At 44.7% G+C, this 119395-nt stretch overlaps 3 protein-coding genes across 6 annotated transcripts; 2 read left to right on the top strand and 1 right to left on the bottom strand.

Annotated features, from left to right (window-relative positions):
- Positions 1-5714: 5714 nt before the first annotated feature.
- LOC140077714 (leucine-rich repeat neuronal protein 1-like) lies at positions 5715-113562 on the bottom strand. 3 transcript variants are annotated; one of them, XM_072125110.1, is made up of 2 exons: positions 113430-113562; positions 5715-8249 (listed from the first exon to the last, which is right to left on the bottom strand). In XM_072125110.1, exons 1-2 carry the CDS (start codon positions 113548-113550, stop codon positions 5992-5994), a joined length of 2379 nt encoding a protein of 792 aa, XP_071981211.1. In that variant the 5' UTR covers positions 113551-113562; the 3' UTR covers positions 5715-5991. The 3 variants fall into 3 exon arrangements, with proteins under 3 accessions (XP_071981211.1, XP_071981212.1, XP_071981213.1); XM_072125111.1 differs by lacking the exon at positions 113430-113562 and adding an exon at positions 14141-14427; XM_072125112.1 differs by lacking the exon at positions 113430-113562 and adding an exon at positions 9010-9097.
- On the top strand, positions 38098-47809 carry LOC140077712 (properdin-like). 2 transcript variants are annotated; one of them, XM_072125107.1, is made up of 10 exons: positions 38098-38238; positions 38478-38628; positions 40942-41096; positions 41178-41348; positions 41579-41779; positions 42266-42439; positions 43205-43393; positions 43717-43825; positions 43908-44058; positions 47713-47809. In XM_072125107.1, exons 1-9 carry the CDS (start codon positions 38187-38189, stop codon positions 44044-44046), a joined length of 1341 nt encoding a protein of 446 aa, XP_071981208.1. In that variant the 5' UTR covers positions 38098-38186; the 3' UTR covers positions 44047-44058; positions 47713-47809. The 2 variants fall into 2 exon arrangements, with proteins under 2 accessions (XP_071981208.1, XP_071981209.1); XM_072125108.1 differs by lacking the exon at positions 43205-43393.
- LOC140077713 (properdin-like) lies at positions 91228-105401 on the top strand. The gene is made up of 10 exons (XM_072125109.1): positions 91228-91380; positions 94063-94213; positions 94600-94754; positions 99044-99214; positions 99584-99781; positions 99925-100098; positions 100354-100551; positions 100705-100813; positions 104822-104961; positions 105257-105401. Exons 1-10 carry the CDS (start codon positions 91326-91328, stop codon positions 105265-105267), a joined length of 1362 nt encoding a protein of 453 aa, XP_071981210.1. The 5' UTR covers positions 91228-91325; the 3' UTR covers positions 105268-105401.
- Positions 113563-119395: the final 5833 nt, after the last annotated feature.

Genomic DNA, 119395 nt, shown 5'->3' on the forward strand with positions numbered 1-119395 from the left:
TTACATTATATAGTATATTCTATAGACCAGAGCTATTTATGGGAAGTACAGAAGAGTATTTTATCTTGGTGAATGGGAAGGAGGAAGAGACGAAGGGTTAATCATGGTGAATTCTGCGGGCAGACTTCATAGAGGCGAGACTATTTTTATACCGTCATTAAACACATTATTATAGATGTATTATAGGTCCCCCTTCCCTTTAAGACTGCCCGCACCCTATGATGGCGGTAAGGGGGGGCGGCTTCTATTAAAACTTACCAAAATGTGTGAGTGTGTATGTGTGGTTTGTGATTGGATGAGAGTCTTTTTGTTTCACGTGTCACTTTTTGCATGAATTCTATGACTGGCTATATGTCCACGTATTTCACCGCTTATTGGTGGCGCCATTGACGTGGCAGCAGTATTTTTCTACTTCGTAGCTTGGGGGCGCTGTGTGCCAGTGTCCGCTTTGCCAATGTGGAGGTCTGCGTGCTATGTATGCGTAGGGTTGGGTGGGCATTTGTCCAAGCCAAGATGGCGGGTGGAGTCTTGTTGGCATGGGTGCTGTGGACCTATCTCTCTATGGGTACTATGTTGGCAAACAATGCAGGATTAGACATACAATATCCCCAGAGTCTATGAGGTTATGGGTTTTATGTTTCCGATATCTAAAAATCTGATTACTAAGGCCAGCAGACTCCTCCCCCTGCCATCAGCTGATGTATGACTATGGATACAATGTTTCAGAGTAGTAATCAGATATGAGAAAAACCTTTATAGATTTTTGAAGAGGTTATAATATACAATCTGTGGCCCCCAGCTTTTGCAATTCCAGTAACGTTGAATGGGGCCCCTCCGCAAAGGTACCCTGCATCAGTACTTACCTAGGTCATCCTAGAAAGCTCCATGTTGAAGGGTTGACTGGTAGAAGCCCTTTGAGACACTTTCACATTAGGGGGTTCATACAAACCCCCTAATGTGTCGTTGTGGCTGATCTGTTTGTTTGGTTCTGACATGGTATCTGACCACTAGGGGCACTGTTTTATTGCAGTTTGATGGGGGGGAGCTTTGGGTCTAGAAACCACCAGCAAACCTTCTATGTGGGTCCATTCTTGGACTACAACCAGAATGGGGTCAAAAGGGGTAATTAGGGAGTCTGGAGTTGTGGCCAGTAAGGTTTTGGGCTCAGATATAATGGAGATCAGGATTGGTAAGCTGAGAGAAGGTTTAGAGTGGCCATGGTAAGAATAGAGATGGGGTCCACCTTTCCCACCAAACAGTCCCATTTTTGGACTGCCCCAATCGATTTGTTTGAATGGTTAAGACTTGGATACAACCAGGGCCGGATTAAAGGAGGGGCTCCCGGGCTCGAGCCCCGGGGACCCCACCACTTTCACTTTTAAAGGGGCCCCATCAGTTTCCCTCAGTCAGCGACTCAGCATAGGGGTCTAGGATGTCAGCTATATCAGTGAGACACAGCTGCTATCACTGAAGGAGATCGCCGATGCATTGTTTACAGGGGCTGGCTGGCTATATACTTCCAAAAGCATTATTGGAAGGGCCCCCACCAGTTTGGGCCCAGGGGCCCCCACCACCCTTAATCCAGCCTTGGATACAACAATGGATGACTATTTCCCTTTGTTTGCCAACACTACTGTGCTCGTAGAGAGGAGGTGACTTGTTTAGGTCCTCATCACCCACAGGCAACTAATCTTAAGCTGGAGCCAAACCTCTCCATCTGCCCCTACGGGTTCCCTTATGCTGGAAACATACTTTTTGAGCTGGTTCCAAAAATATTTCAAGAAGTGAATTTAACTTGGCTCCTCGAACGGTGTCATTTGTCTACATCTCTTCTTGAGGGGGTTTGAAAGCCACCTCAGATGGTTGGATTCAGCCGTACACCCTAAAGGGCAGCCTCTGGATTGAGGGCACCACATGGTTAAGATCTACGAGATGTTCTCCATAATTTGTTTCATGACTGATGACCTCTGTGCAAAGATTTATGACAAACATGGAGGTTCCTTGCTAATACCGTCTGGATGTAGACCTCCTGGTATTGCGCTCTGTTACATTATACTTATGATGAAGCTGTATCTCTGGGTCAATTTATTGAACCTCGGCCCGTTGCTGAGATGACCTGCAATGGAATTTTTTTTTCTTTTTATGAATTTAGCTGCTGTGAAATTTTTAGGGTTTGGGAATTTGGGGGGAGGAGGGGGGCTGGGCGATGAATGTGCTTAGTCAGCAGGTCAGCCGTTTCCTCCCAGCTGTCTTGGTGGCCATTTTCGTACTCTTTGTGTGCCAAAAAGTATAGAGTTATAGGTGTTTTTTTCCGTAGCTCTAGGTCGGTTAGAAAATTTCATGCAAGATTTTAGTATTTTTCAGATTTTGTTCAGGTGACAAATTCAAGTCTTATGCAATATTTTTGTGAAGTGATTTTCTGGGGATGTGCTCTGTGGAGTGAGCCGCTATAAAAGGGAATTTATTCTTCTGCCGACTTTATCACCACGTTTGTTATGAAATAGATGTATATGATCTCATGACAATGACTTTTACTGAAAATGTATTCTCATACAGATAGATTTTATTTATTATCAGTTCATAGAACTGACGGGAAAAAGCAACAATATTTATTACACCCGAGAGATGGAAAACTGTGGATAGGGACATGGACACTGGAGACAACCCACTCCAGTCACTACACAAGCACAAGCAACATACTCCACTCACTACACAAGCACAAGCAACATATGTCACTGCTCACAGCCTGATTCCTCCATTCACTACACAAGCACAAAAAAACCTTTCCTAAGTACATATGGCCTGTCTCCCTCCAGTCACTACACGCGCACCGTCCCCTCCGGTCACTACACGCGCACCGCCCCCTCCGGTCACTACACACACCGCCCCCCTCCGGTCACTACACACACACACTGTCCCCTCCGGTCACTACACACGCACACCGTCCCCCTCCGGTCACTACACACGCACACCGTCCCCCTCCGGTCACTACACACGCACACCGTCCCCTCCGGTCACTACACACGCACACCGTCCCCTCCGGTCACTACACACACACACCGTCCCCTCCAGTCACTACACACACACACACCGTCCCCTCCGGTCACTACACACACGCACACCGTCCCCTCCGGTCACTACACACACACACCGTCCCCTCCAGTCACTACACACACACACACCGTCCCCTCCGGTCACTACACACACACACCGTCCCCTCCAATCACTACACACACACACTGTCCCCTCCGGTCACTACACACACCGTCCCCTCCGGTCATTACCACAAACACACCGTCCCCTCCTGTCACTACACACACACCGTCCCCTCCTGTCACTACACACACACCGTCCCCTCCGATCACTACACACATACCGTCCCCTCCGGTCACTACACACACACTGTCCCCTCCGGTCACTACACACACCGTCCCCTCCGGTCACTACACACACACCGTCCCCTCCGGTCACTACACACACACCGTCCCCTCCGGTCACTACACACACACACCGTCCCCTCCGGTCACTACACACACACCGTCCCCTCCGGTCACTACACACACACACCGTCCCCTCCGCTCACTACACACACACACCGTCCCCTCCGGTCACTACACACACCATCCCCTCCGCTCACTACACATACACTGTCCCCTCCGGTCACTACACACACACACCGTCCCCTCCGGTCACTACACACACACACACCGTCCCCTCCGGTCACTACACACACACACCGTCCCCTCCGGTCACTACACACACACCGTCCCCTCCGGTCACTACACACACACTGTCCCCTCCCGTCACTACACACACAGACTGTCCCCTTCGGTCACTACACACACACCGTCCCCTCCGGTCACTACACGCACGGCGTCCCCTCCGGTCACTACACACACACCGTCCCCTCCGGTCACTACACACACACCGTCCCCTCCGGTCACTACACACACCATCCCCTCCGCTCACTACACACACACCGTCCCCTCCGGTCACTACACACACACTGTCCCCTCCCGTCACTACACACACACCGTCCCCTCCCGTCACTACACTCGCAGCCTGGAGTTATCACCCTGCACAGTTCAGTGACACCCGCACACCCATCTTTTCTGGGTTGAGATGTCCATCTCCAGTCAGTCTTCCTCTCTCTTACAGTGACATACCCTGTTGCTGATAATGGGGGGCTCTCGGGGGTCTCCGTGCTGCTTTCGCTCTGTATCACTCTTCTGGTCTCGTTCATTGACTCTTTTATGAAGGCCTTTGAGGACACTGTAAATCATTATATATTGTTATATCTGTAAATATATTTTTTAAAACTATCCTGTGTGTCTGATGTGATATTTCCTCTGTCTCCGGCCTCGCACCTGCATACTCGGTACCTCGGTCTCCTCTTCCCGCTGTGGTACGGGGTCTGTCGGAGCCACATGAAGAACACATGACATCGCACTATCCAAGTGTGAAACCCCCCGGGGGCCGTGACCAGGGCCCTGCCTATCTGCTAGAGCCCACCCACATGGGTGACGCACCCCCTTATCTACGCCATAGCATTGGGCCTTGTCTGGCCACCAGGACTGGTAGGGGTTAACAGTATCTGCAAAATGGCCCAGAACCTTTCCAGAAATTCTTGTTCAGTATCGTGTGTCCTGATACTTTGATAACCTAAAGATAATTCTAGTGAAGACTGACACCGGCCATAGTAAGGAGCGAGAGGATGCGACCAAACAGCACAGATATTGATAGATACAAGAACTTATTGTCACCTATACACATTTCACAAAACATTGCAAGGTAGTCACAGCCCCGCCCCTTTGTGAGAATCTGAAACATATCTCCAAATCTGCTGCATAAAGAGTAAAATGCTATTTATCTACCTGTAGCTGACACTAGGGGGAGCTGAAGAGCTTAGGACTGTACTGTAGATTTAATTCAATAAACAGTATGCAGTGGGCCCATTAGGTCCCCCTAGTGGTGGCTGCAGGTAGATCGAATTTTATCATTTAAGGAAACTTCTGAACATTAACATTTCATCCAAAGCCCGGGTCACAGCTGACCTGGGTCACAGATCTAGAACATCAGGCTCCACCCACAGTGCACTTGTCTGGCTATGTGTCCGTATGAATATGATTATCTCTGCATTGGTTTGTAGCCTCCTATTAAAGGTGTCTATATGTCAGTATTATTTGTTTGGGAGAAATTTTGGATAGGACAAAATCCCTTTAACTATTAGTCCACATACCGTAATTCATGATAATGGAGATCTTGTAACATGCACCCCACATTTTGAGTTTGAGGTAGGACTGTAGGTACTTACCTGCATGGGGCTATGACCAGAGTATACGTAGGGGTAGTACCCAAGGGGTATAACTATAAGGGATGTAAAGTTAACCCTGAACCTATGTCCTTATTCTTAAGAGGGCTCTATAAATCCAGAAGAACAGCACCGTTCTCTCTGCAGTGGTTGAACTGTGTTACTGTTCCAAGCTGCAGTGACCAAAACTAGCCACCACACAGACATTGGAGCTGTTCTTCCAGTTTTGTTATCAGTATTAATCCATAATCCGTTGATCAGAGGGGGCCTTGATCGTCTGATTTGATATTGATGACCTATCTTATGGATAGGCCATCAACATCAAGAAACTGGAAAACCCCTTTAACTCAAAGACCTCAAAATTCTAAGCAAAATGGAAAAATCACCAGACTGCAGACGGGTGTGAACTTCCAAAATTCCTTCTTATTGACAGTTTTTCATGAAAGACACGTGAAGTATAAATGGTTGCCATTTTACTTAAAAGCTGGTAATGGAGGTCAACCCAAAAACAGAAACAAACCCAAAGATTGTCCCAATGTCCGATGGGCAGAATTGTGCTAATGTCACCAACGTCACGTCGTATCTGCTGGTACAAAAATTTCTAAGACAGGAACATTTTCTACGCGTGAAATTTGGGGGGGGGGCCCAATGTCCAGTTCATGATGTCAAGGGGGGGGGGCTTAAGGCTGCCACATGTAAGTCTTTGATGTATCGATCTGAACCACAGTGGGAAACGTCTTATCTTCTTGAGGTGGCACCAAGACAGGTTGTTCCAAGCTGCTCTCCTTCTCCTTTTCCACTTCTGCTTCCCAAAGGCTGATGAGCGGGGGGTAGAACTCATTGAGGGGGATGAACGAGGCCCGCTGCATGTACTTTTTTAGAGAATGTCCGCAGCTTTTATAACGGAGGTGATGTCCAGCATATACAATGACAGCAGCCATGCACAGTCCAGCAATGAGCGAGCCTAGAGCTGCTGAGAGGGCAATACTGACCGGTCGACCAACTGTGGTCACGGAGAATGAAGCGTCTTTAGTGGTGACGTTGAGACAAGACTGTTGGCTTGACCGGGATAGAGATGACACAGTGAAGCAGACCTCATACTTGGTGGCTGGCTGCAGATGTGTAAGGTTATACTCTTGTATATCTAGAGGAACTTTAGCGGTGTAACTGATATGTGGGTTGTGTATCCTCATGGTTGCAGAAGTCCATAGGGCTGGGACGAGGACATTGGGAGCATTGGCCGGTCCACCCAACATCTTCCACTCCACCACAACGAAATTTGAGTGAACCTTCTTGGTGACTATGGAAAGAGATGTGAACTCCTGCTCCTCAGTCCCATTGATGAAGATGACAACGCTTTTACTATCTGTTCCATCTGAGTTCCACATTTGGCACATGTATGACCCCGAATCTTCTTCTGTGGCATCCAAAATCTCCAGGGAGCCCTCGGGCAATATTCGAACTCTACCTGTTCCTCCAGTTATTCTCTCTCCGTGGGGAGTTATCCAATATATTTCTGGCTTTGGATGACCACTGGCTTGGCAATTGAGAGTCACCAGCTGGTGTTTGGATAGGTGAAGCCGAGATGGGAAGGAATGTTCATCTATCAGTGGAGGACATCGGCTTAGCCAAGCTTGTCCTTGAATTTCTTGGAAGAGGTGGCCACTGACCAGAGGTGGGCTGGTACAGAGTGTGGCCTGGGCTTCTATCAGCTGAACTGATGAAAGTCCCTTCCAGTTGTTCTGGCAATCACAGCGCAGAGGATTACTGTATAAGCTGATCTCGGATAATCCCGGTAGTGTCTGGAATACTTTAAGCGGTATTAATGCCAATCGATTATTGCTAAGAAGTAAAGTCTTCAAAGCACTAACATTAGGTCCAAAGGCACCAGGGTCCAGATAGGTCAACCTAGGATTGTTGAAAATTTCTAATTTAATAAGCTCGGGCAGGTCTTGGAAGGCTTCAGCTTCCACACGTTCTAGATCCTCCATCGAATTCAGGCTGAGTTCCTCAAGGTGAGGCATGTCTTTAAAATCTCCAGTCCGAATTCTACTTATGGGGTTCTTGTTTAGGTCCAAGAATTTCAGGAGTTTCAAGTGCTTCAGTGCCTCCTTAGGGACAGAATTAAGACGATTATCAAAAAATGAAAGGCTTTCAAGGTAGTCCAAACCAAAAAAGGCATTTTCTGGAATCTGGTTGAGTTCCATCCCCGCTAGTACAAGACTGTGCAAACGGCCAAGTGGTTGAAAATTCAAGTTTTGAAGAGCACTCACCGGGTTCTCTCCTATCATAAGTATCTCTAGGTTCGGAAGGTCTTCAAACCATGTGGAATCGATGAAGCGTAGACGGTTGGCATTGAGATGGAGTCTCAGAAGTTTTCCCAAGCCAGCAAAGGCCCGGGGTCCGATATAATTAATCTGATTGTGATTGATGTATAACTCTTCTAGGCTCTCTAGATCTTTGAGGCAGTAGTCCGGCAGCTCCGTGAGCTGATTCTCCTCTAGATAAAGAGTAATGAGATGTGACAGGTTGGACACAATTAAATCCTGGATGCTCTGAAAGTGGTTTTGAGACAGATCAAGTTCAGTAAGGTTGACCAGATCTTGAAGTTCCCAACCCATGTGTGATATCTTATTACTCTGGAGAAGAAGCACTTGGGTGTCGATAGAGATATTTTCTGGTATGTGAGTCAGTAGAAGGTCATTGCAGTCCACTGTCTTTGCTTCATGGTACACGGACTGTGGTGTGAACCAGGGCCTAGTCTCACACACACATTGGGGAGGACAGAATGCCAGGCTGGAAATGTACAATGACTGGCAAATGAAGAGAAGGGCCCAAAGCTCAGTCCATTGAAGTGGTCTCTTCATCCTGAAGGAACAGATATGAGGCATGGTGGAGGAGATCCAGAAGACAATGAGCCCGTTGTGGGAAGACAGATCTGTAAGGAGACAAGAAGAAGGATGAGGAATGACCTGAAGGAATAGCGATAGTCAATATGTTGTAGACTACCAAATGTCTAATATGTATAACTAGTGTCGTCTTGTGTGACCTCCGGGCCGCCTCACGTCTCAGGACCCTGGAGTTAGCGCCATCTTTGTGCCCCTTGTGGACAATGCATTCTTACTGGCAAGTCAAATGCCTTTAAAAGTCATAACCAGCTAATATTTCACAGGAAAATCCCCTTAAAGGAGCACTCCAAGGTTTGAAAGGTTGAAGGTTCAAAGCCCCGCCCCAAGAAAAACATATGTCCCGCCCCTTTCAGACCGCTAAGTTCTAGAAATTTTCGGGCGCCTTTAACTCGTGTCAATAAACATTTGGTATCAAAGGAGCCTTTGTCCATAACAACCAATCAGGATTTAGGTTTAATTTTCCAAACAACCTATCAGATTCCAGCTCTCATTTGCCAAAGGCGAGTTGGGAGATTAAAGCTGCTTCCCGATTGGTTGCTATGGGTAAATGCTGTACTGTCCATAGATACCGATGATAAATCAGTCTATATGGGATATATTATTGTTTTATGGGATACATTTTAAATCCGTGTTCTCAGATTTTTCCACAACGCCACAAAATCTTCTGATTTCCAGGCCTGAGCTGTTGATTTAGTGAAGCGGCTGCCCCTCCCCCGTCTGTTCTCCCTCATCCTCCATCTTGGCACTCGCCCCCCTATCAATACAAATCCTTGATCCCTTTCTTCTTGCCTCCACCTCACGCCGGTCCCTCTCCGCCTGTTCTCCCGCCATCCCCTCTCATTTGTATCCCCATCTTAAGCCTCGTCTCCTACGCTCTCTATTTTGCTCGCACTAAGATGTTGCCATAGCAACACGCGGTGCGCTTTCTCCCAATGACAGGAGGATGAAGGCTCGTAATTAACCCTGCGCGTGCCGCTGCTTCGCTCCACTGCACCCCCCGACGCACTGACATAAATGCATATGGATGAAGCAGTGCTGAGTTTGTTGTGTGTCGAGGGAACTGCGCCATTAGGAAATCCACCCCTCCGCCATCTTGTCATTTTCCTAAAGGAGGGATTCGGAAGCACCATGTGACAGCATGTTAGGAGAAGGAATTGTGAAAGAAACCGTTTAGAGGGACGTTACTTCAGAATTCTGTGTGTGTCACACTAAGCTGTGGTCTACTGCTCTCTGTTATCAGCCATGTTGCAATTATACACATCAAACATCCTCCATGTTTTTGGCGGAGATGACGCATGTCATGTGATTTAAAGGGCCATACACGTAGGAGTTACCCCACGTATCCCATTATTTATGTTGGTATTCTCCGGATGTTTCCCCTGTATGTCTCCGGTGCCCCCCATAGCCTGTCTGCAGGGTATTCATGCAGCTTCAGCACCGGGGACAGCTCCCCCACTCAGGCCGGATGATGGGGACCATTGGCTCATGGTCACACCAAAAAAATGGTGCTGGGGTGCGATTTGATAATGGGGTCTTGCACAGTGTGTATTATCCCTGTACTGCGACATCACTGTGTGTATTATCCCTGTACTGTGACATCACTGTGTGTATTATCCCTGTACTGTGACATCACTGTGTGTATATTATCTCTGTACTGAGACATCACTGTGTGTATTATCCCTGTACTGTGACATCACTGTGTGTATTATCCCTGTACTGTGACATCACTGTGTGTATTATCCCTGTACTGTGACATCACTGTGTGTATTATCCCTGTACTGTGACATCACTGTGTGTATATTATCTCTGTACTGGGACATCACTGTGTGTATTATCCCTGTACTGTGACATCACTGTGTGTATTATCCCTGTACTGTGACATCACTGTGTGTATTATTCCTGTACTGTGACATCACTGTATGTATTATCCCTGTACTGTGACATCACTGTGTGTATTATTCCTGTACTGTGACATCACAGTGTGTATTATCCCTGTACTGTGACATCACTGTGTGTCTTATCCCTGTACTGTGACATTACTGTGTGTATTATCCCTGTACTGTGACATCACAGTGTGTATTATCCCTGTACTGTGACATCACTGTGTGTGTTATCCCTGTACTGTGACATTACTGTGTGTATTATCCCTGTACTGTGACATCACTGTGTGTATTATCCCTGTACTGTGACATCACTGTGTGTATTATCCCTTTACTGTGACATCACTGTGTGTAAAATCTCTGTACTGTGACATTACTGTGTGTATTATCCCTGTACTGTGACATCACAGTGTGTATTATCCCTGTACTGTGACATCACTGTGTGTATTATCCCTGTACTGTGACATCACTGTGTGTATTATCTCTGTACTGTGACATCACTGTGTGTATTATCCCTGTACTGTGACATCACTTTGTGTATTATCTCTGTACTGTGACTTCACAGTGTCTATTATCCCTGTACTGTGACATCACTGTGTGTATTACCCATGTACTGTGACATCTTTGTATTATCCCTGTACTGTGACATCACTGTGTGTAATATCTCTGTATTGTGACATCACTGTGTGTATTATCCCTGTACTGTGACATCACTGTGTGTATTATCCCTGTACTGTGACATCACTGTGTGTATTATCTCTGTACTGTGACATCACTGTGTGTATTATCTCTGTACTGTGACATCACTGTGTGTTATCCCTGTACTGTGACATCACTGTGTGTATTATCTCTGTACTGTGACTTCACAGTGTTTAATATCCCTGTACTGTGACTTCACAGTGTTTAATATCCCTGTACTGTGACATCACTGTGTGTATTATCCCTGTACTGTGACATCACTGTGTGTAATATCTCTGTACTGTGACATCACTGTGTGTATTATCCCTGTACTGTGACATCACTGTGTGTATTATCCCTGTACTGTGACATTACTTTGTGTATTATCTCTGTACTGTGACATCACTGTGTGTACTATCCCTGTACTGTGACATCACTGTGTATTTGGAGGAGTAGTTCCTCACATAGAGATTATACAGCCACCGCTAGGGGGAGTTCCCTGTATACAGATTATACACCACAACTAGGAGGAGCTCCCTACATACAGATTATACACTACCAATAGGAGGAGCTCACTACATACAGATTATACACCACCACTAGGGGGAGCTCACTACATACAGATTATACAGCACCACTAAAGGGAGTTCCCTACATACAGATTATACACCACCACTAAAGGGAGATCACTACATACAGATTATACACCACCACTAGGGAGAGATCACTACATACAGATTATACACCACCACTAGGGGAAGATCACTACATACAGATTATACACCACCACTAGGAGGAGATCACTACATACACATTATACACCACCACTAGGGGGAGATCACTACATACAGATTATACACCCCCACTAGGAGGAGATCACTACATACCGATTATATACCACCACTAGGAGGAGCTCACAACATGCAGATTATACACCACCACTAGGGGGAGATCACTACATACAGATTATACATCACCATTAGGGGGAGCTCATTACATGCAGATTATACACCACCACTAGGGGGAGATCACTACATACAGATAATACACCACCACTAGGGGGAGCTCACTACATACAGATTATACACCACCACTTGGGGGATATCACTATAAACAGATTATACACCACCACTAGGAGGACCTCACTACATACAGATTATACACCACCACTAGGGGATATCACTATAAACAGATTATACAGTCACCACTATGGGGAGCTCACTACATACAGATTATACAGCCACCACTAGGAGGAGATCACTACATACAGATTATACACCACCACTAGGGGGAGATCACTACATACAGATTATACACCACCACTAGGGGGAGATCACTACATACAGATTATACACCACCACTAGGGGGAGATCACTACATACACATTATACACCACCACTAGGGGGAGATCACTACATACAGATTATACACCACCACTAAGGGGAGATCACTACATACAGATTATACACCACCACTAGGAGGAGATCACTACATACAGATTATACACCACCACTGGGAGGAGATCACTACATACAGATTATACACCACCACTAGGGAGAGATCACTACATACAGATTATACACCACCACTAGGGGAAGATCACTACATACAGATTATACACCACCACTAGGGGAAGATCACTACATACAGATTATACACCACCACTAGGAGGAGATCACTACATACACATTATACACCACCACTAGGGGGAGATCACTACATACAGATTATACACCACCACTAGGGGGAGATCACTACATACAGAATATACACCCCCACTAGGAGGAGATCACTACATACCGATTATATACCACCACTAGGAGGAGCTCACAACATGCAGATTATACACCACCACTAGGGGGAGATCACTACATACAGATTATACATCACCATTAGGGGGAGCTCATTTCATGCAGATTATACACCACCACTAGGGGGAGATCACTACATACAGATAATACACCACCACTAGGGGGAGCTCACTACATACAGATTATACACCACCACTTGGGGGATATCACTATAAACAGATTATACACCACCACTAGGAGGACCTCACTACATACAGATTATACACCACCACTAGGGGATATCACTATAAACAGATTATACAGTCACCACTAGGGGGAGCTCACTACATACAGATTATACAGCCACCACTAGGAGGAAATCACTACATACAGATTATACAGCTACGACTAGGGGGAGATCACTACATACAGATTATACACCACCACTAGGAGGAGATCACTACATACAGATTATGCATCACCACTAGGGGGAGATCACTACATACAGATTATATACCACCACTAGGGGGAGCTCACTACATACACATTATACACCACCACTAGGAGGAGCTCACTACATACAGATTATACACCGCCACTAGGAAGAGATCACTACATAGAAATTATAAACCACCACTATGGGGAGCTTACTACATACAGATTATACACCACCACTAGGGGGAGCTCACTACATACAGATTATACACCACCACTAGGGGGAGCTCACTACATACAGATTATACACCACCACTAGGTGGAGATCACTACATACAGATTATACAACACCACTAGGTGTAGCTCACTACATAAAGATTATACACCACCACTAGGGGGAGATCACTACATACACATTATACACCACCACTAGGAGGAGATCACTACATGCAGATTATGCATCACCACTAGGGGGAGATCACTACATACAGATTATATACCACCACTAGGGGGAGCTCACTACATACACATTATACACCACCACTAGGAGGAGCTCACTACATACAGATTATACACCGCCACTAGGGGGAGATCACTACATACAGATTATACACCACCACTAGGAGGAGCTCACTATATACAGATTACTTGGGATGGGGGGTGTCACAAACCCTCACCTTAGTTAAACTTACATGGGAACTTTTGGGAGTGCTCCTACTAGAGTTCTTCCAAACTTCATCTTTGTATCCATTTCCATTCCTGTGTGCAGTACTCCCACCTTCCTGCAGGTGTCACTGTCTTTTGTTTTGGAACATAAACAAAGGTTGCCCCATGCCACCCCCCACACACCAGGTACTAAAATTTGGAACTTGGGAATCAATTATTCAAAAAAAATTTATTAAAACGTCTTGAAAATTTGCAGGATCCATTTTATCGATCCAGTGTTTTCCTGTGTTTCCTTTAAACTTGTCTGTAGGGGCGTCTAATACTGCGAATAATCTCACATCACTTTTGGCTATTTTTGGTTAAAAACAACCTCCGTTGAGTGTGTATGTCGTATGACGTCACCCCCCATAACATGACAGCATGCAGTGGTGACCCCCGGAGGGGCAGGACGCAGGGAGGGGACCTTCTTACCGTCACAGAGGAGCCACCAGCGCAGAAGAAGACGTGTCTGATGTTGTCTACGCCATGGGTCTGGGCTCGGCCATCCTGTGTCTCCTCCGTCCTTGTTCAGTCCTTCGCGGGGCGCTCTCCGTATGTCGCTGGGGCCTCCTGCTGTGCTGTCAGCGATTGCCTTTGTCTGTCATCTTCTCGCCGTCTCGCCTCGCTCCCTCGTGTTCTGCTTTGTGACTGTTTCTTTCTCCTCCGGCTGAATAAAAGGAGCTTTTTCATGTGACAGGTGCTCCAGCCGGCCAATAGGATGGCAGATGTGCCAGGACCTGGGCCAATCAGGGGGATGGAGGGGCGGGAGCCCTGGGATGTGTAAAGGGTCTGATATAGAAGCTGACAGCACACGGTGATAGCATGAATATGGATCAGATGTGAGATCACAGCGCTGACCTGCCTGGAGACAGACGACCTCACATCTCCTCCTCCACGGGGACAGAATACCCCCCCCCCCTGCCCGGCTCCTCTCATTACACTATTATATAGGCCGCTCTTATATGTACACCCTATACAAGCCTGGTGTATGGTGTGACAGTATTATAGTGGGATCATTGTGGTATAATATGGCGGTTATTATGCCATTACATTGGTGCTGCTATGTGCTCACTAGGGGGCAGTGTAAGGCGGTATTATTTAGTCAGCTGTTCACCATATGGCGGCATGGTGATATTATTTAGGTACAGTATTGTACAGAATTATGTGGGCATTTCGAGGTGAAACTATTTAGGTGCGGTTGGGCACTATTATGTGTTCGCTGTGTGGCAGGACTATGTGTGTAATATTTCAAATGTTCACTATATGAAAGTATTATGTGGCATTTGTATGGTGGAATAATCTAGCTGCTGTAGGGCAGTGTTATATGTGTATTATATGGCAGTATTACATATGGGTATTGTAGTAGTTCTCATTTATGCACTGTAAGACACTGTAAGTTGCATACTATATGGCAGTATTATGTTGTATTTGTATGGCAGTATCATCTAGCTGCTGTAGGGCAGTGTTATGTGTGCATTATATGGCAGTATTATGTTGTATTTGTATGGCAGTATCATCTAGCTGCTGTAGGGCAGTGTTATGTGTGCATTATATGGCAGTATTATGTTGTATTTGTATGGCAGTATCATCTAGCTGCTGTAGGGCAGTGTTATGTGTGCATTATATGGCAGTATTATGTTGTATTTGTATGGCAGTATCATCTAGGTGCTGTAGGGCAGTATTAGGTGTGCATTATATGGCAGTATTATGTTGTATTTGTATGGCGGTATCATCTATGTAATGTAGGGCAGTGTTATGGGTTCATTATATGGCAGTATTATGTTGTATTTGTATGGCGGTATCATCTAGGTGCTGTAGGGCAGTGTTATGTGTGTATTATATGGCAGTATTATGTTGTATTTGTATGGCAGTATCATCTAGGTGCTGTTGGGCAGTGTTATGTGTGTATTATATGGCAGTATTATGTTGTATTTGTATGGCAGTATCATCTAGGTGCTGTAGGGCAGTGTTATGTGTGTATTATATGGCAGTATTATGTTGTATTTGTATGGCAGTATCATCTAGGTGCTGTAGGGCAGTGTTATGTGTGCATTATATGGCAGTATTATGTTGTATTTGTATGGCGGTATCATCTAGGTGCTGTAGGGCAGTGTTATAGGTTCTCTATATGGCACTACTATGATGGTATTGTTGTCGTTCTCATTTATGCACTGTAAGACACTGTAAGGTGAATAATATATGGCAGTATTATGTTGTATTTGTATGGCGGTATCATCTAGGTGTTGTAGGGCAGTGTTATGTTGTATTTGTATTGCGGTATCATCTAGGTGCTGTTGGGCAGTGTTATGTGTGCATTATATGGCAGTATTATGTTGTATTTGTATGGCGGTATCATCTATGTACTGTAGGGCAGTGTTATGGGTGCATTACATGGCAGTATTATGTTGTATTTGTATGGCAGTATCATCTAGGTGCTGTAGGGCAGTGTTATGTGTGCATTATATGGCAGTATTATGTTGTATTTGTATGGCGGTATCATCTAGGTGTTGTAGGGCAGTGTTATGTTGTATTTGTATTGCGGTATCATCTAGGTGCTGTAGGGCAGTGTTATGTGTGCATTATATGGCAGTATTATGTTGTATTTGTATGGCGGTATCATCTAGGTGCTGTAGGGCAGTGTTATGTGTGCATTATATGGCAGTATTATGTTGTATTTGTATGGCGGTATCATCTAGGTGCTGTAGGGCAGTGTTATGTTGTATTTGTATGGCGGTATCATCTAGGTGCTGTAGGGCAGTGTTATGTTGTATTTGTATGGCAGTATCATCTAGCTGCTGTAGGGCAGTGTTATGTGTGCATTATATGGCAGTATTATGTTGTATTTGTATGGCGGTATCATCTAGCTGCTGTAGGTCAGTGTTATGTTGTATTTGTATGGCGGTATCATCTAGGTGCTGTAGGGCAGTGTTATGTTGTATTTGTATGGCGGTATCATCTAGCTGCTGTAGGGCAGTGTTATGTGTGCATTATATGGCAGTATTATGTTGTATTTGTATGGCGGTATCATCTAGCTGCTGTAGGGCAGTGTTATGTGTGCATTATATGGCAGTATTATGTGGGCATTGTATGGCAATATTATATGAGCACAGATGGACACTGTTATGTGTTGCCTATATAGCAGTATTGTACAGGTACTATCTGGACACTCTGTGGCAGCATTATTATGTTCCGTATATACTCGAGTATAAGCCGACCCAAGTATAAGCCGAGGCCCCTAATTTTACCTGGTAAAACCAAAAACCTGGTAAACCGAGTATAAGCCGAGTTTGGGTTTTCAGCACATTTTTTGTGCTGAAAAACTAGGCTTATACTTGAGTATATATGGTATATAAATTATAAAGTCATGTTATTGAGGTGATAAGACACGGAGCAGTGAGTCTGAATGAGTTTACCACCAATAATTGTACAATATGGCGCCATACAGCTTTAGCTTTACAACTATTACAACACCCAGCTTTTCCGGTATTTATTGACAATTACCCAGCTTTTCCAGGAACAGACATGGATTGGCGGATTCCCTATAGATCTATAATGACTACAGTTACATGCGGCCGTGCTGAGTCAATGCGGTCGGATTCCAGTCCATTGATCCGGGGTCCCGGGACATGATGGGAAGATGGACGAGCGGCTCAGATGACATGGTCTTGCCCTGGTCTCATCATCCATAGCGGGGTCCTCGGGGAGTCATCACATGCACGGACCATGAGCAAACACAATGATGCGCACCATGTCCGAGCATAACCGGCAATCAGATAGCATTGTGTCATATCCACAAGACTTCCCACAATCCCCTGCTCTGCACTCCTGCTCATCCAGGGATTTCTGGTTCACGAACACAATGCCAGAATTACAGTGAGGACTGACACAGACACAAGACAGAGATACAAAGCAAGCGGCATAGTGACATCACTGTCTGGAAGTCACATTGACCTATCAGGGTTCTAAGAAAGCTGGATGGCAGTCATATTGGTTGGCACTCAGCTATTGCATTAACAGATTTATGGCACTGGCCTCTGACATGGCAGAGAGTTAGGACCCTGGGAGAGATGGCAGCCGCAGACCTCTACAGCGCCCCCTAGGAGAAAAAAACTGTACATATTAAAGGGATCACATGCGATTTACCAAGCACTTCTACTGCCACCTACTGTTATTTCTCTGCATTGCAATCAGATTAAGCCAAAAAAAATCAAGGGTTTTATGGACCCTATAAGATTTCTGGTTGTGACCTCCCAATTGCTTATTGCAATGCATGGGGAAAGGGGCTCAACACTACATACAGATTGTACACCACCACTAGGGGGAGATCACGACATACAGATTATACACCACCACTAGGGGGAGCTCACTACATACAGATTATTCACCACCACTAGGAGGAGATCACTACATACACATTATACACCACCACTAGGGGGAGCTCACTACATACACATTATACACCACCACTAGGAGGAGATCACTACATACACATTATACACCACCACTAGGAGGAGATCACTACATACAGATTACACACCACCACTAGGAGGAGATCACTACATACACATTATACACCACCACTAGGAGGAGCTCACTACATACAGATTATATACCACCACTAGGGGGAAATGACTACATACAGATTATACACCACCACTAGGGGGAGCTCACTACATACACATTATACACCACCACTAGGAGGAGCTCACTACATACAGATTATATACCACCACTAGGGGGAGCTCACTACATACAGAATATACACCACCACTAGGGGGAGATCACTACATACACATTATACACCACCACTAGCGGGAGATCACTACATACAGATTATACACCACCACTAGGAGGAGATCACTACATACAGATTATACACCACCACTAGGGGGAGATCACTACATACACATTATACACCACCACTAGGGGGAGCTCACTACATACACATTATACACCACCACTAGGGGGAGATCACTACATACAGATTATACACCACCACTAGGGGGAGCTCACTACATACAGAGTATACACCACCACTAGGGGGAGGTCACTACATACAGATTATACACCACCACTAGGGGGAGCTCACTACATACAGATTATACACCACCATTAGGAGGAGGTCACTACATACAGATTATACACCACCACTAGGGGGAGATCACTACATACAGATTATACACCACCACTAGGGGGAGCTCACTACATACAGATTATACACCACCACTAGTGGGAGCTCACTACATACAGATTATACACCACCACTAGGGGGAGATCACTACATACAGATTATACACCACCACTAGGGGGAGCTCACTACATACAGATTATACACCACCATTAGGGGGAGGTCACTACATACAGATTATACACCACCACTAGGGGGAGCTCCCTACATACAGATTATACACCACCACTAGTGGGAGCTCACTACATACAGATTATACAACACCACTAGTGGGAGCTCACTACATACAGATTATACACCACCACTAGGGGGAGGTCACTACATACAGATTATACACCACCACTAGGGAGAGATCACTACATACAGATTATACACCACCACTAGGGGGAGATCACTACATACACATTATACACCACCACTAGGAGGAGATCACTACATACAGATTATACACCACCACTAGTGGGAGCTCACTACATACAGATTATACACCACCACTAGGAGGAGGTCACTACATACAGATTATACACCAAAACTAGGAGGAGCTCACTACATACAGATTATACACCACCACTAGGAGGAGATCACTACATACAGATTATACACCACAACTAGGGGGAGAACACTACATACAGATTATACATCCACCAGTAGGAGGTGCTCACTACTTAAAGATTATACACCACCACTAGGGGGAGATCACCACATACAGATTATACATCACCACTAGGAGGAGATCACTACATACAGATTATTAAGCCACCACTAGGTGGAGCTCACTATATGCAGATTATACAGCCACTACTAGGAGGAGATCACTACATACAGATTATAAAGCCACCACTAGGGGGAGCTCACTACATACAGATTTTACAGCCAAGACTAGCGGGAGATCACTACATACAGATTATACAATCACCAGAAGGGGGAGCTCACTATTTACAGATTATACACCACCACTAGGAGGAGATCACTACATACAGATTATACACCACCACTAGGGGGAGCTCATTACATACAGATTATATACCACTACTAGGGGGATCTCACTATATACAGATTATACACCACCACTAGGGGGAGGTCACTACATACATATTATACCGGCACCACTCAGGGGAGCTCACTAGATACCGATTATATAGCCAGCACTAGGGTGAGCTCACTACATACAGATTATACTCCACCACTAGGGGGAGCTCAGTACATACAGATAAAACACCACCACTAGGGGGAGAGTACTACATACAGATTATACACCACCACTAGGAGGAGATCACTACATATAGATTATACAGTCACCACTAGGGGGAGATCACTACATACAGATTATACAGCCACCACTAAGAGGAGATCACTACATATAGATTATACAGCCACCACTTGGGGGAGATCACTTCATACAGATTATACAACACCACTAGGGGGAGCTCACTACATACAGAGTATACACCACCACTAGGGGGAGCTCACTACATTCAGATTATACAACACCACTAGGGGGAGCTCATTACATACAGATTATACATCACCACTAGGGGGAGCTCAATACATACATATTATACAGCCACCACTAAGGGGAGCTAACCACATACAGATTATACAGCCACCACCAGGGGGAGCTCACTACATACAGATTATACAACACCACTAGGGGGAGCTCACTACACACAGATTATACACCACCACTAGGGGGAGCTCACTACATACATATTATACAGCCACCACTAGGGGGAGGTCACTACATACATGTTATACAGGCACCACTAGGGGGAGCTCAATACATACAGATTATACAGCCTCCACTAGGAGGAGATCACTACATACAGATTATACGTCACCACTAGGGGGAGATCACTACATACAGATTATACAACACCACTAGCGGGAGATCATTACATACACATTATACACCACCACTAGTGGGAGCTCACTACATACAGATTATACACCACCATTAGGGGGAGGTCACTACATACAGATTATACACCACCACTAAGGGGAGATCACTACATACAGATTATACACCACCACTAGGGGGAGCTCACTACATACAGATTATACACCACCACTAGCGGGAGATCACTACATACACATTATACACCACCACTAGTGGGAGCTCACTACATACAGATTATACACCACCACTAGGGGGAGATCACTACATACAGATTATACACCACCACTAGGGGGAGCTTACTACATACAGATTATACACCACCATTAGGGGGAGGTCACTACATACAGATTATACACCACCACTAGGGGGAGATCACTACATACAGATTATACACCACCACTAGGGGGAGCTCACTACATACAGATTATACACCACCACTAGTGGGAGCTCACTACATACAGATTATACACCACCACTAGGGGGAGGTCACTACATACAGATTATACACCACCACTAGGAGGAGGTCATACAGATTATACACCACCACTAGGGGGAGAGCACTACATACAGATTATACACCACCACTAGGGGGAGCTCACTACATACAGATTATACAACACCACTAGGGGGAGCTCATTACATACAGATTATACATCACCACTAGGGGGAGCTCAATACATACATATTATACAGACACCACTAGGAGGAGATCATTACATATAGATTATACAGTCACCACTAGGGGGAGATCACTACATACAGATTATACAGCCACCACTAGGGGGAGCTCACTACATACAGAGTATACACCACCACTAGGGGGAGCTCACTACATACAGATTATACAACACCACTAGGGGGAGCTCATTACATACAGATTATACATCAACACTAGGGGGAGCTCAATACATACAGATTATACAGCCACCACTAGGAGGAGATCACTACATATAGATTATACAGTCACCACTAGGGGGAGATCACTACATACAGATTATACAGCCACCACTAGGGGGAGCTCACTACATACAGAGTATACACCACCACTAGGGGGAGCTCACTACATACAGATTATACAACACCACTAGGGGGAGCTCATTACATACAGATTATACATCACCACTAGGGGGAGCTCAATACATACATATTATACAGCCACCACTAAGGGGAGCTCACCACATACAGATTATAAAGCCACCACTAGGGGGAGCTCACTACATACAGATTATACAACACCACTAGGGAGAGCTCACTACACACAGATTATACACCACCACTAGGGGGAGGTCACTACAAACAGATTATACAACACCATTAGGGGGAGCTCACTACATACATATTATACAGCCACCACTAGGGGGAGCTCACTACATACAGATTATACAACACCACTAGGGGGAGCTCAATACATACAGATTATACAGCCTCCACTAGGAGGAGATCACTACATACAGATTATACATCACCACTATGGGGAGATCACTACATACAGATTATACAACACCACTAGCGGGAGATCACTACATACACATTATACACCACCACTAGTGGGAGCTCACTACATACAGATTATACACCACCATTAGGGGGAGGTCACTACATACAGATTATACACCACCACTAGGGGGAGATCACTACATACAGATTATACACCACCACTAGGGGGAGATCACTACATACAGATTATACACCACCACTAGGGGGAGCTCACTACTTACCGATTATACACCACCACTAGCGGGAGATCACTACATACACATTATACACCACCACTAGTGGGAGCTCACTTCATACAGATTATACACCACCATTAGGGGGAGGTCACTACATACAGATTATACACCACCACTAGGGGGAGATCACTACATACAGATTATACACCACCACTAGTGGGAGCTCACTACATACAGATTATACACCACCACTAGGAGGAGGTCATACAGATTATACACCACCACTAGGGGGAGAGCACTACATACAGATTATACACCACCACTAGGGGGAGCTCACTACATACAGATTAAATACCAACACTAGGGGGAGATCACTACATACACATTATAGACCACCACTAGGGAGAGATCACTACATACACATTATACAGTCACCACTAGGGGGAGATCACTACATACAGATTATACACCACCACTAGGGGGAGATCCCTACATAAAGATTATACACCACCACTAGGGAGAGATCACTACATACACATTATATACCACCACTAGGGGGAGATCCCTATATAAAGATTATACACCACTACTAGGGGGAGATCACTACATACACATTATACACCACCACTAGGAGGAGATCACTACATACAGATTATACACCACCACTAGTGGGAGCTCACTACATACAGATTATACACCACCACTAGGAGGAGGTCATACAGATTATACACCACCACTAGGAGGAGCTCACTACATACAGATTATGCACCACCACTAGGAGGAGATCACTACATACAGATTATACATCCACCACTAGGGGGTGCTCACTATTTAAAGATTATACACCACCACTAGGGGGAGCTCACTACATACAGATTATACATCTCCCACTAGGGGGAGCTCACTACATAGAAATTATACACCACCACTACTGGGAGCTCACCACATACAGATTATACATCACAGATTATTAAACCACCACTAGGTGGAGCTCACTATGTGCAGATTATACAGCCACCACTAGGGGGAGCTCACTACATACAGACTTTACAGCCAAGACTAGCGGGAGATCGCTACATACAGATTATACAATCACCAGTAGGGGGAGCTCACTACATACAGATTATACACCACCACTAGGGGGAGCTCATTACATACAGATTATATACCACTACTAGGGGGATCTCACTGTATACAGATTATACACCACCACTAGGGGGAGGTCACTACATACATATTATACCGGCACCACTAGGGGGAGCTCACTAGATACAGATTATATAGCCAGCACTAGGGTGAGCTCACTACATAAAGATTATACTCCACCACTAGGGGAAGCTCAGTACATACAGATTAAACACCACCACTAGGGGGAGAGCACTACATACAGATTATACACCACCACTAGAGGGAGATCACTACATACAGATTATACAGCCACCCCTAGGAGGAGATCACTACATATAGATTATACAGTCACCACTAGGGGGAGATCACTACATATAGATTATACATTTACCAATAGGGGAAGCTCACTACATATAGATTATACCGTCACCACTAGGGGGAGATCACTACATATAGATTATACAGCCACCACTAAGAGGAGATCACTACATATAGATTATACAGCCACCACTTGGGGGACACCACTTCATACAGATTGTACATCACCAATAGAGGGAGCTCACTACATACAGATTATACAACACCACTAGGGGGAGCTCATTACATACAGATTATACAGCCACCACTAAGGGGAGCTCACCACATACAGATTATACACCACCATTAGGGGGAGGTCACTACATACAGATTATACACCACCACTAGGGGGAGATCACTACATACAGATTATACACCACCACTAGGGGGAGCTCACTACATACAGATTATACACCACAACTAGGGGGAGGTCACTACATACATGTTATACAGGCACCACTAGGGGGAGCTTAATATATAAAGATTATACAGCCTCCACTAGGAGGAGATCACTACACACAGATTATACAGCCACCACTAGAAGGAGATCACTACATATAGATTATACAGCCACCACTTGGGGGAGATCACTACATACAGATTATACAGCCAACACTAAGAGGAGATCACTACATATAGATTATGCAGCCACCACTTGGGGGAGATCACTTCATACAGATTATACATCACCTATAAGGGGAGCTCAATACATACAGATTATATAGCCAGCACTAGGATGAGCTCACTACATACAGATTATACTCCACCACTAGGAGGAGCTCACTAAATACAGATTATACTCCACAACTAGGGGGAGATCACTACTGACATATTATACACCACCACTAGGAGGAGATCACTACATACAGATTATACATCTCCCACTAGGGGGAGCTCACTATATACGGATTATACACCACCACTAGGGGGAGGTCACTACATACATATTATACCGACACCACTAGGCGGAGCTCACTAGATACAGATTATATAGCCAACACTAGGGTGAGCTCACTACATACAAATTATACAACACCACTAGGGGGAGCTCAGTACATACAGATTATACAGCCACCACTAGGAGGAGATCACTACACACAGATTATACAGCCACCACTTGGAGGAGATCACTACATACAGATTATACACCACCACTAGGGGGAGCTCACTACATATAGATTATACAGTCACCACTAGGGGGAGATCACTACATACAGATTATACAGCCACCACTAAGAGGAGATCACTAAATATAGATTATATAGCCACCACTTGGGGGAGATCACTTCATACAGATTATACATCACCAATAGGGGGAGCTCACTACATACAGATTATACAACAACACTAGGGGGAGCTCATTACATACACCAATAGGGGGAGCTCACTACATACAGATTATACAACACCACTAGGGGGAGCTCATTACATACAGATTATACACCACCACTAGGGGGAGCTCATTACATGCAGATTTTACATCACCACTGGGGGGAGCTCACTACATACATATTATACAGCCACCACTAAGGGGAGCTCACCACATACAGAATATATAGCCACCACTACGGGGAGTTCACTACATACAGATTATACAACACCACTAGGGGGAGCTCACTACATACAGATTATACACCACCACTAGGGGGAGGTCACTACATACATGTTATACAGGCACCACTAGGGGGAGCTCGCTAGATACAGATTATATAGCCAGCACTAGGGTGAGCTTACGACATACAAATTATACTCCACCACTAGGGTGAGCTCACTACATACAGATTATACTCCTCCACTAGGAGAAGCTCACTACATACAGATAATTCACCACAACTAGGAGGAAATCACTACATACAGATTATACAGCCACCACTTGGAGGAGATCACTACATACAGATTATAAACCACCACTATGGGGAGCTCACTACAAACAGATTATATAGTCACCACTAGGGGGAGATTACTACTTACAGATTATACACCATCACTAGGGGGAGATCACTACATACAGATTATACACTACCACTAGGTGGAGCTCACTACATACAGGTTATACTCCACCACTGGGGGGAGATCACTACATACACATTATACACCACCACTAGTGGGAGCTCACTACATACAGTTTATACACCACCATTAGGGGGAGGTCACTACATACAGATTATACACCACCTCTGGGGGGAGAGCACTACATACAGATTATACACCACCACTAGGGGGAGCTCACTACATACAGATTATACACCACCACTAGGGGGAGATCACTACATACAGATTATACACCACCACTAGGGAGAGATCACTACATACACATTATACACCACCACTAGGGGGAGATCCCTATATAAAGATTATACTCCACCACTAGGGGGAGATCACTACATACACATTATACACCACCACTAGGAGGAGATCACTACATACAGATTATGCACCACCACTAGGAGGAGGTCATACAGATTATACACCACCACTAGGAGGAGCTCACTACATACAGATTATGCACCACCACTAGGAGGAGATCACTACATACAGATTATACATCCACCACTAGGGGGTGCTCACTATTTAAAGATTATACACCACCACTAGGGGGAGCTCACTACATACAGATTATACATCTCCCACTAGGGGGAGCTCACTACATAGAAATTATACACCACCACTACTGGGAGCTCACCACATACAGATTATACATCACAGATTATTAAGCCACCACTAGGTGGAGCTCACTATATGCAGATTATACAGCCACCACTAGGAGGAGATCACTACATACAGATTATAAAGCCACCATTAGGGGGAGCTCACTACATACAGATTATACACCACCACTAGGGGGAGCTCATTACATACAGATTATATACCACTACTAGGGGGATCTCACTATATACAGATTATACACCACCACTAGGGGGGATCACTACCTATAGATTATACATTTCCCACTAGGGGGAGGTCACTATATACAGATTATACACCACCACTAGGGGGAGGTCACTACATACATATTATACCGGCACCACTAGGGGGAGCTCACTAGATACAGATTATATAGCCAGCACTAGGGTGAGCTCACTACATAAAGATTATACTCCACCACTAGGGGAAGCTCAGTACATACAGATTAAACACCACCACTAGGGGGAGAGCACTACATACAGATTATACACCACCACTAGAGGGAGATCACTACATACAGATTATACAGCCTTCCCTAGGAGGAGATCACTACATATAGATTATACAGTCACCACTAGGGGGAGATCACTACATATAGATTATACATTTACCAATAGGGGGAGCTCACTACATATAGATTATACAGTCACCACTAGGGGGAGATCACTACATATAGATTATACAGCCACCACTTGGGGGAGACCACTTCATACAGATTGTACATCACCAATAGAGGGAGGTCACTACATACAGATTATACACCACCACTAGGGGGAGATCACTACATACAGATTATACACCACCACTAGGGGGAGCTCACTACATACAGATTATACAACACCACTAGGGGGAGCTCATTACATACAGATTATACAGCCACCACTAAGGGGAGCTCACCACATACAGATTATACACCACCATTAGGGGTAGGTCACTACATACAGATTATACACCACCACTAGGGGGAGATCACTACATACAGATTATACACCACCACTAGGGGGAGCTCACTACATACAGATTATACACCACCACTAGGGGGAGGTCACTACATACATGTTATACAGGCACCACTAGGGGGAGCTCAATATATAAAGATTATACAGCCTCCACTAGGAGGAGATCACTACACACAGATTATACAGCCACCACTAGAAGGAGATCATTACATACAGATTATACACCACCACTAGGGGGAGCTCACTACATACAGATTATAAAGTCACCACTAGGGGGAGATCACTACATACAGATTATACAGCCACCACTAGGAGTAGATCACTACATATAGATTATACAGCCACCACTTGGGGGAGATCACTACATACAGATTATACAGCCAACACTAAGAGGAGATCACTACATATAGATTATGCAGCCACCACTTGGGGGAGATCACTTCATACAGATTATACATCACCTATAAGGGGAGCTCAATACATACAGATTATATAGCCAGCACTAGGATGAGCTCACTACATACAGATTATACTCCACCACTAGGAGGAGCTCACTAAATACAGATTATACTCCACAACTAGGGGGAGATCACTACATACATATTATACACCACTACTAGGAGGAGATCACTACATACAGATTATACATCTCCCACTAGGGGGAGCTCACTATATACGGATTATACACCACCACTAGGGGGAGGTCACTACATAAATATTATACCGACACCACTAGGCGGAGCTCACTAGATACAGATTATATAGCCAACACTAGGGTGAGCTCACTACATACAGATTATACAACACCACTTCGGGGAGCTCAGTACATACAGATTATACAGCCACCACTAGGAGGAGATCACTACACAAAGATTATACAGCCACCACTTGGAGGAGATCACTACATACAGATTATACACCACCACTAGGGGGAGCTCACTACATATAGATTATACAGTCACCACTAGGGGGAGATCACTACATACAGATTATACAGCCACCACTAAGAGGAGATCACTAAATATAGATTATATAGCCACCACTTGGGGGAGATCACTTCATACAGATTATACATCACCAATAGGGGGAGCTCACTACATACAGATTATACAACAACACTAGGGGGAGCTCATTACATACACCAATAGGGGGAGCTCACTACATACAGATTATACAACACCACTAGGGGGAGCTCACTACATACAGATTATACACCACCACTAGGGGGAGCTCATTACATGCAGATTTTACATCACCACTGGGGGGAGCTCACTACATACATATTATACAGCCACCACTAAGGGGATCTCACCACATACAGAATATACAGCCACCACTAGGGGGAGTTCACTACATACAGATTATACAACACCACTAGGGGGAGCTCACTACATACAGATTATACAACACCACTAGGGGGAGGTCACTACATACATGTTATACAGGCACCACTAGGGGGAGCTCACTAGATACAGATTATATAGCCAGCACTAGGGTGAGCTTACGACATACAAATTATACTCCACCGCTAGGGTGAGCTCACTACATACAGATTATACTCCACCACTAGGAGAAGCTCACTACATACAGATTATTCACCACCAGTAGGAGGAAATCACTACGTACAGATTATACAGCCACCACTTGGAGGAGATCACTACATACAGATTATAAACCACCACTATGGGGAGCTCACTATAAACAGATTATATAGTCACCACTAGGGGGAGATTACTACTTACAGATTATACACCACCACTAGGGGGAGATCACTACATACAGATTATACACTACCACTAGGTGGAGCTCACTAATACAGATTATACAGCCACAACTAGGAGGAGATCACTACATATAGATTATACAGCCACCACTTGGGGGAGATCACTACATACAGATTATACATCACCAATAGGGGGAGCTCACTACATACAGATTATACAACACCACTAGTGGGAGCTCATTACATACAGATTATACATCACCTCTAGGGGGAGCTCACTACATACATATTATACAGCCACCACTAAGGGGAGCTCACTACATACAGATAATACACCACCACTAAGGGAAGCTCACTACATACAGATTATACAGTCACCACTAGGGGGAGATCACTACATACAGATTATACAGCCACCACTAGGAGGAGATCACTACACATAGATTATACAGCAACCACTTGGGGGAGATCACTACATACAGATTATACATTACCAATAGGGGAAGCTCACTACATACAGATTATACAACACCACTAGGGGGAGCTCATTACATACAGATTATACATCACCACTAGGGGGAGCTCACTACATACATATTATACAGCCACCATTAAGGGGAGCTCACCACATACAGATTATACAGCCATCACTAGGGGGAGCTCACTACATACAGATTATACACCACCACTAGGGGGAGCTCACCACATACAGATTATACAGCCATTACTAGGGGGAGCTCACTAAATACAGATTATGCAACACCACTAGGGGGAGCTCACTACATACATATTAAACAGCCACCACTAGGGGGAGGTCGCTACATACATGTTATACAGGCACCACTAGGCGGAACTCGCTAGATACAGATTATATAGCCAGCACTAGGGTGAGCTCACTACATACAGATTATACTCCACCACTAGGGGGAGCTCACTACATACAGATTATACACCACCACTAGGGAGAGCTCACCACATACAGATTATACAGCCACCACTAGGGGGAGCTCACTACATACAGATTATACAACACAACTAGGGGGAGCTCACTACATACATATTATACAGCCACCACTAGGGGGAAGTCACTACATACATGTTATACAGGCACCACTAGGGGGAGCTCACTAGATACAGATTATATAGCCAGCACTAGGGTGAGCTCACTACATATAGATTATACTCCACCACTACGGTGAGCTCACTACATACAGATTATACTCCACCACTAGGGGAAGCTCACCACATACAGATTATACACCACCACTAGGAGGAGATCACTACATACAGATTATACATCTCCCACTAGGGGGAGCTCACTGTATACGGATTATACACCACCACTAGGGGGAGGTCACTACATACATATTATACCGGCACCACTAGGGGGAGCTCACTAGATACAGATTATATAGCCAGCACTAGAGTGACCTCACTACATACGGATTATACACCACCACTAGGGGGAGCTCACTACATATAGATTATACAGTCACCACTAGGGGGAGATCACTATATACAGATTATACAGCCACCACTAAGAGGAGATCACTAAATATAGATTATACAGCCACCACTTGGGGGAGATCACTTCATACAGATTATACATCACCAATAGGGGAAGCTCACTACATACAGATTATACAACACCACTAGGGGGAGCTCATTACATACAGATTATACATCACCACTAGGGGGAGCTCACTACATACATATTATACAGCCACCACTAAGGGGAGCTCACCACATACAGAATATACAGCCACCACTAGGGGGAGCTCACTACATACAGATTAAACAACACCACAAGGGCGAGCTAACTACGTACATATTATACAGCCACCACTAGGGGGAGGTCACTACATACATGTTATACAGGCACCACTAGCGGGAGCTCACTAGATACAGATTATTTAGCCAGCACGAGGGTGAGTTTACTACATACAGATTATACTCCACCACTAGGGTGAGCTCACTACATACAGATTATACTCCACCACTAGGAGGAGCTCACTACATACAGATTATACACCACCACTAGGAGGAAATCACTACATACAGATTATACAGCCACCACTTGGAGGAGATCACTACATACAGATTATAAACCACCACTATGGGGAGCTCACTACAAACAGATTATACAGTCACCACTAGGGGGAGATTACTACTTACAGATTATGCTCCACCACTAGGAGGAGCTCACTACATACAGATTATACACCACCACTAGGGGGAGATCACTACATACAGATTATACACCACCACTAGGAGGAAATCACTACATACAGATTATACAGCCACCACTTGGAGGAGATCACTACATACAGATTATAAACCACCACTATGGGGAGCTCACTACAAACAGATTATACAGTCACCACTAGGGGGAGATTACTACTTACAGATTATGCTCCACCACTAGGAGGAGCTCACTACATACAGATTATACACCACCACTAGGGGGAGATCACTACATACAGATTATACACTACCACTAGGTGGAGCTCACTACATACAGGTTATACTCCACCACTAGGGGGAGATCACTACATGCAGATTATACACCACCACAAGGGGGAGCTCCCTGCATACAGATTATACACCACCACTAGGGGGAGCTCACTACATACAGATTATGCACCACCACTAGGAGGAGATCAATACATACAGATTATAAACCACCACTATAGGGAGCCCACTACATAAGGATTATACACCACCACTAGGAGTAGATCACTACATAAAGATTATACACCAGTCCTAGGAGGAGCAGACTACATACACATTATACACCACCACTAGGGGAAGCTCACTACATACACATTATACAGTCACCACTAGGGGGAGATCACTACATACAGATTATACAGCCACCACTAGGGGGAGCTCACTACATACAGATAATACACTACCAATAGGAGGAGCTCACTACATACAGATTATACACCACCACTACGGGGAGCTCACTACATACAGATTATACACCACCACTAGGGGAAGCTCAATACATACACATTATACAGTCACCACTAGGGGGAGATCACTAGATACAGATTATACAGCCACCACTAGGAGGAGATCACTACATATAGATTATACAGCCACCACTTGGGGGAGATCACTACATACAGATTATACATCACCAATAGGGGGAGCTCACTACATACAGATTATACAACACCACTAGGGGGAGCTCACGACATACAGATTATACAACCACCACTAGGAGGAGATCACTTCATATAGATTATATACTACCACTAGGGAGAGCTCACTACATACAGATTATATACCACAACAAGGGGGAGGTCACTACATTCATATTATACAGTCACCACTAGGGGGAGGTCACTACACACATATTATACAGGCATCACTAGGGGGTGCTCTCTAGATACAGATTATATAGCCAGCACTAGGGGGAGCTCACTACATACAGATTATACAGCCACCACTTGGAGGAGATCACTACATACAGAATATGCAGTCACCACTAGGGGGAGATTACTACATACAGATTATACACCGCCACTAGGAGGAGATCACTACATACAGATTATACACCACCACTAGGAGGAGCTCACTACATACAGATTACAGACTACCACTAGGTGGAGCTCACTACATACAGGTTATACTCCACCACTAGGGGGAGGTCACTACATACAGATTATACACCGCCACTAGGGGGAGCTCTCTGCATACAGGTTATACACCACCACTAGGGGGACCTAACTACATATAGATTATTCACCGCCACTAGGAGGAGCTCACTACATACAGATTATACAGCCACCACTAGGGGGAGGTCACTACATACATGTTATACAGGCACCACTAGGGTGAGCTCACTACATACAGATTATACACCACCACTAGGGGGAGCTCACTACATATAGATTATACACCACCACTAGGGGGAGATACCTACATACAGATTATACAGCCACCACTAGGAGGAGCTCACTACATATTATACACCACCACTATGGGGAGCTCACTACATACAGATTATACAGTCACCACTAGGGTGAGCTCACTATATACAGATTATACAGTCACCACTAGGGGGGAGCTCACTACATACAGATTATACACCACCACTAGGAGGAGATCACTACATACAGATTATACTCCACCACTAGGGGGGAGCTCACTACATACAGATTATACACCACCACTTGGGGGAGATCACTACATACAGGTTATACTCCACCACTAGGGGGAGATCACTACTTACAGATTACACACTACCACTAGGTGGAGCTCACTACATACAGGTTATACTCCACCACTAGGGGGAGATCACTACATACAGATTATACACCACCACAAGGGGGAGCTCCCTGCATACAGATTATACACCACCACTAGGGGGAGCTCACGACATACAGATTATACACCCACCACTAGGGGGAACTCACTACATACAGATTATAAACCACCACTATAGGAAGCTCACTACATAAGGATTATACACCACCACTAGGAGTAGATCTCTATATAAAGATTATACACCAGCCCTCGGAGGAGCTGACTACATACACATTATACACCACCACTAGGGGGAGCTCACTACATGCAGATTATACACCACCACTAGGGGGAGCTCACTACATACTGATTATACACCACCACTAGGGGGAGATCACTACATACAGAATATACACCACCATTAGGGGGAGCTCACTACATACAGATTATACACCACCTCTAGGGGGAGATCAATACATACATATTATACACCACCACTAGGAGAAGATCACTACATGCAGATTATACACCACCACTAGGGGGAGCTCACTACATACAGATTATACACCACCACTAGGGGGAGATCACTACATACAGAATATACACCACCTCTAGGGGGAGCTCACTACATACAGATAATACACTACCACTAGGAGGACCTCACTACATACAGATTATACACCACCACTAGGGGAAGCTCACTACATACAGATTATACACCACCACTAGGGGAAGCTCACTACATACAGATTATACACCACCACTAGGGGGAGCTCACTACATACAGATTATACAACACCACTAGGGGGAGCTCACGACATACAGATTATACAACCACCACTAGGAGGAGATCACTTCATATGGATTATATACTACCACTAGGGAGAGGTCACTACATTCATATTATACAGTCACCACTAGGGGGAGGTCACTACACACATATTATACAGGCATCACTAGGGGGTGCTCTCTAGATACAGATTATATGGCCAGCACTAGGGGGAGCTCACTACATACAGATTATACAGCCACCACTTGGAGGAGACCACTACATACAGAATATGAAGTCACCACTAGGGGGAGATTACTACATACAGATTATACACCGCCACTAGGAGGAGATCACTACATACAGATTATACACCACCACTAGGAGGAGCTCACTACATACAGATTACAGACTACCACTAGGTGGAGCTCACTACATACAGGTTATACTCCACCACTAGGGGGAGGTCACTACATACAGATTATACACCGCCACTAGGGGGAGCTCTCTGCATACAGGTTATACACCACCACTAGGGGGAGCTAACTACATATAGATTATTCACCGCCACTAGGAGGAGCTCACTACATACAGATTATACAGCCACCACTAGGGGGAGGTCACTACATACATGTTATACAGGCACCACTAGGGTGAGCTCACTACATACAGATTATACACCACCACTAGGGGGAGCTCACTACATATAGATTATACACCACCACTAGGGGGAGATCACTACATACAGATTATACAGCCACCACTAGGAGGAGCTCACTACATATTATACACCACCACTATGGGGAGCTCACTACATACAGATTATACAGTCACCACTAGGGTGAGCTCACTATATACAGATTATACAGTCACCACTAGGGGGGAGCTGACTACATACAGATTATACACCACCACTAGGAGGAGATCACTACATACAGATTATACTCCACCACTAGGGGGGAGCTCACTACATACAGATTATACACCACCACTAGGGGGAGATCACTACATACAGGTTATACTCCACCACTAGGGGGAGATCACTACTTACAGATTACACACTACCACTAGGTGGAGCTCACTACATACAGGTTATACTCCACCACTAGGGGGAGATCACTACATACAGATTATACACCACCACAAGGGGGAGCTCCCTGCATACAGATTATACACCACCACTAGGGGGAGCTCACGACATACAGATTATACACCCACCACTAGGGGGAACTCACTACATACAGATTATAAACCACCACTATAGGGAGCTCACTACATAAGGATTATACACCACCACTAGGAGTAGATCTCTATATAAAGATTATACACCAGCCCTCGGAGGAGCTGACTACATACACATTATACACCACTACTAGGGGGAGCTCACTACATGCAGATTATACACCACCACTAGGGGGAGCTCACTACATACTGATTATACACCACCACTAGGGGGAGATCACTACATACAGAATATACACCACCATTAGGGGGAGCTCACTACATACAGATTATACACCACCTCTAGGGGGAGATCAATACATACATATTATACACCACCACTAGGAGAAGATCACTACATGCAGATTATACACCACCACTAGGGGGAGCTCACTACATACAGATTATACACCACCACTAGGGGGAGATCACTACATACAGAATATACACCACCATTAGGGGGAGCTCACTACATACAGATTATACACCACCTCTAGGGGGAGCTCACTACATACAGATAATACACTACCACTAGGAGGACCTCACTACATACAGATTATACACCACCACTAGGGGGAGCTCACTACATACAGATTATACACCACCACCAGGGGAAGCTCACTACATACAGATTATACACCACCACTAGGGGGAGCTCACTACATACAGATTATACACCACCACTAGGGGAAGCTCACTACATACAGATTATACACCACCACTAGGGGGAGATCACTACATACAGGTTATACTCCACCACTAGGGGGAGCTCACTACATACAGATTATACACAACTACTAGGGGGAGCTCACTACATACAGATAATACACTACCAATAGGAGGAGCTCACTACATACAGATTATACACCATTACTAGGGGGAGCTCACTACATACAGATTATACACCACCACTAGGGGGAGATCACTACACACAGATTATACACCACCACTAGGCGGAGATCACTACATACAGATTATACACCACAACTAGGGGAAGCTCACTACATACAGATTATACAGCACTACTAGGGGGAGCTGACGACATACCGATTATACACCACCACTAGGGGGAGATCACTACATACAGATTATACACCACCACTAGGGGGAGATCACTACACACAGATTATACACCACCACTAGGGGGAGCTCACTACATACAGATTATACACCACCACTAGGGGGAGATCACTACATACAGATTATACTCCACCACTAGGGGGAGCTCACTACATACAGATTATACACAACTACTAGGGGGAGCTCACTACATACAGATAATACACTACCAATAGGAGGAGCTCACTACATACAGATTATACACCACCACTAGGGGGAGCTCACTGCATACAGATTATACACCACCACTACGGGGAGATCACTACACACAGATTATACACCACCACTAGGAGGAGATCACTACATACAGATTATACACCAGCACTAGAGGGAGCTCACTACATACATATTATACAGCCACCACTAGGAGGAGATCACTACATACAAATAATACACCACCACTAGGTGGAGCTTACTACATACAGATTATACAGCCACCACTAGGGGGAGCTCACTACATACAGATTATACACCACCACTAGGGGGAGATCACTACATACAGATTATACACCACCACTAGGGGGAGATCACTACATACAGATTATACCCCACCACTAGGTGGAGCTCACTACATACAGATTATACACCACCACCAGGGGGAGATCACTACATACACATTATACACCACAACTAGGGGGAGATCACCACATACAGATTATACACCACCAGGGGGAGATCACTACATACAGATTATACACCACCACTAGGAGGAGATCACTACATACAGATTATACAGCCACCACTAGGGGGAGATCACTACATACAGATTATACACCACAACTAGGGGGAGATCACCACATACAGATTATACACCACCAGGGGGAGATCACTACATACACATTATACACCACAACTAGGGGGAGATCACCACATACAGATTATACACCACCAGGGGGAGATCACTACATACACATTATACACGACCACTAGCTCAGTATTATGGAGGTAACATCCCTGTAGTGTTCCCCTCAGCCCACCTGCATGCACCCACCTTAGCTCTTTTCATGCTTGATTAATTTATATTAGCTTTAACTATGATTCTAGTCACTTCATGTGCTGCATTTAAGATTGTTTCCATTTCCTCTGTGACATAAGACTATGATGGAAGGATTGTGATTGCAGCTTTGGCTGTGAATGGAGTAATACTCTAGTCTGCATTGCTATGCTACTTCCCTGTTGATTGTTTCCATAGATGAGGGATTATTGAGGTTAATGCCAGCGATTTCTCTTACAATGGGTGAGGACGGGCATGGGCAGTAGCAGCTCCTTTATGATGATGGAGGTATAGAATATATTTGCATATTGTCTCCAGGAAATACTCGTGTGTACCCGCAGCTATTGTGCCACCATTGTGTGCCAGCCTAGGTGCCAGGGCACATAAACCTACAGATTATCCAGGTCATATTACAGGAGGGTGGGGAGTGGCTGCTGTATTATATAAGGTAGGTACAGGGCCTGATGAAGGGACAAGGGGTACTCTAGACCACACTGCACCCCTAGAAATGCCACCCCTGCCCCTCATCCTCCTCGTTGTGTTCACCACACAGGTTGTGGGTAAGTAGGACCCCATAAGTCTACCCAGGAGGGGGCACAAATACAAGTGCACGGGACTCCTCAAATCATACAATATATATTCTGATACATTGTAACAAACTATCAGGGCAGAAGAGATTTGATTCTCTGTACAACAGAATGACACATTGTAGCAAAACCTCAGCTGTGAAAAGTTTTAAAGTTTTAGATCTGCATCCAGTGTGTCTATAACTACTATACTGCCATCACCTTCTCTCTAGATTCATATGATGTCCTCTGTTTTATTCAATTTGATGAGAAAACGCTACAATGCGAAGATTTCTTGGGGGAAGGAATATCACAGGAGGACTGCTGCCTGAACAAGAAGTATGGCTTCCGGAAAGACCACGACTCACCATGCCAGTCCTGCCAGTAAGACAAGGCGGTATTATAGAATTTAAATTCTTGTACATAGGGGGCAGTATTATAGTAGTTATATTTCTGTACATAGGGGGCAGTATTATAGTAGTTATATTCCTGTACATAGGGGGCAGTATTATAGTAGTTATATTCTTGTACATAGGGAGCAGTATTATAGTAGTTATATTTCTGTACATAGGGGGCAGTATTATAGTAGTTATATTCTTGTACATAGGGGGCAGTATTATAGTAGTTATACTCCTGTACATAGGGGGCAGTATTATAGTAGTTATATTCCTGTACATAGGAGGCAGTATTATAGTAGTTATATTCCTGTACATAGGAGGCAGTATTATAGTAGTTATATTCTTGTACATAGGGGGCAGTATTATAGTAGTTATATTCCTGTACATAGGGGGCAGTATTATAGTAGTTATATTCCTGTACATAGGGAGCAGTATTATAGTAGTTATATTCCTGTACATAGGGGGCAGTATTATAGTAGTTATATTCCTGTACATAGGGGGGAGTATTATAGTAGTTATATTCTTGTACATAGGGGGCAGTATTATAGTAGTTATATTCTTGTACATAGGGGGCAGTATTATAGTAGTTTTATTCTTGTACATAGGGGGCAGTATTATAGTAGTTTTATTCTTGTACATAGGGGGCAGTATTATAGTAGTTATACTGTATTCTTGTACATAGGGGGCAGTATTATAGTAGTTATATTCCTGTACATAGGAGGCAGTATTATAGTAGTTATATTCTTGTACATAGGGGGCAGTATTATAGTAGTTATATTCTTGTACATAGGGGGCAGTATTATAGTAGTTATATTCTTGTACATAGGGGGCAGTATTATAGTAGTTTTATTCTTGTACATAGGGGGCAGTATTATAGTAGTTACATTCTTGTACATAGGGGGCAGTATTATAGTAGTTACATTCCTGTACATAGGGGGCAGTATTATAGTAGTTATATTCCTGTACATAGGGGGCAGTATTATAGTAGTTATATTCCTGTACATAGGGGGCAGTATTATAGTAGTTATATTCTTGTACATAGGGGGCAGTATTATAGTAGTTATATTCTTGTACATAGGGGGCAGTATTATAGTAGTTTTATTCTTGTACATAGGGGGCAGTATTATAGTAGTTACATTCTTGTACATAGGGGGCAGTATTATAGTAGTTACATTCCTGTACATAGGGGGCAGTATTATAGTAGTTATATTCCTGTACATAGGGGGCAGTATTATAGTAGTTATATTCTTGTACATAGGGGGCAGTATTATAGTAGTTATATTCCTGTACATAGGGGGGAGTATTATAGTAGTTATATTCTTGTACATAGGGGGCAGTATTATAGTAGTTATATTCTTGTACATAGGGGGCAGTATTATAGTAGTTATATTCTTGTACATAGGGGGCAGTATTATAGTAGTTATATTCTTGAACATAGGGGGCGGTATTATAGTAGTTATATTCTTGTACATAGGGGGCAGTATTATAGTAGTTATATTCTTGTACATAGGGGCAGTATTATAGTAGTTATATTCTTGTACATAGGGGGCATTATTATAGTAGTTATATTCTTGTACATAGGGGGCAGTATTATAGTAGTTATATTCTTGTACATAGGGGCAGTATTATAGTAGTTATATTCCTGTACATAGGGGGCAGTATTATAGTAGTTATATTCTTGTACATAGGGGGGCAGTATTATAGTAGTTATATTCCTGTACATAGGGAGCAGTATTATAGTAGTTATATTCTTGTACATAGGGGGCAGTATTATAGTAGTTATATTCTTGTACATAGGAGGCAGTATTATAGTAGTTATATTCTTGTACATAGGAGGCAGTATTATAGTAGTTATATTCCTGTACATAGGGGGCAGTATTATAGTAGTTATATTCTTGTACATAGGGGGGCAGTATTATAGTAGTTATATTCTTGTACATAGGAGGCAGTATTATAGTAGTTATATTCTTGTACATAGGGGGCAGTATTATAGTAGTTATATTCTTGTACATAGGGGGCAGTATTATAGTAGTTATATTCTTGTACGTAGGGGGCAGTATTATAGTAGTTATATTCTTGTACATAGGGGGCAGTATTATAGTAGTTATATTCTTGTACATAGGTGGCAGTATTATAGGAGTCATATATTTTTGTACATAGGGGGCAGTATTATAGTAGTTATATTCTTGTACATAGGTGGCAGTATTATAGGAGTCATATATTTTTGTACATAGGGGGCAGTATTATAGGAGTTATATTCTTGTAGGGAAATAAATCACACATTTTTACCCTCTTTCAGTTCATCTCATTGGTCAGTGTGGGGGAGCTGGAGCCCTTGTTCTGTGACCTGTAGTGAAGGTGTTCAGGACAGGCGTAGGACCTGCATAGGACATGGATTCTGCCCTGGAAAACATTTGGAAGTTAGATCGTGCAGTGAACACGAGTGCTGTACAGGTAAGTACATGACTACTGGATAAAATAGAACGCACTATATACCATTTTCTACCAGTCTAAGGAGATTTTTTTTTCTCTCAGTGATGGGAGGGTGGTCCTCATGGACATTGTGGTCAACATGTTCTGTTACCTGTGGTAAAGGACAAAGACGGAGAAGTAGACTCTGCGACAACCCAACGCCTTCTTGTGGTGGGTCCTGTATCGGAGAAAGTTCTCAAGTGGATTTATGTGACACTCATCAAGTTTGTCCAAGTAAGTGACCTCAACAATTATGAAGCTTCTTTGGAGTTTTGGTGAAATCAAAGTTGGGTGATGTAAAGCAGATGAGAACTTTTGGCAAACATGGATTGTCCTCCTGGAGGTAAGTGAAGCCACACACGTCTCATCCATTGACATCATACATCTCCTTATAGGTCCAGTTATTATGAACCAAGTCCTGTCCAAATATCTCATATATGGTCGACACTTATTCTTCTCCCCAGCTCATGGTGCTTGGGGACATTGGGGACCATGGAATCCATGTTCCTCCCACTGTAGAAAAGAAGATGGCCCTGGGATCGTTCCAGTTCAGTCACGTCTGCGAGAATGCAACAACCCAAAACCATCTGTATTTCCACCAGGAAACCCCTGCCGGGGTAATGCCAAGGAGGAGCGGGCATGTCCAGATCTTCCTCCCTGTCCAGGTAAGATGAACCAAGATGTAGAATAATGCTTCCCATCTCGGATATCCTTCAGACTTCCATTAGGTTCCTAGTAGGAGTGGGAATCTCCTAAGGGTGTTGTCTGGGTAGACCCTTGGTGACACCCTTTAACTACAATATTATAATCTGGACCTCGTTGCATAGAACCACCAGTAGTCTCTGTTTAGGGACACGTGACCCACATGGTTCAAGAGATGTGGAGAGGAGGAACCAAAGGGAACGGCAGAGATGTGAGGTCATGGTGGTCAGGAATGGTGGAGCAGGGTAACACAAAGCTTAAATGAACTAGGAATCATTTAGCTCAGGCACCTTCCCATATATCTCAATTAGGACTTGTGTGCAGGACACCCGGCAAACCCTTAGAAGAACACAATCAAGAGGTCCAACAAAATCTCCCCTTAATGACCAGTCTGACACATCTATCACATTTTCGCATTTTGTTGATCTGTGCCTATGATGTTCCCTCAGTTGACGGGAGTTGGGGATCATGGAAAAGAGACCCGGGGTGTACGGTGACTTGCGGTATTGGACGTATAAGAGAAGAGAGGTCATGTGACAGCCCTGCCCCGCAACATGGAGGAAAAGACTGTCCAGGCTCTCCTTATCAAAGTGCTATTTGCAACACAAAGATTCCTTGCCCGGGTAAGTCAACAGCAGGAGTGTGATGCCCTTGTCAGGGGAAAGTGACCTTATGGCTTTCAGGAATACAGTATAAGGATCAGATAATCCAGCAGCACAGAGTGTTTCAGGTGAGGAGTGTGCAGTTCTTGTCAATCGGAAGAGGACAGAAAAGATAAGAAGCGAGTCCACAGGCTACAGAAGAAGAGTGTGATGCCCTTGTCAGGGTAAAGTGACCTTATAACCTTCAGGAAAGGGCTGCATGAGAGTGAAGCAGAGTCGTGATGGGGATACAGTATAAGAATCAGATAATCCAGCAGCACAGAGTGTTTCAGGTGAGGAGTGTACTGTTCTTGTCAATCAGAAGAGGACAGGAAAGATAAGAAGCGAGTCCACAGGCTACAGAAGAAGAGTGTGATGCCCTTGTCAGGGGAAAGTGACCTTATATTATTGATGAAAGGGCTGAATGAGAGTGAAGCAGAGTCATGCCCCAGCAGTGCAGAGTATTTCAGGAGAGGGGCATACTGATCATGTCAGGGGTAAGTGACCTGAAGTTATTGAGGAAAGAGCTGCATGAGGGTAGTGTTATAAGGAAAGTATATAGGGGAATCACATGCCACAGCAGCACAGAGTATTTTAGGATAAAAGTGATTTTCTGAGAAGAGTGAGGGCCATTTCTATGGGATAGGTGCTCCATACAGAGGAGTAGAAGCAGGGGAGTCCCAGCAGCACAGAGTATTTCAGGTCCGGTGTTCTTCACTTGACTCTTTTCCTCCCTGTATGTTGCAGTGGACGGGCAGTGGACCTCCTGGGAGGAGTGGTCTCCATGCACCCGTTTTCAAGATAATATTAATTGCTCCAGATTAGTTGGAATTCAGTCAAGACGTCGGCAGTGTCTGGGGACACACGATGGCGGGAAGTGGTGCGAGGGGAACTACAGAGAGAGCCGCAGCTGCTACAACATCACTCGCTGCAAACGTATGTCACAACGGGGGGGTAGACCTCCACCATCATCACACCCATCACATTTATACTTCTGTGCCCTTGTCTTAGCTGGGAGCGCCATTGCATTGGTGTCTATGGAAAGTCCAGTGTTCAGAAAGCGGTACTGCAGTTTGTGAGTTTATAGACATCCCCTTTAATTAGTTTTACACATAGGCAGTAGAAGACACTGGGCCAGGACTGGTCATCCATGAAGCTAAGGGGGTCTCCTCTCTATCGATTGGGGGTCTAATCCAGGGTGTTAGTGTCAGCACTACAGAAGATGTAACCAATCACCTAATTATTATTTGGCATTCCAGTTAACGGAACGTGGTCGGAATGGAGTCCCTGGGGACTGTGCTCCTCCGGGTGTGGGACATCGAATAGGACAAGATCCCGGGAGTGTCAGCCAGTGTATCCCGACTATCCGTAAGTTTAATACAAAAATATCCTGAATACATAAAATTCCACACAATTTACTGAACTGATTCCCAGTTCTTTCCTTCTTCAGTAATATGGTCCAAGGAGCCACCAAGATGGTGGAGGTGGTCTTCACAGGAACCCCCCTAGTGACGTGTGACCCAATCAATGGGCAGACACAGAAGGTGGAGGAGACAGCCGCGTGTAGGAACCTCCCGCCGTGTACATGATGGGGCTGCGGGGTAAGTGGGAATAAAGGGCCGGATGTTGTGAGATAATACCGCCATACAGGGAGCAAATAACAGCTCCATACATAACCCAATACCTCTGCTGATATTATTGGAGCACTGTGTGTTACGGGATTATTTAGTCACTGTGTGGTAGTATTAGTTGACAGCTGTATAATGGTATTAAACAGTCAGTATATGGCAGTATTATTTGGTCACAGGGTGATGGTATTATGCAGCAGGTGTATTGGAATATTATTCGGTCACTATATGACAGTATTATCTGGTCACTGAATGGCAGTATTATCTGGTCACTGTATGACAGTATTATCTGGTCACTGTATGGCAGTATTATCTGGTCACTGTATAACAGTATTATTCGGTCACTGTATGACAGTATTATCTGGTCACTGTATGACAGTATTATCTGGTCACTGAATGGCAGTATTATTCGGTCACTGTATGACAGTATTCGGTCACTGTATGACAGTATTCGGTCACTGTATGACAGTATTATCTGATCACTGAATGGCAGTATTATTCAGTCACTGTATGACAGTATTATTCAGTCACTGTATGACAGTATTATCTGGTCACTGTATGACAGTATTATCTGATCACTGAATGGCAGTATTATTCAGTCACTGTATAACAGTATTATCTGGTCACTGTATAACAGTATTATTCGGTCACTGTATGACAGTATTATCTGTTCACTGTATGGCAGTATTATCTGGTCACTGTATGACAGTATTATTCAGTCGCTGTATGACAGTATTATCTGGTCACTGAATGGCAGTATTATTCAGTCACTGTATGGCAGTATTATTCGGTCACTGTATGACAGTATTATCTGGTCACTGTTTGACAGTATTATTCAGTCACTGTATGGCAGTATTATCTGGTCACTGTATGACAGTATTATCTGGTCACTGTATGGCAGTATTATCTGGTCACTGTATGACAGTATTATCTGGTCACTGTATGGCAGTATTATTCAGTCACTGTATGGCAGTATTATTCGTTCACTGTATGACAGTATTCGGTCACTGTATGACAGTATTATCTGGTCACTGAATGGCAGTATTATTCGGTCACTGTATGGCAGTATTATCTGGTCACTTTATAACAGTATTATTCGGTCACTGTATGGCAGTATTATCTGGTCACTGTATGGCAGTATTATTCAGTCACTGTATGGCAGTATTATTCGTTCACTGTATGACAGTATTCGGTCACTGTATGACAGTATTATCTGGTCACTGTATGACAGTATTCGGTCACTGTATGACAGTATTATCTGGTCACTGTATAACAGTATTATTCGGTCACTGTATGACAGTATTATCTGGTCACTGTATGACAGTATTATCTGGTCACTGTATGAAAGTATTATTCAGTCGCTGTATGACAGTATTATCTGGTCACTGAATGGCAGTATTATTCAGTCACTGTATGGCAGTATTATTCGGTCACTGTATGACAGTATTCGGTCACTGTATGACAGTATTCGGTCACTGTATGACAGTATTATCTGGTCACTGTATGACAGTATTCGGTCACTGTATGACAGTATTATCTGGTCACTGAATGGCAGTATTATTCAGTCACTGTATGACAGTATTATCTGGTCACTGAATGGCAGTATTATTCAGTCACTGTATGACAGTATTATCTGGTCACTATATGACAGTATTATTTGGTCACTGTATGACAGTATTATTCAGTCGCTGTATGACAGTATTATCTGGTCACTGTATGACAGTATTCGGTCACTGTATGACAGTATTATCTGGTCACTGTATAACAGTATTATTCGGTCACTGTATGACAGTATTATCTGTTCACTGTATGGCAGTATTATCTGGTCACTGTATGACAGTATTATTCAGTCGCTGTATGACAGTATTATCTGGTCACTGTATGACAGTATTAATCAGTCACTGTATGACAGTATTAATCAGTCACTGTATGACAGTATTATCTGGTCACTGTATGACAGTATTCGGTCACTGTATGACAGTATTATCTGGTCACTGAATGGCAGTATTATTCAGTCACTGTATGACAGTATTATCTGGTCACTGTATGACAGTATTATCTGGTCACTGTATAACAGTATTATTCGGTCACTGTATGACAGTATTATCTGGTCACTGTATGACAGTATTATTCAGTCGCTGTATGACAGTATTATCTGGTCACTGAATGGCAGTATTATTCAGTCACTGTATGACAGTATTCGGTCACTGTATGACATTACTATCGTATTATCTGGTCACTGTATGGCAGTATTATTCGGTCACTGTATGACAGTATTATCTGGTCACTGTATGACAGTATTATTCAGTCGCTGTATGACAGTATTATCTGGTCACTGAATGGCAGTATTATTCAGTCACTGTATGACAGTATTATTCAGTCGCTGTATGACAGTATTATCTGGTCACTGTATGACAGTATTATTCAGTCACTGTATGGCAGTATTATTCGGTCACTGTATGACAGTATTATCTGGTCACTGAATGGCAGTATTATCTGGTCACTGAATGGCAGTATTATCTGGTCACTGTATGACAGTATGTTTCGGTCACTGTATAAAAGTATTCGGTCACTGTATGACAGTATTATCTGGTCACTGAATGGTAGTATTATCTGGTCACTGTATGACAGTATTATCTAATCACTGTATGAAAGTATTCGGTCACTGTATGACAGTATTATCTGGTCACTGTATGACAGTATTATCTGGTCACTGTATGGCAGTATTATTCAGTCACTGTATAGCAGTATTCGGTCCCTGTATGGCAGTATTCGGTCACTGTATGACAGTATTATCTGGTCACTGTATGACAGTATTCGGTCACTGTATGACAGTATTATCTGGTCACTGTATGGCAGTATTATTCAGTCACTGTATAGCAGTATTCGGTCACTGTGTGACAGTATTATCTGGTCACTTTATGACAGTATTCGGTCACTGTATGACAGTATTATCTGGTCACTGTATGGCAGTATTATCTGGTCACTGTATAGCAGTATTCGGTCACTGTATGGCAGTATTCGGTCACTGTATGGCAGTATTATCTGGTCACTGTATGACAGTATTCGGTCACTGTATGACAGTATTATCTGGTCACTGAATGGCAGTATTATCTGGTCACTATATGACAGTATTATTCGGTCACTATATGACAGTATTCGGTCACTGTATGACAGTATTATCTGGTCACTGAATGGCAGTATTATCTGGTCACTGTATGACAGTATTATTCGGTCACTGTATGACAGTATTATTCGGTCACTGTATGACAGTATTATCTGGTCACTGTATGGCAGTATTATCTGGTCACTGTATAACAGTATTATCTGGTCACTGTATGGCAGTATTCGGTTACTGTATGACAGTATTATCTGGTCACTGAATGGCAGTATTATCTGGTCACTGTATGACAGTATTCGGTCACTGTATGGCAGTATTATTCGGTCACTATATGGCAGCATTATCTGACTGTTGCATTGTATGGTAATGCTTTACACCATAATATTAAAGTAGATAAAGTAGATGTAGACACCTACGTGGGAGTGTTGCTCGCCTGACATATGGCACTTTTACTTGTGCACATGAACATCCGTATCATTCTCACTGACTGATTTATCTCTTCTCAGATGTGAAAGGAGGACAACTACAATCAGCAGAACGTAGAGCAGCGGAGGAATCACGTGACATTATGTAATAATCCTGAATAAATACACATACTGATCAGTGTTATTGGGGCAAATTTACTTACCCGGTCCATTCGCGTTCCAGCGGCGGCTTCTCCGCTCTGGATTCGGGTCCGGCCGGGATTTAATAAGGTAGTTCTTCCGCCGTCCACCAGGTGGCGCTGCTGCGCTGAAAGTAAACTCATCGCGCCGGAATGCACCGAGCTGGACCAGGTGAAGGTAAGCGGTCCTTATGCGACACATTTCGGTTTTTAAATGCGGCGGTTTTTCCGAATACGTCGGGTTTTCGTTCGGCCACGCCCCCCGATTTCTGTCGCGCGCATACCGGCCCCGATGCGCCACAATCCGATCGCGTGCGCCAAAAACCCGGGGCAATTCATGTACAAGCGGCGCAAATCGGAAATATTCGGGTAACACGTCGGGAAAACGCGAATCGGGCCCTTAATAAATGACCCCCATTGTCTTTTTTGCGTAGCTGCTCTATAACATCTGCTAAACCGCTCCTGCTCTATATTATGCAAGGGCTCTCCCGCCTCAGGTGGCAGCATGTGGCTCTCTGGAGGAGGCGGCAAACCAAAATTATCCAGCGAAAAAGCCAATATCATCTGTGTGGGATTTTCGGACACTGCTGAGAGAAGTATCTGCTCCACAAATCCGACGCGGTAACTCCAAAGCAGCCTGACGTCATCACTTGCCGTCCGTGTCTTCCGGCACAGAAGAAATGGCCTGGGAGATAGTGATGGGATTTATGGCTCTTCTCAGTGAGTTGGTTCATTAGGCTCCACTCGCTAAGAAGAGCTGACTCTTCTGGCTCCTGAAAGGCTCCCTATTACAAGGCCAGCCAATCAACCTATTCCACACCATTTTTAATCCAATTATATCGGGTTAAAGGGGGCGTGGTGAGCCGATTAGGGGCAGGGTTAAGTGAGCCATCAGCTAATTCCAAGGAGCCGACTCCCGTAATTCACCAAAAAGAGCCGGCTCATTGGCGTACGACACATCACTACTGGGAGAAGAGGAGGATAGCCCCAATTTGGGAGCTCAAGTAAGTATCTGTTTTATTGTTTTACTACTAGCCATGTTATATTATATATAAGCAAGGGAAGCAAGACCTCGGGGGGGGGGGGGGAGGGGCAATATATACTAATACTAGGGAAGGAGGGAGCCGTATATACTAAGACTAGGGATGGGGGAGCAGTATATACTAAGACTAGTGATGGGGGAGCAGTATATACTAAGACTAGGGATGGGGGAGCAGTATATACTAAGACTAGTGATGGGGGAGCCGTATATACTAAGACTAGGGATGGGGGAGCAGTATATACTAAGACTAGTGATGGGGGAGCCGTATATACTAAGACTAGGGAAAGAGGGAGCAGTATATATTAAGACTAGTGATGGGAGAGCAGTATATACTAAGACTAGTGATGGGGGAGCAGTACATACTAAGACTAGGGATGGGGGAGCAGTATATACTAAGACTAGGGATGGGGGAGCAGTATATACTAAGACTAGGGATGGGGGAGCAGTATATACTAAGACTAGGGAAGGAGGGAGCAGTATATACTAAGACTAGGGATGGGGGAGCAGTATATACTAAGACTAGTGATGGGGGAGCAGTATATACTAAGACTAGGGATGGGGGAGCAGTATATACTAAGACTAGTGATGGGGGAGCAGTATATACTAAGACTAGGGATGGGGGAGCAGTATATACTAAGACTAGGGATGAGGGAGCAGTATATACTAAGACTAGTGATGGGGAAGCAGTATATACTAAGACTAGTGATGGGGGAGCAGTATATACTAAGACTAGGGATGAGGGAGCAGTATATACTAAGACTAGTGATGGGGGAGCAGTATATACTAAGACTAGGGAAGGAGGGAGCAGTATATACTAAGACTAGGGATGGGGGAGCAGTATATACTAAGACTAGTGATGGGGGAGCAGTATATACTAAGACTAGTGATGGGGGAGCAGTATATACTAAGACTAGGGATGGGGGAGCAGTATATACTAAGACTAGTGATGGGGGAGCAGTATATACTAAGACTAGTGATGGGGGAGCAGTATATACTAAGACTAGGGATGGGGGAGCAGTATATACTAAGACTAGTGATGAGGGAGCAGTATAAACTAAGACTAGTGATGGGGGAGCAGTATATACTAAGACTAGGGAAGGAGGGAGCAGTATATACTAAGACTAGGGATGGGGGAGCAGTATATATTAAGACTAGTGATGGGAGAGCAGTATATACTAAGACTAGTGATGGGGGAGCAGTATATACTAAGACTAGGGATGGGGGAGCAGTATATACTAAGACTAGGGATGGGGGAGCAGTATATACCAAGACTAGTGATGGGGGAGCCGTATATACTAAGACGAGGGATGGGGGAGCAGTATATACTAAGACTAGGGATGGGGGAGCAGTATATACTAAGACTAGGGAAGGAGGGAGCAGTATATACTAAGACTAGTGATGGGGGAGCAGTATATACTAAGACTAGTGATGGGGGAGCAGTATATACTAAGACTAGGGATGGGGGAGCAGTATATACTAAGACTAGTGATGGGGGAGCAGTATATACTAAGACAAGGGATGGGGGAGCAGTATATACTAAGACTAGTGATGGGGGAGCAGTATATACTAAGACTAGGGAAGGAGGGAGCAGTATATACTAAGACTAGGGATGGGGGAGCAGTATATACTAAGACTAGTGATAGGGGAACAGTATATACTAAGACTAGGGAAGAAGGGAGCAGTATATACTAAGACTAGTGATGGGGGAGCAGTATATACTAAGACTAGGGATGGGGGAGCAGTATATACTAAGACTAGTGATGGGGGAGCCGCATATACTAAGACTAGTGATGGGGAAGCAGTATATACTAAGACTAGTGATGGGAGAGCAGTATATACTAAGACTAGTGATGGGGGAGCAGTATATACTAAGACTAGGGATGGGGGAGCAGTATATACTAAGACTAGTGATGGGGGAGCCGTATATACTAAGACTAGGGATGGGGGAGCAGTATATACTAAGACTAGGGATGGGGGAGCAGTATATACTAAGACTAGGGATGGGGGAGCAGTATATACTAAGACTAGGGATGGGGGAGCAGTATATACTAAGACTAGGGAAGGAAGGAGCAGTATATACTAAGACTAGGGATGGGGGAGCAGTATATACTAAGACTAGGGATGGGGGAGCAGTATATACTAAGACTAGTGATGGGGGAGCCGTATATACTAAGACTAGGGATGGGGGAGCAGTATATACTAAGACTAGGGATGGGGGAGCAGTATATACTAAGACTAGGGATGGGGGAGCAGTATATACCAAGACTAGTGATGGGGGAGCCGTATATACTAAGACGAGGGATGGGGGAGCAGTATATACTAAGACTAGGGATGGGGGAGCAGTATATACTAAGACTAGGGAAGGAGGGAGCAGTATATACTAAGACTAGTGATGGGGGAGCAGTATATACTAAGACTAGTGATGGGGGAGCAGTATATACTAAGACTAGGGATGGGGGAGCCGTATATACTAAGACTAGTGATGGGGGAGCAGTATATACTAAGACTAGGGATGGGGGAGCAGTATATACTAAGACTAGTGATGGGGGAGCAGTATATACTAAGACTAGGGATGGGGGAGCAGTATATACTAAGACTAGGGATGAGGGAGCAGTATATACTAAGACTAGTGATGGGGGAGCAGTATATACTAAGACTAGTGATGAGGGAGCAGTATATACTAAGACTAGGGATGGGGGAGCAGTATATACTAAGACTAGTGATGGGGGAGCAGTATATACTAAGACTAGGGAAGGAGGGAGCAGTATATAATAAGACTAGGGATGGGGGAGCAGTATATACTAAGACTAGTGATAGGGGAACAGTATATACTAAGACTAGGGAAGAAGGGAGCAGTATATACTAAGACTAGTGATAGGGGAGCAGTATATACTAAGACTAGTGATGGGGGAGCAGTATATACTAAGACTAGTGATGGGGGAGCAGTATATACTAAGACTAGGGATGGGGGAGCAGTATATACTAAGACTAGTGATGGGGGAGCCGCATATACTAAGACTTGTGATGGGGAAGCAGTATATACTAAGACTAGTGATGGGAGAGCAGTATATACTAAGACTAGTGATGGGGGAGCAGTATATACTAAGACTAGGGATGGGGGAGCAGTTTATACTAAGACTAGGGATGGGGGAGCAGTATATACTAAGACTAGTGATGGGGGAGCAGTATATACTAAGACTAGTGATGGGGGAGCAGTATATACTAAGACTAGTGATGGGGGAGCAGTATATACTAAGACTAGTGATGGGGGAGCAGTATATACTAAGACTAGGGATGGGGGAGCAGTATATACTAAGACTAGTGATGGGGGAGCAGTATATACTAAGACTAGGGATGGGAGAGCAGTATATACTAAGACTAGTGATGGAGGAGCCGTATATACTAAGACTAGTGATGGGGGAGCAGTATATACTAAGACTAGTGTTGGGGGAGCAGTATATACTAAGACTAGGGAAGGAGGGAGCAGTATATACTAAGACTAGGGAAGGAGGGAGCAGTATATACTAAGACTAGTGATGGGAGAGCAGTATATACTAAGACTAGGGATGGGGGAGCAGTATATACTAAGACTAGTGATGGGGGAGCAGTATATACTAAGACTAGGGATGAGGGAGCAGTATATACTAAGACTAGGGATGAGGGAGCAGTATATACTAAGACTAGGGATGGGGGAGCAGTATATACTTAGACTAGGGATGGGGGAGCAGTATATACTAAGACTAGTGATGGGGGAGCAGTATATACTAAGACTAGGGATGGGGGAGCAGTATATACTAAGACTAGGGATGCGAGAGCAGTATATACTAAGACTAGGGATGGGGGAGCAGTATATACTAAGACTAGGGATGGGAGAGCAGTATATACTAAGACTAGGGATGGGGGAGCAGTATATACTAAGACTAGTGATGGGGGAGCAGTATATACTAAGACTAGTGATGGGGGAGCAGTATATACTAAGACTAGGGATGGGGGAGCAGTATATACTAAGACTAGGGATGGGGGAGCAGTATATACTAAGACTAGTGATGGGGGAGCAGTATATACTAAGACTAGGGATGGGGGAGCAGTATATACTAAGACTAGTGATGGGGGAGCAGTATATACTAAGACTAGGGATGGGAGAGCAGTATATACTAAGACTAGTGATGGGGGAGCAGTATATACTAAGACTAGTGATGGGGGAGCAGTATATACTAAGACTAGTGATGGGGGAGCAGTATATACTAAGACTAGTGATGGGGGAGCAGTATATACTAAGACTAGGGATGGGGGAGCAGTATATACTAAGACTAGGGATGGGGGAGCAGTATATACTAAGACTAGTGATGGGGGAGCAGTATATACTAAGACTAGTGATGGGGGAGCAGTATATACTAAGACTAGGGAAGGAAGGAGCAGTATATACTAAGACTAGTGATGGGGGAGCAGTATATACTAAGACTAGTGATGGGGGAGCAGTATATACTAAGACTAGTGATGGGGGAGCAGTATATACTAAGACAAGGGAAGGAAGGAGCAGTATATACTAAGACTAGTGATGGGGGAGCAGTATATACTAAGACTAGTGATGGGGAAGCAGTATATACTAAGACTAGTGATGGGGAAGCAGTATATACTAAGACTAGGGATGGGGGAGCAGTATATACTAAGACTAGGGATGGGGGAGCAGTATATACTAAGACTAGTGATGGGGGAGCAGTATATACTAAGACTAGTGATGGGGGAGCAGTATATACTAAGACTAGGGAAGGAAGGAGCAGTATATACTAAGACTAGTGATGGGGGAGCAGTATATACTAAGACTAGGGAAGGAAGGAGCAGTATATACTAAGACTAGTGATGGGGGAGCAGTATATACTAAGACTAGTGATGGGGAAGCAGTATATACTAAGACTAGGGATGGGGGAGCAGTATATACTAAGACTAGTGATGGGGGAGCAGTATATACTAAGACTAGGGATGGGGGAGCAGTATATACTAAGACTAGTGATGGGGGAGCAGTATATACTAAGACTAGTGATGGGGGAGCAGTATATACTAAGACTAGTGATGGGGGAGCAGTATATACTAAGACTAGGGATGGGGGAGCAGTATATACTAAGACTAGGGATGGGGGAGCAGTATATACTAAGACTAGTGATGGGGGAGCAGTATATACTAAGACTAGTGATGGGGGAGCAGTATATACTAAGACTAGTGATGGGGGAGCAGTATATACTAAGTTTAGTGATGGGGGAGCAGTATATACTAAGACTAGTGATGGGGGAGCAGTATATACTAAGACTAGTGATGGGGGAGCAGTATATACTAAGACTAGTGATGGGGGAGCAGTATATACTAAGACTAGTGATGGGGGAGCAGTATATACTAAGACTAGTGATGGGGGAGCAGTGTATACTAAGACTAGTGATGGGGGAGCAGTATATACTAAGACTAGGGATGGGGGAGCAGTATATACTAAGACTAGTGATCGGGGAGCAGTGTATACTAAGACTAGTGATGGGGGAGCAGTATATACTAAGACTAGTGATGGGGGAGCAGTATATACTAAGACTAGTGATGGGGGAGCAGTATATACTAAGACTGGTGATGGGGGAGCAGTATATACTAAGACTAGTGATGGGGGAGCAGTGTATACTAAGACTAGTGATGGGGGAGCAGTATATACTAAGACTAGGGATGGGGGAGCAGTATATACTAAGACTAGTGATGGGGGAGCAGTATATACTAAGACTAGTGATGGGGGAGCAGTGTATACTAAGACTAGTGATGGGGGAGCAGTATATACTAAGACTAGGGATGGGGGAGCAGTATATACTAAGACTAGTGATGGGGGAGCAGTATATCCTAAGACTAGGGATGGGGGAGCAGTATATCCTAAGACTAGGGATGGGAGAGCAGTATATACTAAGACTAGGGAAGGAAGGAGCAGTATATACTAAGACTAGTGATGGGGGAGCAGTATATACTAAGACTAGTGATGGGGGAGCAGTATATACTAAGACTAGGGATGGGGGAGCAGTATATACTAAGACTAGTGATGGGGGAGCAGTATATCCTAAGACTAGGGATGGGGGAGCAGTATATACTAAGACTAGTGATGGGGGAGCAGTATATACTAAGACTAGGGAAGGAAGGAGCAGTATATACTAAGACTAGGGATGGGGGAGGAGTATATACTAAGACTAGTGATGGGGGAGCAGTATATACTAAGACTAGGGATGGGGGAGCAGTATATACTAAGACTAGTGATGGGGGAGCAGTATATACTAAGACTAGTGATGGGGGAGCAGTATATACTAAGACTAGGGATGGGGGAGCAGTATATACTAAGACTAGGGATGGGGGAGCAGTATATACTAAGACTAGGGATAGGGGAGCAGTATATACTTAGACTAGGGATGGGGAGCAGTATATACTAAGACTAGGGATGGGGGAGCAGTATATACTAAGACTAGGGATGGGGGAGCAGTATATACTAAGACTAGGGATGGGGGAGCAGTATATACTAAGACTAGTGATGGGGGAGCAGTATATACTAAGACTAGTGATGGGGGAGCAGTATATACTAAGACTAGTGATGGGGGAGCAGTATATACTAAGACTAGGGATGGGGGAGCAGTATATACTAAGACTAGTGATGGGGGACCAGTATATACTAAGACTAGTGATGGGGGAGCAGTATATACTAAGACTAGGGATGGGGGAGCAGTTTATACTAAGACTAGGGATGGGGGAGCAGTATATACTAAGACTAGGGATGGGGGAGCCGTATATACTAAGACTAGTGATGGGGGAGCCGTATATACTAAGACTAGGGATGGGGGAGCAGTATATACTAAGACTAGGGATGGGGGAGCAGTATATACTAAGACTAGGGAAGGAAGGAGCAGTATATACTAAGACTAGGGATGGGGGAGCAGTATATACTAAGACTAGGGATGGGAGAGCAGTATATACTAAGACTAGGGATGGGGGAGCAGTATATACTAAGACTAGTGATGGGGGAGCAGTATATACTAAGAGTAGTGATGGGGGAGCAGTATATACTAAGACTAGTGATGGGGGAGCAGTATATACTAAGACTAGGGATGGGAAAGCAGTATATACTAAGACTAGGGATGGGGGAGCAGTATATACTAAGACTAGGGATGGGGGAGCAGTATATACTAAGACTAGTGATGGGGGAGCAGTATATACTAAGACTAGGGATGGGGGAGCAGTATATACTAAGACTAGTGATGGGGGAGCAGTATATACTAAGACTAGTGATGGGGGAGCAGTATATTCTAAGACTAGTGATGGGGGAGCAGTATATACTAAGACTAGGGATGGGGGAGCAGTATATACTAAGACTAGTGATGGGGGAGCAGTATATACTAAGACTAGTGATGGGGGAGCAGTATATACTAAGACTAGTGATGGGGGAGCAGTATATACTTAGACTAGTGATGGGGGAGCAGTATATACTAAGACTAGGGATGGGGGAGCAGTATATACTAAGACTAGTGATGGGGGAGCAGTATATAGTAAGACTAGTGATGGGGGAGCAGTATATACTAAGACTAGGGATGGGAGAGCAGTATATACTAAGACTAGTGATGGGGGAGCAGTATATACTAAGACTAGTGATGGGGGAGCAGTATATACTAAGACTAGGGAAGGTGGGAGCAGTATATACTAAGACTAGGGAAGGAAGGAGCAGTATATACTAAGACTAGGGATGGGGGAGCAGTATATACTAAGACTAGGGAAGGAAGGAGCAGTATATACTAAGACTAGTGATGGAGGAGCAGTATATACTAAGACTAGTGATGGAGGAGCAGTATATACTAAGACTAGGGATGGGGGAGCAGTATATACTAAGACTAGGGAAGGAAGGAGCAGTATATACTAAGACTGGTGATGGGGGAGCAGTATATACTAAGACTAGTGATGGGGGAGCAGTATATACTAAGACTAGTGATGGGGGAGCAGTATATACTAAGACTAGTGATGGGGGAGCAGTATATACTAAGACTAGGGATGGGGGAGCAGTATATACTAAGACTAGGGATGGGGGAGCAGTATATACTAAGACTAGGGAAGGAAGGAGCAGTATATACTAAGACTAGGGATGGGGGAGCAGTATATACTAAGACTAGGGAAGGAAGGAGCAGTATATACTAAGACTAGGGAAGGAAGGAGCAGTATATACTAAGACTAGTGATGGAGGAGCAGTATATACTAAGACTAGGGATGGGGGAGCAGTATATACTAAGACTAGGGAAGGAAGGAGCAGTATATACTAAGACTGGTGATGGGGGAGCAGTATATACTAAGACTAGTGATGGGGGAGCAGTATATACTAAGACTAGTGATGGGGGAGCAGTATATACTAAGACTAGGGATGGGGAAGCAGTATATACTAAGACTAGGGATGGGGGAGCAGTATATACTAAGACTAGGGATGGGGGAGCAGTATATACTAAGACTAGTGATGGGGGAGCAGTATATACTAAGACTAGGGAAGGAGGGAGCAGTATTTACTAAGACTAGTGATGGGGGAGCAGTATATACTAAGACTAGTGATGGGGAAGCAGTATATACTAAGACTAGTGATGGGGGAGCAGTATATTCTAAGACTAGGGATGGGGGAGCAGTATATACTAAGACTAGGGATGGGGGAGCAGTATATACTAAGACTAGTGATGGGGGAGCAGTATATTCTAAGACTAGGGAAGGAGGGAGCAGTATATACTAAGACTAGGGATGGGGGAGAAGTATATACTAAGACTAGGGAAGGAGGGAGCAGTATATACTAAGACTAGGGATGGGGGAGCAGTATATACTAAGACTAGTGATGGGGGAGCAGTATATACTAAGACTAGGGAAGGAGGGAGCAGTATATACTAAGACTAGGGATGGGGGAGCAGTATATACTAAGACTAGTGATGGGGGAGCAGTATATACTAAGACTAGGGATGGGGGAGCAGTATATACTAAGACTAGTGATGGGGGAGCAGTATATACTAAGACTAGGGATGGGGGAGCAGTATATACTAAGACTAGTAATGGGGGAGCAGTATATACTAAGACGAGGGATGGGGGAGCAGTATATACTAAGACTAGGGATGGGGGAGCAGTATATACTAAGACTAGTGATGGGGGAGCAGTATATACTAAGACTAGGGAAGGAGGGAGCAGTATATACTAAGACTAGTGATGGGGGAGCAGTATATACTAAGACTAGGGAAGGAGGGAGCAGTATATACTAAGACTAGTGATGGGGGAGCAGTATATACTAAGACTAGGGAAGGAGGGAGCAGTATATACTAAGACTAGTGATGGGGGAGCCGTATATACTAAGACTAGTGATGGGGGAGCAGTATATACTAAGACTAGTGATGGGGGAGCAGTATATACTAAGACTAGGGAAGGAGGGAGCAGTATATACTAAGACTAGGGATGGGGGAGCAGTATATACTAAGACTAGTGATGGGGGAGCAGTATATACTAAGACTAGTGATGGGGGAGCAGTATATACTAAGACTAGGGATGGGAGAGCAGTATTTACTAAGACTAGTGATGGGGGAGCAGTATATACTAAGACTAGTGATGGGGAGCAGTATATATTAAGACTAGTGATGGGGGAGCAGTATATACTAAGACTAGTGATGGGGGAGCAGTATATACTAAGACTAGGGATGAGGGAGCAGTATATACTAAGACTAGGGATGAGGGAGCAGTATATACTAAGACTAGGGAAGGAGGGAGCAGTATATACTAAGACTAGGGAAGGAGGGAGCAGTATATACTAAGACTAGTGATGGGGGAGCAGTATATACTAAGACTAGTGATGGGGGAGCAGTATATACTAAGACTAGGGAAGGAGGGAGCAGTATATACTAAGACTAGTGATGGGGGAGCAGTATATACTAAGACTAGGGATGGGGGAGCAGTATATACTAAGACTAGGGATGGGGGAGCAGTATATACTAAGACTAGGGAAGGAGGGAGCAGTATATACTAAGACTAGTGATGGGGGAGCAGTATATACTAAGACTAGTGATGGGGGAGCAGTATATACTAAGACTAGTGATGGGGGAGCAGTATATACTAAGACTAGTGATGGGGGAGCAGTATATACTAAGACTAGTGATGGGGGAGCAGTATATACTAAGACTAGGGATGGGGGAGCAGTATATACTAAGACTAGGGATGGGAGAGCAGTATATACTAAGACTAGTGATGGGGGAGCAGTATATACTAAGACTAGTGATGGGGGAGCAGTATATACTAAGACTAGTGATGGGGGAGCAATATATACTAAGACTAGTGATGGGGGAGCAGTATATACTAAGACTAGGGATGGGGGAGCAGTATATACTAAGACTAGTGATGGGGGAGCAGTATATGCTAAGACTAGGGATGGGGGAGCAGTATATACTAAGACTAGGGATGGGAGAGCAGTATATACTAAGACTAGTGATGGGGGAGCAGTATATACTAAGACTAGGGATGAGGGAGCAGTATATACTAAGACTAGGGAAGGAGGGAGCAGTATATACTAAGACTAGGGAAGGAGGGAGCAGTATATACTAAGACTAGTGATGGGGGAGCAGTATATACTAAGACTAGTGATGGGGGAGCAGTATATACTAAGACTAGTGATGGGGGAGCAGTATATACTAAGACTAGTGATGGGGGAGCAGTATATACTAAGACTAGGGATGGGGGAGCAGTATATACTAAGACTAGGGATGGGAGAGCAGTATATACTAAGACTAGTGATGGGGGAGCAGTATATACTAAGACTAGTGATGGGGGAGCAGTATATACTAAGACTAGTGATAGGGGAGCAGTATATACTAAGACTAGTGATGGGGGAGCAGTATATACTAAGACTAGGGATGGGGGAGCAGTATATACTAAGACTAGTGATGGGGGAGCAGTATATACTAAGACTAGGGATGGGAGAGCAGTATATACTAAGACTAGTGATGGGGGAGCAGTATATACTAAGACTAGTGATGGGGGAGCAGTATATACTAAGACTAGTGATGGGGGAGCAGTATATACTAAGACTAGGGATGAGGGAGCAGTATATACTAAGACTAGGGAAGGAGGGAGCAGTATATACTAAGACTAGGGAAGGAGGGAGCAGTATATACTAAGACTAGTGATGGGGGAGCAGTATATACTAAGACTAGGGATGGGGGAGCAGTATATACTAAGACTAGGGATGGGAGAGCAGTATATACTAAGACTAGTGATGGGGGAGCAGTATATACTAAGACTAGTGATGGGGGAGCAGTATATACTAAGACTAGTGATGGGGGAGCAGTATATACTAAGACTAGTGATGGGGGAGCAGTATATACTAAGACTAGTGATGGGGGAGCAGTATATACTAAGACTAGGGATGGGGGAGCAGTATATACTAAGACTAGTGATGGGGGAGCAGTATATACTAAGACTAGGGATGGGAGAGCAGTATATACTAAGACTAGTGATGGAGGAGCCGTATATACTAAGACTAGTGATGGGGGAGCAGTATATACTAAGACTAGTGTTGGGGGAGCAGTATATACTAAGACTAGGGAAGGAGGGAGCAGTATATACTAAGACTAGGGAAGGAGGGAGCAGTATATACTAAGACTAGTGATGGGAGAGCAGTATATACTAAGACTAGGGATGGGGGAGCAGTATATACTAAGACTAGTGATGGGGGAGCAGTATATACTAAGACTAGGGATGAGGGAGCAGTATATACTAAGACTAGGGATGAGGGAGCAGTATATACTAAGACTAGGGATGGGGGAGCAGTATATACTTAGACTAGGGATGGGGGAGCAGTATATACTAAGACTAGTGATGGGGGAGCAGTATATACTAAGACTAGGGATGGGGGAGCAGTATATACTAAGACTAGGGATGCGAGAGCAGTATATACTAAGACTAGGGATGGGGGAGCAGTATATACTAAGACTAGGGATGGGAGAGCAGTATATACTAAGACTAGGGATGGGGGAGCAGTATATACTAAGACTAGTGATGGGGGAGCAGTATATACTAAGACTAGTGATGGGGGAGCAGTATATACTAAGACTAGGGATGGGGGAGCAGTATATACTAAGACTAGGGATGGGGGAGCAGTATATACTAAGACTAGTGATGGGGGAGCAGTATATACTAAGACTAGGGATGGGGGAGCAGTATATACTAAGACTAGTGATGGGGGAGCAGTATATACTAAGACTAGGGATGGGAGAGCAGTATATACTAAGACTAGTGATGGGGGAGCAGTATATACTAAGACTAGTGATGGGGGAGCAGTATATACTAAGACTAGTGATGGGGGAGCAGTATATACTAAGACTAGTGATGGGGGAGCAGTATATACTAAGACTAGGGATGGGGGAGCAGTATATACTAAGACTAGGGATGGGGGAGCAGTATATACTAAGACTAGTGATGGGGGAGCAGTATATACTAAGACTAGTGATGGGGGAGCAGTATATACTAAGACTAGGGAAGGAAGGAGCAGTATATACTAAGACTAGTGATGGGGGAGCAGTATATACTAAGACTAGTGATGGGGGAGCAGTATATACTAAGACTAGTGATGGGGGAGCAGTATATACTAAGACTAGGGAAGGAAGGAGCAGTATATACTAAGACTAGTGATGGGGGAGCAGTATATACTAAGACTAGTGATGGGGAAGCAGTATATACTAAGACTAGTGATGGGGAAGCAGTATATACTAAGACTAGGGATGGGGGAGCAGTATATACTAAGACTAGGGATGGGGGAGCAGTATATACTAAGACTAGTGATGGGGGAGCAGTATATACTAAGACTAGTGATGGGGGAGCAGTATATACTAAGACTAGGGAAGGAAGGAGCAGTATATACTAAGACTAGTGATGGGGGAGCAGTATATACTAAGACTAGGGAAGGAAGGAGCAGTATATACTAAGACTAGTGATGGGGGAGCAGTATATACTAAGACTAGTGATGGGGAAGCAGTATATACTAAGACTAGGGATGGGGGAGCAGTATATACTAAGACTAGTGATGGGGGAGCAGTATATACTAAGATTAGGGATGGGGGAGCAGTATATACTAAGACTAGTGATGGGGGAGCAGTATATACTAAGACTAGTGATGGGGGAGCAGTATATACTAAGACTAGTGATGGGGGAGCAGTATATACTAAGACTAGGGATGGGGGAGCAGTATATACTAAGACTAGGGATGGGGGAGCAGTATATACTAAGACTAGTGATGGGGGAGCAGTATATACTAAGACTAGTGATGGGGGAGCAGTATATACTAAGACTAGTGATGGGGGAGCAGTATATACTAAGACTAGTGATGGGGGAGCAGTATATACTAAGACTAGTGATGGGGGAGCAGTATATACTAAGACTAGTGATGGGGGAGCAGTATATACTAAGACTAGTGATGGGGGAGCAGTATATACTAAGACTAGTGATGGGGGAGCAGTATATACTAAGACTAGTGATGGGGGAGCAGTGTATACTAAGACTAGTGATGGGGGAGCAGTATATACTAAGACTAGGGATGGGGGAGCAGTATATACTAAGACTAGTGATCGGGGAGCAGTGTATACTAAGACTAGTGATGGGGGAGCAGTATATACTAAGACTAGTGATGGGGGAGCAGTATATACTAAGACTAGTGATGGGGGAGCAGTATATACTAAGACTGGTGATGGGGGAGCAGTATATACTAAGACTAGTGATGGGGGAGCAGTGTATACTAAGACTAGTGATGGGGGAGCAGTATATACTAAGACTAGGGATGGGGGAGCAGTATATACTAAGACTAGTGATGGGGGAGCAGTATATACTAAGACTAGTGATGGGGGAGCAGTGTATACTAAGACTAGTGATGGGGGAGCAGTATATACTAAGACTAGGGATGGGGGAGCAGTATATACTAAGACTAGTGATGGGGGAGCAGTATATCCTAAGACTAGGGATGGGGGAGCAGTATATCCTAAGACTAGGGATGGGAGAGCAGTATATACTAAGACTAGGGAAGGAAGGAGCAGTATATACTAAGACTAGTGATGGGGGAGCAGTATATACTAAGACTAGTGATGGGGGAGCAGTATATACTAAGACTAGGGATGGGGGAGCAGTATATACTAAGACTAGTGATGGGGGAGCAGTATATCCTAAGACTAGGGATGGGGGAGCAGTATATACTAAGACTAGTGATGGGGGAGCAGTATATACTAAGACTAGGGAAGGAAGGAGCAGTATATACTAAGACTAGGGATGGGGGAGGAGTATATACTAAGACTAGTGATGGGGGAGCAGTATATACTAAGACTAGGGATGGGGGAGCAGTATATACTAAGACTAGTGATGGGGGAGCAGTATATACTAAGACTAGTGATGGGGGAGCAGTATATACTAAGACTAGGGATGGGGGAGCAGTATATACTAAGACTAGGGATGGGGGAGCAGTATATACTAAGACTAGGGATAGGGGAGCAGTATATACTTAGACTAGGGATGGGGAGCAGTATATACTAAGACTAGGGATGGGGGAGCAGTATATACTAAGACTAGGGATGGGGGAGCAGTATATACTAAGACTAGGGATGGGGGAGCAGTATATACTAAGACTAGTGATGGGGGAGCAGTATATACTAAGACTAGTGATGGGGGAGCAGTATATACTAAGACTAGTGATGGGGGAGCAGTATATACTAAGACTAGTGATGGGGGACCAGTATATACTAAGACTAGTGATGGGGGAGCAGTATATACTAAGACTAGGGATGGGGGAGCAGTTTATACTAAGACTAGGGATGGGGGAGCAGTATATACTAAGACTAGGGATGGGGGAGCCGTATATACTAAGACTAGTGATGGGGGAGCCGTATATACTAAGACTAGGGATGGGGGAGCAGTATATACTAAGACTAGGGATGGGGGAGCAGTATATACTAAGACTAGGGAAGGAAGGAGCAGTATATACTAAGACTAGGGATGGGGGAGCAGTATATACTAAGACTAGGGATGGGAGAGCAGTATATACTAAGACTAGGGATGGGGGAGCAGTATATACTAAGACTAGTGATGGGGGAGCAGTATATACTAAGAGTAGTGATGGGGGAGCAGTATATACTAAGACTAGTGATGGGGGAGCAGTATATACTAAGACTAGGGATGGGAAAGCAGTATATACTAAGACTAGGGATGGGGGAGCAGTATATACTAAGACTAGGGATGGGGGAGCAGTATATACTAAGACTAGTGATGGGGGAGCAGTATATACTAAGACTAGGGATGGGGGAGCAGTATATACTAAGACTAGTGATGGGGGAGCAGTATATACTAAGACTAGTGATGGGGGAGCAGTATATTCTAAGACTAGTGATGGGGGAGCAGTATATACTAAGACTAGGGATGGGGGAGCAGTATATACTAAGACTAGTGATGGGGGAGCAGTATATACTAAGACTAGTGATGGGGGAGCAGTATATACTAAGACTAGTGATGGGGGAGCAGTATATACTTAGACTAGTGATGGGGGAGCAGTATATACTAAGACTAGGGATGGGGGAGCAGTATATACTAAGACTAGTGATGGGGGAGCAGTATATAGTAAGACTAGTGATGGGGGAGCAGTATATACTAAGACTAGGGATGGGAGAGCAGTATATACTAAGACTAGTGATGGGGGAGCAGTATATACTAAGACTAGTGATGGGGGAGCAGTATATACTAAGACTAGGGAAGGTGGGAGCAGTATATACTAAGACTAGGGAAGGAAGGAGCAGTATATACTAAGACTAGGGATGGGGGAGCAGTATATACTAAGACTAGGGAAGGAAGGAGCAGTATATACTAAGACTAGTGATCGAGGAGCAGTATATACTAAGACTAGTGATGGAGGAGCAGTATATACTAAGACTAGGGATGGGGGAGCAGTATATACTAAGACTAGGGAAGGAAGGAGCAGTATATACTAAGACTGGTGATGGGGGAGCAGTATATACTAAGACTAGTGATGGGGGAGCAGTATATACTAAGACTAGTGATGGGGGAGCAGTATATACTAAGACTAGTGATGGGGGAGCAGTATATACTAAGACTAGGGATGGGGGAGCAGTATATACTAAGACTAGGGATGGGGGAGCAGTATATACTAAGACTAGGGAAGGAAGGAGCAGTATATACTAAGACTAGGGATGGGGGAGCAGTATATACTAAGACTAGGGAAGGAAGGAGCAGTATATACTAAGACTAGGGAAGGAAGGAGCAGTATATACTAAGACTAGTGATGGAGGAGCAGTATATACTAAGACTAGGGATGGGGGAGCAGTATATACTAAGACTAGGGAAGGAAGGAGCAGTATATACTAAGACTGGTGATGGGGGAGCAGTATATACTAAGACTAGTGATGGGGGAGCAGTATATACTAAGACTAGTGATGGGGGAGCAGTATATACTAAGACTAGTGATGGGGGAGCAGTATATACTAAGACTAGGGATGGGGAAGCAGTATATACTAAGACTAGGGATGGGGGAGCAGTATATACTAAGACTAGGGATGGGGGAGCAGTATATACTAAGACTAGTGATGGGGGAGCAGTATATACTAAGACTAGGGAAGGAGGGAGCAGTATTTACTAAGACTAGTGATGGGGGAGCAGTATATACTAAGACTAGTGATGGGGAAGCAGTATATACTAAGACTAGTGATGGGGGAGCAGTATATTCTAAGACTAGGGATGGGGGAGCAGTATATACTAAGACTAGGGATGGGGGAGCAGTATATACTAAGACTAGTGATGGGGGAGCAGTATATTCTAAGACTAGGGAAGGAGGGAGCAGTATATACTAAGACTAGGGATGGGGGAGAAGTATATACTAAGACTAGGGAAGGAGGGAGCAGTATATACTAAGACTAGGGATGGGGGAGCAGTATATACTAAGACTAGTGATGGGGGAGCAGTATATACTAAGACTAGGGAAGGAGGGAGCAGTATATACTAAGACTAGGGATGGGGGAGCAGTATATACTAAGACTAGTGATGGGGGAGCAGTATATACTAAGACTAGGGATGGGGGAGCAGTATATACTAAGACTAGTGATGGGGGAGCAGTATATACTAAGACTAGGGATGGGGGAGCAGTATATACTAAGACTAGTAATGGGGGAGCAGTATATACTAAGACGAGGGATGGGGGAGCAGTATATACTAAGACTAGGGATGGGGGAGCAGTATATACTAAGACTAGTGATGGGGGAGCAGTATATACTAAGACTAGGGAAGGAGGGAGCAGTATATACTAAGACTAGTGATGGGGGAGCAGTATATACTAAGACTAGGGAAGGAGGGAGCAGTATATACTAAGACTAGTGATGGGGGAGCAGTATATACTAAGACTAGGGAAGGAGGGAGCAGTATATACTAAGACTAGTGATGGGGGAGCCGTATATACTAAGACTAGTGATGGGGGAGCAGTATATACTAAGACTAGTGATGGGGGAGCAGTATATACTAAGACTAGGGAAGGAGGGAGCAGTATATACTAAGACTAGGGATGGGGGAGCAGTATATACTAAGACTAGTGATGGGGGAGCAGTATATACTAAGACTAGTGATGGGGGAGCAGTATATACTAAGACTAGGGATGGGAGAGCAGTATTTACTAAGACTAGTGATGGGGGAGCAGTATATACTAAGACTAGTGATGGGGAGCAGTATATATTAAGACTAGTGATGGGGGAGCAGTATATACTAAGACTAGTGATGGGGGAGCAGTATATACTAAGACTAGGGATGAGGGAGCAGTATATACTAAGACTAGGGATGAGGGAGCAGTATATACTAAGACTAGGGAAGGAGGGAGCAGTATATACTAAGACTAGGGAAGGAGGGAGCAGTATATACTAAGACTAGTGATGGGGGAGCAGTATATACTAAGACTAGTGATGGGGGAGCAGTATATACTAAGACTAGGGAAGGAGGGAGCAGTATATACTAAGACTAGTGATGGGGGAGCAGTATATACTAAGACTAGGGATGGGGGAGCAGTATATACTAAGACTAGGGATGGGGGAGCAGTATATACTAAGACTAGGGAAGGAGGGAGCAGTATATACTAAGACTAGTGATGGGGGAGCAGTATATACTAAGACTAGGGATGGGGGAGCAGTATATACTAAGACTAGGGATGGGAGAGCAGTATATACTAAGACTAGTGATGGGGGAGCAGTATATACTAAGACTAGTGATGGGGGAGCAGTATATACTAAGACTAGTGATGGGGGAGCAATATATACTAAGACTAGTGATGGGGGAGCAGTATATACTAAGACTAGGGATGGGGGAGCAGTATATACTAAGACTAGGGATGGGAGAGCAGTATATACTAAGACTAGTGATGGGGGAGCAGTATATACTAAGACTAGTGATGGGGGAGCAGTATATACTAAGACTAGTGATGGGGGAGCAATATATACTAAGACTAGTGATGGGGGAGCAGTATATACTAAGACTAGGGATGGGGGAGCAGTATATACTAAGACTAGTGATGGGGGAGCAGTATATGCTAAGACTAGGGATGGGGGAGCAGTATATACTAAGACTAGGGATGGGAGAGCAGTATATACTAAGACTAGTGATGGGGGAGCAGTATATACTAAGACTAGGGATGAGGGAGCAGTATATACTAAGACTAGGGAAGGAGGGAGCAGTATATACTAAGACTAGGGAAGGAGGGAGCAGTATATACTAAGACTAGTGATGGGGGAGCAGTATATACTAAGACTAGGGATGGGGGAGCAGTATATACTAAGACTAGGGATGGGAGAGCAGTATATACTAAGACTAGTGATGGGGGAGCAGTATATACTAAGACTAGTGATGGGGGAGCAGTATATACTAAGACTAGTGATAGGGGAGCAGTATATACTAAGACTAGTGATGGGGGAGCAGTATATACTAAGACTAGGGATGGGGGAGCAGTATATACTAAGACTAGTGATGGGGGAGCAGTATATACTAAGACTAGGGATGGGAGAGCAGTATATACTAAGACTAGTGATGGGGGAGCAGTATATACTAAGACTAGTGATGGGGGAGCAGTATATACTAAGACTAGTGATGGGGGAGCAGTATATACTAAGACTAGGGATGAGGGAGCAGTATATACTAAGACTAGGGAAGGAGGGAGCAGTATATACTAAGACTAGGGAAGGAGGGAGCAGTATATACTAAGACTAGTGATGGGGGAGCAGTATATACTAAGACTAGGGATGGGGGAGCAGTATATACTAAGACTAGGGATGGGAGAGCAGTATATACTAAGACTAGTGATGGGGGAGCAGTATATACTAAGACTAGTGATGGGGGAGCAGTATATACTAAGACTAGTGATGGGGGAGCAGTATATACTAAGACTAGGGATGGGGGAGCAGTATATACTAAGACTAGTGATGGGGGAGCAGTATATACTAAGACTAGGGATGGGAGAGCAGTATATACTAAGACTAGTGATGGAGGAGCCGTATATACTAAGACTAGTGATGGGGGAGCAGTATATACTAAGACTAGTGTTGGGGGAGCAGTATATACTAAGACTAGGGAAGGAGGGAGCAGTATATACTAAGACTAGGGAAGGAGGGAGCAGTATATACTAAGACTAGTGATGGGAGAGCAGTATATACTAAGACTAGGGATGGGGGAGCAGTATATACTAAGACTAGTGATGGGGGAGCAGTATATACTAAGACTAGGGTTGAGGGAGCAGTATATACTAAGACTAGGGATGAGGGAGCAGTATATACTAAGACTAGGGATGGGGGAGCAGTATATACTTAGACTAGGGATGGGGGAGCAGTATATACTAAGACTAGTGATGGGGGAGCAGTATATACTAAGACTAGGGATGGGGGAGCAGTATATACTAAGACTAGGGATGCGAGAGCAGTATATACTAAGACTAGGGATGGGGGAGCAGTATATACTAAGACTAGGGATGGGAGAGCAGTATATACTAAGACTAGGGATGGGGGAGCAGTATATACTAAGACTAGTGATGGGGGAGCAGTATATACTAAGACTAGTGATGGGGGAGCAGTATATACTAAGACTAGGGATGGGGGAGCAGTATATACTAAGACTAGGGATGGGGGAGCAGTATATACTAAGACTAGTGATGGGGGAGCAGTATATACTAAGACTAGGGATGGGGGAGCAGTATATACTAAGACTAGTGATGGGGGAGCAGTATATACTAAGACTAGGGATGGGAGAGCAGTATATACTAAGACTAGTGATGGGGGAGCAGTATATACTAAGACTAGTGATGGGGGAGCAGTATATACTAAGACTAGTGATGGGGGAGCAGTATATACTAAGACTAGTGATGGGGGAGCAGTATATACTAAGACTAGTGATGGGGGAGCAGTATATACTAAGACTAGTGATGGGGGAGCAGTATATACTAAGACTAGGGATGGGGGAGCAGTATATACTAAGACTAGGGATGGGGGAGCAGTATATACTAAGACTAGTGATGGGGGAGCAGTATATACTAAGACTAGTGATGGGGGAGCAGTATATACTAAGACTAGGGAAGGAAGGAGCAGTATATACTAAGACTAGTGATGGGGGAGCAGTATATACTAAGACTAGTGATGGGGGAGCAGTATATACTAAGACTAGTGATGGGGGAGCAGTATATACTAAGACTAGGGAAGGAAGGAGCAGTATATACTAAGACTAGTGATGGGGGAGCAGTATATACTAAGACTAGTGATGGGGAAGCAGTATATACTAAGACTAGTGATGGGGAAGCAGTATATACTAAGACTAGGGATGGGGGAGCAGTATATACTAAGACTAGGGATGGGGGAGCAGTATATACTAAGACTAGTGATGGGGGAGCAGTATATACTAAGACTAGTGATGGGGGAGCAGTATATACTAAGACTAGGGAAGGAAGGAGCAGTATATACTAAGACTAGTGATGGGGGAGCAGTATATACTAAGACTAGGGAAGGAAGGAGCAGTATATACTAAGACTAGTGATGGGGGAGCAGTATATACTAAGACTAGTGATGGGGGAGCAGTGTATACTAAGACTAGTGATGGGGGAGCAGTATATACTAAGACTAGGGAAGGAAGGAGCAGTATATACTAAGACTAGGGATGGGGGAGCAGTATATACTAAGACTAGTGATGGGGGAGCAGTGTATACTAAGACTAGTGATGGGGGAGCAGTATATACTAAGACTAGTGATGGGGAAGCAGTATATACTAAGACTAGGGATGGGGGAGCAGTATATACTAAGACTAGTGATGGGGGAGCAGTATATACTAAGACTAGGGATGGGGGAGCAGTATATACTAAGACTAGTGATGGGGGAGCAGTATATACTAAGACTAGTGATGGGGGAGCAGTATATACTAAGACTAGTGATGGGGGAGCAGTATATACTAAGACTAGGGATGGGGGAGCAGTATATACTAAGACTAGGGATGGGGGAGCAGTATATACTAAGACTAGTGATGGGGGAGCAGTATATACTAAGACTAGTGATGGGGGAGCAGTATATACTAAGACTAGTGATGGGGGAGCAGTATATACTAAGACTAGTGATGGGGGAGCAGTATATACTAAGACTAGTGATGGGGGAGCAGTATATACTAAGACTAGTGATGGGGGAGCAGTATATACTAAGACTAGTGATGGGGGAGCAGTATATACTAAGACTAGTGATGGGGGAGCAGTATATACTAAGACTAGTGATGGGGGAGCAGTGTATACTAAGACTAGTGATGGGGGAGCAGTATATACTAAGACTAGGGATGGGGGAGCAGTATATACTAAGACTAGTGATCGGGGAGCAGTGTATACTAAGACTAGTGATGGGGGAGCAGTATATACTAAGACTAGTGATGGGGGAGCAGTATATACTAAGACTAGTGATGGGGGAGCAGTATATACTAAGACTGGTGATGGGGGAGCAGTATATACTAAGACTAGTGATGGGGGAGCAGTGTATACTAAGACTAGTGATGGGGGAGCAGTATATACTAAGACTAGGGATGGGGGAGCAGTATATACTAAGACTAGTGATGGGGGAGCAGTATATACTAAGACTAGTGATGGGGGAGCAGTGTATACTAAGACTAGTGATGGGGGAGCAGTATATACTAAGACTAGGGATGGGGGAGCAGTATATACTAAGACTAGTGATGGGGGAGCCGTATATACTAAGACTAGGGATGGGGGAGCAGTATATACTAAGACTAGTGATGGGGGAGCAGTATATACTAAGACTAGTGATGGGGGAGCAGTATATACTAAGACTAGTGATGGGGGAGCAGTATATACTAAGACTAGTGATGGGGGAGCAGTATATACTAAGACTAGGGATGGGGGAGCAGTATATACTAAGACTAGGGATGGGGGAGCAGTATATACTAAGACTAGTGATGGGGGAGCAGTATATACTAAGACTAGTGATGGGGGAGCAGTATATACTAAGACTAGGGAAGGAAGGAGCAGTATATACTAAGACTAGTGATGGGGGAGCAGTATATACTAAGACTAGTGATGGGGGAGCAGTATATACTAAGACTAGTGATGGGGGAGCAGTATATACTAAGACTAGGGAAGGAAGGAGCAGTATATACTAAGACTAGTGATGGGGGAGCAGTATATACTAAGACTAGTGATGGGGAAGCAGTATATACTAAGACTAGTGATGGGGAAGCAGTATATACTAAGACTAGGGATGGGGGAGCAGTATATACTAAGACTAGGGATGGGGGAGCAGTATATACTAAGACTAGTGATGGGGGAGCAGTATATACTAAGACTAGTGATGGGGGAGCAGTATATACTAAGACTAGGGAAGGAAGGAGCAGTATATACTAAGACTAGTGATGGGGGAGCAGTATATACTAAGACTAGGGAAGGAAGGAGCAGTATATACTAAGACTAGTGATGGGGGAGCAGTATATACTAAGACTAGTGATGGGGAAGCAGTATATACTAAGACTAGGGATGGGGGAGCAGTATATACTAAGACTAGTGATGGGGGAGCAGTATATACTAAGACTAGACATGGGGGAGCAGTATATACTAAGACTAGTGATGGGGGAGCAGTATATACTAAGACTAGTGATGGGGGAGCAGTATATACTAAGACTAGTGATGGGGGAGCAGTATATACTAAGACTAGGGATGGGGGAGCAGTATATACTAAGACTAGGGATGGGGGAGCAGTATATACTAAGACTAGTGATGGGGGAGCAGTATATACTAAGACTAGTGATGGGGGAGCAGTATATACTAAGACTAGTGATGGGGGAGCAGTATATACTAAGACTAGTGATGGGGGAGCAGTATATACTAAGACTAGTGATGGGGGAGCAGTATATACTAAGACTAGTGATGGGGGAGCAGTATATACTAAGACTAGTGATGGGGGAGCAGTATATACTAAGACTAGTGATGGGGGAGCAGTATATACTAAGACTAGTGATGGGGGAGCAGTGTATACTAAGACTAGTGATGGGGGAGCAGTATATACTAAGACTAGGGATGGGGGAGCAGTATATACTAAGACTAGTGATCGGGGAGCAGTGTATACTAAGACTAGTGATGGGGGTGCAGTATATACTAAGACTAGTGATGGGGGAGCAGTATATACTAAGACTAGTGATGGGGGAGCAGTATATACTAAGACTGGTGATGGGGGAGCAGTATATACTAAGACTAGTGATGGGGGAGCAGTGTATACTAAGACTAGTGATGGGGGAGCAGTATATACTAAGACTAGGGATGGGGGAGCAGTATATACTAAGACTAGTGATGGGGGAGCAGTATATACTAAGACTAGTGATGGGGGAGCAGTGTATACTAAGACTAGTGATGGGGGAGCAGTATATACTAAGACTAGGGATGGGGGAGCAGTATATACTAAGACTAGTGATGGGGGAGCAGTATATACTAAGACTAGTGATGGGGGAGCAGTGTATACTAAGACTAGTGATGGGGGAGCAGTATATACTAAGACTAGGGATGGGGGAGCAGTATATACTAAGACTAGTGATGGGGGAGCAGTATATCCTAAGACTAGGGATGGGGGAGCAGTATATCCTAAGACTAGGGATGGGAGAGCAGTATATACTAAGACTAGGGAAGGAAGGAGCAGTATATACTAAGACTAGTGATGGGGGAGCAGTATATACTAAGACTAGTGATGGGGGAGCAGTATATACTAAGACTAGGGATGGGGGAGCAGTATATACTAAGACTAGTGATGGGGGAGCAGTATATCCTAAGACTAGGGATGGGGGAGCAGTATATACTAAGACTAGTGATGGGGGAGCAGTATATACTAAGACTAGGGAAGGAAGGAGCAGTATATACTAAGACTAGGGATGGGGGAGGAGTATATACTAAGACTAGTGATGGGGGAGCAGTATATACTAAGACTAGGGATGGGGGAGCAGTATATACTAAGACTAGTGATGGGGGAGCAGTATATACTAAGACTAGTGATGGGGGAGCAGTATATACTAAGACTAGGGATGGGGGAGCAGTATATACTAAGACTAGGGATGGGGGAGCAGTATATACTAAGACTAGGGATAGGGGAGCAGTATATACTTAGACTAGGGATGGGGAGCAGTATATACTAAGACTAGGGATGGGGGAGCAGTATATACTAAGACTAGGGATGGGGGAGCAGTATATACTAAGACTAGGGATGGGGGAGCAGTATATACTAAGACTAGTGATGGGGGAGCAGTATATACTAAGACTAGTGATGGGGGAGCAGTATATACTAAGACTAGTGATGGGGGAGCAGTATATACTAAGACTAGTGATGGGGGAGCAGTGTATACTAAGACTAGTGATGGGGGAGCCGTATATACTAAGACTAGGGATGGGGGAGCAGTATATACTAAGACTAGTGATGGGGGAGCAGTATATACTAAGACTAGGGATGGGGGAGCAGTTTATACTAAGACTAGGGATGGGGGAGCAGTATATACTAAGACTAGGGATGGGGGAGCCGTATATACTAAGACTAGTGATGGGGGAGCCGTATATACTAAGACTAGGGATGGGGGAGCAGTATATACTAAGACTAGGGATGGGGGAGCAGTATATACTAAGACTAGGGAAGGAAGGAGCAGTATATACTAAGACTAGGGATGGGGGAGCAGTATATACTAAGACTAGGGATGGGAGAGCAGTATATACTAAGACTAGGGATGGGGGAGCAGTATATACTAAGACTAGTGATGGGGGAGCAGTATATACTAAGAGTAGTGATGGGGGAGCAGTATATACTAAGACTAGTGATGGGGGAGCAGTATATACTAAGACTAGGGATGGGAAAGCAGTATATACTAAGACTAGGGATGGGGGAGCAGTATATACTAAGACTAGGGATGGGGGAGCAGTATATACTAAGACTAGTGATGGGGGAGCAGTATATACTAAGACTAGGGATGGGGGAGCAGTATATACTAAGACTAGTGATGGGGGAGCAGTATATACTAAGACTAGTGATGGGGGAGCAGTATATTCTAAGACTAGTGATGGGGGAGCAGTATATACTAAGACTAGGGATGGGGGAGCAGTATATACTAAGACTAGTGATGGGGGAGCAGTATATACTAAGACTAGTGATGGGGGAGCAGTATATACTAAGACTAGTGATGGGGGAGCAGTATATACTTAGACTAGTGATGGGGGAGCAGTATATACTAAGACTAGGGATGGGGGAGCAGTATATACTAAGACTAGTGATGGGGGAGCAGTATATAGTAAGACTAGTGATGGGGGAGCAGTATATACTAAGACTAGGGATGGGAGAGCAGTATATACTAAGACTAGTGATGGGGGAGCAGTATATACTAAGACTAGTGATGGGGGAGCAGTATATACTAAGACTAGGGAAGGTGGGAGCAGTATATACTAAGACTAGGGAAGGAAGGAGCAGTATATACTAAGACTAGGGATGGGGGAGCAGTATATACTAAGACTAGGGAAGGAAGGAGCAGTATATACTAAGACTAGTGATGGAGGAGCAGTATATACTAAGACTAGTGATGGAGGAGCAGTATATACTAAGACTAGGGATGGGGGAGCAGTATATACTAAGACTAGGGAAGGAAGGAGCAGTATATACTAAGACTGGTGATGGGGGAGCAGTATATACTAAGACTAGTGATGGGGGAGCAGTATATACTAAGACTAGTGATGGGGGAGCAGTATATACTAAGACTAGTGATGGGGGAGCAGTATATACTAAGACTAGGGATGGGGGAGCAGTATATACTAAGACTAGGGATGGGGGAGCAGTATATACTAAGACTAGGGAAGGAAGGAGCAGTATATACTAAGACTAGGGATGGGGGAGCAGTATATACTAAGACTAGGGAAGGAAGGAGCAGTATATACTAAGACTAGGGAAGGAAGGAGCAGTATATACTAAGACTAGTGATGGAGGAGCAGTATATACTAAGACTAGGGATGGGGGAGCAGTATATACTAAGACTAGGGAAGGAAGGAGCAGTATATACTAAGACTGGTGATGGGGGAGCAGTATATACTAAGACTAGTGATGGGGGAGCAGTATATACTAAGACTAGTGATGGGGGAGCAGTATATACTAAGACTAGTGATGGGGGAGCAGTATATACTAAGACTAGGGATGGGGAAGCAGTATATACTAAGACTAGGGATGGGGGAGCAGTATATACTAAGACTAGGGATGGGGGAGCAGTATATACTAAGACTAGTGATGGGGGAGCAGTATATACTAAGACTAGGGAAGGAGGGAGCAGTATTTACTAAGACTAGTGATGGGGGAGCAGTATATACTAAGACTAGTGATGGGGAAGCAGTATATACTAAGACTAGTGATGGGGGAGCAGTATATTCTAAGACTAGGGATGGGGGAGCAGTATATACTAAGACTAGGGATGGGGGAGCAGTATATACTAAGACTAGTGATGGGGGAGCAGTATATTCTAAGACTAGGGAAGGAGGGAGCAGTATATACTAAGACTAGGGATGGGGGAGAAGTATATACTAAGACTAGGGAAGGAGGGAGCAGTATATACTAAGACTAGGGATGGGGGAGCAGTATATACTAAGACTAGTGATGGGGGAGCAGTATATACTAAGACTAGGGAAGGAGGGAGCAGTATATACTAAGACTAGGGATGGGGGAGCAGTATATACTAAGACTAGTGATGGGGGAGCAGTATATACTAAGACTAGGGATGGGGGAGCAGTATATACTAAGACTAGTGATGGGGGAGCAGTATATACTAAGACTAGGGATGGGGGAGCAGTATATACTAAGACTAGTAATGGGGGAGCAGTATATACTAAGACGAGGGATGGGGGAGCAGTATATACTAAGACTAGGGATGGGGGAGCAGTATATACTAAGACTAGTGATGGGGGAGCAGTATATACTAAGACTAGGGAAGGAGGGAGCAGTATATACTAAGACTAGTGATGGGGGAGCAGTATATACTAAGACTAGGGAAGGAGGGAGCAGTATATACTAAGACTAGTGATGGGGGAGCAGTATATACTAAGACTAGGGAAGGAGGGAGCAGTATATACTAAGACTAGTGATGGGGGAGCCGTATATACTAAGACTAGTGATGGGGGAGCAGTATATACTAAGACTAGTGATGGGGGAGCAGTATATACTAAGACTAGGGAAGGAGGGAGCAGTATATACTAAGACTAGGGATGGGGGAGCAGTATATACTAAGACTAGTGATGGGGGAGCAGTATATACTAAGACTAGTGATGGGGGAGCAGTATATACTAAGACTAGGGATGGGAGAGCAGTATTTACTAAGACTAGTGATGGGGGAGCAGTATATACTAAGACTAGTGATGGGGAGCAGTATATATTAAGACTAGAGATGGGGGAGCAGTATATACTAAGACTAGTGATGGGGGAGCAGTATATACTAAGACTAGGGATGAGGGAGCAGTATATACTAAGACTAGGGATGAGGGAGCAGTATATACTAAGACTAGGGAAGGAGGGAGCAGTATATACTAAGACTAGGGAAGGAGGGAGCAGTATATACTAAGACTAGTGATGGGGGAGCAGTATATACTAAGACTAGTGATGGGGGAGCAGTATATACTAAGACTAGGGAAGGAGGGAGCAGTATATACTAAGACTAGTGATGGGGGAGCAGTATATACTAAGACTAGTGATGGGGGAGCAGTATATACTAAGACTAGGGATGGGGGAGCAGTATATACTAAGACTAGGGAAGGAGGGAGCAGTATATACTAAGACTAGTGATGGGGGAGCAGTATATACTAAGACTAGGGATGGGGGAGCAGTATATACTAAGACTAGGGATGGGAGAGCAGTATATACTAAGACTAGTGATGGGGGAGCAGTATATACTAAGACTAGTGATGGGGGAGCAGTATATACTAAGACTAGTGATGGGGGAGCAATATATACTAAGACTAGTGATGGGGGAGCAGTATATACTAAGACTAGGGATGGGGGAGCAGTATATACTAAGACTAGTGATGGGGGAGCAGTATATGCTAAGACTAGGGATGGGGGAGCAGTATATACTAAGACTAGGGATGGGAGAGCAGTATATACTAAGACTAGTGATGGGGGAGCAGTATATACTAAGACTAGGGATGAGGGAGCAGTATATACTAAGACTAGGGAAGGAGGGAGCAGTATATACTAAGACTAGGGAAGGAGGGAGCAGTATATACTAAGACTAGTGATGGGGGAGCAGTATATACTAAGACTAGGGATGGGGGAGCAGTATATACTAAGACTAGGGATGGGAGAGCAGTATATACTAAGACTAGTGATGGGGGAGCAGTATATACTAAGACTAGTGATGGGGGAGCAGTATATACTAAGACTAGTGATAGGGGAGCAGTATATACTAAGACTAGTGATGGGGGAGCAGTATATACTAAGACTAGGGATGGGGGAGCAGTATATACTAAGACTAGTGATGGGGGAGCAGTATATACTAAGACTAGGGATGGGAGAGCAGTATATACTAAGACTAGTGATGGGGGAGCAGTATATACTAAGACTAGTAATGGGGGAGCAGTATATACTAAGACTAGTGATGGGGGAGCAGTATATACTAAGACTAGGGATGAGGGAGCAGTATATACTAAGACTAGGGAAGGAGGGAGCAGTATATACTAAGACTAGGGAAGGAGGGAGCAGTATATACTAAGACTAGTGATGGGGGAGCAGTATATACTAAGACTAGGGATGGGGGAGCAGTATATACTAAGACTAGGGATAGGAGAGCAGTATATACTAAGACTAGTGATGGGGGAGCAGTATATACTAAGACTAGTGATGGGGGAGCAGTATATACTAAGACTAGTGATGGGGGAGCAGTATATACTAAGACTAGTGATGGGGGAGCAGTATATACTAAGACTAGTGATGGGGGAGCAGTATATACTAAGACTAGGGATGGGGGAGCAGTATATACTAAGACTAGTGATGGGGGAGCAGTATATACTAAGACTAGGGATGGGAGAGCAGTATATACTAAGACTAGTGATGGAGGAGCCGTATATACTAAGACTAGTGATGGGGGAGCAGTATATACTAAGACTAGTGTTGGGGGAGCAGTATATACTAAGACTAGGGAAGGAGGGAGCAGTATATACTAAGACTAGGGAAGGAGGGAGCAGTATATACTAAGACTAGTGATGGGAGAGCAGTATATACTAAGACTAGGGATGGGGGAGCAGTATATACTAAGACTAGTGATGGGGGAGCAGTATATACTAAGACTAGGGATGAGGGAGCAGTATATACTAAGACTAGGGATGAGGGAGCAGTATATACTAAGACTAGGGATGGGGGAGCAGTATATACTTAGACTAGGGATGGGGGAGCAGTATATACTAAGACTAGTGATGGGGGAGCAGTATATACTAAGACTAGGGATGGGGGAGCAGTATATACTAAGACTAGGGATGCGAGAGCAGTATATACTAAGACTAGGGATGGGGGAGCAGTATATACTAAGACTAGGGATGGGAGAGCAGTATATACTAAGACTAGGGATGGGGGAGCAGTATATACTAAGACTAGTGATGGGGGAGCAGTATATACTAAGACTAGTGATGGGGGAGCAGTATATACTAAGACTAGGGATGGGGGAGCAGTATATACTAAGACTAGGGATGGGGGAGCAGTATATACTAAGACTAGTGATGGGGGAGCAGTATATACTAAGACTAGGGATGGGGGAGCAGTATATACTAAGACTAGTGATGGGGGAGCAGTATATACTAAGACTAGGGATGGGAGAGCAGTATATACTAAGACTAGTGATGGGGGAGCAGTATATACTAAGACTAGTGATGGGGGAGCAGTATATACTAAGACTAGTGATGGGGGAGCAGTATATACTAAGACTAGTGATGGGGGAGCAGTATATACTAAGACTAGGGATGGGGGAGCAGTATATACTAAGACTAGGGATGGGGGAGCAGTATATACTAAGACTAGTGATGGGGGAGCAGTATATACTAAGACTAGTGATGGGGGAGCAGTATATACTAAGACTAGGGAAGGAAGGAGCAGTATATACTAAGACTAGTGATGGGGGAGCAGTATATACTAAGACTAGTGATGGGGGAGCAGTATATACTAAGACTAGTGATGGGGGAGCAGTATATACTAAGACTAGGGAAGGAAGGAGCAGTATATACTAAGACTAGTGATGGGGGAGCAGTATATACTAAGACTAGTGATGGGGAAGCAGTATATACTAAGACTAGTGTTGGGGAAGCAGTATATACTAAGACTAGGGATGGGGGAGCAGTATATACTAAGACTAGGGATGGGGGAGCAGTATATACTAAGACTAGTGATGGGGGAGCAGTATATACTAAGACTAGTGATGGGGGAGCAGTATATACTAAGACTAGGGAAGGAAGGAGCAGTATATACTAAGACTAGTGATGGGGGAGCAGTATATACTAAGACTAGGGAAGGAAGGAGCAGTATATACTAAGACTAGTGATGGGGGAGCAGTATATACTAAGACTAGTGATGGGGAAGCAGTATATACTAAGACTAGGGATGGGGGAGCAGTATATACTAAGACTAGTGATGGGGGAGCAGTATATACTAAGACTAGGGATGGGGGAGCAGTATATACTAAGACTAGTGATGGGGGAGCAGTATATACTAAGACTAGTGATGGGGGAGCAGTATATACTAAGACTAGTGATGGGGGAGCAGTATATACTAAGACTAGGGATGGGGGAGCAGTATATACTAAGACTAGGGATGGGGGAGCAGTATATACTAAGACTAGTGATGGGGGAGCAGTATATACTAAGACTAGTGATGGGGGAGCAGTATATACTAAGACTAGTGATGGGGGAGCAGTATATACTAAGACTAGTGATGGGGGAGCAGTATATACTAAGACTAGTGATGGGGGAGCAGTATATACTAAGACTAGTGATGGGGGAGCAGTATATACTAAGACTAGTGATGGGGGAGCAGTATATACTAAGACTAGTGATGGGGGAGCAGTATATACTAAGACTAGTGATGGGGGAGCAGTGTATACTAAGACTAGTGATGGGGGAGCAGTATATACTAAGACTAGGGATGGGGGAGCAGTATATACTAAGACTAGTGATCGGGGAGCAGTGTATACTAAGACTAGTGATGGGGGAGCAGTATATACTAAGACTAGTGATGGGGGAGCAGTATATACTAAGACTAGTGATGGGGGAGCAGTATATACTAAGACTGGTGATGGGGGAGCAGTATATACTAAGACTAGTGATGGGGGAGCAGTGTATACTAAGACTAGTGATGGGGGAGCAGTATATACTAAGACTAGGGATGGGGGAGCAGTATATACTAAGACTAGTGATGGGGGAGCAGTATATACTAAGACTAGTGATGGGGGAGCAGTGTATACTAAGACTAGTGATGGGGGAGCAGTATATACTAAGACTAGGGATGGGGGAGCAGTATATACTAAGACTAGTGATGGGGGAGCCGTATATACTAAGACTAGGGATGGGGGAGCAGTATATACTAAGACTAGTGATGGGGGAGCAGTATATACTAAGACTAGTGATGGGGGAGCAGTATATACTAAGACTAGTGATGGGGGAGCAGTATATACTAAGACTAGTGATGGGGGAGCAGTATATACTAAGACTAGGGATGGGGGAGCAGTATATACTAAGACTAGGGATGGGGGAGCAGTATATACTAAGACTAGTGATGGGGGAGCAGTATATACTAAGACTAGTGATGGGGGAGCAGTATATACTAAGACTAGGGAAGGAAGGAGCAGTATATACTAAGACTAGTGATGGGGGAGCAGTATATACTAAGACTAGTGATGGGGGAGCAGTATATACTAAGACTAGTGATGGGGGAGCAGTATATACTAAGACTAGGGAAGGAAGGAGCAGTATATACTAAGACTAGTGATGGGGGAGCAGTATATACTAAGACTAGTGATGGGGAAGCAGTATATACTAAGACTAGTGATGGGGAAGCAGTATATACTAAGACTAGGGATGGGGGAGCAGTATATACTAAGACTAGGGATGGGGGAGCAGTATATACTAAGACTAGTGATGGGGGAGCAGTATATACTAAGACTAGTGATGGGGGAGCAGTATATACTAAGACTAGGGAAGAAAGGAGCAGTATATACTAAGACTAGTGATGGGGGAGCAGTATATACTAAGACTAGGGAAGGAAGGAGCAGTATATACTAAGACTAGTGATGGGGGAGCAGTATATACTAAGACTAGTGATGGGGAAGCAGTATATACTAAGACTAGGGATGGGGGAGCAGTATATACTAAGACTAGTGATGGGGGAGCAGTATATACTAAGACTAGGGATGGGGGAGCAGTATATACTAAGACTAGTGATGGGGGAGCAGTATATACTAAGACTAGTGATGGGGGAGCAGTATATACTAAGACTAGTGATGGGGGAGCAGTATATACTAAGACTAGGGATGGGGGAGCAGTATATACTAAGACTAGGGATGGGGGAGCAGTATATACTAAGACTAGTGATGGGGGAGCAGTATATACTAAGACTAGTGATGGGGGAGCAGTATATACTAAGACTAGTGATGGGGGAGCAGTATATACTAAGACTAGTGATGGGGGAGCAGTATATACTAAGACTAGTGATGGGGGAGCAGTATATACTAAGACTAGTGATGGGGGAGCAGTATATACTAAGACTAGTGATGGGGGAGCAGTATATACTAAGACTAGTGATGGGGGAGCAGTATATACTAAGACTAGTGATGGGGGAGCAGTATATACTAAGACTAGTGATGGGGGAGCAGTGTATACTAAGACTAGTGATGGGGGAGCAGTATATACTAAGACTAGGGATGGGGGAGCAGTATATACTAAGACTAGTGATCGGGGAGCAGTGTATACTAAGACTAGTGATGGGGGAGCAGTATATACTAAGACTAGTGATGGGGGAGCAGTATATACTAAGACTAGTGATGGGGGAGCAGTATATACTAAGACTGGTGATAGGGGAGCAGTATATACTAAGACTAGTGATGGGGGAGCAGTGTATACTAAGACTAGTGATGGGGGAGCAGTATATACTAAGACTAGGGATGGGGGAGCAGTATATACTAAGACTAGTGATGGGGGAGCAGTATATACTAAGACTAGTGATGGGGGAGCAGTGTATACTAAGACTAGTGATGGGGGAGCAGTATATACTAAGACTAGGGATGGGGGAGCAGTATATACTAAGACTAGTGATGGGGGAGCCGTATATACTAAGACTAGGGATGGGGGAGCAGTATATACTAAGACTAGGGATGGGGGAGCAGTATATACTAAGACTAGGGATGGGGGAGCAGTATAAACTAAGACTAGGGATGGGGGAGCAGTATATACTAAGACTAGTGATGGGGGAGCCGTATATACTAAGACTAGGGATGGGGGAGCAGTATATACTAAGACTAGGGATGGGGGAGCAGTATATACTAAGACTAGGGATGGGGGAGCAGTATATACTAAGACTAGTGATGGGGGAGCAGTATATACTAAGACTAGTGATGGGGGAGCAGTATATACTAAGACTAGTGATGGGGGAGCAGTATATACTAAGACTAGTGATGGGGGAGCAGTATATACTAAGACTAGTGATGGGGGAGCAGTATATACTAAGACTAGTGATGGGGGAGCAGTGTATACTAAGACTAGTGATGGGGGAGCAGTATATACTAAGACTAGGGATGGGGGAGCAGTATATACTAAGACTAGTGATCGGGGAGCAGTGTATACTAAGACTAGTGATGGGGGAGCAGTATATACTAAGACTAGTGATGGGGGAGCAGTATATACTAAGACTAGTGATGGGGGAGCAGTATATACTAAGACTGGTGATGGGGGAGCAGTATATACTAAGACTAGTGATGGGGGAGCAGTGTATACTAAGACTAGTGATGGGGGAGCAGTATATACTAAGACTAGGGATGGGGGAGCAGTATATACTAAGACTAGTGATGGGGGAGCAGTATATACTAAGACTAGTGATGGGGGAGCAGTGTATACTAAGACTAGTGATGGGGGAGCAGTATATACTAAGACTAGGGATGGGGGAGCAGTATATACTAAGACTAGTGATGGGGGAGCCGTATATACTAAGACTAGGGATGGGGGAGCAGTATATACTAAGACTAGTGATGGGGGAGCAGTATATACTAAGACTAGTGATGGGGGAGCAGTATATACTAAGACTAGTGATGGGGGAGCAGTATATACTAAGACTAGTGATGGGGGAGCAGTATATACTAAGACTAGGGATGGGGGAGCAGTATATACTAAGACTAGGGATGGGGGAGCAGTATATACTAAGACTAGTGATGGGGGAGCAGTATATACTAAGACTAGTGATGGGGGAGCAGTATATACTAAGACTAGGGAAGGAAGGAGCAGTATATACTAAGACTAGTGATGGGGGAGCAGTATATACTAAGACTAGTGATGGGGGAGCAGTATATACTAAGACTAGTGATGGGGGAGCAGTATATACTAAGACTAGGGAAGGAAGGAGCAGTATATACTAAGACTAGTGATGGGGGAGCAGTATATACTAAGACTAGTGATGGGGAAGCAGTATATACTAAGACTAGTGATGGGGAAGCAGTATATACTAAGACTAGGGATGGGGGAGCAGTATATACTAAGACTAGGGATGGGGGAGCAGTATATACTAAGACTAGTGATGGGGGAGCAGTATATACTAAGACTAGTGATGGGGGAGCAGTATATACTAAGACTAGGGAAGGAAGGAGCAGTATATACTAAGACTAGTGATGGGGGAGCAGTATATACTAAGACTAGGGAAGGAAGGAGCAGTATATACTAAGACTAGTGATGGGGGAGCAGTATATACTAAGACTAGTGATGGGGAAGCAGTATATACTAAGACTAGGGATGGGGGAGCAGTATATACTAAGACTAGTGATGGGGGAGCAGTATATACTAAGACTAGGGATGGGGGAGCAGTATATACTAAGACTAGTGATGGGGGAGCAGTATATACTAAGACTAGTGATGGGGGAGCAGTATATACTAAGACTAGTGATGGGGGAGCAGTATATACTAAGACTAGGGATGGGGGAGCAGTATATACTAAGACTAGGGATGGGGGAGCAGTATATACTAAGACTAGTGATGGGGGAGCAGTATATACTAAGACTAGTGATGGGGGAGCAGTATATACTAAGACTAGTGATGGGGGAGCAGTATATACTAAGACTAGTGATGGGGGAGCAGTATATACTAAGACTAGTGATGGGGGAGCAGTATATACTAAGACTAGTGATGGGGGAGCAGTATATACTAAGACTAGTGATGGGGGAGCAGTATATACTAAGACTAGTGATGGGGGAGCAGTATATACTAAGACTAGTGATGGGGGAGCAGTGTATACTAAGACTAGTGATGGGGGAGCAGTATATACTAAGACTAGGGATGGGGGAGCAGTATATACTAAGACTAGTGATCGGGGAGCAGTGTATACTAAGACTAGTGATGGGGGAGCAGTATATACTAAGACTAGTGATGGGGGAGCAGTATATACTAAGACTAGTGATGGGGGAGCAGTATATACTAAGACTGGTGATGGGGGAGCAGTATATACTAAGACTAGTGATGGGGGAGCAGTGTATACTAAGACTAGTGATGGGGGAGCAGTATATACTAAGACTAGGGATGGGGGAGCAGTATATACTAAGACTAGTGATGGGGGAGCAGTATATACTAAGACTAGTGATGGGGGAGCAGTGTATACTAAGACTAGTGATGGGGGAGCAGTATATACTAAGACTAGGGATGGGGGAGCAGTATATACTAAGACTAGTGATGGGGGAGCCGTATATACTAAGACTAGGGATGGGGGAGCAGTATATACTAAGACTAGGGATGGGGGAGCAGTATATACTAAGACTAGGGATGGGGGAGCAGTATATACTAAGACTAGGGATGGGGGAGCAGTATATACTAAGACTAGTGATGGGGGAGCCGTATATACTAAGACTAGGGATGGGGGAGCAGTATATACTAAGACTAGGGATGGGGGAGCAGTATATACTAAGACTAGGGATGGGGGAGCAGTATATACTAAGACTAGTGATGGGGGAGCAGTATATACTAAGACTAGTGATGGGGGAGCAGTATATACTAAGACTAGTGATGGGGGAGCAGTATATACTAAGACTAGTGATGGGGGAGCAGTATATACTAAGACTAGTGATGGGGGAGCAGTATATACTAAGACTAGTGATGGGGGAGCAGTGTATACTAAGACTAGTGATGGGGGAGCAGTATATACTAAGACTAGGGATGGGGGAGCAGTATATACTAAGACTAGTGATCGGGGAGCAGTGTATACTAAGACTAGTGATGGGGGAGCAGTATATACTAAGACTAGTGATGGGGGAGCAGTATATACTAAGACTAGTGATGGGGGAGCAGTATATACTAAGACTGGTGATGGGGGAGCAGTATATACTAAGACTAGTGATGGGGGAGCAGTGTATACTAAGACTAGTGATGGGGGAGCAGTATATACTAAGACTAGGGATGGGGGAGCAGTATATACTAAGACTAGTGATGGGGGAGCAGTATATACTAAGACTAGTGATGGGGGAGCAGTGTATACTAAGACTAGTGATGGGGGAGCAGTATATACTAAGACTAGGGATGGGGGAGCAGTATATACTAAGACTAGTGATGGGGGAGCCGTATATACTAAGACTAGGGATGGGGGAGCAGTATATACTAAGACTAGTGATGGGGGAGCAGTATATACTAAGACTAGTGATGGGGGAGCAGTATATACTAAGACTAGTGATGGGGGAGCAGTATATACTAAGACTAGTGATGGGGGAGCAGTATATACTAAGACTAGGGATGGGGGAGCAGTATATACTAAGACTAGGGATGGGGGAGCAGTATATACTAAGACTAGTGATGGGGGAGCAGTATATACTAAGACTAGTGATGGGGGAGCAGTATATACTAAGACTAGGGAAGGAAGGAGCAGTATATACTAAGACTAGTGATGGGGGAGCAGTATATACTAAGACTAGTGATGGGGGAGCAGTATATACTAAGACTAGTGATGGGGGAGCAGTATATACTAAGACTAGGGAAGGAAGGAGCAGTATATACTAAGACTAGTGATGGGGGAGCAGTATATACTAAGACTAGTGATGGGGAAGCAGTATATACTAAGACTAGTGATGGGGAAGCAGTATATACTAAGACTAGGGATGGGGGAGCAGTATATACTAAGACTAGGGATGGGGGAGCAGTATATACTAAGACTAGTGATGGGGGAGCAGTATATACTAAGACTAGTGATGGGGGAGCAGTATATACTAAGACTAGGGAAGGAAGGAGCAGTATATACTAAGACTAGTGATGGGGGAGCAGTATATACTAAGACTAGGGAAGGAAGGAGCAGTATATACTAAGACTAGTGATGGGGGAGCAGTATATACTAAGACTAGTGATGGGGAAGCAGTATATACTAAGACTAGGGATGGGGGAGCAGTATATACTAAGACTAGTGATGGGGGAGCAGTATATACTAAGACTAGGGATGGGGGAGCAGTATATACTAAGACTAGTGATGGGGGAGCAGTATATACTAAGACTAGTGATGGGGGAGCAGTATATACTAAGACTAGTGATGGGGGAGCAGTATATACTAAGACTAGGGATGGGGGAGCAGTATATACTAAGACTAGGGATGGGGGAGCAGTATATACTAAGACTAGTGATGGGGGAGCAGTATATACTAAGACTAGTGATGGGGGAGCAGTATATACTAAGACTAGTGATGGGGGAGCAGTATATACTAAGACTAGTGATGGGGGAGCAGTATATACTAAGACTAGTGATGGGGGAGCAGTATATACTAAGACTAGTGATGGGGGAGCAGTATATACTAAGACTAGTGATGGGGGAGCAGTATATACTAAGACTAGTGATGGGGGAGCAGTATATACTAAGACTAGTGATGGGGGAGCAGTGTATACTAAGACTAGTGATGGGGGAGCAGTATATACTAAGACTAGGGATGGGGGAGCAGTATATACTAAGACTAGTGATCGGGGAGCAGTGTATACTAAGACTAGTGATGGGGGAGCAGTATATACTAAGACTAGTGATGGGGGAGCAGTATATACTAAGACTAGTGATGGGGGAGCAGTATATACTAAGACTGGTGATGGGGGAGCAGTATATACTAAGACTAGTGATGGGGGAGCAGTGTATACTAAGACTAGTGATGGGGGAGCAGTATATACTAAGACTAGGGATGGGGGAGCAGTATATACTAAGACTAGTGATGGGGGAGCAGTATATACTAAGACTAGTGATGGGGGAGCAGTGTATACTAAGACTAGTGATGGGGGAGCAGTATATACTAAGACTAGGGATGGGGGAGCAGTATATACTAAGACTAGTGATGGGGGAGCCGTATATACTAAGACTAGGGATGGGGGAGCAGTATATACTAAGACTAGGGATGGGGGAGCAGTATATACTAAGACTAGGGATGGGGGAGCAGTATATACTAAGACTAGGGATGGGGGAGCAGTATATACTAAGACTAGTGATGGGGGAGCCGTATATACTAAGACTAGGGATGGGGGAGCAGTATATACTAAGACTAGGGATGGGGGAGCAGTATATACTAAGACTAGGGATGGGGGAGCAGTATATACTAAGACTAGGGATGGGGGAGCAGTATATACTAAGACTAGTGATGGGGGAGCAGAAAACTTCTGTGGGCCATGATATTCAATCTGCTCGGCTCCTCCTGCTCTATAACATGCTACCTGCAGACTGTGCCTCCACATTGTAACGTGTGCCCTGTATCTGGTAATCTATACCCGCTCACAGATTACATTGACCTCTTGGTAACCCAGATTGTGCTTGTCAGGTCATTATTTGCATAGCCTTCACTTCATGATTTGCTTGTAACTTCCCGGATCCATAAGTCGCTGACACGTCCTTGGCACCAGGGGGGGCTCTGCTGACACAATGACATGTGTATACACTGATGTGTATGCCCCCCCCCCCCCTCGTTCTCTGGACACCTCTAATATGGCTGTCCCCAATTCCTCCAAGGGATCCAGTCAGCGGATGTGACCAGGCAGACTTCTACTAGTGTGTCCTCACACTGCTGTGCTCTGAGCTCTCTTCATCTACCCAACCCATAACCACACTCTACTGCTCTTAGTGAGTACTATTCAACCAGAAGCCACATACAGCTTTTACTTAGAGCAACTCACTGTGGATTCCTTCCTGCACCAATACCCTATACTCTCCTCATTTCTGTGTGGTCCTATCATAGTCGCCATACGTAGGGTCTCTGCAATATCTGGGCACGGCTATCAGGGCATCCGCACATCACTAGCCTGGAATCTGGGCATCATGGGAATGGTCAGTGGGCATCACTAGTGTAGTATCTGGGTATCGCAGGAATGTGTAATGGCCACTCAGTACGAACTGAACTCGCTTTACGTTCCTACATGATACTCAGAGCGTGGTCACCTCCGCTCATCATCTGCAGGGTAACAATCCTCTTGGCTTTATTCCTGCGATACCCACATACTATGGGCATAGCTGGTATAGTATCTGGGTATTGCAGGAATGGTCAATGAGCATTATTAGCGTATTATCCAGGCATGGCTACAATCTGGGCATCATAGTAATGGTTGGTGGGCAAGGCTAGCATAGTATTTGGGTATCGCAGGAATGGTTGGTGGAAATTACCAGCATAGTATCTGGGCATGGCTGGCATACTATCTGGGCATCGTGGGAATGGTTGGTGGGCATGGCTGGCATACTATCTGTGCATCGTGGGAATGGTTGGTGGGCATTACTAGCATAGTATCTGAGCATTGTGGGAATGGTCGGTGGGCATTACTAGCATAGTATCTGGGCATGGCTGGCATACTATCTGGGCATCGTGGGAATGGTTGGTGGGCATTACTAGCATACTATCTGGGCAATCTGGGAATGGTCGGTGGGCATTACTTGCATAGTATCTGGGCATTACTAGCATAGTATCTGGGCATCGGTGGGCATTACTAGCATAGTATCTGGGCATTACTAGCTTAGTATCTGGGCATGGCTGGCATACTATCTGGGCATCGTGGGAATGGTTGGTGGGCATTACTAGCATACTATCTGGGAATGGTTGGTGGGCATTACTAGCATAGTATCTGGGCATCGTGGGAATGGTCGGTGGGCATTACTAGCATAGTATCTGGGCATTACTAGCTTAGTATCTGGGCATGGCTGGCATACTATCTGGGCATCGTGGGAATGGTTGGTGGGCATTACTAGCATACTATCTGGGAATGGTTGGTGGGCATTACTAGCATAGTATCTGGGCATCGTGGGAATGGTTGGTGGGCATTACTAGCATAGTATCTGGGCATTACTAGCATAGTATCTGGGCATGGCTGGCATACAATCTCGGCATTGTGGGAATGGTCGGTGGGCATTACTAGCATAGTATCTGGGCAATCTGGGAATGGTCGGTGGGCATTACGAGCATAGTATCTGGGCATGGCTGGCATACTATCTGGGCATCGTGGGAATGGTCGGTGGGCATTACTAGCATAGTATCTGGGCATGGCTGGCATACTATCTGGGCATCGTGGGAATGGTCGGTGGGCATTACTAGCATAGTATCTGGGCATGGCTGGCATACTATCTGGGCATCGTGGGAATGGTCGGTGGGCATTACTAGCATAGTATCTGGGCATGGCTGGCATAGTATCTGGGCATCGTGGGAATGGTTGGTGGACATGGTTGGCATACTATCTGGGCATCGTGGGAATGGTTGGTGGACATGGTTGGCATACTATCTGGGCATCGTGGGAATGGCATTACTAGCATAGTATCATTACTAGTATAGCATTGTGGGAATGGTCGGTGGGCATTACTAGCATACTATCTGGGCATCGTGGGAATGGTCGGTGGGCATTACTTGCATAGTATCTGGGCATTACTAGCATAGTATCTGGGCATCGGTGGGCATTACTAGCATAGTATCTGGGCATTACTAGCTTAGTATCTGGGCATCGTGGGAATGGTTGGTGGGCATTACTAGCATACTATCTGGGCAATCTGGGAATGGTCGGTGGGCATTACTAGCATAGTATCTGGGCATGGCTGGCATACTATCTGGGCATTGTGGGAATGGTTGGTGGGCATTACTAGCATACTATCTGGGCATCGTGGGAATGGTCGGTGGGCATTACTAGCATACTATCTGGGCAATCTGGGAATGGTCGGTGGGTATTACTAGCATAGTATCTGGGCATTACTAGCATAGTATCTGGGCATCGGTGGGCATTACTAGCATAGTATCTGGGCATTACTAGCATAGTATCTGGGCATCGGTGGGCATTACTAGCATAGTATCTGGGCATTACTAGCTTAGTATCTGGGCATCGCTGGCATACAATTTGGGCATGGCTGGCATAGCATGTGGGCATTACTAGTATGCGGGCATAGCTTTGTCCTCCCTGATCCATGGGCCTCTCCTTGCCCTCTTTCATCACCTGGTGCCCGGTAACCTCTCCCTCTCCTGATTACGACACAGATCAGTGTCCAGAGAAATTCTATAGAAGAGGAGGACATGGGAGGTGAGCGGGAGGGGGCTGGGGCAGTGCCAGATCTTTTGGAGGGGGGTTGGGGTGTTCCCAGCCTGTTATAAGCTGGGACCAGTGATTGGGACACATATTGCAGCACAGGACACAGCCGGGACCTGCGGGAGATGCCAAGGTGCCCGTCTACCTGAGAGACCAACATGTCCCTGCTGCCTCTACTCCTGCTCTGCTCCTCCATCCTCCAGGCCACCGCAGGTCAGTCACCCCAGGGGCGCACGCTGCCCCATTTATACATTAGCCTTATGCCACCGCAGGTCAGTCACCCCAGGAGCACACGCTGCCCCATTTATACATTAGCCTTATGCCACCGCAGGTCAGTCACCCCAGGGGCGCACGCTGCCCCATCTATACATTAGCCTTATGCCACCGCAGGTCAGTCACCCCAGGGGCGCACGCTGCCAAATCTATACATTAGCCTTATGCCACCGCAGGTCAGTCACCCCAGGGGCGCACGCTGCCCCATCTATACATTAGCCTTATGCCACCGCAGGTCAGTCACCCCAGGGGCGCACGCTGCCCCATCTATACATTAGCCTTATGCCACCGCAGGTCAGTCACCCCAGGGGCGCACGCTGCCCCATCTATACATTAGCCTTATGCCACCGCAGGTCAGTCACCCCAGGGGCGCACGCTGCCCCATCTATACATTAGCCTTATGCCACCGCAGGTCAGTCACCCCAGGGGCGCACGCTGCCCCATCTATACATTAGCCTTATGCCACCGCAGGTCAGTCACCCCAGGGGCGCACGCTGCCCCATCTATACATTAGCCTTATGCCACCGCAGGTCAGTCACCCCAGGGGCGCACGCTGCCCCATCTATACATTAGCCTTATGCCACCGCAGGTCAGTCACCCCAGGGGCGCACGCTGCCCCATCTATACATTAGCCTTATGCCACCGCAGGTCAGTCACCCCAGGGGCGCACGCTGCCCCATCTATACATTAGCCTTATGCCACCGCAGGTCAGTCACCCCAGGGGCGCACGCTGCCCCATCTATACATTAGCCTTATGCCGCCGCAGGTCAGTCACCCCAGGGGTGCACGCTGCCCCATCTATACATTAGCCTTATGCCGCCGCAGGTCAGTCACCCCTGGGGCGCACGCTGCCCCATCTATACATTAGCCTTATGCCACCGCAGGTCAGTCACCCCAGGGGCGCACGCTGCCCCATCTATACATTAGCCTTATGCCACCGCAGGTCAGTCACCCCAGGGGCGCACGCTGCCCCATCTATACATTAGCCTTATGCCACCGCAGGTCAGTCACCCCAGGGGCGCACGCTGCCCCATCTATACATTAGCCTTATGCCACCGCAGGTCAGTCACCCCAGGGGCGCACGCTGCCCCATCTATACATTAGCCTTATGCCACCGCAGGTCAGTCACCCCAGGGGCGCATGCTGCCCCATCTATACATTAGCCTTATGCCACCGCAGGTCAGTCACCCCAGGGGCGCACGCTGCCCCATCTATACATTAGCCTTATGCCACCGCAGGTCAGTCACCCCAGGGGCGCATGCTGCCCCATCTATACATTAGCCTTATGCCACCGCAGGTCAGTCACCCCAGGGGCGCACGCTGCCCCATCTATACATTAGCCTTATGCCACCGCAGGTCAGTCACCCCAGGGGCGCACGCTGCCCCATCTATACATTAGCCTTATGCCACCGCAGGTCAGTCACCCCAGGGGCGCACGCTGCCCCATCTATACATTAGCCTTATGCCACCGCAGGTCAGTCACCCCAGGGGCGCACGCTGCCCCATCTATACATTAGCCTTATGCCACCGCAGGTCAGTCACCCCAGGGGCGCACGCTGCCCCATCTATACATTAGCCTTATGCCACCGCAGGTCAGTCACCCCAGGGGCGCACGCTGCCCCATCTATACATTAGCCTTATGCCACCGCAGGTCAGTCACCCCAGGGGCGCACGCTGCCCCATCTATACATTAGCCTTATGCCACCGCAGGTCAGTCACCCCAGGGGCGCACGCTGCCCCATCTATACATTAGCCTTATGCCACCGCAGGTCAGTCACCCCAGGGGCGCACGCTGCCCCATCTATACATTAGCCTTATGCCACCGCAGGTCAGTCACCCCAGGGGCGCACGCTGCCCCATCTATACATTAGCCTTATGCCACCGCAGGTCAGTCACCCCAGGGGCGCACGCTGCCCCATCTATACATTAGCCTTATGCCACCGCAGGTCAGTCACCCCAGGGGCGCACGCTGCCCCATCTATACATTAGCCTTATGCCACCGCAGGTCAGTCACCCCAGGGGCGCACGCTGCCCCATCTATACATTAGCCTTATGCCACCGCAGGTCAGTCACCCCAGGGGCGCATGCTGCCCCATCTATACATTAGCCTTATGCCACCGCAGGTCAGTCACCCCAGGGGCGCACGCTGCCCCATCTATACATTAGCCTTATGCCACCGCAGGTCAGTCACCCCAGGGGCGCATGCTGCCCCATCTATACATTAGCCTTATGCCACCGCAGGTCAGTCACCCCAGGGGCGCACGCTGCCCCATCTATACATTAGCCTTATGCCACCGCAGGTCAGTCACCCCAGGGGCGCACGCTGCCCCATCTATACATTAGCCTTATGCCACCGCAGGTCAGTCACCCCAGGGGCGCACGCTGCCCCATCTATACATTAGCCTTATGCCACCGCAGGTCAGTCACCCCAGGGGCGCACGCTGCCCCATCTATACATTAGCCTTATGCCACCGCAGGTCAGTCACCCCAGGGGCGCACGCTGCCCCATCTATACATTAGCCTTATGCCACCGCAGGTCAGTCACCCCAGGGGCGCACGCTGCCCCATCTATACATTAGCCTTATGCCATGTAGGTGCCCGCTGATCTTTTGTGTTCCTCAGACTCGGACGATGTGCAGTGTTACGCGAGGGTGGACCAGGTGACCGGGGAGTGCAGAGACCATCTCGGAGAAGGAGTGTCAGACATCGACTGCTGCCTGAATATTCAATACGGCTTCAAGTCAGATAAGTTCTCCCCGTGTCAGGCCTGCCGGTAAGAACTCTCTGGGTTGCCATTGGTAACAGACTACAGCTTGGCTCCATCCTGTAGTCAGACATGTGACCTGGTAGCTCCGCCCTAAGTGTAAAATGCCAGCCACTTTCTTACCACAACTGAGGTCCAGGTACTAACTGGCCAACGGTCTACCTACCTGGCCAGCATTTTTACCAACCCCATTATTGTCAGCCAATATTTTTGAGACCCCCTTTATTGTGGACAGTATTTTTGACCCACCCCCCACATTGTCCGCTATTTTTGTGTTGCAGTTGTGCTGATACTTGTGAGGGTCCCCACTATTTCCTCGTAGCCTGGGGTCCCTTGGGCCTATTTCGATCCTTCTTGCCTCCATGTGCGTCTCTCATTGACCCTTTCCTCCCCAGCCCGCCTGAGTGGTCGGAGTGGAGCGCCTGGACGGGATGTACGGTCTCCTGTCTGGAGGGCATCCAGAAGAGGCAGAGAGTCTGCATAGGACAAGGGGACTGTGAGGGGGGACGTGAGGAGGTCCGGGCCTGTACCCCCCAGGACTGCTGTCCTGGTAAGTATTGGGGGGGGGGGCTGTTTTAGGACATCTATGGATGGCGGCCGCCCCGGAAGTTTATGTTTTATTTATCGAGGGCCCAGTAATGAAATATGTTATTAGGATTGCCCTTTAATTGAAGAACAGAACAAGTCAATTTGCGGGAAGTGAAAACGAAACTCGTCGCTTCCTAGGAAACGCGCTGCTATGCATTAGGTGGCCGGACGGGCTGGCCTACAAAGGGTCAATATTTGACTTGTGATTTGGGCAAAAACAAATTGAAACAATCTACAAAGTACAAAGAGCCGAGGTCAAAGTCTGAGTACACAAGGCTGACCTCACGTCCCCCCCGTCCCGTTACTACAGGCAGCGTATGAAAGTATTATGTGTGCACTCTATGGAAGTAGTATGCTTGTAAGGCACACAGTGTGCTGTGTGGGGCAGAATATTATGTACAGTAAGCTACATATAGCAACAATATGTAGGAGTTGTATGGCAGAATTTGAGCATTGTATGGCGGCATTATGTACTGTATGTATGGCAGAATTTGAGTACTGTATGGTAGTATTATCTACTTTACGTGTGGCAGAATTTGAGTACTATATGGCAGTATTATGTACAGTATCTATGGCAGAATATGACTACTGTATGGCAGTATTATGTACAGTATCTATGGCAGAATATGACTACTGTATGGCAGTATTATGTACAGTATCTATGGCAGAATATGACTACTGTATGGCAGTATTATGTACAGTATCTATGGCAGTATTATGTACAGTATCTATGGCAGAATATGACTACTGTATGGCAGTGTTATGTACAGTATGTATGGCAGTATTATGTACAGTATCTATGGCAGAATATGACTACTGTATGGCAGTGTTATGTACAGTATGTATGGCAGTATTATGTACAGTATCTATGGCAGAATATGACTACTGTATGGCAGTATTATGTACAGTATGTATGGCAGTATTATGTACAGTATCTATGGCAGAATATGACTACTGTATGGCAGTATTATGTACAGTATCTATGGCAGAATATGACTACTGTATGGCAGTATTATGTACAGTATCTATGGCAGTATTATGTACAGTATCTATGGCAGAATATGACTACTGTATGGCAGTATTATGTACAGTATGTATGGCAGTATTATGTACAGTATCTATGGCAGAATATGACTACTGTATGGCAGTATTATGTACAGTATGTACGGCAGTATTATGTACAGTATGTATGTACAGTATCTATGGCAGAATATGACTACTGTATGGCAGTGTTATGTACAGTATGTATGGCAGTATTATGTACAGTATCTATGGCAGAATATGACTACTGTATGGCAGTATTATGTACAGTATGTATGGCAGTATTATGTACAGTATCTATGGCAAAATATGACTACTGTATGGCAGTGTTATGTACAGTATGTATGGCAGTATTATGTACAGTATCTATGGCAAAATATGACTACTGTATGGCAGTGTTATGTACAGTATGTATGGCAGTATTATGTACAGTATCTATGGCAAAATATGACTACTGTATGGCAGTGTTATGTACAGTATGTATGGCAGTATTATGTACAGTATCTATGGCAGAATATGACTACTGTATGGCAGTATTATGTACAGTATGTATGGCAGTATTATGTACAGTATCTATGGCAGAATATGACTACTGTATGGCAGTATTATGTACAGTATGTATGGCAGTATTATGTAGAGTATCTATGGCAGAATATGACTACTGTATGGCAGTATTATGTACAGTATCTATGGCAGAATATGACTACTGTATGGCAGTATTATGTACAGTATGTATGGCAGTATTATGTACAGTATCTATGGCAGAATATGACTACTGTATGGCAGTGTTATGTACAGTATGTATGGCAGTATTATGTACAGTATCTATGGCAAAATATGACTACTGTATGGCAGTGTTATGTACAGTATTATGGCAGTATTATGTACACTATCTATGGCAGAATATGACTACTGTATGGCAGTATTATGTACAGTATGTATGATAGTATTATGTACAGTATGTATGGCAGAATATGACTACTGTACGGCAGTATTATGTACAGTATGTATGTACAGTATCTATGGCAGAATATGACTACTGTATGGCAGTATTATGTACAGTATGTATGATAGTATTATGTACAGTATGTATGGCAGAATATGACTACTGTATGGCAGTATTATGTACAGTATGTATGATAGTATTATGTACAGTATGTATGGCAGAATATGACTACTGTACGGCAGTATTATGTACAGTATGTATGTACAGTATCTATGGCAGAATATGACTACTGTATGGCAGTGTTATGTACAGTATGTATGATAGTATTATGTACAGTATGTATGGCAGAATATGACTACTGTATGGCAGTATTATGTACAGTAAAACCGTCCCGATTTTGACGGGAAAGTCCCGTTTTTCGTACCTCTGCCCCGCGTCACGGACAGCTATGAGATTGTCACGGATTTTCCCCCCAGGTCCCGCTGTGTCCCGGCGCTTTGTCCGCATAGTAAATACTTTGAAAGCCAGAACTCACAGTACAGAATGGCTTCTACAGACATCGGGAGGGAATCCTTTTCAGAGAAGTGTCGGCTTAGCGGAGAGCAGGGACCACGTCATCAGCTTCAGATCAGCATCTGTCCATATATGGTCACTGCATCTCCTAGGGTTCCCCAGAGCAGACATCGGGAGGGAATCCTTTTCAGAGAAGTGTCGGCTTAGCGGAGAGCAGGGACCACGTCATCAGCTTCAGATCAGCATCTGTCCATATATGGTCACTGCATCTCCTAGGGTTCCCCAGAGCAGACATCGGGAGGGAATCCTTTTCAGAGAAGTGTCGGGCTTAGCGGAGAGCAGGGACCACGTCATCAGGTTCAGATCTCTATCCATATATGGTCACTGCATCTCCTAGGGTTCCCCAGAGCAGACATCGGGCAGGGAATCCTTTTCAGAGAAGTGTCGGGCTTAGCTGAGAGCAGGGACCACTCATCAGGTCAGATCAGTATCTGTCCATATATGGTCTCCAGGGCTTCCCCAGAGCAGACATCGGGCAGGGAATCCTTTTCAGAGAAGTGTCGGGCTTAGCGGAGAGAGCAGGGACCACGTCATCAGGCTCAGATCAGTATCTGTCCATATATGGTCTCCAGGGCTTCCCCAGACACAAGCTCTGTATTTAATTAAATTACATAAAGTTTTGGCCAGGCTGAGATTCGAACCTAGGACCCTCTGCACTGTAGACAGGAGCTTAACTAACTGAGCTATAAGCCCAGTGATACAGAGTGGAGGATTTCTGGTAACTAAGAAGTGTTATCTGCCACTGTTACATTGTGACACAGACTAATGCACTGATATATAGAGAGGGATCTTCTCAGAGATTATTATTGTAATTATTGAGACTATTATTATTATTATTATAAATTTTATTATTTTTATTATTATGGAGACGATTATTAATAATAGTAAAAATAATAATAATCATCTCAATAATAATAATAATAGTCTCAATAATTACAATAATTTCTGAGAAGATCCCTCTCTATATACCAAAGCATTAAATCTGTGTCACAGTGTAACAGTAGTCATAGTTCTTAGTTACCAAAATTCTACACCTAGATAATCACTGAGATTATGGCTCAGTTGGTTCAGGCGCTGTGTCATTATTGTACATGGACACTGCAGGTTCTAGGTTCAAATCCCATAGAAGATAATTTTTTTTTTATTGAGATGATTTTTATTATTATAATATGGCTAAAATTTGGGGCGGGGCCAGGGAGTGATTGGGGGTGTGGCTTAGGGGGATCGCTACGCGTGCCACCATTTTGTCCCTCTTTCCCTTTCACAAATGTTGGGAGGTATGCTCTATGGTGGCATTATATTGGCAGTTAAGGTCTTATGTGTGCACTCTATGGTGGTATTATATTGGCAGTTAAGGTGTTATGTGTGCAATCTATGGTGGTATTATATTGGCAGTTAAGGTGTTAGAGTGCACTCTATGGTGGTATTATATTGGCAGTTAAGGTGTTATGTGTGCACTCTATGGTGGTATTATATGGGCAGTTAAGGTGTTATGTGTGCACTCTATGGTGGCATGGAGGTATTATGTGGGCATACAATACAAGAGCAGGTCCATTGGACGGCACATAATATTTGGCAAACAGTGTTTTAAAATTTTATCCAGTCCATCAATAAGTTTCTTTTCTGAGTGACATCAGTGATGTCATACCCCTGCTGTGACATCATGGGCTGTACGCTCTCTCTCTCTATAGAGGACGGAGGGTGGTCGGAGTGGTCGGAGTGGTCACCGTGCTCCGTCACATGTGAATCTGGAACAAGGAAACGCACCAGAGAGTGTAACAACCCATCCCCCAAGTGTGGCGGCCACTGCGACGGTCACAACCAGGAGACCGAACTCTGTGACACACAAAGGATTTGTCCCAGTAAGAACAATCATATCCAGGGGTTTCTAGCCATGGTATTTGGCGTGGGGTGGGGGGTCTGGGACCCTAATAATATTCGAGCACTTGGTAAGGAAGGCTCTGTGAAAACGAAGCTGGCAGCCATTTTGAAGTAACACATAAGTCGGCAGCCATTTTGTAGTAACACATAAGCCAGCAGCCATTTTGTAGTAACACATAAGCCAGCAGCCATTTTGTAGTAACACATAAGCCAGCAGCCATTTTGTAGTAACACATAAGCTGGCAGCCATTTTGTAGTAACACATAAGCTGGTAGCCATTTTGTAGTAACAAACAAAATGGCTGCTAACAGTAGTTGGACAGTTTTGAGTATTTCATCTCTTTTTTAAAGCTCATGGATCTTGGGGTAACTGGGGACACTGGAATCCCTGCTCCTCCAGCTGTATCACTGAAGGTTCTGGAATTTTTCCGACTCAACCTCGTTTTCGAGAATGTAATAACCCTCCCCCCTCTACGAGCCCACCCGGGACACCATGTCCGGGAAGTAATCAAGAAAGCAGAGAATGTAGAAGCCTCCCACTCTGCGAAGGTAAGCTCCTGGAAGATGGAAACCGTCAACAAGGTGCTGTTGATGGATCTGTCCGTCACCCTGCTTGCTGACGGTTTCCAGATGAAGATAGCACACGTGAGAATAACACTGAGTGTACACGTTCACGTCTCCTCTCCCTGCAGTTGATGGACAGTGGGGGGAGTGGCAGGACCCCTCCAAATGTTCTGTGACCTGTGGCGTTGGACAGATAACGCAGAAGCGGCTGTGTGATAAACCAGCCCCCCGTAACGGAGGAAAATATTGTGTGGGGCCGTCAACGAAGAGTATTATCTGCAACACTAAGTTACAATGCCCAAGTAAGTAGCGGTTTTCCAAATTATTCAGATTTGTATTTTCGGATGTTAAAGTAGAATAACCACTCTGATGCTGTGGTCACATCAGATCGTGGCATCTGAGGGGTGAATGTCTATGATCTCTAATCACAGATCCTGCTGCCGCGTTTCTGTAGCTATGACCCAAACTAAGCTCCTGACGTCATATCAGTGTGTGTACAGGTTCCAACATGTAGAGGCAAAGATCCTGACAACCTTTGACCCTCTTGTCCCCTGCAGTTGATGGGCAGTGGACACCATGGGGCGAATGGTCCACATGCTCTAGATTACAAGATGGTGACATCAGGTGCAAACAAAGAGTCGGAAACCAGAGGAGACATCGCAAGTGTGAAGGCCAAACCAAGGATCCCGAGGGGAAGTGGTGCGAAGGAAGTCACCGGGACGACCGCGCCTGCTACTACATCGAAAAATGCAGACGTGAGTAATGTCCTCCCCACATTCCTGCTCTACGTGACCGTAAATGGGTGGGGCTTATAGAAATCTGCATAAGAAGGCGTTACTAGCATATCTGTGAAACTATTGAATGCTGCTTTGGATGCGAATGGAGTACAAGCCAACACTTTCTTGCAGGTCCAGGGGATTGGACAGAGTGGAGTGAATGGGGACTATGCTCATCCTCATGTGGAGAGTCCACGAGACAACGAACCAGAGAGTGCAAACCGATATATCCCGATTATCCGTGAGTCACATAGAACGATTCATATTAAGGGGGAAGTATAGTTATATTCTTGTACATAGGGGGCAGTATTATAGTAGTTATATTCTTGTACATAGGGGGCAGTATTATAGTAGTTATATTCTTGTACATAGGTGGCAGCATTATAGTAGTTATATTCTTGTACATAGGGGGCAGTATTATAGTAGTTATATTCTTGTACATAGGGGGCAGTATTATAGTAGCTATATTCTTGTACATAGGGGGCAGTATTATAGTAGTTATATTCTTGTACATAGGGGGCAGTATTATAGTAGTTATATTCTTGTACATAGGGGCAGTATTATAGTACTTATATTCTTGTACATAGGGGGCAGTATTATAGTAGTTATATTCCTGTACATAAGGGGCAGTATTATTGTAGTTATATTCTTGTACATAGGGGGCAGTATTATAGTAGTTATATTCTTGTACAAAGGGGCAGTATTATTGTAGTTATATTCTTGTACATAGGGGGCAGTATTATAGTAGTTATATTCTTGTACATAGGGGCAGTATTATAGTAGTTATATTCCTGTACATAGGGGGCAGTATTATAGTAGTTATATTCTTGTACATAGGGGCAGTATTATAGTAGTTATATTCCTGTACATAGTGGGCAGTATTATAGTAGTTATATTCCTGTACATAGGGGGCAGTATTATAGTAGTTATATTCCTGTACATAGGGGGCAGTATTATAGTAGTTATATTCTTGTACATAGGGGGCAGTATTATAGTAGTTATATTCCTGTACATAGGGGGCAGCATTATAGTAGTTATATTCCTGTACATAGGGGGCAGCATTATAGTAGTTATATTCCTGTACATAGGGGGCAGTATTATAGTAGTTATAGTCTTGCACATAGGGGCAGTATTATAGTAGTTATATTCCTGTACATAGGAGGCAGTATTATAGTAGTTATATTCCTGTACATAGGGGGCAGTATTATAGTAGTTATATTCCTGTATATAGGGGGCAGTATTATAGTAGTTATATTCCTGTACATAGGGGGCAGTATTATAGTAGTTATATTCCTGTACATAGGGGGCAGTATTATAGTAGTTATATTCTTGTACATAGGGGGCAGTATTATAGTAGATATATTCTTGTACATAGGGGGCAGTATTATAGCAGTTATATTCTTGTACATAGGGGGCAGTATTATAGTAGTTATATTCTTGTACATAGGTGGCAGCATTATAGTAGTTATATTCTTGTACATAGGGGGCAGTATTATAGTAGTTATATTGCTGTACATAGGGGGCAGTATTATAGTAGTTATATTCCTGTACATAGGGGGCAGTATTATAGTAGTTATATTCTTGTACATAGGGGGCAGTATTATAGTAGATATATTCTTGTACATAGGGGGCAGTATTATAGCAGTTATATTCTTGTACATAGGGGGCAGTATTATAGTAGTTATATTCCTGTATATAGGGGCAGTATTATAGTAGTTATATTCTTGTACATAGGGGGCAGTATTATAGTAGTTATATTCCTGTATATAGGGGCAGTATTATAGTAGTTATATTCTTGTACATAGGGGGCAGTATTATAGTAGTTATATTCCAGTACATAAGGGGCAGTATTATAGTAGTTATATTCTTGTACATAGGGGGCAGTATTATAGTAGTTATATTCCTGTACAGAGGGGGCAGCATTATAGTAGTTATATTCCTGTACATAGGGGGCAGTATTATAGTAGTTATAGTCTTGCACATAGGGGCAGTATTATAGTAGTTATATTCCTGTACATAGGAGGCAGTATTATAGTAGTTATATTCCTGTATATAGGGGCAGTATTATAGTAGTTATATTCTTGTACATAGGGGGCAGTATTATAGTAGTTATATTCTTGTACATAGGGGGCAGTATTATAGTAGTTATATTCTTGTACATAGGGGGCAGTATTATAGTAGTTATATTCTTGTACATAGGGGCAGTATTATAGTACTTATATTCTTGTACATAGGGGGCAGTATTATAGTAGTTATATTCCTGTACATAAGGGGCAGTATTATTGTAGTTATATTCTTGTACATAGGGGGCAGTATTATAGTAGTTATATTCTTGTACAAAGGGGCAGTATTATTGTAGTTATATTCTTGTACATAGGGGGCAGTATTATAGTAGTTATATTCTTGTACATAGGGGCAGTATTATAGTAGTTATATTCCTGTACATAGGGGGCAGTATTATAGTAGTTATATTCTTGTACATAGGGGCAGTATTATAGTAGTTATATTCCTGTACATAGTGGGCAGTATTATAGTAGTTATATTCCTGTACATAGGGGGCAGTATTATAGTAGTTATATTCCTGTACATAGGGGGCAGTATTATAGTAGTTATATTCTTGTACATAGGGGGCAGTATTATAGTAGTTATATTCCTGTACATAGGGGGCAGCATTATAGTAGTTATATTCCTGTACATAGGGGGCAGCATTATAGTAGTTATATTCCTGTACATAGGGGGCAGTATTATAGTAGTTATAGTCTTGCACATAGGGGCAGTATTATAGTAGTTATATTCCTGTACATAGGAGGCAGTATTATAGTAGTTATATTCCTGTACATAGGGGGCAGTATTATAGTAGTTATATTCCTGTATATAGGGGGCAGTATTATAGTAGTTATATTCCTGTACATAGGGGGCAGTATTATAGTAGTTATATTCCTGTACATAGGGGGCAGTATTATAGTAGTTATATTCTTGTACATAGGGGGCAGTATTATAGTAGATATATTCTTGTACATAGGGGGCAGTATTATAGCAGTTATATTCTTGTACATAGGGGGCAGTATTATAGTAGTTATATTCTTGTACATAGGTGGCAGCATTATAGTAGTTATATTCTTGTACATAGGGGGCAGTATTATAGTAGTTATATTCCTGTACATAGGGGGCAGTATTATAGTAGTTATATTCCTGTACATAGGGGGCAGTATTATAGTAGTTATATTCTTGTACATAGGGGCAGTATTATAGTAGTTATATTCCTGTACATAGGGGGCAGTATTATAGTAGTTATATTCCTGTACATAGGGGGCAGTATTATAGTAGTTATATTCTTGTACATAGGGGGCAGTATTATAGTAGTTATATTCTTGTACATAGGGGGCAGTATTATAGTAGTTATATTCTTGTACATAGGGGGCAGTATTATAGTAGTTATATTCTTGTACATAGGGGGCAGTATTATAGTAGTTATATTCTTGTACATAGGGGGCAGTATTATAGTAGTTATATTCCTGTACATAGGGGGCAGTATTATAGTAGTTATATTCTTGTACATAGGGGTTAGTATTATAGTAGTTATATTCCTGTACATAGGAGGCAGTATTATAGTAGTTATATTCTTGTACATAGGGGTCAGTATTATAGTAGTTATATTCTTGTACATAGGGGGCAGTATTATAGTAGTTATATTCCTGTACATAGGGGGCAGTATTATAGTAGTTATATTCCTGTACATAGGGGCAGTATTATAGTAGTTATATTCCTGTATATAGGTGGCAGTATTATAGTAGTTATATTCTTGTACATAGGGGGCAGTATTATAGTAGTTATATTCCTGTACATAGGGGGCAGTATTATAGTAGTTATATTCTTGTACATAGGGGGCAGTATTATAGTAGTTATATTCCTGTACATAGGGGGCAGTATTATAGTAGTTATATTCTTGTACATAGGGGGCAGTAATATAGTAGTTATATTCTTGTACATAGGGGGCAGTATTATAGTAGTTATATTCTTGTACATAGGGGGCAGTATTATAGTAGTTATATTCTTGTACATAGGGGGCAGTATTATAGTAGTTATATTCCTGTATATAGGGGCAGTATTATAGTAGTTATATTCTTGTACATAGGGGGCAGTATAATAGTAGTTATATTCATGTATATAGGGGCAGTATTATGTTACATCGATAGCTATTATACTTCCTGTAACCATTACGTGTAAATTCTGTTTTTCCCGTCATTAGAAGAAATGTATCAGGAGCCACTAAGTGGGTAGAAGTTTCTTTCTCCGGAAATCCAACACCACAATGCACTCCCCTAAGTGGAGAAAAGTTGAAGGTGGTAGAGACATTACCGTGTCTCAATGTTCCCGCATGCACAGAAGGTAAAACTTTGAGGCACAATATGTGAATTTCCTTCCATGTCGCTTCCTTTTCCGGGTCATTATTAGGATTAGTTTGGATGGGGCTTGGATCCTTTATGATGGGTGTCAGGTTTGGAGCAATGTGCTGTAGTCATGCGCTGTACCCCGCCCTCTCCCATTGCTGCCCTCCATATGTGTCAGTCCTCACTGTAGTCCTGGGATTCTGTTCATGCCTTATGATCTTGTGTTGTGTGAGGTAGTAATCTGGATGAGGTTTATAGTCTCCTAATGAATGTTATGCCTTAATCTCTTTCAGATGTGGACTGAGCGACACAGAATTTAAAGGGATCCCGCTGTTATATATACTCCCCCTCCTTCTGGACTTACCTTACAATTAGGTTCTTTTTTTCACAATTTCTCACATTTCACAAATGTTTAACAATTAAAGAGATTTTACCACACATTTCTTCATCTGTGCTTAAAGGACACCTGTCATCAGGTCTGTGTCACTTGCCCTGTCACCTCTACCTGTTAGAGCAGCTTACAAGGATCCCATCCCAGCCTTTATCTAGTTATTTCATACATTATTCATTGTAAAATCATCGTTTCTTTATCATGTAAATGAGGCTGGTCACATGGTCAGAGGCAGTGATGTCACCACTGTTACCCCTCCCCTCTCCTCCCCCTGCTCATGTCTGTGTGTAATGTATAGTAAAGCATTGCTAGTGTGTGTGCTGCATCTGCTGACATGCTGCATCCTCCTAATATACAGGTGAGAGACACAGACATCAGCTACACATGTACCTGACATGCTCTGCTATAACATGGCTGCCTGGAGCTGCTGTATCTCTCCTATACACACACACACACATGCACACACAGGCTGCAGGGGGCGTGGCCACCAGCACCAGGAAGCACATTATTATACAGCCTCACATCATTATACAGGCTGTCAGTCAAGCACTGGGGGTGTGGCTGTGCCTCCCACTCATGAATAGAGTGGACAGCTTGAATATGCTAATGCTTCATTGGACATTTCACAGGTCATTTGCATACAGCTTTAGGACCTTATTGCTTAGGTTTACAGGCATGTAGAGGGACAATGAAGGGATAGAGGCAATGCTCTCTAATGGCAGTTTATGAAAATATATTTAGTTTAGGGGGGTTATTTTGCATGACGGGTTCTCTTTAATGGCTCAAGAGCTGTGATGGACAAAACAAGACCATTCTTAAAGGGAGGGGCTTATCAGTACAAAACAGGAAGTTCTAGGGGAGGGGCTTATCACAAAACGGAAAGTTCTAGGGGAGGGGCTTATCACAAAATGGAAAGTTCTAGGGGAGGGGCTTATCACTACAAAACAGGAAGTTCTAGGGGAGGGGCTTATCACTACAAAACAGGAAGTTCTAGGGGAGAGGCTTATCAGTACAAAACAGGAAGTTCTAGGGGAGGGGCTTATCAGTACAAAACCGGAAGTTCTAGGGGAGAGGCTTATCAGCACAAAACGTAAAGTTTTAGGGGAGGGGCTTATCACTACAAAACGGAAAGTTATAGGGGAGGGGCTAATCACTACAAAACGGAAAGTTATAGGGGAGGGGCTAATCACTACAAAATGCAAAGTTATAGGGGAGGGGCTAATCACTACAAAACGAAAAGATCTAGGGGAGGGGCTAATCACTACAAAACGGAAAGATCTAGGGGAGGTACTTATCACTACAAAACGGAAAGTTCTAGGGGAGGGGTAATCACTACAAAACAGGAAGTTCTAGGAGAGGGGCTTATCACTACAAAACGGAAAGTTCTAGGGGAGGGGCTTATCACAAAACAGGAAGTTCTAGGGGATGGGCTTATCACTACAAAACAGTAAGTTCTAGGGGAGGGGCTTATCACAAAACAGGAAGTTCTAGGGGATGGGCTTATCACTACAAAACAGGAAGTTCTAGGGGAGGGGCTTATCACTACATAACAGAAAGTTCTAGGGGAGTGGAAATCACTACAAAATGGACTGTTCTAGGGGAGGAGCTTATCACTGCACAATTAGACAGTCCAAAGAGGAATAATTCATCACTGCACAATGGGACGCTCTAAAAGGAGAAGCTTATCACTGAGAAGGGGAAAGTCCCGGAGGTGCTTAATACTGCACAATGGGACAGTCCAAAGATGGAAGGGTTTATTCCTGCACAATAGGACCGCCCAAAGGGGAGGAGCTTAACAGTGCTCAATGGAACAACCCAAGAGGAGGAGCTTATCACTAAAAAAAAATCAGACATTCAAGAGGGGAGGAGCTTAATACTGCACAATAGGACTCTCCAAATGGGAAAAGCTTAATACTGCACAGGAGGAGGAGGAGCTTATCAATTTGAAATGGAAAGTCCCAGGAGTGGAGCTTAATACTGCACTTCAGGTGAATGCGGATGGTCCCAGTATAATCCCTACATGGTAATGTCGGTAATGAAGCACCTATTAAATGTGACGGCCATTATTTCTTATAGAAAATAAACTTGCCCTTTGTAATGCCCATTTCCAAAATGGCTGCCACAGGTTCAAATGTGGCGCACCTACTGCACTGATGAGGTTGAGGATTACAGCAGGAACGCCGAAATCAGCATTGCCCCATTCACACCCACTTGCCATGGAGGTGGCATGAGAAGGGAAATCGGTGTAATTCCTGGCGGTAAGCCTGGTGACAAATAATCGCCCTTTGTTATGCCCATTTCCAAAATGCCCCTCACCGATTCAAAGCCGGGTCCTTTCCAGAAAATATTCTAAGGGAAATCTGTGGCCTGGATGCAAATAAATGTTCTTTTTATGTATATGGGAACGAGCAGCGTCGCAGTATTGTATTTTTATTTCACTCTGTCCCATTTTTTAGCATAAGGAGCCTCCAGGGGCGTCTCAGAAATCATAAGGCCCCATCGCAGGACCTAATTATGAAGCTCCTTCCCCTTCTGTAATTGTAGTTATTATACGGTAAATCATTGCGCACATGATAGTGACCGGGCCTGATCGCAGGCATGAGAGACCCGCTGTGGATCCGCAGCAGAAAATTTTAGTGCTGATCATAAATGGCTCATTCATGATGGGGATGAAGTTGCCCCCCCTACCCCCTGCGTGAAAGGCAGTGTGATTGCGCCGAAATCCGATTGCGTGCGCCAAAATCCCGGGGCAATTCGGTGGAAACCCGACAAAAGTGGGGTCGCGGAGCCCTTAGTAAATGAGCCCAAGTGACTCTCCTCTTGCCGAGTAATATGCTGCAGCTATGAGCGGCACCTCCCTCCCTTGTACCGTCCAGACTACGTCTAGATAATGAGCTCATTGAGCAAGTAGTTACTGAGGATGATACTGCGCTAAGGAAGTAAAGTGCACAGACTCTAGCAGCTGCTTTCACAGCAGGGACAGCGCCCCCTGTAGTTAGGAGGATTAGACTGCCTCTGGTGGATTCCATTTCCTCACAATATAGATCACGATGTCCTGCTCATAGAGCCGGTGGTTCTCACTCGGCGTCTTCCACTTTCACATGCGCTGGCGTAGAGATCGTGATCTACAACTTATATTTCTACAGGTCGCATCTGGTCTATTGACAGCAAAACCGTGAGTGACGTGCACAATACTACATTACCTATCAGCTGCTTGTGCCAATATTGTATATACAGGCGGTCCCCTACTTAAGGACACCCAACTTACAGATAATCCATAGTTACAGATAGCCCCTCTGACCTCTGGTGAAGCTCTCTGGAAGCTTTACTATAGTCCCAGACTGCAATGATCAGCTGTAGCCCATCTGCCTCAAAGTTGGACGTACTGTGCGTTCAGAGATGCTCTTCTGCCTACCTTGGTTGTAACGGGTGGTGATTTGAGTCACTGTTGCCTTTCTATCAGCTCGAACCAGTCTGCTCATTCTCCTCTGACCTCTGGCATCAACAAGGCATTCCGCCCACAGAACTGCCGCTCACTGGATGTTTTTTCTTTTTCGAACCATTCTCTGTAAACCCTAGAGATGGTTGTGCGTGAAAATCCCAGTAGATCAGCAGTTTCTGAAATACTCAGACCAGCCCTTCTGGCACCAACAACCATGCCACGTTCAAAGGCCTCAAATCACCTTTCTTCCCCATACTGATGCTCGGGAGAACTGCAGGAGATTGTCTTGACCATGTCTACATGCCTAAATGTACTGCCGCCATGTGATTGGCTGATTAGAAATTAAGTGTTAACGAGCAGTTGGACAGGTGTACCTAATAAAGTGGCCGGTGAGTGTATAGGACATTACATCTTCTGATGAGACCAATCAGACATCTGCTGAAACTGATGGAAAATCTCAGGACTTCACCTGAAACATTGTAGCCAACTTTATTTACAACAATGTTACAACGGTTTCAGCATTTATAAACAATATCATCTTTGTTGCCCACAACATTTCTATCCAATACAACCTCCCACATATTTATCACTACTCTATACCAGTCTTTTTGGCTATGGTTAGCACTTGGGCCCTTTTGGTGCCAATCTACCCTGTTTCCCAGCCTGTGATCTCTAAATTTGTCATATCTTTACTGATCAGTTTTCTAAGTGTATATTGTTAGTTGAAGACTTTATATATGTCTCCTCTGGCAATTATATACACGTATCACCATTTTTATAATGTTAAAAAACTTTATCCTTAGTGCCAGTAGATGCTTAGTAGTTTTTTTTACTTATGTTTTTTCCTTACCATTTTTAGTTCAGGGCAGACACCTGAACATTACTTATAGCACCTGCACTTACGTCCGATTATATGTGTTATGTGTCCGGGCGGTGAGGTCTAGCGCTGACATATTTGTTTTGTATTGTTTGTATATGACCCCAGATCTCTAGGCAGAACCCTAAACCAAGATAGACTCCAGACCCCTAATTACATACAGACCCCATGACCTCTAAAGACTGCAGTCCGGACCACTAACCTACACTGGCCCAATACTAATCCTCCTAAATAAATACAGAGCCCCTTGATAATTTACCAAAATAACTACAGACCCCCCTGCAGATTATGATGAAAAAAACTTTCCAGTGCAGTTAGCTCTATGACCACTAGGTGGCAGATCAGGATTAATGTGAGATTTGATCAAATAGCAGACAAAAGTCCATCAGGTCCAACCTATAAGAATAACTTCTTAAAGGGATGGGCTTAGTGTCCTGCCATTGGGCAGCTCCCACGCACCAGGTCACTGCATACATTATACAGACCAGACAAAAATACCGCAAGGAGGACGACAGCGGCAAACCGCTGTATATAATGTTGTAGTATACAATGACACAACTGATCATTTTAATGACAATGTTCTCCATTACCTCTGTGCACTGCTCATCCTGAACCTCCTGTTTCATTTGACTAGTTACATGTTGCAATCTACTGCTCCCTATGACCAGATGATAAAAGACAAATCAATGTTACTGGATTGATCTGCGGTCCATCTACTTACTATCCGAAATTGTAATAAACATTAGACTATAGAGTTCCGTCCCTTTAAATAGCTTAATAATAACTTATGTAAGAGCCTGACATTACATCCCGTGTAATCCTGCGAGAACTTCCAGTGAGTCACCGCCGAGCAAGAGACACAAATAGCAGAAGTGAAGCCGCGCAGCCACACAGCGGCCACAAGGCTAAAAATTTAATGTACAAATGGATTTCCTATAAGGTAAAATGAGGAGACGACCACAGACCAAACTCAATGCTATAAGAATCCCGTAATCACATCACTTATTACTAAGTACACGGCAGGTTAGTTTTATTATATAGTAATAATTCCAATCACAATCAGAAATGCTGAAAATATGTGATAGACTACAAAGAATATGTACAGGAATATAACTACTATAATACTGCCTCCTATGTACAGGGATATAACTACTATAATACTGCCCCCTATGTACAAGAATATAACTACTATAATACTGCCCCCTATGTACAAGAATATAACTACTATAATACTGCCCCCTATGTACAAGAATATAACTACTATAATACTGCCCCCTATGTACAGGAATATAACTATTATAATACTGCCCCCTATGTACAAGAATATAACTACTATAATACTGCCCCCTATGTACAAGAATATAACTACTATACTACTGCCCCCTATGTACAAGAATATAACTACTATAATACTGCCCCCTATGTACAGGAATATAACTACTATAATACTGCCCTCTATGTACAAGAATATAACTACTATAATACTGCCCCCTATGTACAAGAATATAACTACTATAATACTGCCCCCTATGTACAAGAATATAACTACTATAATACTGCCCCCTATGTACAAGAATATAACTACTATAATACTGCCCCCTATGTACAGGAATATAACTACTATAATACTGCCCCTATGTACAAGAATATAACTACTATAATACTGCCCCCTATGTACAAGAATATAACTACTATAATACTGCCCCTATGTACAGGAATATAACTACTATACTACTGCCCCCTATGTACAAGAATATAACTACTATAATACTGCCCCTATGTACAGGAATATAACTACTATAATACTGCCCCTATGTACAAGAATATAACTACTATAATACTGCCCCCTATGTACAAGAATATAACTACTATAATACTGCCCCCTATGTACAGGAATATAACTACTATAATACTGCCTCCTATGTACAGGAATATAACTACTATAATACTGCCCCCTATGTACAGGAATATAACTACTATAATACTGCCCCCTATGTACAGGAATATAACTACTATAATACTGCCCCCTATGTACAGGAATATAACTACTATAATACTGCCCCCTATGTACAAGAATATAACTACTATAATACTGCCCCCTATGCACAAGAATATAACTACTATAATACTGCCCCTATGTACAGGAATATAACTGCTATAATACTGCCCCCTATGTACAAGAATATAACTACTATAATACTGCCCCCCTATGTACAAGAATATTACTACTATAATACTGTCCCCTATGTACAAGAATATAACTACTATAATACTGCCCTCTATGTACAAGAATATAACTACTATAATACTGCCCCCTATGTACAAGAATATAACTACTATAATACTGCTCCCTATGTACAAGAATATAACTACTATAATACTGCCCCCTATGTACAAGAATATAACTACTATAATACTGCCCCTATGTACAAGAATATAACTACTATAGTACTGCCCCCTATGTACAGGAATATAACTACTATACTACTGCCCCCTATGTACAAGAATATAACTACTATAATACTGCCCTCTATGTACAAGAATATAACTACTATAATACTGCCCCCTATGTACAAGAATATAACTACTATAATACTGCCCCTATGTACAAGAATATAACTACTATAGTACTGCCCCCTATGTACAGGAATATAACTACTATACTACTGCCCCCTATGTACAAGAATATAACTACTATAATACTGCCCTCTATGTACAGGAATATAACTACTATAATACTGCCCCCTATGTACAGGAATATAACTACTATAATACTGCCCCCTATGTACAGGAATATAACTACTATAATACTGCCCCCTATGTACAGGAATATAACTACTATAATACTGACCCCTATGTACAAGAATATAACTACTATAATACTGCCCCCTATGCACAAGAATATAACTACTATAATACTGCCCCTATGTACAGGAATATAACTACTATAATACTGCCCCCTATGTACAAGAATATAACTACTATAATACTGCCCCCCTATGTACAAGAATATAACTACTATAATACTGTCCCCTATGTACAAGAATATAACTACTATAATACTGCCCCCCTATGTACAAGAATATAACTACTATAATACTGTCCCCTATGTACAAGAATATAACTACTATAATACTGCCCCCTATGTACAAGAATATAACTACTATAATACTGCCCCCTATGTACAGGAATATAACTACTATAATACTGTCCCCTATGTACAAGAATATAACTACTATAATACTGCCCCCTATGTACAGGAATATAACTACTATAATACTGACCCTATGTACAAGAATATAACTACTATAATACTGCCCCCTATGTACAAGTATATAACTACTATAATACTGCCCCCTATGTACAAGAATATAACTACTATAATACTGCCCCTTATGTACAAGAATATAACTACTATAATACTGCCCCCTATGTACAAGAATATAACTACTATAATACTGCCCCCTATGTACAAGAATATAACTACTATAATACTGCCCCCTTGCTGTGAGGACATGTGCAGTGTGAGCTCCTGAGGTCTCCTCATGTCTGGAGCTAGCCCAGGGCGGGGCCACCCTGGGTGGGAAGGTTCTCCATGCAAGGCCCAGGCTCCAAGGCCTTCTCTGGGAAATAATTTGCAGCCACCAAAACCCATGGATGAAAACCCTAAAGTGACCTGTAGTGAGTTCTGTGCAGTGTCAGCAGATTTGGTGCAGAAAGAGTTTGCAATGGCAGTGGCAGCAGGTAAGTACCTACCTGTATAGTGAAACCATCTAGCAGTGTGAATGAGGAGGAGCCTCCTGTGAGTGGAGGTCAGGCGCTGGGTCACACAGAGAGTAACAAGCAATTTGTGCAGGAGCAGAGGAGCCTCCATCATCAGGGCCTCAGCTGTGCCTCTACGCCTCCATCATCCAGGCACAGGAGGACATCTCTGGAGCGCCAGAACATCCTGGAGAACAGGCAGCAGCCGGTCCTGATCCAGCCAGAGAGAACCAGGTCTGGGAGTGGAGGAAAGAAGACTGTGAGATCTGTGGAGGCTGAGGTGAGACCAGCAGGGAGGCCTCAAGCTGCCACCAGCGCTGTCACTGGCAGGAAAGTGGGACCCGGTCCCCATCATGGACATTGTACCCCCCCAGTAGTGACAGCCGCAGCGCACCAGAGCCCACCAGCGGCACAGAGGCCCGGACCCAGCAGCAAGTCATTACCCTCAGCACGTAACCAACCTGCAGCCTCTCCCAGTCCTGCAGCTGAGCGTGCACCTGAGCTCCACCTGGCCGACCAGATCCCAGCGCTGTGCGCGCCTGAGCTCCACCTGGCCGACCAGATCCCAGCGCTGTGCGCACCTGAGCTCCACCCGGCCGACCAGTTCCCAGCGCTGTGCACGCCTGAGCTCCACCCGGCCGACCAGATCCCAGCGCTGTACTCGTCTGAGCTCCACCCGGCCGACCAGATCCCAGCGCTGTGCTCGCCTGAGCTCCACCCGGCCGACCAGTTCCCAGCGCTGTGCGCGCCTGAGCTCCACCCGGCCGACCAGTTCCCAGCGCTGTGCTCGCCTGAGCTCCACCTGGCCGACCAGATCCCAGCACTGTGCTCGCCTGAGCTCCACCTGGCCGACCAGATCCCAGCGCTGTGCGCACCTGAGCTCCACCTGGCCGACCAGATCCCAGCGCTGTGCTCGCCTGAGCTCCACCTGGCCGACCAGATCCCAGCGCTGTGCACGCCTGAGCTCCACCCGGCCGACCAGATCCCAGCGCTGTACTCGTCTGAGCTCCACCCGGCCGACCAGATCCCAGCGCTGTGCTCGCCTGAGCTCCACCCGGCCGACCAGTTCCCAGCGCTGTGCGCACCTGAGCTCCACCCGGCCGACCAGTTCCCAGCGCTGTGCACGCCTGAGTTCCACCTGGCCGACCAGATCCCAGCACTGTGCTCGCCTGAGCTCCACCTGGCCGACCAGATCCCAGCGCTGTGCGCACCTGAGTTCCACCCGGCCGACCAGATCCCAGCGCTGTGCTCGCCTGAGCTCCACCTGGCCGACCAGATCCCAGCGCTGTGCGCACCTGAGCTCCACCTGGCCGACCAGATCCCAGCGCTGTGCTCGCCTGAGCTCCACCTGGCCGACCAGATCCCAGCGCTGTGCTCGCCTGAGCTCCACCTGGCCGACCTGATCCCAGCGCTGTGCTCACCTGACACCATCATATCCTGCACCCGTGACCTGCCCTGATGTCATCCAGCAGACCCAAGTAAAGCCAATAATGTACCCGGCAACATTCCCTACCACAGAGCCGGTGATCAGCCACAGCAAGCACTTACAGCAGAGGTACTACAAGTCCCAGCAAGCTGTAATCCGCAGCAGCAATAGAAACACCTGCCTGATGGTGCAGTGCACGCACCACAAGTCCCAGGTGACATCTCCTCACTGAAAGACGGTAGAAATGTTCCTGAAGGTAACACTGCAGCAGAGCTCCCAGGAGCAGGACAATCAGGACTCCGCTGGCGCCATTACTGACTCCGCTGATCAGGGCCGCCATCAGGGGGGGGGGTTTAGTGTGACTGTGTTCAGGGGGCCCCCAAGTCCCAAAAAAACCCTCCTCCCTTCAAGGGTGCAGGGAAATTACTGTGCTCACATGGTTGGATTATCATTCTGTGGGGAGTGGGGGCCCACAAAATTTTACCAGTCAGGGGCCCCAAGCTTCCTAGTGGCGGTCCTGCTGCAGATCCTAATGTGTCGTGTGCTGCTGAGAATTCTATGTCTGATCCCAATGTCTGTATTGCTGATTCCTCTGTGTGTGGTAATTGTCCAGCAGGGGAATTTGGCTTCACATTGGGGCACATTTACTCACCCGTCCGGAGGAGTTCACAGAAAGTGCATTGTCCGTGTATAACGCCCTGTGCCGCCATTCACTAAGATCGTGCACCCGATATCCTGCATGTGTCGCTTCCCCGCTCAGGTCCCCAGGGGTTCAACTTCTTCTTCCCGGTGCATGTAAGTGCTTTGTCTTGCGACCCCATTTGAAAGTTAAATCCCGTGCTCAGTCCGAATGAGTTGGATCATCTGACAGCCGCCCCCCCAATTTCTGTCGCATGAAAGCCGGCTTTCACCCACTTATTTATTTCAATCTCTTAAAGGTCCATCATCACGGATATAGGGTACGGTATTATCTAGAGGTATAGGTGCGGTATGTTGGGGATTCATGTGCCAGGGAATATTGGTGATATGGGGTACTGTCAGACCCCATTGCGGTTCCCTATGTGATGGATTTGTGTGGCTCCCCCTGGGGTCTTCCATCTCCATCATTCATGGTCAGACTGGCATCGTCTACCACTCATCTTCCTATCTAGAATTATGTGCCCCCCGTAGAGCCGGACCTGGAGAGAGCCCCTCCGGCAGGCACATGATGGGGCCTATTATCCATGATACAGGGTGGCTCTTTGTCTGTGGAGGACTCCGGCGTGTTTGATGCATTGTTCTTTTTGGATGCCCCCGGGGGCTGAGTGCCGCTCCTCTATAGGGTGACACACAGGCTTTCTTCACATGTAGCCTGGAGTCTTGGATTTCCTTCCAGGAGAGCGGTCGGACCGGTCTATCCAGGGATCGTATTCCTGAGTGGATTCACAACTCATAGCCCCAGGATGGAAGTCTGAAGAAGGGAACGCCTTAAAGGGACAGCTGTGGCCGCCTGGCATGCGGGAGGAATGCTCCGGGGACATGTCCACAAGCTGCGGGGACTTGTCTCTGGAGGTGAGGATGAAGACGACTACACATCCTCCATTGTCCTTCCTCCGCACCCCGTACATCCTATACATGTCTGTATGTGGGGCCACACCGGCTCCTCACCCTATATACACGGGGTACTTACCTGCATCCAGCTGTGTATCTAACCCTATCCTGTGCGATACTGCCTGCTGAGCTGTGTATCTAATCCCATCATGTGTGATACAGTCCGCTGAGCTGTGTATCTAATCCTATCCTGTGTGATACTGCCTGCTGAGCTGTGTATCTAATCCCATAATGTGTGATACAGTCCGCTGAGCTGTGTATCTAATCCTATCCTGTGTGATACTGTCTGCTGAGCTGTGTATCTAATCCTATCCTGTGTGATACTGTCTGCTGAGCTGTGTATCTAATCCTATCCTGTGTGATACTGCCTGCTGAGCTGTGTATCTAATCCTATCCTGTGTGATACTGTCTGCTGAGCTGTGTATCTAATCCTATCCTGTGTGATACTGCCTGCTGAGCTGTGTATCTAATCCCATCATGTGTGATATGGTCTGCTGAGCTGTGTATCTAATCCTATCCTGTGTGATACTGTCTGCTGAGCTGTGTATCTAATCCTATCATGTGTGATACAGTCCGCTGAGCTGTGTATCTAATCCTATCCTGTGTGATACCGCCTGCTGAGCTGTGTATCTAATCCTATTATGTGTGATACTGACTGCTGAGCTGTGTATCTAATCATATCATGTGTGATACTGTCTCCTGAGCTGTGTATCTAATCCTATCATGTGTGATACTGTCTGCTGAGCTGTGTATCTAATCCTATCATGTGTGATACTGACTGCTGAGTTTGTATCTAATCCTATCATGTGTGATACTGCCTCCTGAGCTGTGTATCTAATCCTATCCTGTGTGATACTGACTGCTGAGCTGTGTATCTAATCCTATCCTGTGTGATACTGACTGCTGAGCTGTGTATCTAATCCTATCCTGTGTGATACTGACTGCTGAGCTGTGTATCTAATCCTATCCTGTGTGATACTGACTGCTGAGCTGTGTATCTAATCCTGCCCTGTGTGATACTGACTGCTGAGCTGTGTATCTAATCCTATCCTGTGTGATACTGACTGCTGAGCTGTGTATCTAATCCTATCATGTGTGATACTGCCTGATGAGCTGTGTATCTAATCCTATCATGTGTGATACTGCCTGATGAGCTGTGTATCTAATCCTATCATGTGTGATACTTCCTGATGAGCTGTGTATCTAATCCTATCCTGTGTGATACTGCCTGATGAGCTGTGTATCTAATCCTATCATGTGTGATACTGCCTGATGAGCTGTGTATCTAATCCTATCATGTGTGATACGGCCTGATGAGCTGTGTATCTAATCCTATCATGTGTGATACAGCCTGCTGAGCGTGTATCTAATCATATTATGTGTGATACTTCCTGCTGAGCAGTGTATGTAGTCCTATCATGTGTGATACTTCCTGCTGAGCGGTGTATCTAATCCTATCATGTGTGATACTTCCTGCTGAGCGGTGTATCTAATCCTATCATGTGTGATACTTCCTGCTGAGCTGTGTATCTAATCCTATCCTGTGTGATACAGCCTGCAGAAGCCTGTACCCATGACATGACATCACCCGTGTAGCACATACAGACAATGAGGGTGAGTGCGCCAGTCTTGGGGTCACATGACTCATGGCGGTGAGTCACGCGGTGCAGGTCGCACACCTGGCTCTGAGGCTTCTCGTCAAGTTACGACCTGTTCATTATCTGGAATAAACACTCCACTCACTGCACATACGAGGGAATCAGACCGAATATTCCTCACAGCTGAGGGTTTGTTACAATTGGCAAACTTTCAGAGCAAGACTGATTTTTGCTGCTTTCTATTCACATACAGCAAACAGAGGTCCTTGAAGTAAAGATCCGCTAGAAAATTATATGAAAAAATTGCAGATTTTTCAAAAAAGCACCACAAAAAGTCTACAGATTTGGGCCCAGGTGGAGGCTACTGCTAATGAAAAACCTTATATAAAATGTATAGGACTGGTCTCCGTGTATAGAGAAGACTCTTATGGTGCATCCCTTTAAGTCACAGATTTATTTCCATGAAAGGGGTTGAATACTTTAGCAAATTAGATACTTCTATAGAAATATTCTCCATCCACAAATTAGGGGGTATGTGTCTGCAGGTTACCACTAGGACCCCCCCCCCCCCCCCCCCACTGATCATGAGAATGGGGTCCTCGAGACGCCTGTGTGAATGGAGCGCTATGAGACTGATGAACAGAGCAATGCTCCTAGAAGTGAAATATGTTGGCAGGACGCTGGTGTCACCTGGAAAACCTAGGGGGCCACCAGATAAATACTCAGAGACCATCTATCGTTGGTCATATCCATTGGGTACTCCATGAGCTTCTGCTACAAGCTTCAGTAGAGGTTCTTCATTGTTGGACTTCATGGTTGCAATCACCTGGTAATAACTTACCTCTCGACCTCATGGTCCCCATCATCTGACCAGGATATGGTCCCCATCATCTGGTCAGAACTTGCCTCTTGACCTCATGGTCCCCATCATCTGGTCAGAACCTGCTTCTTGACCTCATAGTCCCCATCATCTGACCAGGATTTGGTCTCCATCATGTGGTCAGAACCTGTCCATAAAACTTCTGATGAGATGATGAGGAACAGCTGATCGGAACCATTAGTTTTATGGCCAGGTTCTGACCACATGATGGAGACCAAATCCTGGTCAGATGATTGGGACCATGAGGTCAAGAGGCAGGTTCTGACCAGATGATGGAGACCAAATCCAGGTCAGATAATGGGGACCATGAGGTCAAGAGGCAGGTTCTGACCAGATGATGGGGACCATGAGGTCAAGAGGCAGGTTCTGACCAGATGATGGGGACCATGAGGTCAAGAGGCAGGTTCTGACCAGATGATGGGGACCATGAGGTCAAGAGGCAGGTTCTGACCAGATGATGGGGACC

The sequence above is a fragment of the Engystomops pustulosus genome, chromosome 9, assembly GCF_040894005.1.
Source record: "Engystomops pustulosus chromosome 9, aEngPut4.maternal, whole genome shotgun sequence".
In the NCBI taxonomy this organism is placed as follows: Eukaryota; Metazoa; Chordata; class Amphibia; order Anura; family Leptodactylidae; genus Engystomops; species Engystomops pustulosus.

Coding starts and splice junctions, on each gene's coding strand:
- LOC140077712 (XM_072125107.1), top strand. CDS start 38,187: ATGCCACCCCTGCCCCTCATCCTCCTCGTTGTGTTCACCACACAGGTT. Junction 42,440..43,204: donor CACAAAGATTCCTTGCCCGG/GTAAGTCAACAG, acceptor TGTATGTTGCAG/TGGACGGGCAGTGGACCTCC. Junction 43,826..43,907: donor CCAGTGTATCCCGACTATCC/GTAAGTTTAATA, acceptor TTCCTTCTTCAG/TAATATGGTCCAAGGAGCCA.
- LOC140077713 (XM_072125109.1), top strand. CDS start 91,326: ATGTCCCTGCTGCCTCTACTCCTGCTCTGCTCCTCCATCCTCCAGGCC. Junction 99,215..99,583: donor CACACAAAGGATTTGTCCCA/GTAAGAACAATC, acceptor TCTTTTTTAAAG/CTCATGGATCTTGGGGTAAC. Junction 100,099..100,353: donor CACTAAGTTACAATGCCCAA/GTAAGTAGCGGT, acceptor TGTCCCCTGCAG/TTGATGGGCAGTGGACACCA.
- LOC140077714 (XM_072125110.1), bottom strand. CDS start 113,550: ATGATGGAGGCTCCTCTGCTCCTGCACAAATTGCTTGTTACTCTCTGT. Junction 8,250..113,429: donor TAGATGGTTTCACTATACAG/GTAGGTACTTAC, acceptor GTCTCCTTACAG/ATCTGTCTTCCCACAACGGG.